This window comes from Sapajus apella, unplaced genomic scaffold, assembly GCF_009761245.1.
Source record: "Sapajus apella isolate SASKATOON/1434 unplaced genomic scaffold, GSC_monkey_1.0 scaffold14, whole genome shotgun sequence".
Classification (NCBI taxonomy): domain Eukaryota; kingdom Metazoa; phylum Chordata; class Mammalia; order Primates; family Cebidae; genus Sapajus; species Sapajus apella.
The window spans coordinates 10,500,584-10,631,298 of NW_022436954.1; the positions used below are offsets into that span (position 1 = coordinate 10,500,584).

The following is a 130,715-nucleotide window of genomic DNA, read 5'->3' on the forward strand; positions in this document are numbered from 1 at the left end:
TCTGTCAACAGGCAGGGTAAGTGAAATCATGAGCATGAAAGTGCCACATAGTTCCTGAGAATGTAAACTCCTCTCTCCTCCCCGCCCTCTGTGGCTGCTACCAGCGCCTCTGCACCCTGGGGCCGGGGACTAACTCATCTGCCACATTCCGGAGGCCATGCCCCAGCTCTGCGCTACCCAGAAGGAGGACTCTCTTTTTCTTACTAACCCATCAGTCAGCATGCCCAAAATACAAATGCGTGTGTCAGGGACAGACAGGTGGAGGAGGGAATGCCACTGCCCCCTGCCTCCAGGAATCTGCAAGGTACCCATTAGAGGAACAGCTGCCTGTAGCAGAGACACAGAAAGTGCCCAGACATCACCAAAATGCATGTCTTCACCCAGTGAATGGGCAGTGGTAGTAACAGCCCTCATAGGCACAGCCCTTTTACAGTTTTTAAAGAGCCGTCACCTGTATGAGACCATAGAACCATCCCATAGCCTGTGAGGTGAGTGTTATTCAGCCCATTTTGCAGACCAGTAAAGCAAGGGCTAGAAATGGCAGTGTGGGAGAATGGGACAGGCTGTGGGCCTTGAAGGCTGACGTATTTGTCAGAGATGTTGAAGGGAGCTTCAGCTGGGACCAGGTACTGAAGTGAGCTGTGACGCAGACGGGTCAGTGGGACAGGTGGAAAGCAGGTGGCTGAGAACTTGCTAGATGCCTTTCCTCCTCTCCCATGGGGTTAGGAGTGGGGGTGAGAGTGGGTTTGGGGAGAGAACTTACAGAATCATGTGAGCACTGTATATGGGGGAGTGGATACGTCCTTCTTCATCTTAAGACAAGATAGAGAGGCTGGCTTTAAGGAGACTGCTGGGAGAGATTTCAATGTACAGCCTGCAGAATGGACCTGCCTGATTCCTGAGTTGAGGGAGGAATTTTGTGGGGGCTACGCAGGAGAGAGACCCCAAGCGTGGGGGGGCATCTCCATAAAGCCCATGAAATATCCTTGCAGAGAAATCAGCTTGACCTCCAGCCTCAGGGAGGTGATGCTAGCTTCTAACAGTATCAGGCAAGTACGCATTCCCATCCCGTTCCCCTCTTTCCCCATTGTTCCTCCTTGCAGAGGGCAGAAGCCACAGTTAGCTGGCTGGCTGGGGAAGAGGAGGGAAATCCAGTGGGAAAAGGGAGGGGAAGCCCACCAGACACCCTTCTCACCTGCCATGTTCCCGGGGCTGAGAACTGAGGGGCCCCAAATCAAGTCATGACATACACAAGACTGAACACTTCACTGACTAGATCACAGCTGCTTGTCTTGTCTGAGCACGGTCAGAAAAGCCACTGGACTGCCCCAGTGTCAGACTTCCGTGGTTGCTGTGAGTTTTAAGGGAGTTAACACCCAACCTGTGCCTAGCACAGTGCCTGGTACACAGGAGGCATGCGATGCCTTTTAGCTTCAATTATTGTTAACAGCCTTATGAGGTCGGTACTATTAGTATTCCCATCTTGCAGATGAGGAAACTGAGCTTAGGACATTCAGTGACAGGCTGCCCCAGAGTCCTAGGCTGAGCCGCCTTGAGCAGCCAGGACTCGTTCTGTGAGCATCTCTGTGAGCGTCTCTGTGCATCACCTTTATTCACGAGGAGCCAGAAGCAGCTTTGTTTGCAAGCTCCCCACTCACCTGTGCAATGGGGCCTATGGGCTCTGGGCTGGTGGTTCCCTGTCTGTGAGAGGCCGGGCGTTCAGAGGGCACCAGGAGCTTTCTAGCCCCTCGTGCCAGGTGGGGGATAAGCTGCATGGGGAGGGCCGCACCCTCCTGTGATGAGCAGCTCTACCTCTTTCCTTTCCCAGGGATCCCAGGTGCCTGTGTGCCAGTTCCCCTGCTATGCCCTGGGGCTGGGCGGCCTGGACTAATGCCCAGCAAGGGCAGAGGGTACTTACCCGGCTGCCACCGCTGCTGTGCCGCTGCCCGCTCTCCGCTGCCTCTGCTCTCCCTCAGCCTACTCTCCTGAGTTCACACATATTCATGTGAAAGCTTTGCTATTCACGTGGGGCTTGGAAATCCACTCTGCTTGTGAGCCGCTGCCTCTGGGAAGCTCTCAGGTCTCTCCTGGCTCTGAGGCCTCTGTCTGTAAGGCCCAACTGAGGGAACCGAGGAGGCCGCTCGTGGAATCATCTGCCATCAGCCCACAAGGGCCCTGGGAGAACATCTGGATCCCTTCCTACAATCTACAGAAGGGGAAACTGAGGGCCAGAGAGGCAAGTGGTCCATGTTAGCATCAGAGCTGGGACGGGGAGCCACACTGGCCTTCATCTTTCTGCCGCTGGGTGGGGGAAACTGAGTAATCAGAGGCCACCTGTCTTTCTTCCATTGGACTTGTCCAATGTTAGATGAGGGGCCAGGGAGCCCACAACTTCCCAATGCAGGGGCAGAGTGTGTGAGCATAGGGGCGAGTGTGTGTGAGAGTATGAGCATGCGCACATGTGAGTGAACGCATCTGAGCATGTGTGTGTGCATGTGAGTGTGGATGTGTGTGAATGTGTGGATGTGTGTGCATGTGTGTGGGTGTGTGAATGTGTGACGGTGGGTGTGAATGTGTGCACACACACGTGTATGTGTGTAAATGTGAATGTATGTGAGGGTGTGAATGTGAATGTGTGGATGTGTAGGTGTGTGTTGGTGTGTGTGCCTGTGTGTGCATGCACATGTGTATGTGGGTGTGTGCGTACACATGTGAGATTGTAAGGTGTGTGCACCCACGTGAGTGTGATTGTGATTGTGTGTGCACACATGTGCCTGTGCACCCATATGCATGAGACAACATATGGGTGAGTGTGCACACACACACTGTACATGTGTGCGTATGTACACGTGTGTACACAAACATGAGTGTGTGAATATGTGTGCATATGTGTATACACATGTGAGTGTGTGCATACATGAGTGTGTGTGAATGTGTGCATATGTGTGCGTGAACACGTTAGTGTGAGTGTGCACATAGTGTGATATTGGAGTGGTACATGCATGTGGAGCAATTTGTTCATCAGTTTCTGGGTTCCACTTCTCACCAAAACAGCCCCTGATGCTTCCGTACAAAGTCAGGGAGATGATACAGGACCTGAGGGCTCATGATGGCCCAGGGAATGGTCTGGATAACCGTGGCTGGGCCAGCTCTCAGCTGAACCAGCACCACACCTCTTGCAGCTAGAGATGGAGTCCCTTTTCCCAAATCCTTGAAACTGAGCTGCCTTGTGGCTTCCTTTGCCAATAGAACACAGCAGAAGTGGCCATGTGTCAGGTCTGAGCTGCTTCCGTTCTCCCTTGGAGCTCTGCAACCCCCTTGGACCACTCCTGGACCAGCCTTCAGGAGGATGAGACACCTGGAGCGCAGCCAAGCTGGCCCAGTGGTCCCTGCTGAGGCCCTACATATGCAGTCAAGGTCAGCAGGGCCACCTAGCTGACCCTCAGTGAACACAAGCATATGGATGAGTCCCGCCAAGCCCAGATCGGATCAGGAAGGCTGCCCAGCCAACAATAGACTCGTCAGCAAAAATAAACGCTTCTTGTGGGTTGCCACTGTGTTTTTACAGAACGTTTATGGCAATAGCTAAGTGTAGCAGTCTGTTTCTTTATGGACATTGCTCACATCAGCAACCCTGTGGGCCCAGACCAAGCAAGGCATGCTGAACTTTACGAACTAGGAACAGCAGGAGAAAATGGAAATATCCAGGCTCTAAGCCCAGCACTAAGCTCTACCCTCTCCTTGCCTGCTGCTGTGCTATCCCAGCTGATGACCTATTTACCTTCCTTGGTATTGGCTGCCCTAGGCTGAATGATTCTTTCCTTGCTTTTCCTTATGAGAATGCTTGATTCCTTCCTGTTATTTCCCAGTTTTTAGAATAATAGGTGTGTTCTAGCAATCTCCAAAGACGATCACAGGTTTTTTTTTTTCGAACATGATGAGCCATGTATTTCAATCCATTGCAGGGGTTGTTGCTATTATAATTATTGAGATTGCTATTATTCTTGGTGTTCTAATTCCTTCCTTTTTGGCTATGATTTTGTCATTATAAGAGTATTATATACGTGGAATCACCAATATGCAACACTTTGAGACTGGCTTTTTCACTCATGTCTTTGAGATCCAAATCGTTGTGTGTATTGAAGGAAACCAGATTACGTCACCCCCAAATATGACTCTTTGACATAAAAAGTATTTCAAGCTGAAAGCAATTAAGAAAAAGCAAATGCAGTAAAAGTTCCCTCCATCCTCTTCCTTTTCTGCCTAAAGGCAGGATATAAATTCTCCTTTACTGGAGAAGACTCTAGACTCTAATTAGCCCAGAGATGGCTCCAGAGGAAACTGCAAACCTTACTCCATTAGTTTCTTTCCGTATATTTAACTTCCCACAGTTTCCTGCCTTTGGAAGCCTAAAACTGCTTTCCTTTGTCCTGTCATTTCTCTACAAATCCATTGTTCTTTGTGGAAGATGCTATGAAAGCAGATTCTAAGCCACTGTTTTGAGTTACTTTTCTTCGAGGTTTTTCCCAGGTGATGTGTGCTGCGTGGGTTAATAAACTGCTTTTCTCTTGTTAACCTGTCTTTTTGTTAAAGAGCCTCAGCTGAAAACCTATTATAGCTTGATTTAGAACTGGATTTTCAACAGTGAGCATACATCAGGAATCATGGAACAAAAATGCACCCTGCACTGTGCCAAGGTTAAAAGATACCGAGAGCCAAAGGAAAATTATTTATGAACGAAGAAAAAAAGACATCAATAACAAACAAGCGAAGATAGGTAGAGGTAAAGTTTTGCCTCCCCCACAGTATCAATAGCTTGTTCCTTTTTACTGCTGAGAAGTATTCTATTGTACGGGTGTAGCACAGTTTGCTTTCCATTACTTATCCACTGAAGGATATTTAGATTGTTTCCAGGTTTTGGTTATTACAAATAAAGCTACTATTCACATTTTGTGTCAAAGTAAGTTTTATTTTCTCTGAGATAAATACCCAGGGGTGAGATTGCTGAGTCATATGGTCAATGTATACTTTGCTTTATAATGATCAGTCAAGTTGTTTTCCAGAGTAGCAGTGCCATTGATATTCTAATAACATCTGAGACCTCCAGTTGCTCTGTGTTTTCACCAGCACTTGGTATTATCAGTATTTTTTATTTCAGCCATTCTAATAGGTGTGTAGTGGTGTTTCACTGCACTGGCTAATGACAATGAACATCTTTTCATATGCTTATTTGCAATCCTATAGTCTCTTTGTCAGAGCTTCTGTTCAAGCCTTTTGTCTAATTTGTAATTAGATTTTTTTCATACTATTGAGTTTAGACAGCTCTTTATATATTGTGGAAATGTGTCCTTTGTCAGATATATGATTTGCAAATATTTTCTCCTAGGCTGTGACTTTTTATCTTAGCAAGATCTTTCACAAAGCAACTGTTTTTTTTTTTTTTCTTTTTTCTTTTTCTTCATAACATTCTTGGAGTAAAAGCAACTGTTTTTAATTCTAAGTTCAACTTACTGATTTTTCTTTCCCTTTGCTAATTGTATTTTTGGTGTCTTATTTAAAAACTCTTTACCTAACTCTAGGTCACAAAGGTTTTCCTCCACTCCCACACCAGGGAATACTGAACACACTCTACATTGCTCCGCCTTTTCTGTGGGGGAGAACTGTGTCACAGTTAGAGCCGGGGACTGGGCAGAAGTTGGACCTACAAGAATTCCATGGCTGAGGCACTGGTTTAGAACTGGTTTTTTAGCGGTGAGCACACATCAGGAACCATGGAACAAAAATGCACCCTGCACTTCGCCAAGGTTAGAAGATACCAAGAACCAAAGGAAAATTATTTATAAATTAAAAAAAAGGCATCAATAACAAAAATGAAGGTTAGGGGTGAAGAGGAGAGGAAATGCTTGTCCATTTCAGTCTGGCAGCAAGGGTAGGGTCATGGGCATGGAAGTTTCAGGGAGGAGGAAAGATACTGCTGCAGTGCATCCTCTTGTCATTAAGACAGGCATCCTATGTCATCTAGCTTTGGGCAAATCAGTTATTTCTTGATATGAGGGTTCAGGGGTACAATGTTGGTGTAGATAGCATTGACAGAATTGGTGGTAGTGTTGGCAGGGCCAGTGGTGGTGTTAACAGGGCCAGTGGTCACATTGACAGGGCTGGTGGTTGCATTGACAGGAACAGTGGTAGCATTGACAGGGCTGGTGGTAGCATTGACAGGAACAGTGGTAGCATTGACAGGGCTGGTGGTAGCATTGACAGGAACAGTGGTAGCATTGACAGGGCTGGTGGTAGCATTGACAGGGCCGGTGGTGGTAGTACTGGATGGGTTGAAACTGAATATGGCTGGAATCCCTGTTGCATTCTGAAAGACAAATGGCATGTGGTCATCATCTTCCTCTGTAGTAAACAGCAAGAAGTGACCAAAAATTCTTCTCCTTCCTGCTTCCACACCCTTAGGTAGACCCTCTCTCCCTGATGCTGGGCTTGGTCATGTGACTTCCTTTGGCCAAGGGGACAACAGTAAATGTGACCGTAAAGTGTTTGCCCATTGGAGATTGCTTTCTCTTGTTGCTCTTTGGAACAGTGAACATAAAGACTGGCCTGACTGCTGGATAATGAAATACAAGTGGCCCAGCTGGCCCTGTTGATTGCCAGCTTGCAAACATCCAGATGCCCATGTGGGACTGCCCAATATCATCCAGCCACTAGGCAACTCACCAACTGACTGCAGACTCATGGCAAGTCCAGTAGGGGTCAGAAGAACTGCCCAGCAGACCCAGGGGATTACGAGCTACATAAGTGGCTGCTGAGTAAGCCATCAAGTTTTAGGGTTGTTTGATACAGGACAAAAGCCAATTGACATGGAAATTGGTAGCTAGAAGTAAGATAACAATCATCCAACACATGCATGCGGTTTGGGACTGGGTGGCAGGTGGGGCTGGAGAAGCTGTGAGTAAGCCTCTAGAAAAGGCTGGAAAAATGGTGATCTCACTGCTGGAGGAGGCTGGAAAAGGGGAGAAGAAACTGCCACAGCAGAGTGGAGAAATGATTTCCCATGTTACACAGTGGTGGAGCACTGTTGTATTTTAGAAGACAAAAATACGCATCTAATAGCATTTGGATTTGGCTAAGGAGATCAGGCAGAGTATTGAAAATGTCACTTGGGTGCTCCTGGCTGCATATGATAAAGTGCTGTAAGAAAGTGAGAGGATAAAGAAGGAATGATTTCGTTTGCAAGTGGTATTTAGAGGCAAAGTAGAGGGCCCAGGACTTGATGAGTTAGAAAACAAGATTGTCTCTAACTTCCAAGGTCCTCAAAGGATAAATAACATTCAAAGTAAAACTAGGGCTAAGAACAAAGATCAAAACAAGGATGTGTCTACACAGCCCTTTGTTAAGACCTTTGAAGGCCTAATCAGTGCTTGTTAGATACTTTCAGATAGACAAAATGCTTCTAAGAACCTTAAAGTATTTGTCTCACAGAAGCCTAATCCCAAAATAGACATTGACAGATTTGGAGAGAAAAGTATGTCTAGAGCAGTCTCATGTGTGGCTCTTATCAGATGGTGAAAGCCATAATCTAATACATAAAACACCCTTGGAGTTTTAAGGGAATTGTATTAGTAACGGGATCACCAACTTGGACCAGATCTGACTGAAATTGCTCAAACTGCAAAAAGACCTTTAGGTCTCACTCTTAATATAGGAATCAGGTTGAAAAAGCAAAATGGAAAATATAGGCCTTTTCTTATGAAAAAAGAAAACATGTTTCTGAGGGTGGAGCCAGGAGTCCAGAGGGTGGGGCCAGGATCCTGGAGAACAATGGATTAGAAAGCTCCTCTCAGGAAGCAGTAGAGAACAGTGGCATGGGCAGAGTCTTCTAGATAGTCAGATTGACTCCTAATCAAGAAACATTCTCTGCCCCCAGGGTAGGACAATACGTGCCCGCATAGGATTTCAGAATTATTATGGAGCAGTGACAATCTTGTGCTTCTGTTCTTTTCCTTAGTGAATGGGGAAAGAACAGAATTCTATTTATCCTATTTTTCTCTCACTAAAGTATGTTGGATATATGGGGGGTGGAACTTGCTTTTAGTTCATAGGTTTCTGAATCAAGAAGAGCAATACCCCCAAATCCTCAGTCACATCTAGATCTGATTTGGATCCTAGTTTTCAAGACTGATGCCATGCCATGATTAGATGGGATGTTTGAGCATCCAAAGTATGGGCTGAGCATGCTTTGCATCCTGAACAACTGTGAGTTAATTGTGGTCAGAGGGAAGCATTGTTGTAGGCTGCAATGCTGGTTACAAATCCTTACATTCATCAGCCTTTGCTGGGTGACCTTGTAGCTCCTCTTATCAAGAGGTAGAGCTGTTGCCCCACTCATGGAATCTGGGTTCAGCGATGTGATTGACTGTGGCCAGTGGGACATTAGCAAATGTGATGCAAGCAGGGACTTAAAGTGGTTGCCTGTGGGGGCTTGCTGTGTCTTGCTACTCTGAGAACCCAGCTCCCCATGAAGAAGCTCATGTGAGCTTACTGGAGGATGAGATAACATGGGGAGCAGAGATGAGCTATTTCACGAAGGACCCTGGAGACCAACGATCCCCAAGCCAAGATTCAAGGGTGAATTCATCTGAGGCCAACAGAAGAGCTACCCACTGATCATAGCTCAAACTGATGATGTGAAGAATGAAGAGCTAAATAACCGGAAGCCACGAAGTTCTGGGGTAGGTTACTATGCAGCAAAACTTAACTGATAGAGCCCCTCTCAGGTCTCATCTCTCCAGATCTCTGGTTACCTCTTGCTACAGCCCACGCCCAATCCCAGAGCATGCTCTGATATTTGGAACAGAGTCCAACACTTACCTCAAATTGTCTGCAGCAGGTGGCCTGGCACCCAAAATATGAGACCACACAAGTGAGGATGAACTCCAGGAGGGCGAAGGGGAGCAGACCACCAAAAATTGTCTTTACATCTACCTAGAGACAGAGAGAAATGGGAGGCTTTTAGTCCTTTGGCTTGACGGTCTAGGTGACAGTCCACATCTGGAGTGCCACACATCTCACCTGGAAGCCCTGAGACCCTCTCTGCACGTGGCTCTTTGGAGCAGATGCTGGGGGCACACATTTTATATGCCCTTGCCTTACCCTTTTAGTCACTGGCCTGACTTCCAACTGCCAGCACCTGTATTCCTTTGCCTCAGGGCTCTCTCTGGCCTCTGGAGCCCATTTTGCTGTTGGCACAGGTTCAAAGTTCCAGGGAATGAGTGCTCCTTGAGAACAGCCCTCTCTCCATGACTGTTAGGGTGTGGTGTATAAATACCCCAGCTCCCTCAGTCCTTAGGTTGGTGTTTGCTTCCTCTCCCAAATAAACTACTTGTCTCAAAGTCTGCTTCTGGGAGGAACCCAAACTGAGACATTTCAACAAGTGCACTGGCTAGGAAACCCTGTGTGAGGTTCCGGGCGCCTCTCCTGGGGCCAGGTGATAGACACCAGCCCGGTCAGGATCATTAGCTCTGCCTGGCTCCTGGGTTTCTCAGCCCTCTTCCAGTATCCCTGCCTCATACTTCCCTTGGCAGGTTGGGATGCGTCCTCGGAGTTTCAAGGGCTTCTGCCAAGACGGAAGTTAAGACAGGATTGAAGGGGCCCCACACAGCTCAGTGTGCTCTGGGCCTGGTCCCTGCCCACAATAAGGTGGGAGAGGTCACTGAGCTCCTCTCATCCCTACACACTCTTTCTCTGCAGCAGCAGGTGGGGAGCCCGGGGCTTGGAATGCCTGTTGGACTCCAGTGCCTTCGTGCTACACTATGCTAGTATGCTCTTTGATGACAGAGGCCCTGATTGCCAAATGGCCACCTTTAGGATTTGTAGCTGTTGTGGTCTTGGTTCCGCGTGACCACAATCCACTCCCTGGACATTGTTGGGACATCCTGTTGCATCGTGTTGGACTTTAGAGGCCAGCACCTTGCTGCCACATCCCCTAGACACCAAGTTACACCCTGTGCATCAGGGTTCTTCCCGGGGTCTGCAGGGAGCTCTCCCCTTAGGGACTGCCTTCACCTCTGTAGACACGTCTAGTTTAAGACCCTGTGTCCTGCCAGCCTTCCCTTGCCCACTTGGTTCGTCCTGAGAGAGGATCAGATTGCAGCCAGCTGTGGAGCTAGCTACTCTTGATCTTGTTCTTCAGGTCTCCTCCAGTACTGTGTCAATGTTACCGACATCCTTCCCACATTTCCATGCCTGCTGCCTGACTTTCATTTGCGTGGCTTTACCTGAGGGCTTCCTTTGACCACAAGAGACTCCTTTGTCCATGATCATGGCAGACTGGAAGCACTAGGGAATTGATGCCCCTCAGGGGTATTTTTTTGTTTTTTCAAGACAGAGTTTCACTTCTGTTGCTCAGGCTGAAGTGTAGTGGTGTGAGCTCAGCTCACTGAAACCACCACTTCTGGGGTTCAAGTGATTCTCCTGCCTCATCCTCCCGAGAAGCTGGGATTGCAGGCCCATGTCACCATGCCCAGCTAATTTTTGTATTTTTAGTAGAGATGGGGTTTCACCATGTTGGCCAGGCTGGTCTTGAACTCCTAACCTCAGGCGATCCACCTGCCTTGGCCTCCCAAAATTCTGGGATTACAGGTGTGAGCCGCCGCACCTGGCCAGGGGCAGTTTTTGATCAATAATTGAGGGAAGCTGGTGGATAAATACCCCAGCTCCCTCACTCTAGGACAGGGTACAGCTAAGATGCATGTCATTCTCTGGCTACCAGGTCCCCAGCGGGTTCATCTCCAAAGGCCTTTGCTGGATAACACTTTTATAGTGAGGCTTCCTCCCCTTGCTTGTCTTATTTCTTCCCTCCTCTAGTGAGGTTTCCTAGAATAACCTCTGAAATACACAACTTGCACCTGAATCCTTGTCTTTGCATCTGCATCTGGAGGTCCCTACCGCCCCCCTTCCCCCTCCCCCTGCACCAAAAGACCAGGACTAGCATCAGCACTTCCTGTTTGTGTGAAAGGCTATCCCATAACAGACTCCTAGGGGCAGGTGATCTTGTGAGTCTGAGTGTGGCAGCCATCCAGGCCGCTTACCTGGCCACCTGCTACCTCCAAGCAGAGAACAGGATGAGGAGGGGTCAGCTGGCTGCATCTCTCTGAGTCTCAGCATCCTCACTGTGAAATGGGGTTTATCATGGCCACCTCAGAGGGCACAGGATTTTGTTGAGGGTTAAATAGCTTACAGCCGTGGTGGTTGTCATACTAGGATGGAATTCTGGGGCAATTCCTTTCTGCTCTGGAATTAACCTCGTAAGCCCTCCTGGCCCTTTGGCAGCATGGGGCCCTGGCAGTCAAAAGCTCACCATCTTATAGTCAGTGCACAGATCCACAATGAGAATGAGGATCCCACCAAGGGACAAGAGTGCGCAGATGACGTTCAGGACGACGCTGGTGCTCACCTGTGGGAGAGGAGGGAGAGGAGAGAGGGAGCCGAGTGCGAAGAGTCTGAAGCCCAGCTTGTGGGGACTCTTGGGAATTCAGAGAAGAGAGAAGGCAGGGCAGAAAAGAGATGGCCAGGAAGGGTGGAGAAGCCAGTTTATTTCAGCGATAGTGAGGTGAGAAATCATTTTAAATTCATGCTTGTTAAAGTCCAGGTTTGTTCATTTAAGTTCAGGTTTGTTACATGGGTAAACTTGCAGCATGGGGGTTTGTTGTAGAGATTATTTCATTACCCAGGTATTAAGCCTAGTACCTGTTATTGTTTTACCTGATCCTCTCCTTCCTCCAAACCTCCACCCAAAATCATTCCTTAATCAATGTGCAGCATCCTTCTATGGCAGAGACTGGATTTGTTTGGGAAGATTTCTTGCTAAGCAGCAGAGGGTAGGAAATGAGATTCGGAAAGAGATAAGGCAAAGATGCAGGACTGCTCTGCAGAGAAAATGAACAGAGATCCCAAGCTTGAATTGAGGGAAGGGAGTCGGGGAGACTTGGTTTCCATGGTGGAAGGCTGGGGCCTGCTGGTAGGATTGGCTGGGGAAGGTTTTCAGAACCTGAAAGTCTCATATTCAATTTTGAGGGATCTGCTGCTCAGTGTTGAGAGGGTGAAATCATCAACTTATTCATTATCCATCCCTCACTCAAGCTGCTTCTCGTTAAGAGGGTTATGGGGATGAAGACAGAGAAAGACAAAACAGAAAGGGACCATGTTCCACATTTGGGCAGGGGCCAGGACAGCTGTAAGATGTACAGAAGTAGAAACGGAAGTTTCTATATTTCAATAGAAAGTCACACGTCAGAGCAAGAGAGGACTAGGAGACCTCCAGGCGTTGGCAGACACCTTGGAGAGGGCAGTGGACTTCCCAGAGGATTTGAAACTTCCTGGTCCTGTTGGGATATGAAGGGGTGGTGTGAGCTTGATTGATGCTGGGGTGTCTGGAGGACTCTGCTCCTCCTAAAAGGGGTGAAGCAAGGCAGACTATGGGGCCACAGGAGTTTGCCTTGTAGACTGGAGACTGGTAATTGGGAAACCCTTTGTTAGACACCCAGCCCCTAGCTGACCTGCTGCTTTCCCATCAAAAGGCAGAAGAAAGATGACAAGCCATGTAGAGAAAGTGGAGGGGGGAAGGAGTACCTGAAAAGGAAGGAGATGAGAGAAGGGCCACTGTGGAGCTCTAAACTTATCCCTAAGCTTCTTAGAGGCCACAGCAAAAATCAAAACATGACCAGATACTTTGCTGGATACTGAGCAGAGAATAATGCCCCAAGGGCGCAAGGGAATTCTGGGCCCTGTGCTCTTGGTTGAGACTTTAAATTGTTCAAGGCAGACATTGCTCTCACTCTTCTAGACCCACACAAAGAGGATGGCGGAAAATATCTTAAAGGGATGGTTGAAATGCACACACATATTCGTTTGGCCCGGACCTGGCTTTCTGTTTTTTTCGGAGCATCCATGAGGCACTGCATGTAAATACTCATGAGTTTTCCAAAGAGGTAAGTTTTTGAATAGTAAATGCCATAGGTAAAAAGGAACAGCTTTGGAATCAGAGAGCTCTGGGGTCAAATCCTGGCTCTGCCATGCACTCACTGTACGATCCTAGGCAAACCACCTGACCTCTCTGTTTCCCAATTTTCTCCTCTGAAAAATGGGGATAATAGGACCTCATAGAGTGGTGGGGATTGACTGGAAGAAGGTATCGACACGCATTGTACCCAGGCCCAGGCCCAGGCCCAGGGCACACCACTACTGTGAGTCCCCTTTCTTCATGTTTGGTAGAGAGTCAAATTCTAACATTCAGGGATCATCAAAGATAGCACTATGACTCACCACACAAGGGCTGGGGTCCTTTGAAGCCCATACTGAGAGGGATCCAGATGTAATGTACTATGACAACAACAACAACAACAACAACAACAAAAAAGAGAAAAAGAATGACCAATTGTGCAACATGTTAAAAAAGACAGCTGTCCATTCAGAGATGCATTTCCCAATCTCAATGTTCTGTTCACCTCGTTTCACAAAATGTGCAAATCTGTTTATTTCCTCTTAACATTTTTACTATTCCAATGGTTAGGCACCAAATATACTAAATACCATAATATTCAAACTCCTGTGGGTCTATAGTAACACTTCCCTTTCTCCTAAAAACCTGAATTTTGTCCCAGGATGCTGTAAATCTCATTATTATTATTTTTTGACTGATTCTTCCTGAGTTCTCTGCCTGGACATATCATCGCCCAAATGCATTTATTGCTTATTTGGCCTCACACTGCCCTATCCTTGACTGTGATCTTGGAAAAGCAGGGGCTGAGTAGTGTGGTGGGTAGAGCCTTGGGGCTGGGAGATAGGAGACCTGGGCTATGGCCTCATCTGCTGTGATCCTGGACCCAGCTGGAGGGTCCTCTTTAGCACTTGATGCTGCCAGGCAGGTGATAGAAACGTGAACGTCAAAAGCAGTAAGAGCTCTGTTCAGTTATGAGAGCCCTGAACTGAGGGGGCCTGAGCTCAGGACCTTCTTCTAGCACTTTCTGGCTATGAGGATGATAAATGCTAGAGGAAGATTTTGAGCTTCAGTCTCCTCATCTGGCAAATGCACATAGATAATGATGCCTGCCCTGTCTATCTACAAGTGGGTCATGCAGTTCAAGTGAGAGAACAAGGGTGGGATTATTGATGGGGAGAGTAGGGGCACTCAGGGGTTTTGCTAGTGTTTTCTGTGCCCATGAAACATTAACTCCCCATTACCCCCTTACCCTGGCCCCTGCCAACCACCATGCTGCTTTCTGTCTTTGTGAATTTCACTACCCTAGAGACCTCATCTAAGTGGAATCATACACGTGAGTGTTCAACTTATTATTATTATTTAAGCTCTGCAAGATGATATACACTTAATGGCATGCTGGTAAATGATTAACATCTGCCTTATGAGGTGGCAGCAGTGCAGGGAAGGGCCCTGATTTGGAGCATGTGTTGATTTCTGTGTCATGTGTATACCCAACATGGGTAACTTCCTGCTACCAAATGGTTTGACAATCATTTTACATAATTCCTGGACATTTTACAATCCACTCTTATGACTGGTGGGTAGGAAGATGCTGTCTATAGCACACAACTTTACATACTCTGAGTTACCTATGAGATATTTCTTTTTATTCTTTGAGACAGGCTCTCACTCTGTCACCCTGGCTGGGGTACAGTGGTGTGATCATGGCTCACTGCAGCCTCCACCTCTTGGGCTCAGGTGGTCCTCCCACCTCAGCATCCCGAAGACCTGGGACTACAGGCGCACGCCACCACACCCAGCTAATTTTTTTGTGTTTTTGTAGCAACAGGGGTCTCACCATGTTGCCCAGGCTGATCTCAAACTCCTGGCCGCAAGTGATTCACCTACCCAGAGGCTGGGTGGGGGGTATGGGAGATGGGGAGGGTGGCAGTGGGAGGGAGTGCTGCTGAGGCAGGGAGATGGAAGGGTAGTTGGATCTTTAACCCTCTGGGGTATCTGCAGGTAGGTGGCTGGCTCTAGCCTATGGGGTCATACTACTGGGAATGGGATTCCATGCTCCTTCTTCCTCCACTCCCTTCTTGTCCCAGTCTAGTGACCCAGGAAGGAGACCATATGGCCTTGTACTCACGAATAGTCCTCCCCAGAGTGGGTACCCTGAAAGCCCAGTTGCAGTATAACATGGCATCACAAAAGTACAGCGATACAGCACAGGGTTAATTGCAAAGAAAATGTGCGTCAGGCCGATGAGGATCTGGATGGCCTGCCAGGGAAAACAAATCAGTATGAGAGAGCGGAACTGGGGGCCTGTGAGCTGTGGAGCTGTGCTTCCCACCCTGGCTGCACCCCAGAATCACCCCAGGCATGACTGGTGTTGGGGCTCATCCCAGACCAACTGGATAAAAATCTCTGAGGGTGGGGTCCATGCCTGGGTGTGTTTTAAAAACTTCACAGGTGATGTGAATGTGCACTCAGGCTGAGAACCACAGGCATAAAGGAAAGGTAAGGCTGCCTATAACAGAGCAAGAAATGCCTTCCCTTCAGACTGAGCCCACAGGTATTGCAGAGACATGGGCTGAGCCCGGGTTCTGGCGGAAAACCACCTGGGCTCTCATCCTGGCTGCAGCACTGGCCGGCTGTGCGGTCTCCAGCAGATATTTTCTCTGCCTCAGAGTTTCCTTATTTGCAGAAAAACTGCAAATGTCAAATCCTCGAGAACGTAACATTCTTGTGTGTGATGCTAACATCGTTTTCAAGTAGTTGTTGGCCAAAATTTACGTGATGAATCTGATTTTTCCAAAATAGATGATTCTGATGATTCAGATGGTTCCGATGTTGGTTCTGTTTAGAAATAACTCAAAGAGCGGTTTTTATATTTTATTTTCACACCGAAAATCAGCCAGATTTGCTTCAGCCTCAAGAACATGTGCATGAGAGGTTATATATTTGCAAGATGGGGATAACAGTATCCAGCCTGCAGGGCTGTGGTAGAGATTAAACGTGTGCCCGTGAAACTCGTAGCTCAGTTCCTAGCACGTGGTAGGTGTTTCAATGCCCTCTGCTGACACCATTCTTCTTCCCGGTACCAATACTCTCTTTGTGGCCTTCTCTATGATGTGCCCATGGTTCCCCTTGGCAATGTACACGCCGGGGACCCTCTGTTCCCTGCAAGTCCTGTGTTTTTCCCCCTTTTTCCTCCCTGATTTTCTTCCCTCCTTTTTCTCCTCTGTTGCCACTGTCTGAAATCTGCTTGCTTTACTCTTGTCCTATTGAAATCCAATCTTTTCCTTAAGGATCAGAGAGATTCTTTTTCTGACCCCACATGTAGCATGAATTCCTTCTCATTTGGGGCTCCTACAGCGTTTACCACTGGCTTCTCTGGGCCTCGGTTTCCTCAGGGGTCAAATGACCACCGTAGGGCAGCCACTTTCTGCCCTCCTGGTCCCTGAGTCTATGAGTTGGTGACAGACCTGGGTTTCATATGAACGTCCCTTCCTAAGATGACATGCTTGATTGTGTCTACAGGCCCACTTTATCAGTATGTTAATTAACCCCTTTGCCATTTAGAAAAAAAAATAGTGCTGCTTACTGCCAGAACTCATTTAATTTTACATAAACACACTCTGGAGGCTAAAGCAAATCTGGCTGATTTTCAGTGTGAAGATAAATTACAAAAACGGCTCTTCGAGTGATTTCTAAACAGAACTAACATCAGAATTGTCTATTTCGGAAAAATTGGATTCACCAATTGAATCTTTGGCCGACAACTGTTTGAGAACGATGTTAACACTATGCGTGGAAATGCTACATTTTTTAGGATTTGACATTTTCAGCAATTAAGAATTACTGTATTTTGTACAGTATGCTATAAATAAACAGAATGCTCTAAATAGAATGATGTCTCTTGTTTCCAAGGTTGATATACTAGAGCAATGCGACAATAGTAATAAAAGTGAGATATTACATGGCAAAATTATCTTGGGGTAAATACTGCAGCTGCCAATGCTGCCGGCGAGTATTCTTGTGGCAAACAGGGAAAGGGTTAAGAGGCAGGCATAGGTAGTTTCCTTCCCAAAACAAAATTGGAATTGGCTAAAGAGAGTCCACATTTTTGGCTTTTTTTCTTTTCATTTTGCTTGACCTGGTTCCCCAGACATTTGCTCTGACTTAATTCTGTTTTGACAAATTTTCAAATCCTTCCGAAATATCTTAGAATAACTGGGAGCCAAAGTTAACAAGCCTTTACCCAGTATTAATTAATAAGAAGGATAGTCATTGTAATACGTGATTATAATTACTATGCAATATCGTAGACCAGCTTTACCTTTTGGAGGATTTCCACACACATTTATAGTCTCACTTGATGCTCATGACCAGGATTTCTATTCCTGACTGCTGTTTTATAGAATTTAGTTCACGATTTGATTTTGATTTGTTTGGGAGGCAAAGAACACCTTGTTTCTGGTACAATCTACTTGTCTACAAGGATCCTGGATTAAATAAGGAGGGATGAGTTGGGATGTTCGTAAGTCTGTCCCCTTTCTGAACCTGTCCTTGTCTTCCTTCCTCCAGGAAGGAGTTTGTAACCTCTCAAAGAAGCCAGACAGTTTGCACCCTGGGCACCCCCAATAACTTGTTCATGTGTCTCACGGCTGTTTCCAGAAGGTATTGTAATTATGACAGCCGCCACGAACAAAGACCCTCCTTGGTCTTCATGGATGGCATCTTGGTTATCTCTGAGTCTCCAGCTCCTTGCAGGGTGCCCGCCGTGGTGAATGGATGCATGCATACCGTATGGGCACCTGTGACATGCCAGTCTCCATGCTAGGAGTTGGCCGAGCATTCAGTGGGATCTGGCTTCTGCCTCAAAAACAGAATCAAATTGAGCTTTGCAAGATGTGAAATAAATCTAGAGGAGTCAGGAAAGAGGCAGGGGCCCCCTTGATTAAAAAGGAAATTACAAACCCTCAGAGCTAGAGGGAATTTAAGAAAGCTAGATCTTCTTATTGTAAAGATGAGGAAATGGAGGCCCAGAGTGGGAAGAGATGTCTGCAAGTCTGCTCAGCAAATCTAGCTGGACTGAGCCCTGCATTGCCTGATTCCTTGGTCAGCGGTCTTTTTAGCAGAACTGTCGCTGACCCATGCCCCTGATAGCTAGCCAGGAACAGCCGGTCATTGATTATTCAGCCTCTTCCAAAGACCATGGGTCTCCTTGAGGAGTGAGAGGAAGACAGGGAAGAGGGGCCGGCATCTGGGGGATTGTGCTGGGTGCAGCCTCCAGAAATCGCCCCCCACACTCACTCCTTCTGCCCTTTGCCCTCTCAACATATTCCCTTCCTCATCCCAGAGCAGTAGACCTGGGCTTACGAAGTGACCCAAATTGGAGAGAACAAGAAATCACACTCACCCCTAATGTTCTGATCTCCTCATTTACGAATTTCTTGGGATCAAATGCAGTAAATGATGAAAACGACACGTTCCATTGGAACGAGTTTGAGGTGGGTGTCAGCCCAGGGTTAGCATTCGGAGGATTCTGAGGGTCTCCAGGCCGTGTCTGGAAATTCGTCATTCCCTGTGCATACTGGATCACCCCAGGTGCAGTCTGCAAACTGGTTGCTCCCACCGGATACTGTTGCTGATACCCAATGGATTGACTCTGTGCACCTGCTACTGGTTTCTGGTCCACCACGAATTGGTTCTGTAAGTTTGCTGTTCCTGTAGCATGCTGGATTGCTTTTGGTAAGATTGGGTAAGTGGTCACCCTTGAAGGCTGCACGTGATTTCCAGAGGCCACAGAGTTGCTGGGCTGGTTGACATGAACATTACCTGAGGCACTAATGGCAGGCACACTGTTGACTACAATCACCTGTTCCATCATGGGGTACAGCTGCTGCAAAACACATAAGAAGGTTCATTCATTTCCCTCTTCTGACAAAATGAATAATGCATCTTATCTCATTCTTACTGTTAGTCTCATTTCACCACAATAAGAATCACCTACCATGGCACAGACAAAATAAACTTCTGGACTTTCCTGTAGTCTGTGTTCTTGGAACATGCTGTTTTCCTTTAATGGGTTTGGATTTGCAAGACTAGGTTTCCTGAGGCTACTTAGCTCCTCGTAGACCCTTTGTTCACAATCTGGGTGGTGGCTTTGCTTAGCCCTCTGCAGTGGGCATTTTATTTTTTATTTTTATTTATTTATTTATTTATTTATTTTAAGAGCACAACACATTTTGGTCACTTTATTAAATGACATTAAATAGCTTAATTTTCAACTACTGAACAGCACTTTGAATGGTGAAAACACAGATAGTATATTGTCATACTTGAATGCTTTTCTTTAAAAACACAATTCCAGTCCTTATGTATATTACAAAACAGCCTTAAAGGAAGAAGCGACATCTTTTCTACAGTACTTAAGATACTCAATAGAACCGAAAAGCAGTCTAACAGGAACAAAGGCAAGTCTTCACAGCTGTATGATTTCAGCAGCCAAAGCTGGATGATGGACTGAAACATTACTATACACCTGGGACAAAACATATACGGTATCACAATACTAAGCAAAAACGCTTTACACCCGAAGAAATAAAACAGGTTACAAAATGTGGAGAATTTAGCAGGCAAAACTGTATTACAAGCAATCTGCCTGCCTCGAGTTTGTTGAGTGGGCACAGGCTACCTCCCCAACTTGCCCCCTGCCCTGGCCACAGCTGATTGATCTGGAGGTGAAAAACTGACCCCAAATGCTCTGGTAACTTCTTCCTCTTGGGTATTTGGAATTGGACCCAAGGACTACTGTGGGATGGGAGGCTCTGCAGAGCTGGAGGGGTCACTCTTATGCTGTATGCAGGGGGAGCAGAGAACACCAGTTGGCAGAGTGAAGAGAATAAAGCTGAGAAGTGTTGGGGGAGGGAGAGATAAAAGAAGAGGAGAGAAGGAGAAAGAGAGGGAAAGGAAGGGGGGAAAGAGAGAAGGAGGGAGGAAGATAGATACAGACACAGACAGGCAGAAAGACACACATACACACACAGAGAGACAGAGAGAGGGAAGCGGGGAGGAAGACAGATACACAGACACAGGCAGACACACACGCGCGCGCGCGCACACACACACACACACACACACACCACCTTGGTCCTTGATGCTCTTTTTTAAAATTTTTTGTTTTATTTTATTTTTATTATACTTTAAGTTCTGGGGTACATGTGCAGATCATGCAGGATTGTTACATAGGTATACACATGCCATGGTGGTTTGCTGCCTCCATCCCCCTGTCACCTACATTAGATATTTCTCCTAATGTTATCCCTCCCCAATACCCCCACCCCCTGCTATCCCTTCCCTAGCCACCCACCCCCGATAGGCCCCAGTGTGTGATGTTCCCCTTCCTGTGTCCATGTGTTCTCGTTGTTCAACACCCACTTATGAGTGAGAACATGCGGGGTTTGCTTTCCTGTTCTTGGGTCAGTTTGCTGAGAATGATGGTTTCCAGCTTCATCCATGTCCCTGCAAAGGACGTGAACGTACCCTTTTTAATGGTTACATAGTGGTTCCAGGTTCTCATTTGCCCCAGCTTTACTTCTGTTTTTGAAGTCTCTAACTACTTAGCTCACTTATGGTTTAATTTAATTAAGGTTTTTTTGTGTGTGTATGATTTTTCAACATTAATTGGTTTCAGAGTGAAAAAACCGACTGTCTTTCCCAGGCTTCCTGGGTGCCCTTGACATCCCAGGAAGGATCATGGACCAAGTGGCCTGGGAATGACCATATTTTTCCATCTCTTCATGGATCTTGTCCATGTTGGTGTTGGGATTAAGACGATGTAGAAATTTTGCTGCATTTTCCTTGTATTTAAACCGTTATCATTAAGGCCCAGGGTACTAGAGAATATGAGAGTGATCAAACCCTTAATAGCCTGCAGTTTCTACTGAATCTTGAGCATTAGAAAAAGTTGAGAAGGGAATGAATCACTTGGTGAGAGACCTGGGATATTGACCTGATTTGATAAGGACTGATAAGCTGGACTTAGAGATTAATTAATTTTTTGATGTTGGTGAGCAAGTGTGCAATGGGAGGAGGTAGGCATGTGGCCCTCAGAACACTGAAGATGTTATTAGATGGAAAGATATCCCATTCAGATGAGAGGTAAGGTTACTTGTGTACTTTACCTGTTAATTGTTGTGGCTGGTGGTCTTATCTCTCTACTGGCAAGACACCAGAACCTATGGTAGAAAATACTGTGTGCAGGAACCCAGAAGTATGTTCTCAGGGGGCTTTCTGTCCTCTCCAAATCACAAGTCTAAATTGACCCCCTGTCCCAACTGCACCCCGAGAGAAACACTACAAATTGTCAACATTCATCTTGAGTCTGGTGCTAGCTGATGGATTGGCACTATTTAATATTAATCATCTAGAAAGTAAACTCAAAGGCAAGACAGTATCAGGGTTAAGATTTCAGACAGCCCTAAGTCCGCTTCTCAGCTCCTTCATTTATTAGTTGTACGACCTTGAGCAAGTTGCATACGCTCTCAGTTTCTTATCTCTAAAAGATGCATAGTAATAGCACATTGTCCAAAGGGTGTTTTGAAGATTAAGTGAGAAAACTGGTAGCATGGAATGTGGCACAGAGGAAGAGGAGACAGTTAATATTTGTTCTTGTTGAAAGGAAAAGACAACCCATAAGAGAAGGGCCATTGTTTAGCAAAGTCTTGGAACCAACCCAAATGCCCATCAACAATAGACTGGATAAAGAAAATGTGGCTATATACACCATGGAATACTATGCAGCCATAAAAAAGAATGAGTTCATGTCCTTTGCAGGGACACAGATGAAACTGGAAACCATCATTCTCAGCAAATTAACACAAGAACAGAAAACCAAACACCTCATGTTCTCATTCATAAGTGGGAGTTGAACAATGAGAACACACGGACACAGGTAGGGGAACATCACACACTGGGGCCTGTCAGGGGGCAGGGGCTAGGGGAGGGAGAGCATTAGGACGAATACCTAAAGCATAGGGGGCTTAAAACCTAGCTGATGGGTTGATAGGTGCAGCAAACCACCACGGCACACGTATACCTATGTAACAAACCTGCACGTTCTGCACATGTATCCCAGAACTTAAAGTAAAAATAAAATAAATAAAATAAAATAAATAAAACAAAATAATAAAATAAAAGTAAAACATGTCACCTCAATCTTAAAAAAAAGAGAAGGACCATTGTTTTGAATATTTTTCCTCATTGACCTCAAGCTATTTTGATTTAGTATTAATATTGGTGGATCTCAAAGTGTGGTCTCTGGATCAGCAGTATCATTATCACTGGGAACTTGTGGCAAAGGCAAATTCTTGGTCCGCTCCCCACAACTACCAGAAAGTCCAGGGGCAGGGATCAGCAATCTGAGTTTCAACGTGCCCTCCAGGTGATCCTCTTGCTGCTGAAGTTTGAGAGCCACTTCCATGCAGACGTGCCCTACACTTCTCCATTGTGGTTTCACTTCTCTTCCCTTGGATCCCAACAGTTAAAAATATTGGTTATACAGAGCTTCAGGAAATTCCTAGCTTTTTCCTTATTTTAAAATCTAGCTAGTCTCTGAGGCCCCTTTCCACGCCACTCATCCACAGGAAAAACAACTGTCACTGGTGGCTAAGGCATTCACCCCCTCTTCTCACTCATTTTGATCCGACTCGCCTCTTTGCAAAGTAGGGAGAACAAGGCTCTGAAAGTGGAATAGCTTGCCTACAATTATGCAACTCACAGGAGTAGATCTGAGACTCAAATTTACTTATTTCTGGCTACTATTTGCATTTCACTATGCTTTTATTTCCCAGAAGAAATGTTCTATCTGCTAGGTGACATATGGATGGTGGAATGTCCAGCTGCATGAACAGAGAATCTGCAGGCAGTGTGAGCCACTTCTGCCTTAGACCTTGACATTCCTTGCTTTCTTGAAGGAATAATAGGTTTCCCAATAGAGTCATTTAAAATAATAACAACAGCATCCTTGGATATTGATGAGTCACAACCCTGTAGCGATGAGGCAGTTCCCCCAGCAATACATTATTGTTACTACCATATTTCAGACAAACTATCTGAGGTGCAGAGAGGTTAAGTACATTGACCATAGTCACACAGCTAGGAAATGCTGAAGTTGATATTTGAATTCTGAGAATTGAAAGTCTGCCTGCCTTCAATTTTCATAAGAATACTGTGCTAAATGTTATACTCTGCTTCATGATATTAAAAAATATATTATTTCTATCTTCCTTTTTTTCAGAGCAGGACTCCTCCTTCAACGTGTGAAAAACACATTGAAAATACAACTGTAGACCCGACACTTGGCACAAACAGCTGGGCCCTGTGAGGGATGCTCCTGGGATCCCTACGGTTCTACCTCCTGTAAGGAAAACGTTGGGACAAAGAAAGTGGTTAAGTGGTTCCGTCAGAAGCCATTCTACCAGTTCTAGACTGAGGTCCTAAGTGTGCCGATCACAATGTGCCTACAGCTGGGCTCAGGGATCAGGGCAGCCAGAGGGTGCCTTGCAGAGTCTCCAGTCTTCTATCTTAAGACTGCTGTGTCTATGGAGGAGCTCAATTTAGGAACCTGTCATGACTCTTCAATTACTTCCCAGCCTCCCAGCGCCTCCAAGGATGGGTTGCTGCATGCCTGTCTTGCTGGAGAGCACTATTCTATGTCTGAACCCCTGATTCCTTGCAGTTACCAAGAGACACTTCCCAGGGACTGCCTAGGTCCACGTCTCTGCTGGCGCTACCCAGGCTCTGTCAGAATCTTGCAAGAGAATTCACAGAAGTCTTACCTTGTGGTCCTGGGAAGTCACTGAATGTTCTTTCTTCAGGCTCTGTGGGTTTCTGCAGCCTGGTCTAGAAATTCTGGTACTAGCTAATGGACTGGCCCTATTGAATACTAATTATCTAGAAAATAAACTCAACTTAGGTTTCTCTTTCAAGTTCCAAAGTCTTCTTTGGAGTTTCGTTTGCAGTCACTACGTCTATTTTCTGGCATCCACGCTGAGTTTATTTGCCCCTCAGAACATTTATGGCCTTGTCTAAAGTAGGATTCCATGGGAATTCCTTCCAAAGTCTTTCTTTGAGAAAGTGAGAAATCCAGAAGTGGGTCATTAAGATTTGGTAAGCCAATAGATTTCCCTTGGAAGCCATTAGTGAGCATTTATGGCGTGTCTGGTGGATGCTGGGTGGTATGCTAGGATACAAGTTGCTCTAGAATTTACAAGGAGTTGACGAGACAGAATATAACCACTGTTGGGTTAATTCTAGTACAAGTATGGATAGGAGCAAACAAATATTCAGACCATCAGTGATGAGGCAGTTGGGAGATGTGTCAGAGGGCTGCAGTGGTCCCGGAGGTTTGTCGAGCGGCTGGACATGGAACTGGACGTCTAACTCAAGTTGGATATTGAAAGAAGGACTGGATCAAAGCTGCACAGGAGGCACAGTGTATTCCAGAAGAGTGAGAACCAGAGGCGTGGGGGCATGTCCAGATCCATCCCACCCTCCAACACTCATCCTGAAGCCTCTTCCTCCACAAAGCCTTCCCTGAGCTTCCCAGTCAAACTAAATCTCTTTGAAACCCAAATGCCCCAAATGTGAGCTGCCTGCTGTGTGTGTGTGTGTGTGTGTGTGTGTGTGTGTGTGTGTGTGTGTATCTCCAGTTTTTCCAGCCTTATAGGACTACCCTTTCTAGTGTCCATGGACTGGCTAAAGACCCCATCACCACCACCATATGCTTTCTTTTTGTCCTGTGACCAGAACTGTGGACATCACAGGATGCGGTGGCAAAAGGGCATGGGATCTGGGGTGAGAAGACACGGATTAAAATTCAGCTCTACCATTTACTGGCAGTGCACGCTTGGGCAAATTACTTAACCTCTCTGAGCCCCATATTTTTCATATTTCTGTTTCCTAAAACATAGATAACGTCACTCTATATTGTTGCAATACAAAATGAGATCATGCAGCTGAAAGGTGTGAAAGCAAACTAAATATGGCCTGAGATGGACTCCCTATTTGTATATTTGAGTCCTTGTGGATGAACAGTAACCTAGCTTAATAGTCAGACAAAACTGAAAACCTAACTTAATAGTATGCACCAGTAACAATAGCTGAGTGTTGGCCAATCCCAGCAGACATACTTCAACCACTCATAGACTGCCGAGTGTTCAAACTGGGTTCAAATAAGGCAAATGAGGAGCTGTAACCAATCTTGCTGTTTCTGTACCTCACTGCGGATGCCTGTACACTGCTTTTCCTTTTTGTCTATAAATTTGTTCTGACCACGAGGCACTCATGAAATCTCCGTGAATCTGCCATGATTCCGGGGGCTGCCTGCTTCGCAAATCGTTCATTGCTCAAATAAACTCCTTTAAATTTAATTTGGCTTAAGTTTTTCTTTTATCAAAGGACATTGAACAGAATAAGTTGGTAGACATTAACGACTCAATAAGTGTTAATTACTTCTTTCTTTTTTTCATAAGATTATGTTCATTTGACAGGCATTTATTAAGCACTACAGCCCTGTGGCCGGCATGCTGGCAGTGTTCAGTAGTGGAGGTGGGGAGTGCTCAATTGCATGATGCCTCTGGCAGTCTGTGGACTTGCCCATTGGGTTGTCCTTCACGGCATTTTATTACCCTCTTACCTGGGTGAAGTTGAATGTTGCTGCTTCTGCCTTTATTGCCCTCTGTATCTCCATAGTTGCTATTGACTCCTGGTTACTGATTTAACTTTATGAGACATAGAAAGTGTAACTGATATGAGCCTTGCTGGAGTGAGAAGGGGGAGAAGTTTGACCAAAGAGAACATGAGAGACGCAGCCTACCAGAGACTGCAGCAAGGGACGGGCTGAGACAGAGTCTTACCTAATAGTCTGATTATTCAAGTCTGAAGGTGAAGGGTCATCTTTTTTTTGGTTTTGTTTTAATCTCCCACATGAAAACTTGTCATAGTTCATTCTTAGGAAGAGCCTCTCAGTACGCTTGTCTATAGATGGCATGGGCCGTCTCTGTAAACACCATCAAAATATACGCCATCATGTTAGGAGGTTCTCGAAATGAGAAAAACAGGCATTTGAGAAGATGCTGTGGAGCAATCGTTCTCAAACTTGAGAGCGCATCAGAATCACCCAGTAGGGGCCGCGCGCAGTGGCTCACACCTGTAATCCCAGCACTTGAGAGGCCGAGGCAGGTGGATCACCAGGTCAAGAGATTGAGATCATCCTGGCCAACATGGTAAAACCCTGTCTCTACTAAAAACATAGAAATTAGCTGGGTGTGGTGGCACGCACTTGTAGTTCCAGCTACTTGAGGGCTGAGGCAGGAGAATGGCTTGAACCCCGGAGGCAGGGGTTGCATGCAGTGAGCCGAGATTGTGCCACTGCACTCTAGCCCGGTGACAGAGCGAGACTCCGTCTCAAAAACAAAAAGCAAATGACAACAACAACAAAACACTCAGCAGGCTTGTACAAAAACAGATTGCTGGATCCTGTCCCCAGAGTTGCTAATTCAGTAAGTCTGGGATGGGGTCAAATAATTTGCAAGTCTAACAGGTTCCCAGGTGATATTAATATTATAAATCCAGGGGAAATTATAGAGGATACTCAAGCATTAATTGGAGGTTACAGTATGTTATCTTTAAGTTCCTGGCTACCTCTGAAATTCTATGTTTCTGTAAGTTGTGAACCCAAAATATCTGAGACAGGCCTCAAGCAATCTAGAAAGTTTATTTTGCCAAGGTTAAGGACGTGCCTGTGACACAGCCTCTGAAGGTCCTGAGGACATGTGCCCAAGGTGGTCGGGACACAGCTTGGTTTTATACATTTTAGGGGTACATGAGACATTAATCAATATGTGTGAGACACATTGGCTTGGTCCTGAAAGGCAGGATAACTCGAGGCGGGGGCTTCCAGGTCACAGGTAGATAAGAAACAAATGGTTACATTCTTTTTTTCCCTCCCAAGATGGTGTCTTGTTCTGTCACCCAGTCTGGAGTGCAGTGGAAGGATCTCAGCTTACTGCAACCTACAGCTCCCGGTTCCAGCGATTCTCCTGCCCCTCAGCCTCTGAAGGAGCTGGGGTTATAGGTGCGCACCACCATGCCCAGCTAATTTTTGTCTTTTTAGTAGGGACAGCGTTTTACCACGTAGGCCAGGCCGGTCTTGAGCTCCTGATCTCATGGTCCGCCTGCCTCGGCTTCCCAAAGTGTTGGAATTACAGGCGTGAGCCACAGCGCCTGGCCAAACGGCTGCATTCTTTTGAGTCTCTGATTAGCCTTTCGCTGAATACACAATTTAGGGTAGAGGAAATAGTCACTTATGCCTTAGTCTGGCTTAGCGAAACAACAGGGTAGAGAAAGCCATCAGATGTGCATTTGTCTCAGGTGAGCAGAGGCATGACTTTGAGTTCTGCTGTCCTTTGTCCAAGAGGAATTTCCTTGTGGGTAAGTTGTGAGGGGGATATGTGGCTTTTTAATCTCTGTAGCTGTCTTCTTTAGGAATAAAATGGGAGGCAGGTTTGCCTGACTCAGTTCCTAGCTTGGCTTTTCCCTTGGCTTAGTGATTTGGGGGCCCCAAGTCTTCCTTTCACAAAGGTCTTGAGGGACATATTACTAAAATCTTGGTTTTTATATTTCAGCCTTCTCCATCTAAGTAAAGGACTGTCAACCAGTTACCTGAACCAGAAACCTTGTCCTCAATTTGCCCCTCTTCCTCAGCTTCCTCTATCCGGTCCAATCCATCCATGAGTCCTAGCATTGCCAGCTCTAAACCATGTCCCACAGCTGCCTCTTGGTGTCCACTGTCACTCCCTGGTCCAGATGTTCAGCGCCTGTGCCCTGAGCATCACCTCCCTGTGCTCTTCCCTGAGCCACGATCATGAGGGCACAGAGTCCATTTTAACTGCTTTCACCAGGGGAGCCGCTGGGTGTCAAGGGCAGGAGGGGATGTGAGTCACAGTATTTCATCCCCACCATGAACAGGTGACATGGGACATCACAATTCTGGTACACCAAGGACAGCGACTTTGTCATTATTGTGATTATCAGTCCCCAGGGTTGGAAAACGTTTTCTGTAAAGGGCCAGATAGAAAATATTTTAGGCTTTGTGAGGTGTATGGTCTCTGTCATGTGATATAGTGCAAGAGCATGAAACAGTTTTCTTTTTTGATTTTATTTTTTTGAGACAGAGTCTCACTCTGTCACCCAGGCTGGAGTGCAATGGTGTGACTTTGGCTCACTGCAACCTCTGCCTCCTGGGTTGGAGCAATTCTCCTGCTTCAGCCTCCCAAGTAGTTGGGATTGCAGGTGTGTGCCACCACGCCAGGCTAATTTTTGTATTTTTAGTAGAGATGGGGTTTCACCATGTTGGCCAGGCTGGTTTTGAACTGACGTCAGGTCATCCACCCACTTTGGCCTCCCAGAGTGCTGGCATTACAGGCGTGAGCCACTGAATCTGGCCTTTAATTTTTTTTTGTTTTTTTGAGACAGGGTCTCACTCTGTCACTCAGAGTACAGTGGCACAATCACAGCTCTCTGCAGCACTGACCTCCCTGGCTCAGGAAAGCCTCCTACCTCAGCCTACTGAGTAGCTAGGACTACATGCACCCACCACCACACCTGGCTAATTTTTGTATTTTTTGTAGAGACAGGGTTTTACCATGTTGCCCAGGCTGGTTTTGAACTCCTGGGCTCAAGCTCTCCACCCTCCTCAGCCTCCCAAAGGGTTAAACTTGGGAGATTGCAGGTGTGAGCCACCGTGCCCAGCCCATGGAATGGTTTTCACCGTACTTCTAGTATGGCTAGCTAGTTCTCATCCTTCAGATCATAATTGAAACGCCTTTGTTTAGAGAGGCTTTCCAGTCTAAAACTCTTTCCCAGTCTTCCCTCCCCAGTGACATCTACATGAGCATCCTGTTCATTTCCCTCATCTCACTCTTCTTCACTTCAGTGACCACGTGCCTGGCCTGTCACACACTGGCATGCAATCTCTAGGAGCGCAGCAACTGCGTCTGTTTTATTCACCACTGTATGCCCCGTACCAGGCACACAGTAGGCACCTCATACTGACAAATGACTCAGGGCATGGATATGTAACGGTTTCTCTTCTGGAATTAAGAGGCTACTTTTTATTTTAGCAAATATTCAGTGACTAGCTGCTATGTACCAAGGCTTGTCCTGGGCCTGGCAGGTGAGCTATGAGCTGTTGAAGACACAGTGTCAACACCTAGGAAGACTGAAGCTACCGTCAGCAGCCAGCACAGCAACACAAATGCTATACACTGTGGTCAGAGTCCTGGGAAGGGAAGTCAGGATTGTGTGGGTCACAACATGGTACTAGGGCTGGGGGCTCTGGGAATCTTGTGTCTTTCTTTGACATGACATACCCATGACACTGAAATGCACCTTTTCAAGACTAAACATACCTTCCCAATGTTCTTCGGGGGAGTTGGAAAGAGCTATAAATCCTGCAAGTGTGAATTAGCTACTGTGAAACATAAAGTCACAGTTCTACTTTTTTTTAGCCATGACACAAAAACCAGATTTTTTTTTCTGTCAAGACCAAAAAAAACCATCGTCCAGGGTGCACTCCCGTCAACACTGCTGGACCACGCTATGCCCTCCACCTCACTCCACCACTGGTATGCTTTACCCTGAACGCTTCTGACTGTGGGAACCTATATTATAATAATAGTATATATGTGTTCTTTGCCCCTGAATCCTGGCACAGAACTCCTAAACCTCTTGCAATTTCCTGAGCAATAGGGGTGCTAGGAAAATCTTTTGTTCTAATATTTGGTCTTCGACTCCGGCTCCTGACACAGAGCTCCTAATCCCTGGGAATTTCCTGGGTGATAAGAGCACCTTTGTTCTTACGGGGTGACTCTTGGTGTGCTCCGAGATGCGGGTTGGTCACCAGAAGAACCAAGCCATGGTTAGAAGCTTGAACATTCAGCCCTACTCCCACTCTCTGGGAGGGGAAGAGGAGCTGGAAATTAAGTTAATAATCCAACCTGTCTATGTGACAAAGTCTCTGTAAAAAACTCTGAACTAAGGAGTTTGGAGAACTCCTGGGTTGCTGAACACACGGAGGTGGTGCGCCTGGAGAGGGCGTGGAAGCTCCACATCCCTTCCCATACGCCTTGCCCTGTGTATGTGTCCATCTGGCTGTTTACCCGTATCCTTTGTAATATCCTTCATAATGAACAAGTACACATAAGTAAAGGCTTTGCTGAGTTCTGTGAGCTGCTCTAGCACAGTCAAACCCAAGGACGGAGTGGTAGGAACCCATAGTTTAGAGACAGTTGGTCAGAAATTCCAGTGATCCAGACTATGATTGGCATTTGAAGTAGGGATAGTTCTGTGGGACTGAGCCCTTGAGCTGCGAGATCTTATGCTAACTCCAGGTAGACAGTGTCAGAATTGAATTGAATTATAGGACAGCCAGTTGATGTCCACCAGAGAAATGGTCAGTGTGGGGAAAATCCCCACACATTTTGGGAAGTGTGAGACACGTTGAATGTGAGATTAGGAAAAACACACATTGAAACTCATGCATGTTGAGTGTAGGAATAGGAAAATAAATTGTTTTTTCCTGTCTTATACAGACTCTTAGATTCCCCATGGAAGTGGCACTTGAACTTGCCAGGGGGCAGGCATATGCACAAGGAAATAGCATGGCTTCCTTCATAAATAATCCAAAATTGGAGGATAGTGAGGCTTAGGCTTGATCTTATAATTACTCTGTAGCACTTCCATGCACTTACTAGCACATATGAGCCTCACGACAGCTCCGAGAGATAGCATTGAGTACACTGGCTCAAAAGCAGGCCAAGGGCAGTGTCATATTGGAGGCACAGAGGCAGAAATAGTTGTTCATGCAGGAGAACAAAGGGGGCACCTATAGAAGCCAGAACAGAACCAGGAAACAGTGTTCCAAGAAGTGGTTTGCTGGGTCAAATGCTGCAGATGTCAAGTAAGGTAGGAAACAGAATTACTGGGCTTGGGAACATGAAGGGCATTGGTGACTTTTGTGAGAATGGTGTCTTCAGTGAATGACAAATTAGGGGAGAAAGCCAGTTGAGAGTGGTGTTGATAGCAGCAGGAGGCAGACAAATTCCCAGGCAGAGAGGGGTGGGTCCTCAGTGAAACCCAACCTTCAAGCCAAAGAGCCTGAAGCCTGAAAACTGGGCTGCCAGTTTCAGGTAGAGTTCACGACCTAGAGTGAGAACTTTCTTGATGCTTTTTAGCCAATCAAGGGATGCTTTTTCCAGGCCTGCCCCAGACCAGTGAGTACACATTCACTCATTCTGAACCCATAAAAACCCTGGACTTAGCCACAAGGGGCTACCCACTTTGGGTCTCCTCTCTGCTGAGAGCTATTCTATTGCTCAGTAAAACTCTTCTCCACCTTACTCATGCTCTGGTTGTCTGCATAACCTCATTTTTCCTGGACACAGGACAAAAGCGCAGGACCCGCTGGAGGGCGGCTGTGAAAGGAGCTGTAACATTGTATCCTTCTTGCCTTCTACTGGTGCTACGTGGCTGTTCCACATGACAGGAAGCAGTGGCTGGGCCAGGCCAGCCCAGGAACTGTGGGCCAGAGCAGGGCAGCAGGACCAAACAAGCTGTAAAGCAATCAAGCTGAAACACGTTCCTGGCCGGCCCACTGAGCATCGGGCCGTGACATGCTCCCGTTTGCTGGACTATGTGAGAAGAGCTGTGACCCTTCGGGAGCCCAGACCTCGGACGCCCTGAGCCAGAGCTGTGACATGCTATAACACCCACTTAGGGCTCCGCAGTTGCTGATGTCTTTAAGCATGTGTTCCCCTTGTCCAGATGCCAGCGCTCAAGGCAGTAGCCACTTAAGGCACGCCTGGTCCAGCCATAGCCTTGCACAGAGCTTGTGCCTGTGCTGGCTCCTAGAGCTGCCTGCCCCATAGCAGCAGCCAGAGCAGGTGCACCATGGCCAGACCCCACGCTTGCCTGCTGGCTCATACACCCCTTGCTGCTCTATGCCTGGCTTGCCCAGGGTGGGTTTGGGATCTGGGCCAGTAGCATGAGCTGAGTGGGAGGCGCCAGCCCAGTAGTCACGAGTGAACCTTGAGCAGAGGCGCTGCTGGCTGTGAAGGTCTCTGGCTGGTGAAGCGGCACCCAAAGGATCCTGTGTCATTTTGAGCTAAGGAAGTGAAGACAGTGTCTTTCAATCTTAATCACCCTGATTTTTTTTTTTTTTTTAACTACATGCTCCTCCTTCTACAAGGAGTCCTGAACCGGCCATCTGAAGTTCTGGTTCTGGACCTGGCTATACTTCTAGCTCAACTGATGACCTTGGGCAAATTTCTGCCTTCTCTGCCTGTCTTAGTCTGTTTTACACTGCTATAACAGAATACCAGAGACTGGGTAATTCATAAAGAAAAGAAATTTATTTCTCACAGGTCTGGAGGCTGGGAAGTCCAAGAGCATGGTGCCAGTATCTGCTGAGGGCCTCGATGCATCATAACATGGCTGACAGGCAAATAAGCACATGAGACAGAGAGAGGATACTGACCAAAATTTATCCTTCTATCAGGAACCCACTCCCGTGATAACTAATCTACTCCCAAAATAATGGCATTACTCCAGTCATGAGGGCAGAGACGTCATGAACTAATCATCCTTAGAAGGCTAAAGGCTCACCTTTAAATACCATTACAATGGCAATTAAATTACAACATGAGTTTTGGAGGGGAGATTTAAACACTTGCATGACTACAGTGCTGTGGTTAAATAGTTGGGTGTGCTACAGATCTCTGAGATGTCTTCTAGGTTTTATGTTCCATTGTTGTGGAGTGGATATGGAGGGGATGGAGCCCTGCGGATGGAGCGCTTGTGGGGTGGTGCAGAGAATGCACAAAATTTTATGCAATGTGCTGTCACTCAAGGTTGGCAAGTGGTCCTCATGGGAACAAGGACCTAGAACACAGGAATAGGTGATAAGATAGGAAAGAATTTGTTCCAACAAGCCCCATGGTGATTTCAGGAGGGCAGGGGTCAGGTGCCTCCATCTGGAGAGGCACTAGATGTATTAGGAAGTGCTTTCTCTGGGATGACCCACACTGCAGGAAGTGAGCTATATTAGCAATATCTGAGTTAACTCACAGGTCGGAAATGTCAGGAAGGAGACTCTGTGGACAGAATGGGTGGTCAGGATTGAGGGGTAGAGTTCTGTAGAATGAAAAGGTGTGGAGTCAGATGGGGCAGCAAGAGGCAGCAATAAGGAAAGAGCTGGTGAGAGGGGCAGGCTTGCTCTGTTTACCCAGCACTCAGAGAATGGTGGAAACAGGTGGGTCCCTTTTAGGGAGCCCAAAGTCCTAACCTCCTAGCTTACAAAACAGATGTGTGAAGAGCTGGTCTAAAATCAGGATACTATATGACTTATTACATGCCTATTATTCCACCTGAATAATCCATTTTTCAGGGGTTCTGTAATTCCTAAGGCCTGTTTAGTTCTAGTAAATGAAAACCCTCCTGTTCCTGGCTCACTGATGGGCATCAGAAGGATCCCTGATCAGAGAAGATGAGAAGATGCAGGTGCACAAGCGACAGACCTCTAACTGCATGCCATTTAGAAGCAACTTCTTAGATAACCCCAAGAACAAAATTATTTACAGGAGCAAAATCACATTTTGTATTTAGTAATCAAAACAAACAAACAAACCTTTGCAGTGCTTCTGTAGCTAAGGAAAGCTTGGCAACACCTGGACTTCAGGGATTATTGATACAACCCATCAGAATGCAAACTTTTCGATGCCTATTGGTCATCATAGGTAACAATATTTAAATTTTGCCTGGCTCAGGAAGCAACACCGAAGTAGGTCATTAAAGGACAATGAGGGATTTTCAGTGTAATGAGGGACCACGCTGTTTGGGAGACCTTTGGAGAGAGTGGGTCATGTGCTGAAAGGATTAGTCCTTTTTGATGCTGTTACCACTGTAAATGCAGATGTGGTAACAGTAATGACACAGCCATTTCTCTTTGGAATTAGTCCTTTTACAGATAATGATGTACTAGCCTTATGTCTCTGGAAGATTCCTTCCGCATTCTTGCACATTCATGAATTTGGTCGCATCATTGGTAACAGAATCTAAAAGGGCTGATCATTCTCTCCGAAGGCTTCCCAAACCATGCAGTCCCTTACTACCCTGAAAATCCTCACTGTCCTTTAGAGCCCCATTCAGATGTTGCTCCCCCAACCAGGCCTGTCCTCTACTCTCCTCATTTCTTTCTTCACCACAGCCAGCTCCTTCTGCCTCTCCCCAATGTTGCCCTGTATAATTGAAAATTCCCCCCATGGTGTCCTTGTGTCCTTTCTCCTGAGGCCAGAAGTTCCTTGAGGTCCAAGACTGTGTCATGTCAATGTCCAGCCCCCTCCTGCCATGAAGAGAGCTTTGAACACATTGAATGCTCAATATCTATTTATTCAATGAATGCACAATTGAAAGAGAAGATTGAATGTCTAGATATGTGTTTCTCTAACCCACGAGCTCACATACAGCAGAGCACATGAATGTGTGTGTGCCAAGGCTGCAGGCTGGATGCCCGTATGCGTGCAGATGTATGTGCCCTAGGGAGGGCCTCCTCGTTAACATCCATTTGAAATCCCTTCTTCTTCATAGAGAAACAACATGATTTTCTAGGCTGAATTGAAGAATAATGTTGAGAGTATAAACAGTCGTGGAGACATTTTCTCAGCTGTCAGAACAGGAGCGACCTGGGTTATGGAAGCCCAGAAAGGGAGAAGGACTTCTTTTGGTCCCAGTGAAAGATGCTTCCAGAATCTGTAGCTTTACTTGTTTGCTTGCAACGCACTGGAATAGCTTGGTGGTGGGGGTGACATCGCTGGTTCTGGGGTGACCACTGGGTTTGCTGCATTGACGTTTGGATAGATGACACTCACCTGTCCCACCTGGAAAACACAGGCACACAGGGGGCACGTTAAGAAGGGTGAAAGAAGGGCAGGCCTTGGACAGTGAGGAGCTACTCCTGCTCTTGAGCAGGGAGTGGAAAGCACAGAGAGCTCCCTTGTCTCCACCTTTATGGGGCCTTGTTCCACCCACTGAGGAACCCTGGGACTCACATTGCTTGGTTGACAGCAGAGCAACTGGCAGCCAAAGTGGGAAGATGTGCATGCAATGGCTAACTCCAGGAAAGAGAAGATCAGGAGCACGCTGGAGATCGCTATTCCAGGGTTCTGGAGGCAGAGCAGACAGGGAGGACAGGAGCACTGGATTGGGAGTCTGAACTGACCTCTCATGGGGCCCTGCCATGGACTCTCTGTGGCTTTGGGGCAGTCCCCTGTCCTCTCTTAGCCTTGTGGGGAAAATTTCCCATGGGGTTTTTGTAAGGGTCAAGTGTGGGGGTAAAAGAATTGTTATTGCAACATTTACTTGGTAGTGTTCCTCTGAGAAAAAAGATGACCATGTTTAGGGAAGCCCCGGAGAGGTTGCTTTGGGTGTGGAGACCTGAGGGTGTGCTCTGGAGTTGGGGAAGCAGTGATACTGCTCTGGAGAGGCTGTGGCTAGGAACTGGAGGGTATGGACAAGCCACGGAGAGAACAGGGAGACAGCTAGAGGAAAAACAAGGAATGGAGCACCCTGGTGGGAACGGGGAGGCCACAGGAAAAGGCCTCCTGTGAAAAATGAAGACTTCTCAAAGCAAGGATGTCTAATCTCAGTAATCAGTGGTTTGCTGGGCTCTGATGTCAACCTCCACCATCCCTCTGAACCTTTGGGAAAAAGCCTCTGAAAAGACTTTCTTTGCTTGTGACAGTGGTGTTTGGTGGAGGGGAGGAATTGGGGCTGCTTCTCTGGCTTGGGAAGAAGAGTCAGTGAAAGAATCCCCAAACTGAAGTAATTTAACAGTAGCAGGAGGTAACCAGGAGAAATAGAAACCCTCCACTTGCTGTTACCCATGAATACCCAGGAGTATGGGGTCTTTCAGAGTATCTGGGAAGAGAGTTTTAATCTAAAACGTGCAGGAATGACTCCCATTACCATTTGGGTTCCAATTATGTGACATGAGAACATTTCTTAGTGAAGATGGATGGCATTTGATAGGCACCAAAGAAATGTCTCTCAATTATGATTTTTTTTTTGAGACAAAGTGTCACTCTGCCACCCAAGTTGGAGTGCAGTGGCATGATCTTGGCACTGTGAGCTCCGCCTCCTGGGTTCAAGGAATTCTCATGCCTCAGCCTCCTGAGTAGCTGGGATTACAGGCACGTGCCACTATGCCTGGCTAATTTTTGCATATTTTTAATAGATGGGGTTTCGCCATGTGGCCCAAGCTGGCCTTGAACTCCTGAGCTCAAGCGATTCACCTGCCTTGGCCTCTCAAAGTGCTGGGATTACAGGTGTGAGCCACCGTGCCCAGCCTCAATTAATCTTTTTAAAAACAGCACTGGTGACAGCCAGCTGCTTGGAGAATTCTCCCTTTTGGAGAGGCCTCTCTTTAGCCTCTTTTCTTCTCCTTCCTCTCCATTTAGCAAGTAGTTATTAAACATCTATTTGGTACAAGCAGCTAAGAAATGCATCCTGAGAGGCAAAATCTGGTAGGAAGACAGATGCAGATGAGAATTCTAATTCACATCAGTTGGGGTAAGAGCTACAGAACAGCAAAAAGGTATCTCAGGGCACTGGGGAGGGAGAGTTTCATTCTCATGAAGGGATTTAGAGAGGGTGAGGGTAGAGGCAGGTGTCTCAGGAAAAGAGGATGGCAGGGTAATAACGTCTAAGCCAATGGATCACAGAGACTTAGAGTAGAAGAGTCTGGGCAAAGTATGCTGGTCCTTTTCAGTTTTTAAAAAGATAAAATCCTTTTACACATAAAACCTTTCATGGAAAAGGGGTTCCTCAAGCAGCTATTTGTTATTTGGCAAAAAATAATTCCTGCTGTCGAAACCCCAGAGCCTCTCCATTCCTTGGGTCAATATTTGCAAAGCTCGGATCAGTCAGACCCTCCACGTTCAGATGGGAGGACTGAGGCTGGGAGGTGGAATGGGTGGTGGGCATGGGGGACATTCTTGTTCCAAGATCGATCACTGGCAGAACGAAGATTGAAAGCCAAGTTGTCTGACTCAAAAATTATTGCTCCCTCTGCTCCACACAGGACGTGGCTGTACTGCTTGGGGTTTAGTCTTTCCTAAACGCTTCTCCCATCTTCCTTTCCCTTAGTTCCTCCACCAGCGTTTGCTGCTTAATTTCTTGTATTAGGCAGTCCACGCCTCCTTGGTTGGTTCTTTCTCAGCAGGAAAATTCCCAAGTACTCTGTTGTGCCTGCCTCTCCCAGCAGACGGGAGTAGCTGGGGTTCAGGGTGAGTGAGAGATTTGAAGGGGGGTGAGCTGCAGGGCACAGTGAGAGAACCAGATCCCCAGGGAGGGTAAATAACCTGGCTGAGGAATTTGGACTTTAATCCTAAAGTATCTGGGCGCCATAAAATATTTCTGGGAGGGGAAAAACTCAAGACAGTTTTGATAAATGACGTGGACTTGGTCCATAGGGCCTCTAGGGAGAGGCTTTGCTTAGGAGTCTTGGAAAGGTAAGTCTTTCAGTATCTTGCAGAGAAAAGGATCTGATGGAATACAAACAACAGTTAATGGCTGTTGACGTTTACTGACCCCGCATCACAGCTCGTACATTCATTTATTCTTTGACAAATGTTTATGGAGTGTCAACCACGTGTCAGGCACAGTTCTAGGTATTTGAGGTACGACAAACATCCCTACCCTTAAGAAGCTCATCCCAGTGGGAGGGGACAGGCAGTGAGCATGAAATGTAACAATTAAGTCAGTTGCAGAGGGTGTTAGATGCAGACTACAGGAAAGATAGATAAGGGGAAGGGAAACGGGTTGCTGGCAGAGTGTGAGTGTTGAGTTGTTCAGGTGGGCCTCATTGGGAAGGGGGTTGCAGAACAGTGATCTGAAGGAGACGAGGAAGGGAGGGAGGAAGCGGCGGGGACATCTGAGGGAAGAGTGCCCACTCAGAGGGGACATTCCAGGCCTGAAGGTGGAAACATGCCTGGAGTGTTGGAGAAATCAAGGAGGCTCCTGTGGTTCAGCAGCAGAGCCGGAGGATGGCAGCAGAGCCCGGGGCCAGGGGCACCTGAGGTCCAGCTTCTTCAGGAGGGATATAGGCTTTTTTTCTGAGTAAGATGCCGGCAGAGAAGTGATGGGATCATACGTTTCCAAAGGCTTCCTCTCGTGGCCACGCTGTCAACAACTGCAGTGAGGCCAGAGTGGGGGAAGGGGAGCACTCAGGAGGCTGTTTCCATGACCAGATGAGCGATGTGGTGGCTCGGCCAGTGTGGGAAGAGAGGGGCTGAGGGATGGTGGGATTCTGAATGCATTTTGAAAGTAGAACCAATAGGATTGCCCAAGGGACTGGCTGTGAGGTGTACGAGAAAGAGAGGGTCAATGATGATTCCAAGGTTTTGTCCCGAACAACTGGAAGGATGAAGTTGCCATCAACTGCAATCAATAAAACTGAGTACGGAAGGCTTGGGAAGTGACATCTGGAGATCGGACGTGGATGTATGAACTCTGAGCTGATGAACTGACTATTGGACGTGTCAGATTGGTGTGTAGGAGAGAAGATTTGGCTGGAGCCGTGGATTCTGGAACAATTGTCATAGAGAACGTGTTTCCAATCGCCAGACTAAATGAGATGGACAAATGAGTAGAGAGAGAAAACTAGAGAACCAGTTATTGAGCCTAAGAGATTGGGAAAAAGAGAACTAGCAGAGGAGGCAGAGAAGAGGACAACCGGTGAGGGTGGAGCCTGCGAGCCAAGCAAAGTCCCTCCCAGAAGAGGCATCCATCACCCCACTGGGGATTTGGAGAAGAGCAGGCAATTGGGGAAGTGGGGCTGCACGTCTAATTGGAGCAGGTTCAGAGAGAATGTGAGAGAAGAGCATTGGAGTCACTGAGCATAGACAATTCTTTTAAGAATTTGTTTGCAAAGAGGGCCCGAGAAATAGGGTGGTAGCTGATAAGGGAAGTAGAACGAAGAGGCGGTTGGTTGGTTTGTTTTTTAAGAAACAAAAAAGAAATGCCAGATATAGGTGAAGGGGAGGAAGGCAGCAAATCACACTGCCATGTGTGTACCTATGCAACAATCTTCCATGTTCTTCACATGTACCCCAAAACCTAAAATGCAATTAAAAAAAAAAGCATGCTTAATGCAGATGCAAAAGCCCCGGTAAAGGGGGAAGGACTGACGATGTAGAGGAGAGACGGGGTGAGGGAGAGGGGAGGAGAACTTGAGCAGGTAGGAGAGGATAGATTCAGTTGTGCAGACGGAGGATTGAATTTACACAGGACACAGGTGGCTCATCTGTAGCTGCCCCGTTCAATTCAGTAGCCACGATTCCCATGTAGCTTTTAAACACTGGAGATGCAGCTGGTCCCAAATCAAGATGTGCCGTTAAGTGCAAAATACACACTGGATTTCAAAGATTTAGTTCCCCAAATGCAAAATAGCAAGCCAAATTTTTATACCCATTACATGTTGAAGTGACAACATTTTGGGTGTACTTGGTTAAATAAAATAGATGATTAAAATTAATTTCACCCATTGCTTTTTCTCTCTCCTAAATGTGGCAACTAGGAAATTTAAAATAACATATGCGGCTTGCATGTTCCCGTTGGACACTGCTGGTGTGTAGTGCAGGTTGCTGAATTATGATCTGTGGGTCAAATCCTGCCTGCTGCCTGCTGCCTGTTTTGTAAATAAAGTTTTATCAGAACACAGCCTTGTTCATTTGTTTAGTGTTTTCTGTGGCTGCTATAAGGCAGCTATAGCTCCACGACAGAGACTGTAGGCCTGCAAAACCTTAAATGCTTACTATAGGCCCCTTAGAGAACAAGTTTGCTAACTCCTTGCCTACAGCAATGGACAAGAAGGCAGGGAATGTGTGGAGAGGTGCTGGTTGGTGGGTACATATGCATTCTTTGTAAAATTGCATTTAATTCTCTCAACACTGCCACAAGGTAGTCATTGTTTTACAAAGGCAGAAACCCAAATTAAGAAAGGTCATGTCCTTAAAGCTATGGGTCAAGGACTTTAAATTTTGTTCCCATTCTGATAGCACCTCCTTTTCCTCCCATGCTTGGCGAGGAAGCTGGGTTGTCAGGCTCTTTCTGAGAGTGTTCTAAATGCAGCTAAGTCAGAACTTAGAGGATCTTTGGTTGAGAGGGATACTCACCACGCCCCAGGCGTAAGGATAATAGTTGGGGTTGTCATCTGGGTGGGGAATGCTTAGATCTGCGATTAAGAGTAAGACTCCAACTGCGGAGGAGATTGCACTGACAATGTTCAAGCCCAAACTGCCAGACAGCTGAAGAAGACACAGAGGGTCAGGATGGGAGAGAAAAACTGTTAGAGCTGAGATGAATGGAAACCCAACAAGTCTTTCTTTTTTCCTCCAATTTGTAAAATTGTGTTAAAGTATACACAACATAAAATGTCACATCTGAATCATTTTCAAGTGCTACAGTTCAAGAGCATTAAACGCATCTGTAATGCTGGGCAACCATCGCCACCGTCCATTTCTATAACTATTTTCATCAACAAGTGTTTCTTAATGTGAATCCCAGGAACCCTATTTCCACCGCCAAGTAAAAAGGCGTTTTGTGCAAGAAACGTTTTGGGGTAAGTTAGCTTTGAAAATAGCTGGGTTGAACAAGCCCAGCTCAAAGCCATAAACAGATCGTGGCTGCAGGACTTCTCAGCACCTTTTAGATTTTTCAGAGAGGGGACAAGAAATAGAGACTTTTCCCAAGTTCATCTAACTATCTTCATTGAACATATCATGGGAGAAATGTACTCAAGAATAATCTTTGGGGCTGGGTGAGGTGGCTCGCACCTGTAATCCCAGCACTTTGGGAGGCTGAGGCAGGCAGATCACCTGAGGTCAGGAATTCAAGAACAGCCTGGCCAACATGGTGAAACACCATCTCTACCAAAAATACAAGAATTAGCTGGGCATAGTGGTGTGTACCTGTAAGCCAGATACTCAGGAGGCTGAGGCAGGAGAATTGCTTGAACTCGAGGTGGAGGCTGCAGTGAGTCGAGATCAAACCATTATGCTCCAGCCTGGGCGACAGAGTGAGACTTTATCTCACAAAAAAGAGGCTGGGGGCTGGGAGCGGTGGCTCATGTCTGTAATCCCAGCACTTTGGGAGGCTGAGGTGGGTGAATCACGAGGTCAGGAGTTTGAGACCAGCCTGGTCAACATGGTGAAACCCCGTCTCTACTAAAAATACAAAAATTAGCTGGGTGTGGTGGCAGCCACCTGTAATCTCAGCTACTCAGGAGCCTGAGGCAGGAGAATCACTTGGACCTGGGAGGCAGAGGCTACAGAGAGCCGAGATTGTGCACTGCACTCCAGCCTGGATGACAAGAGCAAGACTAAAAAAAAAAAAAAAAAAAAAAAAGGATCTTTGAGAAACACTTAACCTATTTGTCCCATAGGATAAATAGAGTCTCAGCCTGAGTGTCTTGGGATGTGATAGGCTCAGATGCTCCATGATTCTGGGCCATGTGCTTTGATATTTTGAGCTTTCTTTTGGAGACTTTCAAATAGATCTCATCTGGTTGTAGGGACCTGGTTACCTTGAGTCCCTTCACCTCGGTAACCTGCTTGTGAGAGGAATGAAGGTACTTTCTTGGTCTGTTGCTAGGGGAGCACAAAGCTTTGTCCATGTTAATTGTCAGAGCTCTGCTGGCCAGAATCCTTCAGCAAGCAAGTGACTGAGCCTGCTTTGGCTTCCCTGGAGGCCTGCTCTGTGCACTGGAGGTATTCTTGGCACCTGGCTCTGCTAGAGGGCAGCCCTGGGTCCCTGGGAGCTCTGTGCCTCTCCATGGCAGGGCTTCTTAGGAAAGCTGTTCTCTGTCTCTCCCACTCTCCGTACTCTGAGGCCTTAACTAAGGTGACTGCATTGCCCCTTCTCACCTCTGCATCCTCTTGGGACTTTTCCACATGTGACTCCAGGGCCAGGCTCCTGTGGCCAGTCTGTATGAGCGGGAATGTGTGTGAGCACCCAAGGTCTGGTTATAGTAGGTGCAAGGCTGGGGCAGGAGTTGTGCGTGACCTTATTTTTCCCCTTGTGACACCATTCTATAGATCTCCAGTTGGAAGAGCTAATCTCAGAGTGTAACTTACCAGGCAGTAAGAAGACGGCTGGTTTTCTGCTGCCACGGAGAGGGATCCTGAAATGATAAACTGGTATAGAACAGAGTGGGTTTAGAAAAGAGGTCAGGGGCTAGGTTGCCCTTCCCCAGGCTTCTGCGATTCTGGTCACACACAGTGGGTTCCTTTGCTGGGACCATCAGCTCAACATGGGGAACAGAAAGAATGAGCTGTTCTATACTGCATGAAAGAGCACTGAGGTGGAATAAACAGATATTCTAGGATCCAGCAAACCTGGTTTAAATTCTGGCTAAAAACTCTTGACCTTGGGTAAGTTATTAACTTCTCTAAATCTTTATTTCCTCATCTAAAAATGGGAAAATTTATAGCTCTCCCCAAGCAACATTGCCATCATTTTTGCCCCACATCTGGCATTTAGGATATTTTTGCACATAGTAGATGCTCAGTAAATGTTAGATTATTTCCTTGTATTTTTTTTTCCCACATGTACACCCTGTTGTTTTCCCATCTTTATATCAAGATTCAGTTAGGTTTGGGGGCTCTGGGGGGAAGAAGGAAGGGGTTACCAGCATCTTCTCTGCTGGTTTTAGATAGACGCCTGACATCAATCCTTGCCTGTCTGCATACCTGGACACATATGCAGTAGTTTTTAGTTACTAAGATAAATGTAGTGTCCCTATGATGCAGAACATCAAATATGAGGATGCTGTCTATTGTGTGCATTTTAATAACACTGGCATTCTGCAGGCACTGTGGCTGATGAGATTACCTGCCATCATTTGCCCAATGGGCTAGCAACCGTGGCATGAGAGGGCATGACCTCTCATTTAATAAGAGCTACCATTTGTGAAGCACTATAGAAAATGCTTTTTAAAAAAGGTTTCATTGACATAATTCATATGTAATTCACCCATTTAAAGTATACAATGCAATTATTTTTTGTATATTTATAGACTTGTGCATTCATTACTACAATCTAAGTTGGAACATTTGAATCACCCCCAAAAGAAGCCCCATCACCCCCAAAAGAAGCCCCCAAAGAAGCAACCCATCACTGCCCTCTTCCCAACACATGCAGTGCTTATTTCACCTCGCCTCATTTAACTGCACACTGGCCTATCAAGCACTATCACTCTTGGCATTTTATCCACGAGACTAAGGCTTGGAGATTTTAAACAACTCACACAACATCATCCAGCAGGTGGCAGAGCTGAGAATCACATCCAGGCAGCTAGATTTCAGACTCCATGTTCCTAACCCTCACCCCATACTCCCTCCCACACAGGGCAGATGATGCACGTGCCATAGAGTGGAAATAGCTGTTCACGATGAAAATTTATTCCAGCTGCTTCTGCCTTCCAAGGCCAATGCCGTAGTTTCCTACAAGTGGAAAAACATATCTCGCTCTCACACCCTCTGTTTACAGATTTTATGGGGAGGAAGGGCTGGACTTTTGAAGTCCCTCTCAGTCCTTCTGAGGTGCCAGAGGAGATGGGCCTTTGTTTCAGAAGAGGGTATTGATGATCTTTGGGAAACAGAAAGACAGTCCTGTGATCAAGACGGCAGCAAAGAACACGACTGCCCTGCAGAACGACAGGAGGAAGGTCATGCAGGCTGAAGGGACTCAGCAGCCTGGCAGGAGGGGGCGTGGTCGGTGAGGCATTTGCGATATCAGGACAGCTGCCTGCTGCTCAGCAGCCCTTGGTGGAATCCAGTACTCAGTGGTAGGTCTGAATGGCCGCGATGCTAGCCCTCTCCATAGCCCCACATTCCACGAAGGTCAGAGACACAGGAATAGGTGTCTTATGAGTGGGTGGGGGAAGGAAGGGGCTGAGTTCTGAGTTTGGGTGTGTGCATGGTACAGGGAAGACCACAGCCTCACTGGAGGAGCCCTTGTTCATTTGCAGACCTTTGTGGTTGTGGGGGATGGAGACAGCTCTAGGCGTTTGATTTAACTCTTATGAGGTAGAGTGACGGGCTGGGACCTAGGTTACTCTGGAGTTGTACCATTTATAAGAAAAGTTGCATTAGTGTCACAGGTAGGTGTGTAAGTCAGGAGAAAGACTGTAACAGATGGGAGAGAAAGGAGAAAGGAAGGTGGAGAGGGGAGGAGAAGGAGTGTTTGTGGGGGGGGCAGGGAGACACTGCAAAGGAACCATTAAAGGCAATACAGTGGCAAGGAAGGACTGTAGTTCTTTGTGTGTGTGTGTGTGTGTGTGTGTGTGTGTGTGTGTATGTGTTCCAGTACAATTTATTTACAGACACTGAAATTAGAATTTCACATACTTTTCATGTGTCACTAAGTAGTAGTAAGATTTTCATTTCCCCCCCAGCCCTTTAAGAGTAAAAACTATTGTTAGCCCACTGGCAGCAGACTGGATATCGCCCATGGGCCTGTAGTTTGCCAAGCCCCAGTCTGGAAGATTGGGAAGCAGTGGCGAGGACCAGCCCTTTGTTCCCGCTGTCTGGTGTTTCTGCTTGCTCACTTGCTCTTTGGTTTCTGATGAAATAATAATGTCATGAGTTTTTATTTAATGCTTATCTTGACACAGGCTGTTCTATATAATTATTTATTGATTTAGAGTGCAATTTAGTGAGGCCCTTCCTTTACTTAATAATAGACAAAAATAGGCCGGGTGTAGTGGCTCACGTCTGTAATCCCAGCACTTTGGGAGGTCAAGGCGGGCCAATCATGAGGCCAGGAGATCAAGACCATCCTGGCCAACACAGTGAAACCCCATCTTTACTAAAAATACAAAAAAATGAAGGACTGGAGTTCTTCATGTTTTATGGAGTCACAGACCACTCTGATCATCTGATGAAAGCTATGGACCCTTCCAGAAAAACAATACCCATCAAACATATTAGGTATTTCGGCAAAATGGAGCCTCCAAAGCCCATCTACAGACTCTGGATCGAGTCCCCACTGCTTAAGCACTCAAACACTTGCTGTTCTGCGGCTGGGAAGCCACTCTTGACCTTTGCGGAATGTTTTTCTCCTGGAGCTCAGGCTTGTGGGCCTGTGTTCAATAATACCAGGGGCTATTCCCAGTGTGTGTTTTACATGTGGGTGTTTTCTTTGTGAATTAAGAAAATACATCCCTTTTGGCTGGGTGCAGTGGCTCTCACCTGTAATGCCAGCACTTTGGGAGGCTGAGGCAGGCAGATTACCTGAGGTCAGGAGTTTGAGACCAACCTGGCTAACATGGTGAAACCCTGTCTATATTAAAAATACAAAAATTAGCTGGCGTGGTGGTGGGTGCCTGTAATCCCAGCTACTAGGTAGGCTGAGGCAGGAGAATCGCTTGAACCTGGGAGACAGAGCTTGTGGTGAGCCAAGATTGAACCACTGCACTCCAGCCTGGGAGACAGAGTAAGACTCCATCACCATCTCAAAAAAAAAAAAAAAAAAAAAGAAAAAGAAAGAAAAGAAATACATTCCTTTTAGGGGGATGTCACCTTGTCACCTTGTGGGGTTGTAGCTTCATACTGATATTATGGGCTGAATTGTGTCCACACCCTCTGCTCTCCACCAAATTTCACAGGTTGAAGCCCTAATCTGTAGTGCTTCAGAATATGGCTGGGTTTGGAGATGATAGGGTTGTTAAAAGGTAATTCAGGTGAAATGAGGTCATTGGGGGGGGGGCCCTCATCCGACGTGACTGGTGTCCTCATAGGAAGAAGAGACTAGGACACAGGCATAGAGGGACGATCACGGAAACGCCCAGGGGGAAGACGACCATCTGCAAGCTGAGGACAGAGACCTCGGGGACACCCTTCTGCCAACATCTCCATCCCAGACTGTCAGCCGCCAGGACTGTGAGATAACAAACTTCTGTTGTTTAAGTCGCCCAACCTGTGGTATTATACTTTGTTAAGGTGGCCCTACCAAACGAATATACTTCTGGAACAAGTCCAGGGCTGGATTCCTACCCCGCACCCTTGGGTGGCTGAGGACATTCTGCAGGGCACAGCTGCACAGCTTGGCAAGGCAGCCTTGAGCACCTTGGCACCTTCTGGGGACTCATCTGCAGGGGGACTTGAGTTACTCACCCATATGCCTCCCCAGAAGGGGTAGCCTCCGTAGAATGAAATAGACACGTACTGCCCTAGGAGCAATGTCGCCAGGGTGGAGCCGAGGCTGATGTGAACCAGGCCAATGATGATCTGGATGGCCTGTTAGGAGAGCCACGAGCTGAGTGAAGCCTTGTTTCTGGGGCTGGGTCCTGCCTCCCCTATGAGACGCCTTTTTATTTTCAAAAATGTTTACTTTCATGGTCTAAAAGCTTATATGGAAAATACAAAAATGAAATAAAAACTACCTAAAACCTCCCCCCAGACTGGAGAAAACAGTTATTTACATTTTGGTGTAGTCTCCCATTATTCTTTTCAAATATACACCTTGATAGCACAACATGGCCCTGAATTCTATTAACTTAATATTTGATCATGAATGTGTCCTCATGGCCTTAAGTATTCTTGGAACATAGATGTTTTCAGAGCTGCTCAGATCCCATTGTGGATGGTCTGTGGAGCAGTTGGGACAGTTATTGGACAGGTAAGATTATTTTTACTTTTTTCTATTATATGTAACACTGTAATAAACATCCTTGTATGTAAATCCTCGCCCTAATCTTTTATTTCTTTAGGATATTGTTATGTGTTGAATTATGCTTCCTTCCCCAAACCCCCTCCCAGTCTATGTGTTGAAGTTCTAATGCCAAGTGCCTCAGAATGTGACCTGATTTGAAAATAGGGTTGTTGCAGTTGTAATTAGCCAGGATGAGGTCACACTGGAGTAGGGCAGGTCTCTAATCCAATATGACTGGTGTCCTTATCAGTAATACCATGTAGGCCGGGCGTAGTGGCCAACGCCTGTAATCCCAGCAGTTTGGGAGGCTGAGGCAGGTGGATCACCTGAGGTCAGGAGTTCAAGACCAGCCTGGCCAACATGGAGAAACCTTGTCTCTACAAAAATACAAAAATTAGCTAGGCATGATGGCAGGTGGCTGTAATCCCAGCTACTTGGGAGGCTGCAGTGAGAGAACTGGTTGAACCTAGGAGGCAGAGGTTGCAGTGAGCCAAGATTGCGCCATTGCACTCCAGCCTGGGTGACAGAATGAGACTGTTTCAAAAAAAAAAACAGTTTTCAACTTTATTATGATGTGAAAGTGACATGAATTTAGTAGAAACCATATTTGGAGTACCCATACAACCATTCTGCTTTTCACTTTCCATCCAGTATCCAGTAAATTACATGAGCTATTCAATATCTTATTATTAAATGGGCTTTGTGTTAGATGGTTTTGCCCAACTGTAGGCTAACGTAAGTGTTCTGGACATGTTTAAGGTAGGTGAGGCTAAGCTATGATGTTTGGCAGGTTAGATGTATTAAATGTATTTTCGATTTATGATATTTTTAATTTATGATGGGTACATTGGGACAATGTAAGTCAAAGAGCATCTGTGTATGTTTGCATATTATACATGTGGTAGCAAATGCAAATATATTGTTTCCTTAAATTCGCATAAATATTAGCAAATTATACACAGTATCTGCCCCTTACTTTCTTCCATTAACACCGTATCTTGGAGTCTGTCCCTATCATTACTTAAAGGGCTTTCTTATTTGTTTTGAGACAGAGTTTCACTCTTCTCGCCCAGGCTGGAGTGCAGCGGCGTGATCTCGTCTCACTGCAACCTCCGCCTCCTGGGGCTTGCTCTTTTTACAGCTCCCCTACGTTTTATTTTTGGATGCACAATATACTGACTTAATTAGTATTATGCTGACAGATATTACAAATCTTTTGTTATCACAAACCACGCTGCAATGAATAAGCTCATACCTATCATGGTTTTTGTGAGCCCAGGCATATCTGGAGGATAAAGTTCCAGCAATGGAATTATTGGATATTTTGTAAATGTGGCAGATAAAAATTTCCCTCCCTCTGGGTTGTATCAATTTACGTTCCCATGAGCACTATTTGAGGGTGAAGCTAGGGTCAGAGCTCCGGCAGTCTGCATCCAAATTCAGCCACACAGTGAAATAGGCTTTTCCTTGTCCTGCGCAGGGCAGCCTTTCCAGAGGTTGCTCTGGGGATTTATGTTGTTGGTTGTCTAAGCTGCTTTGTTTCCTGCTGGGCAAATAATGGATTTGATTTGATTGGCTTTCGGCTCCACCTGGTAGTCTGCTTTGTTCTTGCTGGGACCCCTTTCCTGAGGCCACAGGGCTGGGCGTGGATGCTGGTAACAGGATCCACATTCAAACACACTGCTTTTTTGTTGCTTTTCTTTCTCTTTCCTGAAATGCCCAAATCAGAAAATACAAGGCCTGTGCAGAGGCTCCCCCATGATGTTGTACATCTGAGCTTCCTAATAGACCCATGCTTGGCAAGGCGCAATCAGCTCAGCCCCCCTTGCGGGATGTGGAATTTGCGTATTTCCCAGGCCTTCCCCCTGCCGTCATTCCAGCTGTGCTGCCCATGGCCTGCGAAGGGAAATCTCACTTACCCCCAGGGTTTTGCCTTCTTTCAAAACTTTCTGCACAGGCTGCACATTCACATTCGACACCAAACCAGGGTTCCCAGCAACCAGGCGGAATTGCGGCTGATTGTTTGGATATGAGGGCACCTGAGACACTCCTGGGGCCACAGGATAACCACTGTGGGGTGTTACCACGAACACAGAATTGGCCACTGGAACTGCTGAAGCCATCGAATTCATGCTGCCAAAAAATAAATGCGACAGAGTGGTCCCTCACATATGGACTTGTACTTACATTTAAAAAGGACCTTTGCTTTATCTAGCTCGTTGGAGCATCTTAACCCTCTACAGGTTTATGAATCCCATTTTACAAATAATGTTAGATATCAGTTATAGGACACTTAAGGGATGCTTTACAAATACATTTCCTTTCATCCTCTTACCCGCTCAGTTTTACAGAGGAAAAAACTTAAGATTCAAAGAGGGTAAAGGATACCAGAGGGCAAGGGCTCTGTCTTTTACATTTTTGTGTCTCTCATAGTGTTTATTTTTTAATTAAAAAAAATTTTTTTTTGAGATGCAGTCTCCCTCTGTCACCCAGGCTGGAGTGCAGTGGCACGATCTCAGCTCACTGCAACCTCTGCCTCCCAGGTTCAAGCGCCTCTCCTGCCTCAGCGTCCTCAGCTGGGATTACAGGCACCTGTCACCATGCCTGGCTAATTTTTGTAGTTTTAGTAAAGACAGGGTTTCTCCATGTTGGCCAGGCTGATCTCAAACTCCTAGCCTCAGGTGATCTGCCCGCCTTGGCCTCCCAAAGTGCTGGGATTACAGATGTGACCCACCGTGCCCAGCCTCCTATAGTGTTTAGAGTGATGCTTTGTATATGTTTGTACTGGCTGAAAGCCAAATTTCAGTACTAGAAAATCTCTCCGACAACATTAAGTTTAATTCTCTCATTTTCTGGAAAAGGAAACAGAGTGAGAGATTGGACATGAATCCCCAAGATCCCAGTTGTGTCAATATCAGTTAAATGGAGATTATCCTCCTCAAGGGAAGCCAATGCAGTCTATGTTCATTGGGTAGCTTCTACTGCTCAGTTTTCTAGGCTGCTAATAAATTCTGGTGTGATTTAAAAAATTCTTTTTCTTTTTGTTTCTCCCTTCCCTCTCCATCTCCTGTCTTTCTCTTTCTTTTTCTTGGAGCAGACCCAATAAAGATAATACAATACACTTTGCCATATCCTTCACCCACACTGGTTTGCCATAAGTATCATTGGTAGAAAAACCTTTTCACCAACTCTCAGTTACCCATAGAAACCACTAGATTAAGCAGACTCACCTTCCTCTGCCAGAAACCACGTATCTCTTGTTCCTATTCCCTTTCCTTTGCTGTGGAAAACTTTGTTTTCCGGAGAAAGCAAATGCACTGGGGCCAGTTGGGTGGCAGGGTTAGAAGGATCCAAAGTCCTCTATTTCCTGGATACAGACCAGGTTGCATGCTGCTTAGAGCTCAGCCTCCTCATTCATATTTATTTCCTGTCTGGGCCAATGAGTCAGTGAAATATGGTTTGATTTGACAAGTGTCTAATGGTGTAATCTCCATGGAGAAGAAAGGGTTGTGCTGGGTGCTCTGGGAGACACAGAAATAAACTGGGCACCGAAGCTCCTATCACGTAACATGCCTGCTCCCACTTTGCCTTCCACCATGAGAAAAAGCTCCCAGAGGCCCAGAAGCATATGCTGCCATGCTTCCTGTACAGTCTGTGGAACCATCAGGCAATTAAACCTATTTTCTTTATAAATTACCCAGTCTCAGGCTTTTGTTTCCTTCCTTCCTTCCTTCCTTCCTTCCTTCCTTCCTTCCTTCCTTCCTTCCTTCCCTCCCTCCCTCCCTCCTTCCTTCCTTCCTCTTTCTCCTCTTTCTCTCTCTCTTTCTTTCTTTCTTCTTTCCTTCGACAGGGTCTCACTCTGTTGCCCAGGCTGTAGTGCAGTGGCACGATCTCAACTCACTGTAGCCTCCACCTCCCAGGTTTATGTGATTCTTGTGCCTCAGCCTCCTGAGTAGCTGGAATTACAGGTGTACGCCACCACGCCCATCTAATTGACATGCGGTTTCACTATATTTTCCAGGCTGGTCTTGAAATCCTGGCCTCAAGTGATCCACCCGCCTCAACTTCCCAAAGTGCTGGGATTATAGGCATGAGCCACTGTGCCCGGCCATCAGGTATTTCTCTATAGCAGTGTGAGAACAAACTGATACACCAGCTGAGCCAGTCTTTGGGCCCCAGTAGTGGCAGCAGTGGGGTGAGTGAGCCTGTTTTAAAGCTCCAGAGTGGCTTTTCCTGGCCTTTGTGTTAGTGGTTCTTGAGGGCTCGTTCTTGGGCCTCTAAGATGCTTTCTTAGAAGTGAGCGGTAGGAGCAGTGGGCCTGGTGTGTGGGTAGATTCTCAGGCCCCTGGGAAGCTCGTGTGGTGTGGCTAATGGCAGTAGCAGTGGTGGAGGAAATCACAGGGACCCATGCCATCTTGTTGGTGTTCCTGGAAGCTGCAGTGGATTGGATGGGTTACTTCCTAGTCCCACAGCTGCCCGTAGCAGGGCAGAAGGTATTATCCTCAGTGTGCTTTGGAGACCTTCATCTTCCTTGTCTCTCTTAGTTGGGTGGCAGCTGCAGTGAGTCACTTTGAACTTGGGCCAAGGGTGGGGCACAGCTTAGTGTTAAACTCTCAAATTGGTGCCAGCTGTGGGCTTGTGACCAGAGCGGGTCAGGCCCCTCTCAGGTGCACGGTATGGGGAAGGCTCTGTAGGAAGTGCAGCTCACCTGAGTTTTGGCCTCACAGCAGTCTGTGGCAGAGCACTGAATGTTGTCCTAGGAATTTATAGGAAAGCCTGCCTGCCCTATCCCTCCTTGACTGGGCAGTAGCTGCAGCCATGGCAACTTGAATTTGGCCTGACCGGGGTGAGTGGGGGGCATAGCCCAGCATTAAACTCTCAAAATGGCACCTTGAGCCTGTGGCCAGGGAGGGTGGGATCCCTCCTAGGCAAGAAGCATGTGTAAGACGCTGTGGGGAGTGTAGTCCCCTCACCTTTCAGTCTCATAGCAGCGTGCTGCAGATCTGTGGGTATTGTAGATTTGCATGAGATGGCCTGGTTTTCCTGGCACTTCTTGGGTAGGCAGCAGCTGTAATTGTGTTAGTTTGACCTCGGCCCAAGCGTGGGGCATGGTCCAGCATTCAACTCTTGAGATGGTGCCTTGGGGTTAGGACCAGAAAGGGTGGGGCATCTCCTAGGCAAGCAGTGTGAACAAGAAGGCATGGGGACCGTGGCCCACTTGGGTCTCAGTCTCAACTGCGGCCCATTGCAGGGCGGCCGGTACCCTCCCACGGGCGCATGGGAGCACCTGTTCTTCCCTCGCCCTCCTTGGAGCTGCTCAGTGGCAGCAGCTGTGTCTGTAGATCTCCAATATCTAGGCTCTCAAAAGGGCGCCCAGCTGAGGCTGCTCTAGGTGCCAAAGCGTGTGGGATTCTGTGCGGGCTCACTTTCTGGTGCAACATCTCTGTGCAATCTTTAGGAAGCTCCGTATGCAAGGCCTGATGCTATAGTGCATCTGCTTCAGCGTTTCTCCCACAGCCAAGATCATGAAAGCCCATTTTGGAGTTCTAGGGCTTTCTCTCTTCCCGTTTCCCTAGATCCCACAGCCGCTCTTGGCTCTCAGCCGGTTCCTGGCTGGGCAAGCTGCCTCACACCGTCTCCTTTCTTACTGCTGGTGTTTCTCGTCTCTTCTCTGGCGCATCCAAGTGTTTTTTTCCGAGATGATCTGTTCAAAATGTGAGTATCTAGGTACCATTCTGTTTCCTCTTCTTGGAGGAGGTGCACCAGCAATTAAATTTGGCAGGTCATCCTGCATCCTGATTTTAGGCTTTGTTAGGGTGGGTCTTCTTTCTCCGTTTTTCTTATTCCTAGGTGTAGTCTGTTCTCCTACTTCATTGTTCTTAATTAGAAGCTGTAGCATCTCTGGAGTATCCTTTGAATGTCACGGATGATCAAGAAGGTTTCTGTCTTCTGTCTGCACCTGACTTCACCACTCACCACATTGTGTAGGATCAAGAAGCTATGCTCAGCTCTCAGTCTCCCTGGAATTCACTTCCTTTTTTTTTTTAATAAAAAATTTTTTTTCTTTAGACAAGGTCTCACTCTGTCGCCCAGGCTGGAGTGAAGTGGCAGGATCTCGTCTCACTGCAACCTCCACCTCCTGTTTCAGGTGAGTCTCCTGCCTCAGCCACCCGAGTAGCTGGGATTAAGGCAACCAACAACACACCCGGCTGATTTTTGTATTTTTAACTAGAGATAGGGTTTCACCGCATTGGCCAGGCTGATTTCAAACTCCTAACCTCAAGTGATCTGCCTGCTTTGGCCTCCCGAAGTGCTGTGATTACAGGCTTGAGCCACCGCATCTGGCTAGGAATTTACTTTCTGTTAGGCCTTCTGAAGTTGTATTAAAGGATATGGCTAGAATTCAGCTAAGGACCTAAGGAAAATTGCTTCCTAGACTTCTGAGGTATCTGTTCCATTGTATGCCCATCAAATTCCAGCGACTTTAGCAGTTTCAAACTTAATCTCGGCTTTCGTCCAGCAAGACCACTGTAAGTATTTGGGTTCTACTTTCCTACCACATGATCTGGAAAATGTTTCCAAGGGGAAGTCTGGGTGATTGTGGGGCTCACCTTGTATACTTCCCCATTTCCAAAGAATGGAAACCTGTTGGTTTTTGTACAGTGCCGAAAAATTGATGATTTATGTCTTTTCCCCAGTTTTCATAGCTGGTTTCAGTAAATCTGATATCAGTTATTTCACATTGGATGGAATTAGAAGTCTGTATTAAGACTGTTAGTCAAAGTCTAGCTTAAAAATCTAGTTTAAAATCTGGTTTAAAAATTTTTCAGCAAAATAAATGTAGAGTTAATATTTTTCATATCCTGAGACACAAATCACAAATAATAAGATCTACAGAAATTAAGAGATCGATATAATGCTTAAGTGTAATATAAAGGGCAAATAAATTTATTATAAAATATCCATGTTATTATAGAAAATTTCAGACCTGAGTATCCTGAAATACATCATAATTAGATACCTACACAGTTTTATAATAACTTTGTATGTAAGAGAAAAAGATCAGAAGTCATATGTACAAAAAATATTAAAAAATGAAAGAGCAGAGGTATTAGTGGGAATTAATATTGTAAATAAAGAACAGAATAAGATAATAAAAGAACAGACTTATTCATCTAAGATAGGAGAAAGGAGGATATAATGCTAATCTGTGTAGGCAGAACAGGCTGAGGCCAATTAGAGAGGGCTGAAGTAGAAAAAGTGAGAAATAGTCTCGTAATTAACCGTGCCAAATAGAGCGTTAATTTCTTTGGTTATTTCATGGCATGGGGAAATAGAAAAGTATCCCTTACGAAGTTTGAACTATGAGAGATCCCACTATCTGTTGAGATATATGTTCAGTCTCTAGTACTGGACATGATCTTGGGTGCTGTAATCTTTAAAAATGTATCAAGAAAAATAAAAATAGCTGGGTGTGGTGGCATGTGCCAATAATCCCAGCGACGCAGGAGGCTGAGGCAGGAGAATGGCTTGAACCCAGGAGGCAGAGTTTGCAGTGAGCTGAGATCATGTCATTGCACTCCCCGCGCTCCACCCTGGGCAACAGAGCAAGACTCCATCTCACCAACAAACAAACAAACAAACAAAGTGTATCAAGGATGGATTGGAAGAAGGTAGTTATAACAGAGGCTCTGGAGAAATTATATGGTGGACTCTTGGAGATAAAATCAGAGTAAGACTGAAAAACAGGGAACCCAAACATATACATTCAATATGTAATGTTCACATCAGAGACTTATAAAATTATTGAATTACAAAATATGCATAAACAGTATAAAATTGTGATATAAATTAAAATATGTGCATTTAAAATATGCCTATAAAATGATGAATTTTATACTTACAAAAACAACCTTTTTTAAAATTTATTTTTTAGGTGAAGAGTTTAACACTATTTTATGCTTAAATAATGATGACTGTCTTGTGTACTGGCCATAAGATGTAGACACCCTTCAGTAAGACAGTCATTTGTAACCGTTCTAGCAGTGTCATATCAGGTTAATAAAAACAATCATCTTTATTCTAAAAAATTAAATGAAATTAAACGAGCTCCTATGTCAGAATGTAGTTCTCTTTCTGTAGATTATACTCCTAACCTAGGCGGGTATGTGGAAGCTTCTACTGACCACAGTTAAGAGCCACTCAATTCTGAGAAGCTCTCTCCTAGGCATTAGAAGCTTCTTTGATAATGTGGCTACGCCTTCGCACTGAGCCTCCACCAGCAGCATTTGGCTGAAGTGCTTTCGTGTGCATTGCTCCTCAGGTTACAGCAATTTTCAGGAAACCCGAGGCTTCCGGTCTCATCTCTCCCTAGTGTTCCCGTGTTGGGGCCCGCAGGCAGTGGTGATAGGTATCTTGCTTTTTTACCCCTTGCAAGTTCTGACTTTTAGGAGTGACCCATGGTCCGCCTCTGCAGGCTCCTATAGCCATGTCTTCTTTTAACCTTGCTGGCTTTTGTTCTGGTTGTTCTAGATCAGGTCAGCAAGTCCCACCTGGGTCCCAAAGACTATCAGTAGGGAGTGTGATTTTTCCTGTAGGCAGCCACAAACTTTACAGCTGCTTCGTCTCTTCCCCAGCTTCAGAGAGTAGAACCATTTGAATGCCACACTCCTGCTGTGGAATGCTGAGGTGAGAGGATAACCTCCTTCCATAAACACCTAATGTGTGCCATGGGATGGGGAAATAGAGTGTTCCTTACAGTGAAAAGGCACCTGCATTCGTTTCCCAGAGCGAACGTAACAAGGTGTCACAGATGAGTGGCTTAGAATGACAGAAGTGTATTGTCTCACTGTTCTGGAGGTTAGAACTCCAAAATCGAGGTGCTGGCAGGGTCATGCTCCCTCAGAAACCTGTAGGAGAAGGATCCTTCCTGACCTCTTCCTGGTTTGCTGGAAATCTTTGGCACTTCTCAGCTTCTGGGTGCATTGCTCCAATCCTTCATCTTTACGTGGTTTTCTCCCTGTGCGTCTTCACATTGTTTTCCCTCTGTGCATATCTGTGTCTTTGCCTAATTTTCCCTTCTCTCCTTTTTTTTTTTTTTTGAGGCAGAGTCTCACTCTGTCTCCCAGGCTGGAGTGCAGTGGCATAATCTCAGCTCACCACAACCTCTGCCTTCTGGGTTCAAGCGATTCTCCTGCCTCAGCCTCCTGAGTAGCTGGGGTTACAGGTGCACACCACCATGCCTGGCTAATTTTTGTATTTTTAGTAGAGATAGAGTTTCACTATGTTGTTTAGACTGGTCTTGAACTCCTGACCTGAAGCAATCTAACTGCCTCAGTCTCCCAAAGTGCTGGGATTACAGGTGTGAGCCCCTCTGCCCGGCCCAATTTTCCCTTTTTATAAGGAAACCAGTGATATTGGATTCGGCTCTATCCTAATAACTTCATTTTAATTTGATTGGTTCTGTAAATACTCTACTTCTAAATAAGGTCATATTCTGAGTACTGGGGATTAGGACTTCAATATAATTTTTTGAGGGGGACACAACTCAATACATTACATTTTCATCAAGATTTTAAGTGATTTTCTGGCCTGAAAATATTGAGTACATCTGCTTTCAGAGGGAGGTTCTAGTCACCAATTCTTGGAAAACAGGAAAAATTCAATCTGGCTTCCTATACCATTATGCTACTGATATGATAAAAGCTGATAAATAATAAGTAATAAAAACTTATTGAGGAACTACTATAAGTTAGGAGATGTGGGAAGCTCTTTTAATGATATATTGTCATTTAATTCTTCCATCTACTCTATGGGTTAGACAATTACTTCTGTTTTACGGATGAGAAAACAAAAGTACAGAGAGAGCAAAAGTCTTGACATTACCACATGAACATTTTGCCAACTTCCAAAATCAGAATATTTTCTCCTCTTGGATGAAGGAGTCCCTTAATTTAAGCCAATCTCCTCCAAACTAGATAAAGTAGGCATTTAACACTACTCTGCTACATCCCCTCAACCACAGGGATTGGAGAGGCTATATTTATCCACGTTAACACATATTGGCTTTTAAAAAGGAAAGAGTCAATTTGTGATCAAATCGCATGCTTTATTGAAGAACTAAGAAATAAGAGTAATGGAAAGGACTTAATTAGAATTCATTTTCCATGTGGCCTCTTGAAAAAATTAGAGTTCTTCACAAATTCACAATCTTTTGTTCTTGACTGGAGTCACACGGGTTCCTTGCAAATTATAAAGAAATAGAAGGTATGGATGGTGTGATTTCCAAGGATTCCGACAGTGACATTTCTGAGGGCGAAGTACCTGAGATGAATTGAGTGATAGGAAATTGGTCATTATTATAGTCTAAAATAAGAGGCTTATCCTGAGCCATTGAATACAAATATGCAAACCTGGCATGTGGTTAGTTAAAACTGTACTGGGAAAGACAGTAGCTACTCTGTTCTGGGGGCCTAGCGAAAGGCATATCAGACCTATAACTCAGCAGTTATCAGAAGTCTCAATGAACTGCAACAGCCATATTAAACTAGAATATTCTTCTTCCTAAAATGATTTTAACCTTCAGCTGGACTCTAGTGAGTCCTGATTTCTCTTGGGACTCTACTTCATGTTCCAGATCAGAAGAGAAATACCAGAACAACCAATGGAGCGGAGAGCCAACTGGGTCATACTACAGGATTTTTGGGAGCCACTGCAGAAGGCATTCTAATGGGAACGGTGTCATTCTTTTCTCGAGTAAAACTCTGTTTTTCTATTTTGTTTTTAAGTTCACAGCAGAATATTATATTGTATAAGCACATACACACAAAACTGAAAATACATGAACATTTTAAAAATAGTTTTCTAATCAAGTAACAGGTTAGTATTTAAAGCTATGTTCAATAGTTATTGAGCAGTATGGGAAATAGAAATAAAGGATAAGTAGTTTATTAAACAAATTTTATTTAATCTAAGATCTAGCATTGAGTGTGAAACTAACATACAAAACATTAATAAGCTTCCTAAATATCTTTCAAGTTTATCATATTCTCTTTATTCTTCATTGTTTAAGTTTAGGTACTCATTGTTTGCCTTGCCTGTTAGGGCAACCACTTAATTATATTCATCTATAGCTTTGTTCTTCTTTGATTCTATCTCTATTTTCCTGCCAGAATGATGACATTCTGGTTGACTCCCTCAAAATTAGCCTACTACGTATGATTTGTCTGAACCCGTCATGGTAATCCTATTCCGTTTGCTATTACTTAATTCAGAGATGAGCACACCTGAGGCAATTAAGCCAAGTGAAGTAAAGAGAGGCCTCCTTGTCGCTTCTGAGATAGGCCAATTTCTCCTGCTGGCTGTGAACCAGAAATTATGCTGCCTAAGCCATCTTATGATCATGGGATGATTCCTGATTGATTCAGCAGTTTGAGTTGGGGGCAGGGGGAAGGGCTGTAATTTGCTGCAGAAAATATTGTAATGAGAAGAATTATATAACTGAAAGGGCTGATCAAGAAACACTGTTGTTAAAAACCCTGCGAGAGTACCCTGCTATCTATAGACTAAATTCAAAATACTTTAATAAGGTATAGTTAAGCCACGTTAAGATCTGGTCTCGATTTACTTCTACTGCCTTGTTTTCTGCTATTCTCCTCCACATATTCTACAGGAATTCCCCAAACATGCCATTCCTTTGGCTTCTGGCAGAGTTTTAGCTTGACACCAAATTACAGATTTTGTTTTGAATTAATTATCTATTTTGAAAGGATTTAGGGAAAATAGGTAAGGCGATAAAATCATCAACTATTACAATCTATTTCGTCACCTTGGTTAGTGAGCGTGTTTTTACTCTTTATTATTTTAATGTAATATATTGCATTGATTGATTTTGGTATGTTAAACTAACTTTGAATTTATACAATACCTCTCACTTGGCCGTATAATCATATTTATATGTTGCTAGATTTGATTTGCAAGGTTTTTGTTGAAGAGTTTTGTATCTGTAGTCATCAGACATGTTGGTCTGTATTTTTCTTCCCTTGGCCAATTTATCTATAATTTTTCTTTTATTAAATGTACTTTTGGTGTGATATCTAATATACCATTACCTAATTCAGACCACAAATAATTATGCCTGTATTTTCTTCTAAGAGTTTTATAGTGTTAGCTTTTAAATTGAGGTCTGTACACTTTGAGTTAATTTGTGTATATTCTGTGAGGCAGTGGTCTAACTCCATTCTTTTGCATGCAGATATCCAGTTGTCCTAACACCATTCGTTGAAGAGACTGCTATTTCTTCATTGTATTGTCTTGTCATGCTAGTCAAAACTCAAGTGGCTGTGTAAGAGCTCATTTTTGGGTTTTTTATCCTATTCTACTGACTTTTATGTTTATTATTGTGCCAGTGCCACAATGTCTTGATTACCATAACTTTTTAGTAACTTTTGAAACTAGAAAGTGTGAGCCTTCCTGTTAGCCCAAACTGCACAAGTTTATAAATTCCCTGCTATTTTGCAGACCTTGGTCAAAGTGAAGCATTTCACAGGAGTTTGGGATGTGAGAAACATCCTGCCTAGCCACCTGACCATGAGGCAGACGAAGGCCCAACTAAAGAAATGTCCCTATTACATCTTGCTGGGCAAAGGCCCAGGAAACACCACAATGATATCTCGACAAAACAAGGGTCAAAGATCCTTGTTCTGGGATCTAGCAGTATGGCTTGCTGCCAGGCAGGACATTGATAAGATGTTCCCATGATAAGAACATCTTATCAATGTCCTGCCTGGCAGCAAGCCATACTACTAGACCCCTCCCATCTGGCCTGTAAGCAGTGGGGGACTCTGGCATGATGCTGGTCCCCCACTTCTGTAGGATTTATGCTGGATATATACGCTGCATTGGCTGTTGAGCCGCCCTCTTTATGTGCGTGTTTTTCTTTAACTCTTGCCTTCCCTTGAAAACCTAGCACATCCTAATTTGTTTTTCTTTTTTAATATTGGTTTGACTATTTTGGGTCTTTTCCATGTTCATATGAATGTTAGGATAAGCTTGTCAATTTCTGAAGAAAGTCAGCTGCAATTTAACAGGGGTTGTGTTAAATTGCATACTAATTTGGGGAGTATTACCATCCTAATATTGTCTTTGATCTATGAACATAGGATGTCTTCTCATTTGTTTATATATTCTTAAATTTCAACAATGTTTTGAAGTTTGTAATAGACAAGTATTGTACTTCTTTTAAAAAATTTATTTCTAAATTTATAAAGTGTAAAGTGAAGTATATTTATTCCTTTTCATGTTACTGTAACTGTGTTTTTGTATACAAAAATACAATTGGCTTTTGTATGTTGGTCATGTATTCTGCCATTTTGTTAAACTTATTTGTTAGGTCTAATAGATTTTAATGAATTTTTTTTAGCATTTTATACAAGATCAGATAATGTTATTTGTAAAAAGTGTTAGCTTTACTTTTTCCTCAAACTAAATTCTTTTGTTTATTTTTTGCTGCCTGATTTTCCTGGATAGAACCTTCAATACAATGTTGAATATAAGTGGCAACATATCTCGTTCCTTATCTTAGAGGAAAATGATTCAGTATCTCTTTATCAAGCATTATATTACCTATAAATTTTAAATAAATGGCCATTTTAGGTTGAGAAAATTCCATCCTATATTCCTAGTTTGTCAACTTTTCTAATCATAAAAGTGTGTTCAATTTTGTTAAATTCTTCTTCTATGTCTTTTGAGGTGAACATGTGGTTTCCGGCTTTCATTCTATTAGTAAGGTGTAATACATTGATTAGTTCTCATATGTTGAACCAGCTCTGTACCCTTAGGATAAATCCTAACTAGTCATGATAAATAATACTTTTTTTTTATGTTGCTAGATTCCATTTGCTAATAGTTTTTGAGGATTTACACATCTATATTCATAATGGATATCGGTCTATAGTTTCCTTTTAATCCAATGTCTTTCTTTTATTTTGTTTTATTTTTAATTCCAGCATTCATTGAATCCCTCTGCTTTTAGAGGAATTTTTAATTTTATTTATTTATTTTTATTCTATTTTTTTAAAATTTATTTATTTAACTTCAGGTACATACTATATCTGGCATTTCTCCCCATGTTATCCCTCTCCACCCCCCGCTGCCTCTCCCCTACCCCCCCAACTGCCCCCAGAGTGTGATGCTCCTCTCCCTGAGTCCACCTGCTCTCATTGTTCAACACCCACCTATGAGCGAGAACATGCAGTGTTTGGCTTTCTATTCTTGTGTCAGTTTGCTGAGAATGATAGTTTCCAGATTCATCCTAGTACTAGCCTTATAAAATGAGTTAGGAAGTGTTTATTCCTCCTCTCTTTTTTTTGGAAAAAGTTAGTAAAGGACTACTATTAATGCTTTAAACCTTTGGTAGAGTTCACAATATATATCTGAGTCTGGACTGTTCTGTATGGAAAGGTTTTGATTACTAATGTGATTCTTTAACTTGTGATAGGTGATTTAGGTTTCTATTTCTTCTTGAGTCAGTTTCAGTCATTTGTGTATTTCTAGAAACTTGTCCATTTCATGTAGGTTATCTAATTTGTTGACATATCAATGTTCAATATTTTTACTTCTATAACATTGTCATTAATGTTTTTTCTTATAATTACAGTAAATTAAGTCTTTTTTCTTGGTCAGTGTGGTTAATGGTTTGTTATTTTGGGGTACTTTTTAAAGAATGAGCCTTTGGTTTCATTGTTTTTCTCTACTGTTTTCCTATCTTCTATTTCACTTGTTTCTACTCTAGTCTTTATTATTTTCACTTTAGGTTTAGTTTTCTTTTCTTTTCCTGATTTTTAAGAAGGAAAGTTGGGTTTCTGATTTGAGATACTTATTCCATTCAAAATGCAGTCTTTACAGCTTTACATTTTCCAATATTTCTTCATGAACTCACTGTTCTATTTTTTCTTTCTCTCTTCTTTCCGTATGTGATCACCATTTTTGTTTCAAAGGTGTTTCAAAGGTGTCTGAACCTCTGTTCATGTTTCTTCATTTGTTTTCATTCTGTTTCATAGAATGAGTAATTTCAACTGATCTATTGTCAAGTTTGTGGATTATTTCTTCTGCCAGCTCAAATTTTCTGTTGAGATCCTTGAGTAAAATTTTCATTTTAGTTATTATAATTTTCTGCTCTACAATTTCTATTTGATTCTTTTTGAAAAATAGTTTGTATTTTATGTTATCATTAATATTCTCTTTTTGGTGAGAGATGGCGTACATACTTTTAGTTTTATTAGACATTTTAAAACTTTTTTGTGCTTATTCGTAATTGCTGATTTAAAAGTTACTTTTTTTTCTAGTAACAGACTTTCCCAACAAACTTTTTTTGGGAAAATTTTTATTGACTGTTTTTCCCCTGTATTTAGGCCATACTTTTCTGTTTCTTTGCGTTTTTTATATTTTTACTCATTAAAAATTGAACATTTAAAATAATATAGTGTGGCAACATTGTAGATCAGAGCCCTCTAGGTTTTTTTTTTTTTTTTAAATGGTACTTTAGGTTCTGGGGTACATGTGCAGATCATGCATGATTGTTGCTTAGGTACATATACGGCAAGGTAGTTTGCTGCCTTCATCCCCTCATCACCTATATCTGGTATTTCTCCCCATGTTATCCTTCCCTACTCTCCCCACCCACTGCTGTCCCTCCTCTAGACCTCACAACTGACTGCAGTGTGTGATGCTCCTCTCCCTGTCCATTTGTTCTCATTGTTCAACACCCGTCTATGAGTGAGAACATGCAGTATTTGGTTTTCTGTTCTTGTGTCAGTTTGCTGAGAATGATGGTTTTCAGATTCGTCCATGTCCCTATGAAGGACACAAACTCATCATTTTTATGGCTGCATAGTATTCCATGGTATATATGTGCCACATTTTCTTTATCCAGTCTATCGGTGATGGGTTGGCTCCAAGTCTTTGCTATTGTAAACAGTGCCACAATGAACATACGTGTGCATGTGTCTTTATAATAGAACAATTTATAATCCTTTGGGTATAAACCCAGTAATGGGATTGCTGGGTCAAATGGAATTTCTATTTCTAGGTCATTGAGGAATTGCCATACTGTCTTCCACAATGGTTGCACGAATTTACACTCCCACCAACAGTGTAAAACTGTTCCTATTTCTCCACATCCTCTCAAGCATCTGTTGTCTCCTGATTTTTTAATGATTCCCATTCTAACTGGCATGAGATGGTATCTCAATGTGGTTTTGATTTGCATTTCTCTAATAACCAGTGATGATGAGCTTTTTTTCATATGTTTGTTTGCCTCATATATGTCTTCTTTTGATAAGTGTCTGTTCATATCCTTCTCCCACTTTTGAATGGGTGTGGGTTTTTTTTTTATTGTAAATCTGTTTTAGTTCTTTGTAGATTCTGGATATTAGCCCTTTGTCAGATGGGTAGATTACAAAATTTTTTTTCCATTCTGTTGGTTGCCAGTTCACTCTAATGATTGTTTCTTTTGCTGTACAGAAGCTCTTAAGTTTAATTAGATCCCATTTGTCTATTTTAGCTTTTGTTGCCACTGTTGCAGTGTTCTAGCCATGAAGTCCTTGCCTATGCCTATGTCCTGAATGGTTTTGCCTAGGTTTTCTTCTAGAGTTTTTATGGTGTTAGGTCTTATGTTTAGATCTTTAATCCATCTGGAGTTAATTTTAGTATAAGGTGTCAGGAAGGGGTCCAGTTTCTGCATTCTGCACATTGCTAGCCAGGATTCCCAACATCATTTATTAAACAGGGAATCCTTTCTCTATTGCTCGTTGTCAGGTTTGTCAAAGATCAAATGGTTGTAGATGTGTGGCATTGCCTCCGAGGCCTCTGTTCTGTTCCATTGGTCTATATGTCTGTTATGTACGAGTACCATGCTGTTTTGATGACCGTGGCCTTGTAATATAGTTTGAAGTCAGTCAGCATGATGCCTCCAGCTTTGTTCTTTTTGCTTAGGATTGTTTTGGCTATGCGGGCTCTCTTTTGGTTCCATATGAAGTTTGAAGTGTTTTTTTCCAGTTTTGTGAAGAAGGTCATTGGTAGCTTGATGGGGATAGCATTGAATTTATAAATTACTTTTGGCAGTATGGCCATTTTCATGATATTGATTCTTCACAACCATGAACATACAATGTTTTTCCATCTGTTTGTGTCCTCTCTTATTTCCTTGAGCAGTGGTTTGTAGTTCTCCTTGAAGAAGTCCTTTACATCCTTTGTTAGTTGTATTCCTAGGTATTTTATTCTCTTTGTAGCAATTGTGAATTGCAGTTCGCTTTTGATGTGGCTCTCTGTTAGTCTGTTATTGGTGTATAGGAATGCTTATGATTTTTGCTCATTGATTTTGTATCTGCAGACTTTGCTGAAGTTGCTTATCAGTTTCAGATTTTGGGCTGAGACGATGGGGTCTTCTAAATATACAATTATATCATCAGCAAATAGAGACAATTTGACTTCCTCTTTTCATAACTGAATAACCTTTATTTCTTTTTCTTGCATGATTGCTTTGGCTAGCCCATATTATATTGAATAGAAGTGGTGAGAGAGGGCATCCTTGTCTTGTGTCAGATTTCAAAGGGAATGTTTCTAGTTTTTGCCCATTCAGTATGATATTGGCTGTGGGTTTGTCATACACAGCCTTTATTATTTTGTGATACGTTCCATCAATACCTAGTTTATTGAGGGTTTTTAGCATAAAGGGCTGTTGAATTTTGTCGAAGGACTTCTCTGCGTCTATTTAGATAATCATGTGGTTTTTGTCTTTGGTTCTGTTTATGTGATGGATTACATTTATAGACTTGCATATATTGAACCAGCCTTGCATCCCCGGGATGAAGCTTACTTGATCGTGATGAATCAACTTTTTGATTTGCTGTTGCCTTGGGTTTGCTAGTATTTTATTGAAGATGTTTGCGTCGATGTTAATCATGGATATTGGCCAGAAGTTTTCTTTTTTAGTTGAGTCTCTGCCCGGTTTTGGTACCAGGATGATGTTGGTCTCATAAAAAGACTTAGGGAGGATTCCCTCTTTTTGTATTGTTTGGAATAGTTTCAGAAGGAATGGTACCAACTCCTCTTTGTAAGTCTGGTAGAATTCGGCTGTAAACCCATCTGGACCTGGACTTTTTTTGGTTGGTAGTCTATTAATTGCTGCCTCAACTTCGGCCCTTGTTATTGCTGGTCTACTTAGGATTTCAGCTTCCTGGTTTAGTCTTGAGAGAGTGCAAGTGTCCAGGAATTTATCCATTTCTTCCAGATTAACTGATTTGTGTGCATAGAGTTGTTTGTAGTAACCTCTGATGGTAGTTCATATTTCTGTGGAATTAGCGATGATGTCCCCTTTATCGTTTTTAATTGCATCTATTTGATTCTTCTCTCTTTTTTATTAGTTTGGCTAGTGGTCTATCTATTTTGTTCATCTTTTCAAAAAACCAGCTCCTGGATTTGTTGATATTTTGAAGGGTATTTTGTGTCTCTATTTCCTTCAGTTCTGCTCTGATCTTAGTTATTTCTTGTCTGCTAGCTTTTGAGTTTTTTTGATCTTGCTCCTCTAACTCTTTCAAATTTGATCATAGGGTGTCAATTTTGATCTTTCCTTGCTCCTAATGTGGGCATTTGTTGCTATGAATTACCCTCTAGACACTGCTTTAACTGTGTCCCAGAGATTCTGATATGTTGTGTCTTTGTTCTCACTGGTTTTGAAGAACATCTTTATTTCTGCCTTCATTTCATTGATAATCCAGTTGACATTCAGGAGCCAGTTGTTCAGTTTCCATGAAGTTTTTGAACTTTCCATGAAGTTTTTGTGGGTTTGAGTTAGTTTCTTAATCCTGAGCTCTAATTTGATTGTACTCTGGTCTGATAGACTGTTATGATTTCCGTTCTTTTGCATTTGCTGAGGAGTGATTTACTTCCAATTATGTGGTAGATTTTAGAGTAAGTGTGATGTGGTGCTGAGAGGAATGTATATTCTGTGGATTTAGGGTGGAGAGTTCTGTAGGTTCACTTGGTCCAGATCTGCATTCAAGTCCTGGATTTCCTTGTTCATTTTTTGTCTCTTTGATCTGTCTCATACTGACATTGGAGTGTTAAAGTCTCCCACTATTATTGTGCAGGGGTCTAAGTCTCTTTGTAGGTGGTTAAGAACTTGCTTTATGTATCTGGGTGCTCCTGTATTTGGTGAATATATATTTGGGATAGTTAGCTCTTCTTGTATTGATCCTTTTACCATTATGTAATGCCCTTCTTTGTCTCTTTTGATTTTTGTTGGTAAGACTAGGATTGCCACTCCTGCTTTTTTTTTTTTTTTTTTTTTTTTGCTCTCCATTTGCTTGGTAAATCTTCCATCCCTTTATTTTGAGTCTATGTGTGTCTTTGTATGTGAGATGGGTTTCCTGAATACAGCACACTGATGGGTTCTGACTTTTTATCCAGTTTGCCAGTCTGTGTCTTTGGATTGGGGCATTTAGTCCATTGACATTTAAGGTTAATATTGTTATATGTGAATTTGATCCTGCCATTTTGTTACTGGTTGGTTGTTTTGCCCTTTGGTTGGCATAATTTCTTTATTGCGTCATTGGTCTTTACCATTTGGTTCTTTTTTGCAGTGGTTGGTACTGGTTGTTCCTTTCTGTGTTTAGTGCTTCCTTCAGGAGCTCTTGTAGGGCAGGTCTGGTAATGACAGAATCTCTCAGCAATTGCTTGTCTTTAAAGGATTTTATTTCTCCTTCACTTGTGAAGCTTAGTTTGGCTGGATATAAAATTCTGGGTTGAAAGTTCTTTTCTTTAAGGATGTTGAATATTGGCCCCTACTCTCTTCTAGCATGTAGGGTTTCTGGTGAGAGACCCACTGTGAGTCTGATAGACTTCCCTTAGTGGGTGACGGGACCCTACCCTCTGGCTGCCCTTAGCATTTTTTCCTTCATTTCCACCCTGGTGAATCTGATGATTATGTGCCTTGGGATTGCTCTTCTAGAGGAGTATTGTTGTATTGTTCTCTGTATCTCCTGTATTTGAATGTTGGCCTGCCTTGCTAGGTTGGTGAAGTTCTCCTGGATAATATCCTGAAGAGTGTTTTCCAGCTTGGATTCATTCTCCTTATCACATTCAGGCACATTGATCAAGCGTAGATTAGGTCTTTTCACATATCCCATATTTCTTGGAGGCATTGTTCATTTCTTTTTACTCTTTTTTTCTTGCCTTCTCGTTTTATTTCATTGAGTTCATCTTCAATCTCTGATATCCTTTCTTCTGCTTCATCAATTCAGTTATTGAAACTTGTGTATGCTTCACGAAGTTCTTGTGCTGTGTTTTTCAGCTCCATCAAGTAGTTTATGTTCTCTAAGCTGGTTATTCTAGTTAGCATTTCGTCTAACCTTATTTTCAAGGTTTTAAGTTTCTTTGCATTGGGTTAGAAAATGTTTCTTTGGCTCAGAGAAGTTTGTTATTACCCACCTTCTGAAGCCTGCTTTTGTCAATTTGTGAAATTTGTTCTCCATCCTGCTTTGTTCCCTTGCTGGTGAGGAGTGGTGATCTTGTGGTAGGGGAGAAGCGTTCTGGTTTTGTGTGGGTTCATCCTTTTTGTGCTGGTTTCTTCCCATCTTGCTGGATTTATCTAGTTTTGATCTCACGTAGCTGCTTGGGGAGGTGGCCTTTCCTTTGTCTGCCTGCAGAGGTGCTGCTGGGCTCCCAGGGATTCAGTGGAACTGCTGTGTATTTTCCCTGTGTCTTTTATTTACTCAGGAAAATTAGTCTGCAGTGGAGGTTCCCCTGTCCCCTGCCAAGCTCAGTTGCTCCTGGTCACTCTCTACGTGATGATCTGGCTGTGAAACTCTGAAGGAAGAGTTTTTTAGCCTGCTCGGCTTTGTTGGGGAGAGACCTGTCCTGCTGTATGGACTATTTCCCTGCTTTCAGTTCCCCTTGTTTCTGGGGTTGGGTAGCTCCGTCCCACTGGCTTTCTGGCTTTCTTGTCACCAGCCAGTGCTTATGCCTAGATCTGTGCGGACAGCCCCGGCACCGGCCGAAGTTACTGTTCTGCCCTGTTCAGGCAGCTCACAGAGGCTTTTCAGCCCAGTGAAGATCTCCTGTTCTGTGGGTTGTAGAGGGCTTGGGTGGAGAGCTGTATCCGAACCAAAGTTCCAGAAGGGGAGATCCCCTAGTCCTCCAGTCAGTTCACGCACCACCTGGGTGGGGCAGTGCCCTGCCTTGCCTCAACTTGCCCTATTTGGTTTATACCCACTGTCCAACCAGACCCACAAAATGAACCTGGTACCTTGTTTGGAATTGTGGAGACCACTCGACTTCTGCGTCTCCCTTGCTGGGAGCTGCATTTTGGAGCTGCCACTTATTCGGCCATCTTGGGACACCCCCCCCACCCGTCCAGGGGTTGGTTTTATCATTGTTTTTGTTATTCTGCTTTGTTAACTTAGTGGTCAGCTAGTGATTGGACATAGATTTACTTAATTCTCTTGAACCAGTAAGTTTCCATGACTTTGGTGAAAGGTTGTGTGTGTGTGCATGTTTGTATGTGTTTGTGTTGGGGTAAGGCTTTAAAGCTCTGGGAGAGTTTGGAACTCTGCCTTAGCTATCACTTCTTGCTTTTATCATAAAAGCAGGAGATGGGTTGTGAGGGATTGGACTAGGACAAGTTACAATACCACAAAGCTCACTGTTCTTACCATTATTCAGCCATTTAACTTGAATGGTTAAATTGGATTTCCTTCAGGTCAGCCAGAGGTTGGAGGTTAGGTCATTTTCAGGTCTTTTATTGGCATATACACATCCCTGCATATGCATGTGACCTTTTATGTTTCCAGATATTGTCATAATTTCAAAATATTGTATGGACACCTTACTGCTCAGATTTTTTTTTTTAATGTGACCTTTTGTTTGCCACAACTCTTATCTCTGCCCCAGGCAGCTGTGATGTTAAATGCTTTTGATTGTTCTGACAACCCAGAAAGAAAAGCTGTTTACAGTGACTGTGTTCTGAGTGAAATTAAATTAAAAAGAGTCTTGCCTGTGGGGATTTCTGCGGAGCTGCCAGACAAGTTAACAACAATTCTCTGAGAATGGGGCTTTTTTGGGGCACTTAAATCCCCTTTGGCCCTTTCCTATGGTTGTTAGGCTGTTTTTTTTTCCCACAGGTACTATGGTTGCAAGGTTGTTACTTTTAAAGGCTACTGAGGAGATGGGGTGAGATGGATGGGAATAGGGCAAGCTGCAATACCACAGAGCTTACTGTTCTTACCATGATTCAGCCATTTAACTTGAATAAATGCTTCTTAGAATGTCATAGGTCTTTGACTAATTTCCAAAGTTCTGAGAAAGTTGATTTTGACAACTTTTTCAGTATTCTCTTTGCTTTTATTGAGAAATGAGTTTTTGGAGGTTCTTACTGTTCTATTCTAGAAGTACTCTTTTCAGTGTCCTCTAAAATGTTTATTTTCTGAAGGCATTTGATATTCCAAATGTTGGAAACCAGTATTTAAAAACTAAATTTGAATTTCTGGGTTTATAACAGTCAGTATCCCCATATGACCAGTATGATCTCTGAAACCTTTTTGGTCTGTATATTTCCTTTATTAATCTCCTGGGAAATGCAAGTCTAAAAGAATTCTACATAGTTTTGCATGGCAAGTTGTTTGACTTCAATTCCACACAATATCAGGGAGAAGATATTTCAGAATGTTTCCAAATGCTCTTGACTTAATTTTTGAAGCAACACTCCTGTTTGCCAAGTCTTACTTTGAACTCTCAGAGAGGGCCCTTAATATAAACTGCCTGTATCTTGATTTAACTGCCAGAAACAAAGTTACTCACTTTCTTCAGTGTATTTTTCATGGCCAAATGCTTCTGTAACCCAACAGATGGTTATTATTACAATGGTCAACTCTAAGATGGTGCAGAGTAGTAAATATTGTAAGAGTATCATACCAGCCATCTGAATAAAAAGAAATCTTCATATTAACCACTTAAAATTATACTAGATCAACATTTAGAAAATAGGGAGTAAATATTCATCATAGCAGTCTCACACAATTATGATTATTTTTGGGTATTTTCATAACAACTAAGTATGTTTTAAATTTATGGAGTACTTACATACTGTCCTCCTGTATTAATTTCCTTGGGCAATATAATAGAGTACCACAAACTGGGGGGCTTAACACAACAGAATTTTATTGCCTTATGGGTCTGGATGCCAAAAGTTCAAAATAAATTTATTGGCAGGATCATGCTATTTCTGAGGCTTATAGGAGAGAATCTTCCATTGTCTCTTCAAGGTCCTTGTAGCTCCAGGTGTTCCTTGACTTGTAATAGTATAACTCTTATCTCTGCCTCTGTTCAGATGGTGATATGGTTCATCTCTGTGTCCCCACCCAAATCTCATTTTGAACTGTATTCTCCATGTGCTGAAGGAGGGACCTGATGGGAGGTGACTAGATCATGGGGGTGGTTCCCCCATGCTGTTCTCATAATAGTGAGTGAGTTATGAGATCTGATGGTTGAAAAGTCTGTGGCAATTCTCCCTTTACTCTCTCTCCTGCCTCCTGGAGAAGAAGGTACTTGCTTCTCCTTTGCCTTCCACTATGTTTGTATGTTTCACAAGGCTTACCCAGCCATGTGGAACTGTGAGCCAATTAACTCTGTTAATTTTAAATTACCCAGTCTCAGACAGCTCTTTATAGCAGTGTGAAAATGAACTAATACAGGAAATTGGCACCAGGAGTGGGGTACTGCTATAAAGATAAGCTGAAAATGTGGAAGCAACTTTGGAACTGGGTAATAGGCAGAGGCTGGAACAGTTTTGAGGGCTCGGAAGAAGACAGGAAGACGTGGGAAAGTTTGGAACTTCCTTAGACTTGTTGAATGATTTTGACTGAAATGCTGACAGTAATGTGGACAATGAAGTCCAGGCAGAGGTGGTCCCAGATGGAGATGAGGAACTTATTGGGAACTGGAACAAAGGTCAGTCTTCCTATGCTTTAGCAAAGAGACTGGTGGCATTTTGCTCCTGCCCTAGAGATCTGTGGAATTTTGAGCTTAAAAGAGATGTTTTAGGGTATCTGGTGGAAAAAATTTCTAAGCAGCAAAGAGTTTAAGAGATGGCCTGGTTTTTTTCTAAAAGCATATTCCCATAGGTGTGAAGAAAGATTATCTGAAACTGGAAGTTGTGTTTAAAAGGGGAGCAGAGTATAAAAGTTTGGAAAATTTGCAGCCTGATCATATGGAAGAAAAGAAAAACTCATTTTCTGGAGGGAAATGTAAGCCAGCTGCAGAAATTTGCAAGGAACCAAATATTGATAGCCAAGACAATGGGAAAAATGTCCCCAGGGAATGTCAGACATCTTCACTGCAGGCCTTCCCATCACAGGCCTGGAGGCCTAGGAGGAAAAAATGGTTTTGTGGGCTGGGCCCAGGGCCCCTGCTGCTGCTCTGTGCAGTCTCGGGGCTTGGTGCCTCCCAGCCGTACCAGCTCCAGCTGTGGCTAAAAGGGGCCAATGTATGGCTTGGGCTGTTGCTCCAGAGGAAGCAAGCCCCAAGCCTTGGTGGCTTCCAGGTGGTGTTGCACCTGTGGGTGTGCAGAGTTCAGGAGTTGAGGCTTGCTGGCCTCCACCTAGATTTCAGAGGATGTATGAAAATGCCTGGATGTCCAGGAAGAAGCCTGTGGCAGGAGTGGATCCCTCATTGAGAACCTCTACTAGAGTATTGCAGAGTGGAAATGTGAGGTTGAGGCCTCCACAGAGTCCCCACTGGGGCACTAGACCTGTGAGAAGAGGGCCAACATTTCCAGACCATAGAATGGTAAGTCCACTGACAGCCTGCACAGTGCCCCTGGAAAAGCTGTAGGTATTCAACACCGCCCATGAACGCAGCTGCAGGGGCTTTACCCTGCAGAGTCACAGGAGTGGCGCTACCCAAGGCCTTGGGAGCCCACCTCTTCCATCAGTGTGTCCTGGTTGTGAGACATGGGGAGATCATTTTGAAGCTTTAGGATTTACTAACTGCCCTGCTGGGTTTCAGACTTATATGGGACCTGTGGCCCCTTTGATTTGGCCAGTTTGTCCCATTTGAAATGGGAACATTTACCCAATGCCCATACCCCTCACTGTACCTTGGAAGTAATTAACTTGTTTTTGATTTTACAGGCTCAGTGGAAGGAAACTGCCTTGTCTCAGATGAGACATTGGACTTGAACTTTTGAGTTAATGCTGGAATGAGTTAAGGCTTTGGGGGACTGTTGGAAAGGCATGATTGTGTTTTGAAATGTGAGAAGGAGATGAGATTTGAGAGGGGCCAGGCATGGAATAATATGGTTTGACTCTGTGCCCCCACCCAAATCTCATCTTGAATTATATTCCCACATGTTGAAGGATTGTTCTGGTGGGAGGTGATTGGATCATGGGGGTGGCTCCCCCATGATGTTTCATGATGGTGAGTGAGTTCTTATGAGATATGATGGTTTAAAAGTCTGTAGTTATTCTCTCTTTGCTCTCTCTCTCTCCTGCCTCCTTGTGAAGAAGGTACTTGCATCTCCTTTGCCTCCCGCCATGATTGTAAGTTTTCTGAGGCCTCCCCAGCCATGCAAAACTGTGAGTCAGTTAAAGCTCTTTCCTTTATAAATTACTCAGTCTCAGTCAGTTCTTTATAGCAATGTGAAAATGTGCTAATACATTGTGCCATCTTCCTTATGTACTTTTGTCCAAATTTATTCTTATAAGAATACCAATCATACTGGATTAATGGCCTACCTACTCCTGTATGACCTCATCTTAATTTAGCTGATTATACCTGGAATAATCCCATTCCCCAAAAATGTCACATTCTGAGGTGCCATGGGTTAGGATTTCAACATATATGTTTTGGGGACATAATTCAACCATAACAGCCTGCCTCTAGTTCCTTTCAATTCATGTTCTTCCCATGTGCAAAATATATTCAGCAGATTCCAATATCCCCAAAAGTTTTAACTCACTCTAGAATCAACACTATGTACAGACTTGTCCTAAATATTATAACATCAAAAATCCTCAAATCTCATCATCTAGATCAGTTATAGCATCTAGATTTCATGCTATAAATCATCACTTATAGCATGATTCATCTTGGGGCAAAATTCCTCGCTATCTGTGAACATGTGAAACCAGAAAACAAATAATCTGCCTTTAAAATACTGTGGTGGAACTGGCATAGGATAGACATTTCCATTTCCAAAAGAGAAAATGAGAAAGAAAGAAGTGGACAGCAGACCTAAGCAAGTCCAAAACCCAATAGAGAAAATTTGTTACATTTTAAGGCCTGAGGATAATCCTCTATGGTTCTGTCTCCTGGTTTTGCTGGGGAGACAGCCCTATTCTTTGACACCCTGGGGTGGTGACCCCACTCCCTCGGCCCACTGGGCAGTATTTTAACTCTTTAGGCTATTGTTGTCTTGGCCTGTATTATATAAAAACGCAAATACTTGTGACATAAAATGTGTTTTTAATTTTACCTTCTTCTTGGTTTTCTCTCTTGCTTATGTAACTAATATATTAGTTCTACATTTTATGCTAATTTTAATGGTTTTTATATATACATTCTTAATCTGTGACTTATTTTTATATGTGGTACAAAGTAGGTGTCCGTTATTATTTTCTTGGAAATGGATAGCTTATTGATCTAATACTGTTTTTTTCCCCAATTTCATATTTTCCCTATTGACTGGTAATGTTATCACCCGTAAAATAATATGTGTTCACTTATACTTAGATTTATTTCTCAACTTTCTATTCTATTCTTTGTTAAGTTTTCCTTTTAGTGTGTAAATATTATACCATTTTTATAATAGTCTAATAACAAGTTTTAATATCTAGTGCTGCAGCAAATTCTCTGATCCTCCTCAATCATTATATAACTTGTAGACTTTCTTGGCATTTTAATGCAATTATTCATCCATATGCATCTTAGAGGAATTTTATTGTATTACTTTCAAAATGCTGTTGAGATTCTAAATGGGATTGCATCACAAGTACGTGTTAATTTGCAGAAACTTGCAATTTTATGATTTTGCAAATTCTCATTCAGGAACATAATTTTTCAAAGTGATCAGTCTTTTTAAAATGAGTCTTATTACACTTTTACAGTTTTGCTCTTATTATGATTGGGTTATTTATTTTTTCCATTTCTATATTTAAGTGGTTATTTCTAGCATAACGACAATGTATTAATTTTTGCAGGGTTTTCTTTTATTCAGCTGCCTTTCTAAACTGTTTGACTTCTGCAGTTGTTTTTCAGGTAAGTCTTTGGGGTTTTTAAGTATTCCGTCATTTTATCTTAATGATAATTTTATATCTCTCTTTGAGGTTTATAGTGCATCAAAATTTTTGAGAAAAACTAATTTTTCAATATGTGTATAGCAAGAATTTAGAGAAAATACAGTTTATTTTTACATTTCTATGCCAAAGATAATTGACACATTTGGTGGCCTTTTCTATGCCTTACTCACTTCAATACACATCATTTACCATTACTTTTCATTTACATTAAAATTTTGATCTAATGATTATTAAAATTGGTACTTACATTTGACCAATTGTATGTAGTTGCATTTGATTCAAAAGTTGCAATTTCAATGCTTACTAGAATTATGCCAATGGTAGCTACACAAACAGTTATGCTGTTCATTACAATTGCTACAGTAAGCTGTAATAGACATAAAAAGAAAAATTGGTTATGGACAGCATAAACAGATGTTGATGAAGCAATCAGTCTGTCCTACTGGCTAGAATTTTCAAGTTAAAGTTTTAAAAAATCTGACTTTCTTTGATCTTGACAGAGGTTGATATCAGGACTCTGCCTCAAATTTGTCTAGAGACCAGTAGGACAAAAGCATTTTCAGAGGGAATGTTTATTTATTTATTAATTCATCACACAGTGCCTACAATGTGCTAAACCTCAAGTTTCTACTCAAGAAGCTTATCATCTAATGCAGGAGACATAATTACAAACACAGTTTCATTTAATAAGATTTAACAAATGTCATGCTATGAATAAGCTTCAAGTTTAGGATTTGTCAGTATCATTCCTTTAGCAATGTTACTTTGCTACTGAAAACCTTTCAGTGACTCCCAATTTCCTTCAAGGAAGCATCTACATTCTTTTGAATGGCACTGAGACTCTGGCATGAAATGTAAAGGAAGGCTCTGCCCCTTGGAGTAGGAGCTTCATATATTTTTTATGTATGTGCGTGAGGGGTAGTTATATGTTAAAAAGGAGGGTTTTTTTTTTTTTGGTAATAATGGGAAGAAGGGTGTGATTTGATGCTTGTTAACCAAAGGAAAAGATTTACGTGGATATATAAATTTATGGTTGTCTAGCAGGCAGTCTTCTTCCTATTTTGTGGGTTCTCCTAATTGGTTTAGTCTTTATGAAAGAAGTTTATCAAATGTCTACTGTGAAAACTAGAGGAGGGAGATCCTTTCTCTCTCCAATCTCTTAGTGTTATGTCCAAAGCATGGCCAGCAATATTCTTTTCTTATGGATTGTAATTTTAAGCAAGTGACTTAAAGATGAAAAAAGACTGAAATTCATTCCTAGAAAAGGCACCTGTGATGTTATGCAGTGGGGAAATGGTGATCTTGAGTGTTAGAGGGCAGCTATGATGTCTTCTGGTGATAACACCCTGGTCCTTCACCTCCTGCAAAGGAACTGGTGCTATAAGCCTGGCATCTTCCTAATATATCCTGTCTTTCCTTAATATAGCCATATTCAGTTCACAATAATGGACAAAATTGGGAAAGTATATTATGGAAGAAAGAACAGTATGTACAAAATTTCAGAAGCATGGGAAAGCAGGTCTTCAGGGAAATATCTGGCACTTGGTGTGGCTGGAATGTGGAGTGTTAAAAGGGATTTGGATAACATGTGGGTAGACAGGTGAGCAGGTGCTACGTGATGAATAATCTAGTATGATGTAACAATTTTCAATTTTAGCTTCGTGGATATGTAGATCTATGCTGCTGGAGTTGTCAACTAGAAAGATTTCTTCTTTAGTACAAAGTCAGGTTGTGGAATGCTTATAATGCCCCTGCACACTTACCCTAGGTCCATTAATGAGGAAGAGAAGCTTATGAACCAGGATCACTTATAGGAGATATCTATGTTCCTAAAAATTCTAATAAATTATTTATAGAATTAAGTGTACAACATTATTACTTTTGGAGAGTCCCACTTCCAACATAAGAATGAGAGGAACTCTGAACCAACTACCCAGCCAAATTTGTGAAAATTATTTCAAAAACCTTAGTCATTTAAAACCTCTGTACTCTGCAAACCTTTTTAATGGCATATGGCAAATAAAAGAACATTTATTCAAGAAAATCTACTCAGTAAAAACTGTAAGAGTTTCCAGTATGGCATCTGAGCCAAGATCTGCACCTTCCCTCCCTCCTCTCAGATCAGCAAGACCACTCTAGGTTGGTGTAGCCAAAACCACAGGGCTCCCTTTCTTTCCTGTTCCCAGTCAGAGTGCTGTACTATCTTCTCAGGAAATGTAGGACATCAAATTAGCCTTTCCAATTCTGCCCAAATACTTGTGCTGAGGCTAAGTGCCAGGTGAATGCAGCCAAGAGATGAGTGATCTCTTCTACCCAGTTTTACTGGGTAGGACGTAGGACGTAGACTTTATCTTAGATGTGGCACCGCTGAGAATACTGGGCTCTAATTGCCCTTGTTCTAGCTTTTAGGGTAGGGGTTTCACATCATGAGAGGCAAGTTGAGGGGAACCGGGGCTTCTGTCCCCTCCCCCATTCACCAAACCCTCCACTCTTAAAGAGAAGGACTCCATTGTTCCTGTCCACCTCCTCACCTCGCACCAGATCCTTAGCTCAGAGATTTTGGGAGAGAAACAGGCTATATAATAGAAATTTTCACTCTGTTTCCAAAGGAGATGACTTCATTTACAGCATGTGGAGAAGTTAGGCCTACACGTACTCTCAAAAACAGTGGAAGTTGTGGTAAAAGGCACTTGGCAGGTGTTCACAGATAAATTTGAGATACGGGATAAACTGTAGGGCTACTAGTTTGCCAGAGAGAAATGGGAAAAGGAAAAGCTAGAAAGAGCCCTTTTGGAGTCAGGACAAATCTCAAACACTGATTTTGGGAGCTATCCCCTCAAAGAAGCTCCAATTCATTTGGGTTAGTCTGTGAAGCACTTTTTGCCCCAGAACAACCAGCAAGCAATTAGTAGGGTTAGGGAAAGAGAAAAGGAGAGCCTTTGCAAGATAAATGTCATCCCAGGGTAACTGTGGGCATGCACAAGCCTGCACCCTATAAGGGGCAACATCAAAGCTTAACACTGAGGAGGGAGAAATACACTTTACTGAAACAACCAAGACAGTGTTTTTTTTTTTTAATCCAGCAATTAACAGTAAGTCCTGGTGTGGGGGATGAGTACCCAGAGTTGCTATAATATATTATCTAAAATATCCAGTTTCCAACAAAACAATTATATGGTAGGGAACAAAATGAAACAGGCAAGTTTGACCCACACATGACAGAAACTGTAGGCAACAAAAAGTGTCTGCGAGAGAGACCAGATATAATATTAAATAAGCAAATGTTTCAGAATAGTCATTATAAAGACGTTTGAGTACTTAAGTAAACCACAATTAAGGAAGTAAAGGAAGGTGTGATAATAATATTGCATTGAATAGAGAATATCAATAAAGATATGTAATCATTTTTAAAAACACCAAATGGAAATTCTGGAGTTGAAAATTATAACAGCTAAAATACAAAATTCACTGGAGTGGCACAACAGTAGATTTGAACTGGCAGAAGAAAGAATTAGTGAATTTGAAGATAGATTGATAGAGATTGTACAACCTGAAAGAGAGAAAAATGAATAGAGACTTAGAGAAATCTGAAATATCATTAAGGACAACAACATATACATAATGAAAGTACCAGAAAGAGGGGAGAAAGAGAAAGCAGAAAATATATTCAAAGAAATAATGCCTGAAAACTTCCCATTCTGCAGGTTGTCTGTTTAGTTTGTTAATAGTTTCCTTTGCTGTGCAGAAGCTCTTTTGTTTATTAGGTCCTACTTGTCAATTTTTATTTTTGTTGCAATTGCTTTTGAGGGTCTGGTTTTTTTATTCTGCATATGAATGGCCAGTTATGCCAGCACCATTACTGAATGGGGAATCTTCACCCCATTACTTATTTTTATTGACTTTGTCGAATATAAGTTGGTTGTGCGTATGCAGATGTATCTCTGAATTCTCTGTTTGGTTCCATTGGTCTATGTGCCTGTTTTTGCACACTACCATGCTGCCTCAGTTACTATACCCTTGTGGAATAGTTAGAAGTCATGTAATGTGAATGCTTCTGGCATGATTCGTTTTGCTTAAGATTGCTTTGGCTATCTGGTTTCTTTTTTTGGTTCCATATGAATTTTGGAAATACTTTTCCTAATTCTGCTAAAAATGATGGTTGGTGGTTTCATAGAAATAGCAATGAATCTTTAGATTGCTTTGGGCAGTATGGCCATTTTAATGATTTTGATTCTTCTAATTCATGAGTATAAAATTTTTTCCATTTGTTTGTGTCATATATTATTTCTTTCAGCAATATTTTGGATTAACTAGCTTTCCTTGTAGAGATCTTTCACCTCCTTGGTTAGATGTATTTCTACGTATTTTATTACTTATTTGGCTATTGTAAATGCAATTGCGTGCTTGATTTCACTCTTAGCTCGAATGTTATGGTGTATAGAAATGTTATTGATTTTTATACATTGATTTTACTAAGATAACCTATATGGTCTAAGAGCCTTTTGGCAGAGACTATGATTTTCTAGGTAAGGAATCATATTATCAGTTAAGATAGATAATTTGACTTATTCTTTTTCAATTTGCATGCCTTTTATTTCTTTCTCTTGCCTGAATGCTCTGGCTAGGACTTCCAGTACCATATTGAATAGGAGTGGTAAGAGTGGGCATCCTTCTCCTCTTCCAGTTCTTAAGGGGAATGCTTCCATCTTTCACCCATTCCACATGATGTTGGTTGTGGGTTTGTCACAGATAGCTCTTATTATTTTGAGGTATGCTCCTTTGATGCTTAGTTTGTTGAGAGTTTTTTTTTTTTTTTGGTCATGAAAGGACATTGGATTTTATTAAAAGCTTTCTCTGCGTCTATTGAGATAATCATATAGTTTTTAATTATGTTTATGTGGTGAATCACATTTATTATTTATTTATTTTCAAAATTTGTTTATTTTACTTTAGGTGCATACTAGATCTGGCATTTCTCCCCATGTTATCCCTCCCCACCTTCCCCCCCCCCCCCCCCCCCCCCCGCTTCTCCCCCCCCCCCCCCAACTGCCCCCAGTGTGCGATGTTCCTCTCCCTGAGTCCACGTGTTCTTGTTGTTCAACATTCACCCATGAGTGAGAACATACGGTGTTTGGCTTTCTGTTCTTGTGTCAGTTTGCTGAGAATGCTGGTTTCCAGACTCATCCAAGTCCCTACAAAGGACACAAACTCATCGTTTTTTATAGTATTCCACGGTGTATATGTATCACATTTGCTTTTTCCAGTCTATCATTGATGGGCATTTGGGTTGGTTCCAGGTCTTTGCTATTGTACACAGGGCTGCAATGAACATACGTGTGCATGTGTCTTTATAGTAGAACAATTTATAGTTCTTTGGGTATAAACCCAGTAATGGGATTGCTGGGTCAAATGGAATTTCTATTTCTAGATCCTTGAGAAATCACCACACTATCTTCCACAATGGTTGAACTAATTTACACTCCCACCAACTGTGTAAGAGTGTTCCTATTTCTTCACATCCTCTCCAGCATCTGTTGTCTCCAGATTTTTTAATGATCGCCATTCTAACTGGCATGAGATGATATCTCAGTATGGTTTTGATTTGCATTTCTCTAATGACCAGTGATGATGAGCATTTTTTCATATGTTTGTTGGCCTCATATATGTCTTCTTTTGAAAAGTGTCTGTTCATATCCTTTGCCCACTTTTGAATGGGGTTGTTTGTTTTTTTTCTTATATATCTGTTTTAGTTCCTTGTAGATTCTGGATATTAGCCCTTTGTCAGATGGGTAGATTGCAAAAACTTTTTCCCATTCTGCTGGTTGCAGATTCACTCTAATTATGGTTCCTTTTGCTATCCAGAAGCTCTGGAATTTAATTAGATCCCATTTGTCTACCTTGGCTTTTATTGCCATTGCTTTTGGTGTTTTAGTCATGAAGTCCTTGCCTATGCCTATGTCCTGGATGGTTTTGCCTACATTTCTTCTAGTGTTTTTATGGTGTTCGGTTTTATGTTTAAATCTTTTATCCATCTGGAGTTAATTTTAGTGTAAGGTGACAGGTAGGGGTCCAGTTTCTGCTTTCTGCACATTGCTAGCCAGTTTTCCCAACACCATTTATTAAACATGGAATCCTTTCCCCACTGCTTGTTTTTGCCGGGTTTGTCAAAGATCAGATGGTTGTAGATGTGTGGTGTTTCTTCTGGGGTCTCTGTTCTGTTCCATTGGTCTGTGTCTCTGTTTTGGTACCGGTACCATACTGTTTTGATTACTGTAGCCTTGTAGTATAGTTTGAAGTCTGGCAGTGTGATGCCTCCGGCTTTGTTCTTTTTGCTTAGCATTGTCTTGGCTATGTGGGGCCTTTTGTGATTCCATATGAAGTTTAAAGTGTTTTTTTCCAGTTCTGTGAAGAAGGTCATTGATAGCTTGATGGGGATAGCATTGAATCTATAGATTACTTTGGGCAGTATTGTCATTTTCATGATATTGATTCTTCCTAACCATGAGCATGGAATGTTTTTCCATCTGTTTGTGTCCTCTCTTATTTTGTTGAGCAATGGTTTGTAGTTCTCCTTGAAGAGGTCCTTTACATCCTTTGTTAGTTGTATTCCTGGGTATTTTATTTCTCTTTGTATCAATTGTGAATGGGAGTTCACTCTTGATTTGGCTGTTAGTCTGTTATTGGTATATAGGAATGCTTGTGATTTCTGCACATTGATATTGTATCCTGAGACTTTGCTGAAGTTGCTTAACAGTTTGAGAAGATTTTGGGCTGAGACAATGGGGTCTTCTAGATATACAATTATGTCATCTGCAAATAGAGACAGTTTGACTTCCTCCTTTCTTAATTGAATACACTTTATTTCTTTTTCTTGCCTGATTGCTCTGGCTAGAACTTCCAATACTGTGTTGAATAGGAGTGGTGAGAGAGGGCATCCTTGTCTAGTGCCTGATTTCAAAGGGAATTATTCCAGCTTTTGCCCATTTAGTATGATATTTGCTGTAGGTTTGTGATATACAGCTTTTATAGTTTTATGATATATTCCGTCAGTACCTAGTTTATTGAGAGTTTTTAGCATGAAGGGCTGTTGAATTTTATCGAAGGCCTTCTCTGCATCTATTGAGATAATCATGTGGTTTTTGTCTTTGATTTGATTTATGTGATGGATTACATTTATGGATTTGCATATGTTGAACCAACCTTGCCTCCCCGGGATGAAGCCTACTTGGTCGTGATGGATAAGCTTCTTGATGTGCTGTTGCAATCTGTTTGCCAGTATTTTATTGAAGATTTTTGCATCGATGTTCATCATGGATATTGGTCTGAAGTTTTCTTTTTTAATTGAGTCTCTGCCTGGTTTTGGTATCAGAATGATGTTGGTGATAAAATGAGTTAGGGAGGATTCTCTCCTTTTGTATTGTTTTATACAGTTTTAGAAGGTATGGAACCAGCTCCTCTTTGTATGTTCGGTAGACTTCGGCTGTGAACCCGTCTGGACCTGGACTTTTTTTTGGTTGGTAGGTTATTGATTGTTGCCTCTACTTCAGCCCTTGTTATTGGTCTATTCGGGGTTTCAACTTCCTCCTGGTTTAGTCTTGGAAGAGCACAAGTGTCTAGGAATTTATCCATTTCTTCCTGGTTTACCGGTTTATGTGAGTAGAGCTGTTAGTAGTAATCTCTGACGGTGGTTTGTATTTCTGTGGGATCAGTGGTGATATCCCCTTTATTGTTGTTTATTGCATCTATTTGATTCTTCTCCCTTTGCTTTTTTATTAATCTGGGTAGTGGTCTGTCTATTTTGTTGACCTTTTCAAAAAACCAGCTCCTGGATTTATTGATTTTTTTTGAAGAGTTTTTTTGTGTCTCTATCTCCTTCAGTTTGGCTCTGATCTTAGTTGTGTTTTGTCTTCTGTTAGCTTTTGAGTTTTTTTGATCTTGCTCCTCTAGCTCTTTCAATTTTGATGATAGGGTGTCAATTTTAGATCTTTATTCTCTTCTCTGGTGGGCATTTATTGCTATAAATTTCCCTCTTGACACTGCTTTAAAGGTGTCCCAGAGATTCTGGTAAATTGTGTCTTCATTATGGTTGGTTTCAAAGAACATCTTTATTTCTGTCTTCATTTCATTGTTTATCCAGTCAACACTCAGAAGCAAGTTGTTCAGTTTCCAAGTGGTTGTGCAGGTTTGAGTGTGTTTCTTGATCCTGAGTTCTAGTCTGATTGCCCTGTGGTCTGACAGGCTGTTTGTTATGATTTCTGTTCTTTTGCATTTGCTGAGGAGTGATTTGCTTCCAGTGATGTGGTCAATTTTAGAGTAAGTGCAATGTGGTGCTGAGAAAAATGTATATTCTGTGAATTTGGGGTGGAGTGCTCTGTAAATGTATATTAGGTCCACTTGGTCCAGCTCTGCATTCAAGTCCTGGATATCCTTGTTAAGTTTCTGTCTTGTTGATCTAATATTGACAGTGGAGTGTTGAAGTCTCCCACTATTATTGTGTGGGAGTCTAAATCTTGTTTTAGGTCATTAAGAACTTGCTTTATGTATCTGGGTGCTCCTGAGTTGGGGGCATATATATTTAGGATAGCGCTTCCTATTGGATTGATCCTTTTACCATTATGTAGTATCCTTCTTTGTCTGTTTTGATCTTTGTTGGTTTGAGTCCATTTCATCAGAGACTAGGATTGCAACCCTTGCTTTTTTTTGCTCTCCATTTGCTTGGTAAATCTTCTTCCATCCCTTTATGTTGAGTCTATGTGTGTCTTTGTATGTGAGATGGGTTTCCTGAATATAGCACACCAATGGGCTCTGACTTTTTATCCAGTTTGCCAGTCTGTGTCTTTTGATTGGGGTGTTTAGGCCATTTACATTCAATGTTAATATTGTTATGTGTGAATTTGATCTTGCCATTTTGTTACTGGCTGGTTTTCTTTCCCATTGGTTGACTCATTTTCTTCATTGTATTTTTGGTCTTTGCCAAGTAGTTTGCTTTTGCAGTGTCTGGCACTTGTTCCTTTCTGTGCTTAGTGTTTCTTTCAGGAGCTCTTGTAGGGCAGGTCTGGTGGTGACAAAATCTCTCAATAATTGCTTGTCTGTAAAGGATTTTATTTTTCCTTCACTTATGAAGCTTAGTTTGGCTGGATATGGGACTCTGGGTTGAAAGTTCTTTTCTTTAAGGATGTTGAATATTGGCCCCCACTCTCTTCTAGCTTGTAGGGTTTCTGCCAAGAGAACTGCTGTGAGTCTGATTGGCTTCCCTCTGTGGGTGACCTGACCTTTCTCTCTGGCTTCCCTTAGCATTTTTTTCCTATATTTCAACCCTGGTTAATCTGACGATTATGTGCCTTGGGGTTGCTCTTCTTGAAGAATATCTTTGTGGAGTTCTCTGTATTTCTTGAATTTGAAATTTGGACAGACTTGCTAGACTTGGGAAGTTCTCCTGAATAATGTCCTGGAGCATGTTTTCCAGCTTGGATTCATTCTCCCCATCATCTTCAGGTACACCAATCAAGCATAGATTAGGTCTTTTCACATATCCATATTTCTTGGAGGCTTTGTTCATTTCTTTCCACTCTTTTTTCTCTTGTCTTGGCTTCTCTTTATTTCATTGAGTTGATCTTCAATCTCAGATATCCTTTCTTCTGCTTGATCGATTTGGCTATTAAAACTTGTGTTTGCTTCATGTAGTTCTTGTGCTGTGTTTTTCAACTCCACTAAGTCATTTATGTTCTTCTCTAAGCTGGTTATTCTAGTTAGCATTTTGTCTATCCTTTTTTCAAGGTTTTTGGTTTCTTTGCATTGAGTTAGAACGTGTTCCTTCAGCTCAGAAAAGTTTGTTATTATCCACCTTCTGAAACCTGTTTCTGTCAATTTGTTACACTCCTGTGTGAAGTTGTGATCCCTTGAAGGAGAAGAGGTGTTCTGGTCTTTGATGGTTTCATCTTTTTTGTGCTGTTTTTTTCCCCATCTTTGTGGCTTTACCTGGCTGTGGTGTCAGGGAGCTGCTTGATGAGATTGCGTGTCTGCCTGTGGAGGCGCTACTGGGTTTCTAGGGACTCCTTCAGGTTACTAGGGAAGCTTCCTGCTTCTTTTTTGTTTATACTGGGAGATTAGGCCACCTGTTCCGCTGACCTGTAGGGGCTGCTGGGTTGTTAAGAACGCTATCCTGTTGCTATGTAGGCTTCCTGTGTTTTTGTTAAAACATGTAGCCCAGTCCCACCCCTGTAGTGGTGGGTTGTGCCCTTCCTCCACTGGGCTGGATCATTCAGGGTTCATCTCAGACTGTGGCACTGGCTGTGCAACTCAGAATCAGAGCTTCAGCCTTCTGGTGTTTGTGGGGGAGGGTAGGGACCCACCCAGCCACACCTAGCCATCTCCCCCTTTCAGCTCCCTCTCTCTCTGGTCATGGGGTAGGGGCCTGCCCAGCACACCCGGCCACCTCCCCCTTACAGCTCCCTCTCTCTCCGGGTGGAGGGAGGGGGTAATAGCTCAGTCTGCAGGTTCTTATTCAATTCCATGCTTGCAATTCCTGGTGCTTGACTGGCAAAGATCCCGTGTTCTGTGTACTGATGAGGCATTAGGGGAAGTGCTGTATCTGGACTGGAGTGCCAGAGGGAAGCCTCTGACTCGCCGGTCAGATGCATTTTCTGGGTGAAGCAGCACCCCTCCCCACCTTGGTCTGCCTTGAGTGGGCGTTGCTCACCATCGGACCAGACCCGTTGAAATGCACCTGGTACTTTGGTTGGAGCTAGGAGATCTCTGGATTTCTGCATCTCTCTCGCTGGGTGTTGTGCGCAGGAGTTGTGTCTAATCGGCCATCTTGGATCTCTCAAAAACATATATTCTATATTTATTTTCTGCTTTAACTTGAAAACATACATATGAATAAGATATAATGTCATACTCTTTAGAACACAATTAAACCAAGAGATTTTTCAACTAAAAAAATTATTTTCTCCCCTTTTTTCTATTTTTCATGTTGGAGTGCCCTGCAGCTCAATTCTTCTTTCTGTTTTCATCTTTGCTGTGTTCATTCCATTGGAGATCTCAACAAGTCTCCTGGCTTTAAATCTCTTCCGGTCTAAGATCCCAATTGAATCCATCCAAATGCTCAAGATGAAACTATGGCAGTCCTTATTATATTTTCTTTTTTCTTTTTTTTTTTAATCACACCTATTACCTTCTAACTATATTATATTTCTATAATTCTATATTATGTCCTTGTTTGTCCTCTTGTTTATTGCTTTTATCCTGCTATTAGAATGTAAGCTCCCTAGGGTAATAGATTTTCATCTGTTTGTTCACTGATGCATCCTACATACACAGAATATGACTGACACTCAGCAAATAATATATATACACACACACACACACACACACACACACACATATATGTATATGTATATGTATAGTTAGATTGATTGAGGTGGAGTGGGAAGGTGGAAAAAGAAGGGCAGCAGACAGAGTGATGGGGATTAGGGAGAGAGTTACAAAGAGATCTAGGTCATGACTGGAACTTGGAAATTACAATCATAGTCTCCCCCCATCATCCCTCAAGTAAAAAAAACCCTAAACTTTTTGTGAAAATCAGTCAAGGGGCTGAGTTTATTCACACCTATTTCTTTGGGTGTTGTAGAGCAATTTTGGGACAGTATGCATCAATACAGAAACTAAACTATGACAGTGGCAGTTCTGGGAATTTACAAAACTACATGGGGGCTTTATGGCCTTTGATGCCATCTGTACTTATATCTCTGGGGATGTAAGGTTTTCTGAGGAAAAGCAATACCAGATGACTTCTAAGTCACATGTTCACTGCTTGCAAACAAATGAGAAAAGAAAAGCTTAGAAAAAGGACTAGAATGAAAAGTGATATTAACAGTAGCTACCTTGGGAATAGAAGTTAAGAAAAATGCAATAAGTTAATGCCCCTAATTATAGCTTCCAATCTGGGGCTGAGAAAAATGGCCCCTCATACAACTCTGATCCTATTCTATTGAAAGAAAAAATAGGTGGACCTTTATCTGAAATATGAAAGAAAATTTCATTTTCTTCTCTTACTAATCCCTGAAAGCACCCTGTTTTCCTCAGCAGGTTTTGATAAGCAGGATGCTATCTGTGTGCCAGGTACTGTTATTATTTTTTTCTTTCTCTTTTTTTCTTGAGACAGAGTCTCGCTCTGTCACCCAGTCTGGAGTACAGTGGTGATCTTGGCTCACTGCAACCTTTACCTCCCTAGTTCAAGCAATTCTCCTGCCTCAGCCTCCCAAGTAGCTGGGATTACAGACATGTGCCATCACACCCAGCTAATTTTTGTATTTTTAGTAGAGATGGGGTTTTGCCATGTTGGCCAGGCTGGTCTTGAACTCCCAACCTCAGGTGACCCGCCTGCCTTGGCATCCCAAATTACTGGGATTACAGGTGTGGGCTACTGTGCCCAGCCCCAGGTACTGTTCTTTATGCTTACTTACTAGTTAATCCTCACAGCAACTCTTTGAGGTAGTTACTATTATTATCTACATTTTATTTTTTAGATGAGGAGAGTGAAGCACAGAATAAAGTAATTTGCTCAAGGTTATACAGGCAGTAGTGGGGCAGTGAGAATTGGAAAATTCAGGCAATCTGCCTCCAGAGCCATGATCCTAAACATTAGGGGGCTGTGGGAGGCAGGAGGGAAGTTCTAAAGAAAAAGGAACACATGCACATGTATGTTCATTGGGGCACTGTTTACAATAGCAAAGACCTGGAACCAACCCAAATGCCCATCAATAATAGGCTGGACAAAGAAAATGTGGCACATATACACCATGGAATACTACACATTCATAAAAAGGATGAGTTCATGTCCTTTGCAGGGACATGAATGAATCTGGAAACCATCATTCTCAGCGAACTGACACAAGAACAGAAAACCAAACACCACATGTTCTCACTCATAGGTGGGAGCTGAACAATGAGAACATATGGGCACAGGGAGGGGAACATCATACATTGGGGTCTGTTGGGGGTGGGGAGCTAGGGGAGGGACAGCGGGGGATGTGGAGCTTGGGGAGGGATAACATTGGGAGAAATGCCTGATGTAGTTGATGGGGGATGGAAGCAGCAAACCACTATGGCATGTGTGTACCTATGCAACAGTCCTGCATGATCTGCACATGTACCCCAGAACTTAAAGTACAATTAAAAAAAAAAAAGGAACATCCTTTGTTAGATGTGTTGTCATGATATCTAGTTTGTGTTCTAATTGATATTTCCTAGACCTGGTTTTGCTGAAGGCAATTCTCTTTTCACAGGTTATTTTGTCTTCTCCATTCTCCTTAACTAGACACTAATTTTCTAATCTTATCCTAATTACATTTCTTGCCTTCCCAATGCTTTGACTTTCAGGGTCGAAGTTTTGCTTGTTGGCTAGGTCTAGTGGCTGATGTCTATAATCCCAGCATTTTAGGAGACCAAGGCAGGAGTGTGCCTTAAGGCCAGGAGTTCAAGACCCTGGGAAATATAGCAAGACCCTTATCTCTGCAAAAAATGAAAAAATTAGCCAGGTGTACTGTCAGACACCTGCAGTCCCAGCTCTTTGGGAGGCTGAGGCTGGAGGATCATTTGAGCCCAGGAGTTCCAGGTTGCACTGAGCTATGATCATGCCACTGCACTCCAGCCAAGGTGATAGAGTAAGACCTTGTCTCAAATTTTGTTTGGTTATAACACTCCTTGAGATAGCTCCTTGATTTCTTTCCTGGAAACTCTCATGTCTGTCTCTGTATACAATCTTATTGCTCACACTGTATCCTCCTCCAACACCCATAGAGGATGCACTGGAGCATACCTTTACAAAAAATAAATAATTTTTTAAATTTAAATATTTGGAGAAGTCTTTTTCCCCCCAAAATGTAATTTCTCTTTTGTTTTTGGTTTGCACAAAGTAACATTTTAATCTGCAGAGTTGCTTCAAACATTCTGACATACCTTATATCTTGTAACAGGCTTCTGTATTACGCTGCTGGATCCTGAGTTGATGAACTGGGGATAGCAATAAGCATTTATAAACACACAATGCCTTACGATAATCCCCTCAATAGCTTCTTTCCCTAGAGCCAGTGGCATTCCTGATATCCCAAGCAGCACTGAATTTTCTGAAGAAAGCGATTTTAACATGAAAACCCCATTTGATGTCTGTAGTGACCACTAGTATAATTTCTAAAAGATTCACTTTTTCTCTATTATAGAGATGAAAAATGTTTTAAAGTCTCTGGTCATTAATTGCATAGGTGATGGGACTCACGGATCTCACAATGATTTTATGAGGACTTGTAAGCACTTCACTTTCTTTTTTTTTTTTTGTAGGTAGGGTTTTGCATTGGAAGGAACCTTGGGAATCGGGCCTGCCCTCTTAGTTTTGTTATTTGCAAATCCGCTAAGCCTATCTTCCATGCTGTCAAGAGGTTAAACGTGTTATCGCCATGCAGCCCACCACTAGGGTGCCTCTTCCAGGCTTGACATGCGCTTGTTTTTTTGTTTTTAGTTTTAATTGTCATTTATTGATCCTATGAAGTTAGTTATTAGAAAACAATTCCTAGGGGCTAGTGTGGTGGCTCTCACTTGCAAGAACTATGTTTCCCCCATCATGTTCTAAAAAAATTCATGAATGGAAGACAGTTTCAGAAAGCATTAGATCTGAAGATTTATAGGTTGCCTCCTACAAGCATCCTATCCCAAGTGCGATCATCACTTTCTGGCACTAGTTGAAAGGACTGTTGTTTCTGGTATACCAAGAATTAAATTTTGTCCAGTATCGTATTCCTGCCTTCAATTTGCCTGCAGCAGATGTTATAAAAGATGTTTCAAACATACTAAGAAGGGGATTGGGGACCCTTCAACACAGGTAAATGAAATCCTGTCATGAAAGCAGAAGCATCTTAGCTTGTGTTTATTTGTTTTTACCTCTGATACTTTATTGCTGTGTCACTCTGTGAGAGCCACTTAAGTTCTCTAAGCCTCAGTTTTCCTGTTTGTAAAATGGAGATGAATGATAGCTATCTCATGGGGTTGTTGTGGCAATTAAGGTAAAATAAACTTGAAATGCCTTTAGAAGGTTCCTGATACACAAGACATATAAAATTGAATAGTTATTATCTATGGCTAAATATCTGTCATATGCTCCTCTTCCATATCTTGGGCTGAGGATTCTTTCTAGATGATTTGCAATAGGTGATTGATTGTATTATTTCAGTTTAAATGATTGTTCCTTATTACATACATTCTTTCCAGAAAGTTCTCAGTGTTAATAAATGTCTTCCACTTGAGGACTTCCACTATAGGAAAGCCTTAAAGGAAATAATGTATTTTGACCAGAGCAGAGATCACCAGGCCCTTCTCTGGATGAAATGGCTGTATGTGGATGTCTTAGAGGCCTTTTCACAAAGCAAAAGGGACTGGGTTATACTCAGTCTTTTCTCCCTTGGAGTCTTGTTGAAAAGTACAAAGTTGAGGGTAAGGAAGTAATGAAACTCTCGTCTATGGAGAAATTTAACCTTGGGTAAACTTTCTACTTGTCACTAAGCCCCCTTGGTGGGAATTTTGGCAACTCTTACCATGGAATTATTATAATATCCTTATTCAGAGCATCCATGTTAGAAGTCTCTGTTTAATTTCCCCAAATTCCTCCTGTCCCCGTAGGTCTCCTTTTTTTCTCTTTCTATGTACAGTCTCTCTAAAAAATGCCTCTGTAGCCCCAGACATTACGCTAAGGCCTTTGGATTTTTTGCTCTGCAAAAGATAACCCTTAAAGTTAAATAGCCACTGCCTTTATTATTCTTCAAGTATACTCCTTTAGTATCTTTTCCATATAGGCACCTGACCCTCTCAAGAAAATTATTATAACATGCAACAAACATAAGGCATTTCTAAGTCTGTATTCACTCTAAAATGGGCTCCTTTAAGTCAGAGATTGGGTCTTTAGCCCATTTCTAGATCACTTAAATTCAGCTGAAAAAAAAATAAATGAATCGAAATCAATAATACCATAGCTTACTCACAAAAAATGATGACAAAAATGAGTAAATGACTACGACAATGATAGGGATAAGACCAGGTTGACTTGAATCCTCTCCTATAAAAATCCAGTGAATCCATAGAGTTCCCAGTGCACTGTGAATCAGGCCAATCATGATTTGCACAGCCTGTGAGAAGAGAGAGCCAACGTTATTACTCAAGTCAAGTCTATCACAGGTGATTACAGTCTGGGTGACTGAGAGGTTAGGAGAACGTTTGGTTTACTCCGGTACTTCTGAAGCAACATTGAAAGAATTATGTGTCAGGGAGAAAGCAGGCTGACTAGAGAAATGGCAGCCAGAGTTGGGTGATGGGGTCTCCTCATTTATTTAAAAAGGGAATGTCTGTTTTTGTTTCATAGCAGCCTTTAGAGATAATTAATATTTATTTTTCTTGTTGGCTCTAGTTAAGTAAAAAGCAGAGGCCTATTCGTCTGTTTGGCTCAGGACACTCAACAGAAGGAGAGTTGTTGGCTCTGAGGACCCCTACCGTGTGGCCTTGATATCTGCCTCCCTCCTATAGTTGGTTCTTTGAGGTCAGCTCCAGCCTGTAGATTCAGCTCTTGTTCTCCACCCTGAATTCCAAATAGGAACTTTTGATCTTGCCTACTTCCCTCATCCTCTCTCGTTTGCAACTTGGACTTCAGTTTCTCTCTTCTCTGCCCACCCCCGCACCCAGTGCTGACATTTGTAACCAATCTGGATCACAGCTCTAGACTTTGTTCAGAAAAGCAGGCAAGCAGGCCCTTGAGACGTGGACCACCACCTGTGGAGGTCTGGTGTGCAGACCCTGACTCAGGGATGAATGAATGAATGCACTCTTACACCATTACAGTGATTCAAATGGGCTGGGGATGGTCGTTGGCTGCTTTCAGAGGGCGAACTGCAGCCAATCGACCAAGACTCCCTCTCCATCATTACATTTATTCAGTCAGATTTTACAACAGACGCTCTAAGTTAACACACTTCTGGATAATTAACATGGTTAAAAGAATGGTTTTATGACTGATAAAAGCTTTAGGTTCTGGGCCCAGAGTAGACACTATTACTATCAACTATTAACAGGTAATTCTCTGTTGATCTCCCCCTGAGAGGTCCATTCAGCACAAAATTTTTTTTTAATTTTTTTATTTTTTATTTTTTTTACTTTTTTTTTTTTTCCCATTTATTTATTTTATTGCATTTTAGGTTTGGGGGTACATGTGAAGAACATGCAAAATTGTTGCATAGGAGCACACGTGGCAGTGTGATTTGCTGCCTTCCTCCCCATCACCTACATCTGGCATTTCTCCCCTTGCTATCTCTCCCCAGCTTCCCACCCCCCACCGTCCCTCCCCTATTTCCCCCCAACTGACCCCAGTGTGTAGTGCTCCCCTCCCTGTGTCCATGTGTTCTCATTGTTTAACACCCGCCTATGAGTGAGAACATGCGGTGTTTGATCTTCTGGTCTTCTGTCAGTTTTCAGCACAAAATTTACATGAGTAAACAGAGTAGAGACAAAGGGATTTGGCATAAACAGACTTAAACTGGGAAAGCCTTATCGTCTCTTTTTCCTATGCTAATGTAAATAAGGTGGCTGCCTTCAGCCTGCCCCAAAAAAACCTTTTGGCCTTCCAAAAGGTTTGAGATTACAATCTATAACTTTTGCTAATATTTTGCCAGCAACCCCAAGTGAATATCAACAGGCCCTCTAGTGACTCCTAGTTTTCTGTAACTCTTATGTGAAGTGGTTCTCTGTGGCCTGCTTAGAGCTGGGCTTTATCCTCCAGCTGGAATAGAGCCACCTGCACATACAAGTGACGAGGACGTGTGTAACCACCGAAGGGGCTGTATTGGAGATTAATCAACATCACCTGCCCTGCAATGGCTTTACCCTCTGGTGGCCATTCTTTCTCCTTGATCCATTTAGGTAGTTTTAAGTGAATTAAAGCTACTTTAATCAGATTACCTTAAAATTCATGTTCATAGGGAATTTATAGGTTTATGTTCTGGTATTGAGATTATGTCAAAATATATTATTCAGGGTTCTCTGGAGAAACAGACCTTATATATTTTATATATACATATATGTATGTATAATATATATTATATATAGATATCTTCACAGGTATGGGACAAAGGACAGAACTCAAAGTCATCCCTCTGCTCATCTGAGAGAAATGCATATCTGATTGCTTCCTCTGCCCTATGTTTATTTTATCTTATGTAAAAATGCAGATTTACTGGACTAGACAAACGTATAAGTAATTATTCCTGTACCCTCCTCTCACATGTATTCAGTGAATGGCTGATGAAAGACTCAAAAGGATGCAACTGCTTGCCTCTTATCTATTCATGCCCTTAAAAAATTTCTTCCTTTTTCCTCAATACCTGCGCTTTTGCCTTTGGCTATTGAGGTCCCCAGACCCTCTTCAGAGAAAGCATGGATCACAATTTTCCCCGTGGTTCTGGGTGATTTCTCAAACATCTTAAAATGATTTAGACTTGCCTCAGTCATTTTCTTTGATCTACTCTGTATCTGTGTACATACTCTGTAAATTTTGGCTGACAAGTCCAAAATTTACAATGTGGGTCAGCAGGCTGGAGACACAGAAGAGCTGATGATGCAGATAAAAGCTTCAAGGCAGTCTTCCGGAAAATTCCTCTTGCTCCATGCAAGAGGAGGGATGAGGGAAATGGAGGGGGCAAGGTCAGCCTTTCATTCTACTCAGACCTTCAACTGATTGAATAAGTTCTACTCACATTATGAAGGGCAATCTGCTTTATGCAAAGAGTGATTTAAATGTTAATCTCATCCACAAACACCCTCACAGGAACAGCCATAATAATGTTTGAATAACTAGGCATCTTTTGGCAGAGATAAGTTGATACACAAAATACCCATCATAAGTCAACTTCATCACTTAGCCGTCATATACATCTTGTGAAACCATACTTAATATCGAAAGTAAGACATACTTTGGCCTAACAGCTGTCATGCGTGCAACAAAAAATGCACTAGCACTTTTCCAGAGGAGGGTGCAAAATTCTTGAGTGACGTTTACTCTTTTGCTCGAAATACCACAACTTAAAAACTATAATATAAAGTCAGCACATCTTATGTTACATGATAAGCGGGATAAGAGAGGAGAGAAAACAAAGATACGTAATACAAACATGTTCGTAACAAAATAAGGAAAAATACTCCTGATAATTCCAGTCCTTATTTCTGTAAGTGGCCACATAGTTATAGCTGGTATTTATAAGTATTTTCTCCCACTACCCAGTCCGTATTTCCTTTGTGTTCAGCAAGCACCTCAGCAGGCTGTGATGATTCACTTAGTGGGTTGACCCAAAGCCTCCTTTCTGAAGAGTCTGGGCCATCAGTAGTCCTGTCCCAATTGGGTTGTTGTAGTTTTCCATTGACCTTAATCATAGGACATGGTAATACTGACATGCCCTAAGGGATTTCCTGTATTACTAATATATGCTTCCTTAACTGTGAAGTAATAGGCCAAATTTCCTCATCGTCAGTATCAATAACCCCTTTTGCACAATAGCTCCCTTCTTCACCAACTGATTCAGAGACACAAAAATTCCAAAATGGCTAGTTGGCACTCCTAACTTCCAGTTCAGTGAAATCATTATTATGTCTCCTTGGAGAAACATTTCTTCCTTTGGAATAAAGACATCTGACAGGCAGAATATAAGGTTTCAGGACAGTAAGCAAATTTTTGATAGTAGGTAACTATGAGTACTAGTGAGTGGTATTACCCCCATTTTCACTCCCTGATTTCTAGACCTGTGAATCCTAGCTTTGGGAGAAACACCCTGCTAATGAACCTTGCCCCATTTAAACAGGGCTTTGCCAGCTAGCTGGTGCTGTAATTGTCTTCAAAAGTTCATGCCATCATTCTGTCAAACCAGCTACTTCACAATGGTGGGGAACACGGCAAGGCCAGCAGATTACATGAGCTTGAGGTTATTTTTGCATTTCATTTGCTCTGAAGTGAGTTCGTTGATCAAAAACAATGCTGTGTGGAATTACCATGGCAATAGATATAGCATTCTCTAAGTTCACAGAGGGTAGTTTTTGCAGAGGCATTGAATGCAGGGAATGTAAAACCATATCCAGAATAAGTGTCCATTCCAGTAAGAAGAAAACACTGCCTCCTCCATGATAGAAATGGTCCAGTGTAGCCGTTCTGTCACCAGGCTAATCACTCCAGGGAATAGTGCCATAGCAGGACTCAATGTTCATCTCTGCTGCTGGCGTACTGGGCACTTATCAGTGACTGTAGCCAAGTCAGCCTTGGTGAGTGAAAGTCCATGTTGCTGAGTTCATATATAACCTCCATCCCTGCCACTGCCACTATGGCCACTTGGTTAATGGGCCCATTGGACAATGATGGGGTGGCTGAGGAAAGAGGCTGAGTGGTACCCATAGAACAGGCCATCCTATCCACTTGATTATTAAAGCTTCCTCTGCTGGCCAGGTGTGGTGGCTCACACCTGTTATCCCAGCACTTTGGGAGGCCGAGGTGAGTGGATTACCTGAGGTCAGGAGTTCAAGACCAGCTGGGCCAACATGGTGAAACCCTGTCTCTACTAAAAATACAAAAATTAGCCAGGCGTGGTGGTGCATGCCTGTAATTCCAACTACTGGGGAGGCTGAGGCAGGAGAATCACTTGATTCAACCTCTGGGAGGCAGAGGTTGCAGTGAGCTGAGATGGCACCACTGCCCTCCAGCCTGGGTGACAGAGAGAGACTCTGTCTCAAAAAAAAAAAAAAAAAAAAATTCCTCTGCTGAGGTTGCTCTTTGGAGGACTTTAACGTGGGACACACATATCTTTATGTGTTTTGCGTATTCAGAAGTCTATCTACAAAACTGTTCTCTAGACTCCTGTGTCACCACTTTTCATATTTGTTTCAAGTCCCTGACATTCCAGCCACATAATTGGCCACAGCCCGTGAATTAGTATACAGTCACTCGCCTGGCTATTTCTCCTTCCAAGCAAAATATACAACCAGGTGTACTGCTTGAAATTCTGTCCACTGGGAAGATTTTTCTTTATTATTTTCTTCAGGAATGCCCCAGAAAGGGACTACAGTGCTACAGCTGTCTACTTTTGGGTTGTGCCTGGGAATTATGTAACCTTGGCTGGTCATGGCTCTTTATCTGACAGGGTAACCAAAACTTTAATCCTGAAGAGCCTGGGCCATTCACAGGCTTGCAAGGCCTGGGTTGTTGTAATATCCCGTAGACCTTAATCACAGGGCATGACAGCACTAAGAGACACCGTAAGGGATGTCCTGTATTCCACACATACTCATTTTTACCTCTATTCATTGTGAAGTAGTGGACCAATTTACCCTTGGTGTCCTGGATTGATCACCCTAGCTATTTTTTGAACTCTCTTTTTTGCCTGTTGACTCAGAGGCATGAGGAGCCCAAAGTGGCTGGGTAACAGCTTTCACTTTCAGTTCAATGAATTCATTGTTGTTGCTCCCTGCGGAAGCGCTCTTCTCTCTGAAACTAAGTCTTCTACACAAGACATCTTGTTAGTTTGACAAAAATAGAGCATAAAGTCACAGCGACAGGAAGCAACGATTGTGCTGGTGGGTCACTGGGGCAATGGTGAGTGGTGCCACTCCTATTTTTACCCCTTGATTCCTGGACTTGTGAATCTTGGCTATGAGAGAAAGAGTACTATACATTGGGTGCTGATTTAGAGCATATACAGCCTTCTAGAGAGCCTTGTCCCAGCCCTATAAAGTATTGTCACCAAGCTGGCACTGTAACTGTAATTTCAAAAGGCCGTTCTATTAAGCTGGCTGCTTCAGGATAATGGCAAACATGACAAGACCAGTGAATTCTATAAGCATGAGTCCACTGCTAAACTTCTTTGGCTATAAAGTAAATTCCTTGGTCAGAAGCAATGTTGCATGGAATATCATGATGGTGAATAAGGCATCCTGTAAATCCATGGATGGCAGTTTTGACAGAAGCGTTGCATACAGGAAAGACAAATCTATGTCCAGAATGCGTGTCTACTTCAGTAAGGACAAAATGTTGCCCTTTCCATGATGGATGTGGTCCAATATAATCAACCTGCCTCCAAGTAGCACCTTGGGGAATGGTGCCATAGTGGGGGCTCAGTGTTGGTCTCTGATACTAGCAGATTGGGCACTCAGTGATGGGCAAACCGAGGTCACCCTTGGTGAGTAGAAGTACATGTTGCTGAGCCCATGCATAACCTCCATCCCTGTCACCATGGTAACTTTTTCAATGAGCTCAATGGTCAATAACAATGGTGGCTAGTGGAAAAAGCTAACTAGTATCCACTGAATGGATACTCCTCTGCTTCTCTGCTGAGGTCACCCTTTAGTGAGCATGCACGTGGGACATAAATATCTTCACATTATTTGTCCACTCAGAGGTCTAGCCACATACCTCTTCCATTTTTTTTTTTTTTTTTTTTTTTTTTAACAATTTTCCAATCATCTTCCTTCTCCAGCCCATGAATCAGTATATAATCTCACATCAGGCCATTTCTCCTTCCAAGAAAAGTTCACAACCAGGTGTACAGTGAAAAGGTTTGCCACTATCCTTCAGGAATGTACCAGAAGGGGTCTGTAGTGCTATAGCTGTCTACTTTTGGGTTGTGCCTGGATCATGGGGTACTCCTCATGAGGCCATGAGTGAAAATTGGAAGAGAGGAGGCAACATAGCAGGAGTAGGAACCACAGGTGTTTGGACCAGTTCCTCATCTAACTTACTTGTGCTTTCAGGACCTGCTCAGGCCTGATCACATGTGTACCACTTCCATTTGATGATGGAGTGTTGTTGTGCATGCCCAACCTTACGGCTTAGTGGGTCAGGCAACATCTAGTTTATAATGGGCAGATAAGGTTGTATCGTTACTTGATGGACCCTGGTCAGACATTCAGTGTCTACTAGAGCCTGGTAGCAGGCTAAAAACTGTCTCTCAAAAGGAAAGAAGTTTTCTGTGGAAGATGGCAAGGTCTTGCTCTAAAATCTCAAGGTCATTCACTGTATCTTATCTATAGAGGGCTCCCTCTCTGCCACTGCGACCTCAAGTACCATTGAGTTTGTTGGGTTATAAGGCCTCTCTGGCAGAGCAGGTTTTACAGCAAGCTGGACCGGTTTCAGAACCTCCTGCTATTCTGGGGCCCACTCTAAACTAGCACCTTTTTGTGTCACTTGGTGGATAAGCTAGAGTGGCACACTCAAGTGATGAACGTGCTGCCTCCAAAATCAAAATAGGCCTACTAGGGATGCCCCAGAAAGGGACCACAGTGCTACAGCTGTCTACTTTTGGGTTGTGCCTGGGAATTATGTAACCTTGGCTGGTCATGGTTCTTTATCTGACAGGGTAACCAAAACTTTAATCCTGAAGAGCCTGGGCCATTCACAGGCTTGCAAGGACTGGGTTGTTGTAATATCCTGTAGACCTTGATCACAGGGCATGACAGCACTAAGAGACACCCTAAGGGATCTTTCTTGGTTTTAGGAGGGGCCAGATGAAACAACTTGTTCTTTAGAACAAATATCTTGTCATGACACACACCATGAGAGCCCTGGAAATTTTGTTGAAATACAAGGATTTACCCTGGATTTTAGTCATATTTTCCCCCATTCTCTGACACACAAATGTCTTACCAATAAGTCCAGAGTAGTTACTGCTTCATGTTCATTAGGACCAATTACCATAACGTCATTAGTATAATGGATCAATGTGATATCTTATGGAAGAGAAAGGCAACCAAAATCCCTGCAAGCTGAATTATGACATAAGTTTGGAGAGTTAATATGCTCCCGGGGTAGGTCAGTAAAGGCGTATAACTGGCCTTTCCTGCTGAAGGCAAACTGTGTCTGGTAGGCCTTACAGACAGAGACGGAAAAAAAGGCATTTGCCAGATCGATAGCTGCATACCAGGTATCAGGAGATGTGTTAATTTGCTCAAGCAAGTAAACCATCTGGTACAGCAGCTGTAATTGGAGTCACCACTTAGTTGGGCTTGCAATAATCCACTGTCATTCTCCAGGATTCATCTGCCTTCTGCACAGGTCAAACAGCAGAGTTGAATGCAAATGTGGTGGGCATCACCACCTCTGCATCTTTCAAGTTCTTGAGGGTGGCACTAATCTTTGCAATGTCTCCAGGAATGCAGTATTGGTTTTGAGTTAACTAGTTTCCTAGGTAGAGGCAGCTCTAGAGGCTGCCATTTATCTTTTCTCACCATACTCCACAGGTTAAGAAACCAACGTAGGGAGTCTGCCAGCTTTCTATTCTAATTGTGGATTCTGGAACTGGGGAAATGACCACTGAATGGGTTTGGGGGACCAACTGTACCCACTGTGAGTTGGACTTGAGCTAAAAATCCATTAATAATTTGGCCTTCATCAGCCTCTGCTCTAAATGGAGGGCCACAGTGATGGTTTGCATCTCCTGGAATTAATGTCAGATCAGAGCCAGTAGCCAGTACTCCCTGAAAGTACTACATACTGGATATCAGTACTCCCTGAAAGTACTGCATACTGGATATCAGTACTCCCTGAAAGTACTACATACTGGATATCAGTACTCCCTGAAAGTACTACATACTGGATATCAGTAGTACTACATACTGGATATCAGTACTCCCTGAAAGTACTGATTATTTCCCTTTCCTCAATAAACAGTTATGCTGGTAAAAGGCCATGGGTCCCATTGGGGAAGTAGGGGAGAAAGATTAACAGTATAAATTTTAGGTAGTATACCAGGGTCCTTTCTTGGCGGGGACATGGCTTACCTTTCATTCATATCTAGGAGCACTATGCAGTTGCCATTGTAAGGTACAGCCTCCAGAGAATAACAAACTGCAGCCAGCCCATTGGAAAACTCAAACGTGAGAAGAAGAATTAGATTCTGAGGTAGCAGAGGCCAAACGGCAGCACTCAACCATCAAAGGGAAGGTAGGCGCAGTTACCACAATAGCAAGCAGAGTCAAGACAAGAATCAGAATAGTCTGACTTCTGTAGATCTGTGGTGTTGGCTAGTTAATCACAGTGCTCCTAGATATGAGATAGATAGGAAGCCTACTAAATTCTTACTTGAGCTGTAGAAGCAGAAAACTTTCTGGTCAAGTTAATAAAAATCTACCTCAAAACATGGAAACAGAAAATTATCACCCCTGAATCGATTTCCAGACTTGAGCCAGTTTACAGATCCAAAACCCATTGAATGAATGGCCTCTGCTACCTCAGAATCTAATTATTCTTCTCCCATTTAAGTTTTTCAGTGGGCTGGCTTTTTATTGTGGTAACTGCAGTTACCATGGTAAGGTACAGCCTCCAGAGAAGAACAAACTGCAGCCAGCCCATGGGAAAACTTTTGTCACTTTGTCCAGCAATGACAAGAACAGCTAACTGAGATCATTATATTTCTTAGTTTTCCACAAATTTTCAAAAATATTATGTATAGAGTCACTAAATGTCTTGCCTTTTATAAGAGGTGAATTAGGAGTATCAGATGCATTCATTTTGTGTATATTTGTAAACAGTTCATACCATGGAATATCAGAACTGTCTGTGCTATTAGAAATAAAGCCCTTTGTACTTTCAGGTCTAATCAGATTAGAGAGCTAATTCCAGAAACCCCCAAATCAATTAAAGACACTAATTCTTAAAATTCCGTCCATCTACAACCACTTCTAGCACCAAAATCTGTATTAGTCAGGGTTCTCCAGAGAGACAGAACTCAATAGGTTGTATGCATATATTAGGGAAATTGGTTTATGCAATTATGGAGACTGAGAAGTCCTATGAGAGGCCATCTGCAAGCTGGAGACCCTGGCATGCTTGCAGCATGGCTCAGTCCAAAAGTTAGAAGGCTTTAGAACCAAGGAAGCCAATGGCGTAACTCTCAGTCCAAGGCCAAGGGCCTGAGAACCTGGGGGGCCACTGGTCTAAGTCCTGGAGTTCAAAGGCCACAGAGCCTGAAGCTGTTGTCTAACAACAGAAGAAGAAGAGTATGTCCTAGTTCCAGCAGTAGACTGACATATTTGCCTTTTCTCTGTTATTGCTGTCTTCAGGTTATTAGCAGATTTGATGGTATCTACCCATACTGAGGATGGATTTCCCCACCTGGTCCATTCAGACTCACATGCTAATCTCTCCTGGAAACACTCTTGCAGCAAACACATCCCAAAATAATGCATTACCAGGTTTCTAGATATTCCTTAATCCAGTCAAGTTGATATTTAAAATTAACCATCACAGATCCTAAACACATCATCCTCCCTTAGGTGGTAGATCTCACTGGTAGGTCAATAGGTGGCCAGTAATAGGCCTATACTTTCTCAAACACATTGCCACCACCATCTTCCAGGCCAGATAAGCAGATGTGAAGCAATCAACCTAGACCTAAAACACCACTGTATTGGGGATGGTGCAGAGAAACCACTAGTTCCCTGCCCTTACTATATATATGGGGCTTTACTGCATGTAGGTATGCCCTGCATTCTGATAGTGTACTGGGTAGGTCTCAACCAGTTGGAGATAATCATAGATTTGATATGTTGGGAATTTTCCTAGTGTACGCTTTAATGTTGCTGACTTAAATACAAATGTGATACAAGGCCTCACAGATATTGGTAGATAATACAAAAGGGTGTAGTATTCTAAGATTGAGGAGAGCTGAGCAGGAGAGCATTGAAGCAGAATATGATCCACCTGAGCTAAATGTAAGGAGAACGTGTTGACAGTACCATGCCCCAGGGTCTATAGTCTTTTCTGGTTTTAGGCCCATTACCTGACCACTTTATGATTGATGAGCTTTGATTCAAACTGTTTACAAACGCAGGCAGAAATGGACCTCTCATATATTGGCAAACTCTGAGTGTATTGGTTAGAACCCTGGGTGGGTTGTGATAATGTTGATCTATTCCAGAATGGTTTTTCGGTCCATCATTTGAATCCAATTAGCTTTAGGCTAGTTATCATCACCTTCAGACACTTTTGTCAATTCTCCTTCCTTTGGGGAAGATGTGGTCAATGTCTTTTCCTTTTTATATTAGGAAGAAGCAACGCTAGCCGCTTATTAACCCAAGTAGCCCTTAGTCCTTACCCCCATTGCTTTGGTGCCTTCTTTTAGAATAAATCTTCTTGGCATTTTAACAATGATATATTATAGTGATTAGAGAGGATGAATGGACTCCTTTTCTGTAGAGAAATATAGAGAACAAGTAATACTAATTATTATTTTGAGATAAGATACTTAAAATGGCAGGCTCTGATTTTCCCCACCGCTTTGCAATTATTTGCAAAAAGGTTTTGGCATCAACCCACGGATATTATTCTCTGCTAAACAGCAATAACTTTCAGGCAAAAGCCAAGAGCTACCTCTTAGATTTTATTCCTTCTGTAATGACCTTTAAATGAGACTGAGTAGACACCTTTTGATGTAGTTGACCCACTCCCATTATTTTCATCTTTCTTAGGAATTACCTGCTCACCCAAGTCCATAAAGTCACCCAGGGTTGAACTGCTATGTTTGCTCTCCATGAAATGTCCCCAGCCTAGCCATAGCTGATTAGACAAAGGGTGGGCATCTGACTCTAGTTGAGCCAATAATCATTCCTTTCCCAGAAAACTGCATTGAGCAGGAAAACAATATAGACCCATTCTAAGCTTGCCTCTTGAACAGGAAGTAGTAGCACTTCCGCGTTCCACTATATGGAAAGAAGTATGAAGGGACATCTAGAGTAAAGATATGGAGTGAGGGAAGTCCCTAAAAATTCTAGTGGCTCTTATTTCCCTGATTACAGTTGTTTTTCAGGTCTATGAGAAATACCTGTATCTAAAAAAAAAAAAAAAAAAAAAATCCGGCTGGATATGGTGGCTCATGCCTGTAATCCCAGCACTTTGGGAGGCCGAGGTGGGCAGATCACCTGAGGTTGGGAGTTCGAGACCAGCCTGATCAACATGGAGAAACACTGTCTCTACTAAAAATACAAAAAATGAGCCAGGCATGGTGGCACATGCCTGTAAACCCAGCTACTTAGGAAGCTGAGGCAGGAGAATCGCTTGAACCAGGGAGGCCAAGGTTGCAGTGAGCCGAGATGGTGCCATTGCACTCCAGCCTGGGCAACAAGAGTAAAACTCCATCTCAAAAAAAAAAAAAAAAATCCTTCTTTTGTAAAAAGAGGATATACATTAAGTGAAAATTTTTATAGTGTTCCAGAATAATGGCTGACTGTTAAAGTTGGGATAAAGGTATTATTTTGCATCTTAAACTTGTAAAATTGCCAGAGGCTGCAGAGGCAGGTTGCCAGAGACGGCCTTTTCCGTGTGCTTATTGGTAGGTGACAGTTCAGAGAAATGGCTGTGGTCAACTGAATTATGATTCCTAATTATTCGTTCCTCTTTCCCTGTTAGAAGTTTCTACATCTTCACATATTGCCTTGTGACCTGCACTGTCCCCTTCATTCCATAGGAGTATATCTCTCTACCTCACTGATACTGCATTTGACCCTGTGGCATTGTTTGATGGAATAACACATGGTACATCTGAGCCAAACCCTATGAGACATTGTAAATTTCTATCAATTTTATTGGTAATTTACCTCTGCTGTGAGAATACCACTTCCCAGGATTTTGCTGTTCTTTGGTGTGGATCCCAGAATGAAGAAGTATGAAGCAGGCTCACAGCCTACCCACAACATTGAACAAAACTCCAGTAAGTGAAACGTAAATGTGTTTTCTTATAAGCCTACAATTTTGTGATTGTTACATCAGCAACACTGACTAATACCCCGGCACCAACCAACACCTCTAGGCAAAATAGAAGGAGAAGAGGGAGAAAGAAGATAGAATTTTAGGAAACACAGTGTTGGTGAAGCTATGAGATAATAGAACAATGACACTTAGAGAATAAGGAGGTCCTTCAAGTATGTGTGACTAGCTTCTACTTCTCTACTGGTGTCTTTTTGCCAGGAAACGTGGCCCGCTCTTCTGCTGGTTGAGCAGAGGAAGAGATAATTGGAGATGAATTATAAGGAGGAAATGATCTTCACAACGAGAGAAGGCCAGAACTAAACCAGCTCTCCAAGTTGCAGTTACAGGCAGAAAGTTTTAGGAGAAATATCCCACTGGTAGTTCTGGGATGATACATCTGTGCCAGATTAAAGGCCACAATTTTGCAAAGAATATTGATAGCATCAATGGAGGGTGGCAAAGAGAGAAAAGGAGGGGTTTACTTTTGAGGAATATAGGTGGATTTTACCAATTTGGACGTGGTTAATAAAGTGGAGCGTTTTCATAGTCGATAACATCTCAAACCATAAGAAGCAATATAAATTCAGATTCCTAAAAACAAATATCTTTTCTAGCTCAGTTTCCCAAACTTGCCCATCAGAAGTAGCTCTTTTGCTCACTATTAATCTCTTGCGCAACCCTGGTGCTTCTACTTGGTTCTCTATCTTTTTTTTTCCAAAAGAAATCAAGAGAGTGGCTGATGTAGACAAACAGTACTGTGGATAGAACATTGTCTTCTTAGAAGAAGGCAAGACTGATGTTGAAAATGAAATGTCAGAAGCAGTGCACAAAGGACAAGGACACCAGGTTAACAGGGCTCTCACTGGCCACCTTGGGACAATTTACATAACAAATTATGACAGTTTAAAATGCCTTGTCTATGAAAGCTCATAAATTCATCATGATCCACAAAATAGAAAATTTAGTTTTAACAAAGGTTATGGCAAGAGCTATGAAATGTGAACAGAGGATGCGTTTCATTTTTCATCTTCACCTTTACATCCATATGTACCTGTTGTTTAGCTCCCACTTACAAGTGAGACTTGTGATATTTAATTTTCTGCTTCTATGCTAGTTCACTTAGAATAATGGCCTCCAGTTCCATCTATGTTACTACAAAAAACATGATTTTATTTTTGCAGTGGCATAGTATTCCACGGTGTATATAGACGACGTTTTCTTTATCCAATCAACCATTGATGGACACTTAGGCTAGTTCTAATACTGTGCTAAACATACAAGAGCAGGTGCTTTTTAAATATTTATTTTCCTTTGGGTAGATACGCAGTAGCGGGTTGCTGGGTTGAGTGATAGCTTTGTTTGTAGTCCTTTGAGATATCTCTACATTGTCTTCCATAGAGGTTCAACTAATTTACATTCCCACAAACAATGTATGAGCATTCCCTTTTCTCTGCATCCCTGCTAATATCTGTTGATTTTTGTCTTTTTAGTAATAGCTATTCTGACTAGTGTAAGATAATATTTCAATGTGGTTTTGATTTGCATTTTCCTAAGGATTGGTGATATTGGGCATTCATTTTTTCATCTGTTTGTTGGCTGTCTGTATTTCTTATTTTGAGAAATGGCTGTTCAAGCCTTTATTAGACCATTCTTGTATTGCTACAAAGAAATACCTGAGACTAGGTAATTTACTTAAAAAAAAAAAAGGTTTAATTGGCTCCCAGTTCTGCCATATATACAGGAAGCATGGCAATAGCATCTGCTCAGCTTCTGGTGGGGTGTTCAGGAAGGTTTTATTCATGGCAGAAGGTGAGGTGGGAGCAGCCACATCACATGGCAAGTAAGGCAGCAAGAGAGAGCAGGGGAGGTGCCACAATCTTTTAAACAACCAGATCTCATGTGAACGCTACCATGGGGAGAACACCAGGCCATTCATGAGAAATCTGCCCCTGTGACCCAAATATCTCCTCTCAGGCCTCACCTCCAACATTGGAGGTCAGATTTCAACATGAGATTTGGAGGGGACACACATCCAAATCATATCATCCTTCCCTTGAGCCCCCAAATCTCATGTTCTTCTCACATTGCAGAATACAGTTATCTCTTCCCAATAGCTCCCCCAAAGTCTTGACTCATTCCATCATTAGCTCAAAAGTTCCAAGTATCATCATTAAAGACTCAAGCAAGTTCCTTCCACCTACGAGCCTGTAAAATCAGAAATAAATTATTTATTTCCAAGTTACAATGTTGGGAGTAAGTAATTTACACAAGGCAGTGGGGCCCTAGGGATGGACCCCAAAACTATTCTTTCCTTCTAGGCCTTTGGGCCTGTGATGAGAGGAGCTCTCCGGAAGACTTCTGAAATGAGGACGCTTTTCTCATTGAGGCCCTTTTCTCATTGTCTTAGGTATTAGTGCTTGGATCCCCTTTAGTCATGCTGATCTCTCTAGAAAGCAGTTGCTCTGTGGCCTGTTTGAATTCTTCTTCTGAAAATGGGCTTCAGCCTTGTTACATTTTATTATGTGTAAATTATACCCTAGTAAAGCTGATTTTTTTAAAAGAGATTTCAGAAACACATTAACCAGCTGAAAGATATGGGTCATGTTTGGATCCTAATTCAGTTTAGAGGAAAAAGAGAACTTAAAGGATAAATTGGGAAACATGAACATCATCTGTATATTTTCTGACTTTTGGTATTATTGCCGATTTAGAGGTGGGTATGATGAAGGTGTTGTGGTACATTAAGAGGCATCCTTATCTCTTAAAGATTTATACTAAAATGTTTGCAAATGAAAGTATATAATGTCTGGGGTTTAGTTCAAAATAATTTAGGGGGTGGATATAATGAAAAGAACTACAAAGAATAAAATTGGCCACAAGTTAATTACTGGGTGATGGATACATGAAGCTCATTATACCCTTTCCATTAGTTCTTTGTATGTTTGGAATTTTCCACATTAAAAACTTAAATATATATTAAAAAAAAAAAAGAAAATGCCCTTTTCTACCACACTTTTCCAAAGTTTCATGCTTTGCTTCCCTTTTAAATATAAGCCATTTCTTTGCTCCCGTATCTGATGGCAGGTTGTTAGAAACAGCAAGTCCACTTCTTGAATGCTTTGCTGCTTAGAAATTTCTTCTACCAGATACCCTAAGTCATCCCTCTTAACTTCAAACTTCCACAGGTCCCTAGAACATGAACACAATAGAGCCAAGTTCTTTGCTAGAGGGTAGTACGGGTGATCTTTACTCCATTTCCTAACAGCTTCCTCATTTCCATCTGAGACTTCATCAGCCTGACCTTCATTGTTCATATTTCCATCAGCATTTTGAACACAACCTTGTAACCAGTTTCTAAGAAATCCAAACTTTCCCTCATCTTTCTGTCGTCTTCTGAGACTTTCATCGTCTTTCAACCTCTACCCATTACCCAGTTCCAAGGCTGCTTCAACATTTTCAGGCATAGCAATGCCCCACTCCTTAGTGCCAATTTTCTGTATTAGTCTGTTCTTGTATTTCTAAAAAGGAATACCCAAGACTAGGTAATTTATAAAGAAAAGAGGCTTAATTGGCTTCCAGTTCTGCCGGATAGACGGACGCATGGCACTGGAATCTCCTAGGCTTCTGATGGGGCATCAGGAAGCTACTACTCATAGCAGAACATGAAGTGGGAGCAGGCATATCACATGGCAAGTGAGGGAGCAAGGGCAGGGAGATGCCGCAATCTTTTAAACAATCAGATTTCATGTGAACTCTGTCACAGGGAATGCACCAAGCCATTCATGGAGAATCTGCCCCCATGACCCAAACACCTCCCCCTAGGCCTCACTTCAACATTGGAGGTCAGATTTCAACATGAGATTTTAAGGGGACACACATTCAAACCATACCAATGATCTTTGCCCAGTTTTCAGTGACTTTTTTTTTTTTTTCTTTTTTTTTCCCGGTTGAATTATTTGAATTCCTTGTAGATTCTGGATATTAGTTCTTTGTCAGAGGCACAATTTGCAAATATTTTCTCCCATTTTACACATTGTCTGCTTCTTCTGTTGATTATTGTCTTTGCTGTGCAGAAACCTTTAATTTAAGTCCTATTCGTCTATTTTTGCCTTTATTGCATTTGCTTTTGGGGTTCTTTGCCATAAATTCTCGCCTAGGCTAATGTCCAGAAGACTTTTTCCTAGGTTTTCTTTTAGGATTTTTATAGTTGCAGGTCTTATTGTTAGGTCTTTAATGCAATTGGTTAATTTTTGTAGACGGTGAGAGATAGGGGTCTAGTTTCATTCTTCTGCATATGGCTATCCAATTTTCCCAGCACCATTTATTAAATAGGGAGTCCTTTCCCTATTGCTTATTTTTGTCCACTTTGTCAAGGATCAGTTGATTGTAGGCGTGTGGCTTTATTTCTGGGTTATCTAATCTGTTCCTTGGTCTATGTGTCTATTTTTGTACCAGTACCTTGTGTTTTCGGTTACTGCAGCCTTGTAGTATAGCTTGAAGATGGGTAATGTGATGCCTCCAATGTTGTTCTTTTTCTTAAGATTACTTTGGCGATTCAGGCTATTTTTTGTTTCCATAGGAATTTTAGAATAGTTTTTCTAATTCTTTGAAAAAGGACATTGGTAATTTGATCGGAATAGCATTAAATCTGAATAGAGTGCTTTGGGCAGTATGGCCTTTTAAATAATATTATTGTTCTAATCCATGAGCATAAAATATTTCTCCACTTGTTTGTGTCATTTATAATTTTTTTATCAGTGTTTTGCAGTTTTTCTTGTAAAAATCCTTTACCTCAGTGTTTAAATGTAATCCTAGATAATTTATTATTTTATTTTTTGTGGCTACTGTAAATGGGATTAAGTTCTTAATTTCATTCTCAGCTTGATTATTATTGGTGTATAAAATGTTACTATTTTTTTGTATATTGATTTTGTATCCGGAAACTTTATTGAAGTTACTTATCAAGTCTAGGAGTCTTTTGGAAGAGTCTTTAGATTTTTCTAGGTATATGATCACGTCATTAGTGAAAAGAGATAATTTCAATTCTTCTTTTTCAATTTGGATGCCTTTTATTTCTTTCTCTTTCCTGGTTGCTCTGACTAGGACTTCTAGTACTATGTTGAATAGGAGCGGTAAGAGTTGACATTCTTGTCTTGTTCCAGGTCTTAGGGGAAGTGCTTTCAACTTTTCCCCATTCAGTATATGTTGCCTGTGGGTTTGTTATATATGGCTTTTATTATTTTCAGGTATGTCCCTTTGATGCCTAGTTTGTTGAGGGTTTTTACCATGAAGAGATGTTGGATTTCCCTGTATTATTCCCTAAAAGGTGTTTTTCACATTGCTTACTTTTCCTTCTTCTCTCTCTGGAATGCCAGTAAGTCGTGGGTTCGGTTGCTTTACATAGCCCCATATTTCTGAAAGGCTTTGTTTATTTTTTAAATTCTTTTTAACTTATATATTTTTTCTGACTGGGTTAATTTGAAAGACTGATCTTCAAGCTCTGAAATTCTTTCTTCTGCTTGATCTAATCTATTGCTAAAGCTTTGAAGTGTATTTTGAAATTCCTTAAGTGAAATTTTCATTTCCACAAGTAGTGTTTGATTTTTTAAAAAAGATATTTATCTGTTCCTTCAGTTTCTGGATTGCTCTCATAGTTCGTTGTGTTAGTTTTCGACTTTTCTTTGGATCTCATTGAGCTTCCTTGCAATCCATACTTTGAATTCTTTATCTGCCATGTCTGAGTTTCAATTTTGGTTAGGGTGCATCGCTAGAGAGCTAGTGTGATACTTTGGTGGTATCACAACATTCACATTTTTCATGGTGCCAGAATTCTTACACTGTTTTCTTCTCATCTTGAGAGGCCCCTACCTGTTGTTTCTGAATTTATTTTTGCTTGGATAGGATTTTTTTTTTCATAATTGTTTTCTCTCTTCCAGAAGATGTGACTGTGGAGTATACTGGGTAGCCCTATGTACTCTTGGCTTTGCTTGCTTAGGCCTATGTACTTCAGTTGGCAGGTTTTATATTGGCTGGTGCAGTTTGACCTGCAGAACAGTGGCTGGCACTTATGGGTAAGAGTGGCACTCCCAGGTGGGTATGTACTTGATTTTTCTTTACTGTGAGGTGCTTTCTGTTGTTTCAGTTGGTGGGCTGGACGTGGAGTGCCTGGTGCTCTGAGCTTCCTGTTTAATAAAAAGAAGGGGATACAGGTGGGCTGAGGTGAACTCCCTGGATTGCTCAAGAATATCCCAAAGATGAGTGTAGGCACCAGCCCTGACAGGTGGCTCAGGTGACAGGCATTGAGGTCTCCGTAAGGGATGAAGAGGCTGCATCAGTTCCATGTCATAGATAGTCAGGAAGAACATGGTCTGTTCCCTGTCACAGACCTGTCCCCTGTTTCCCTGTCACAGGCCTGTCTTGAGGCTTTTGATTGTCAGTTAAGACACACACTGTTGTCTCTCTCCAGGCCACAGTATAACAGAGTTGTGGAAAATGTTCATCTTGTGACTCTCTGTGGGAGTGGTTTCAGGGTAGAGCCTCTTCACTTGAGCTTTATGGCTCATTTGTTCCACAATGCGGTCTTAACCATGGTCACTCAGATTCAGGGACTTATCCCAGTGAACACTGTATTCTACAGCTGCCTGAGCCACAATCCTTATTTTCTGGAGCCACTCTAACTGCTGCCTCTGCAGGAGCTCTGGCTCAGGCACCCAAGGCAGCTGCTGTATGTATGCCTGCAAACAGCCTCAGGACCCTTTACTGAAAGATTTAAGTCTACTGCTGTGAGCATATGAGGTTGACCCCTACAACCAGGCTGTTGCAGGCTGTGAGCCTTGGCTCCCACAGCTGGTTTGCCCAAGCAACTGTCTCTGACCCCTGCTCTTGCTCCCAACATCATGCTTACACCCACAGCAGACCCCTGTGCTTGCACATGCAAGTGCACCTCTGGTGTGGTCCTGCAGTTACCTGTGCACATGCGGAACACCTGATGTCTACTGACAGCCCACAGCTGGCCTCCAAAATCGTGTACATGCAAGCTTGTCAGACCTGCTAGATGTATACTCTCAGTTGGTCCCAGTCCCTGACTCTTACCCGAGATCTTGCCCCTTGTGTGGGCCTGCATCTGGCCTCTGCTACCATAGACATGTTTGTTGTGGGTTTCCACAGTACAGTGCATGCACATTGACATTTCTAGCCTCCACTGCTGCTGACCCCAGCCTCTAGCCTCTTAGGCCCAGAGGAACAGCTGAGGTCTCTGTTAGCCTTAACAGCCACTGTGGACCTTCTGCAGCTATTGCCACCAAGGACTACAAAGACACCAATGTCAGGAATACCACCTGCTTTAACCAATGAGACTTAGTGACTTCCCAGACCTAGAGTTACTGCGTGGCCCCACACTTTACACCCAACACAACTAGACCCAATGCCACAGTGCTGCCAGCATGTCTCTTTTCCTGTCAGCTTCCCCACAGGTAAAAGTCTTTCTTTACCAAAGCCAGTACATATACCCTGGAATAGACAATTGCTTCTTCAAATATGCAGACCCCTTTGAAAGACTACAAGGATCGTGAAAAATCAGGGAACATGACACCAAAGGAATACAGTAAACTTCCAGTATCTAAGTCCAAAGAATCAGAGATTCGTGAGCTGCCTGACAAAGAAGTAAAAAATCGTTATTGTAAAAGAGCTCATGAAATTACAAGACAACATATTAGCAAATTAAGGAAATCAGAAAAACAATACAAGAATAAAACGAGAAGATAAAGAGATTAAAAACATAATGAAGAAACAGAAATTTTGGAGTGAAGAATACAATGACAACTAAAAATTCAATAGCGAGCTTCAGTGGAGGACTAGATCAAGCAGAAAAGTGAATAAGCGAACTTGAAAACAGATTATTTAAAATCATTCAGTCAGAGAAATAAAAAGAATGAAAAGAAATGAAGAAAGCCTATGGGATCTATGGAACATCATAGAGAGAGAGAGAGAGAAAGGGACAGAAAGCTTATTTACAGAAATAATGGCAGAAAACATCTCAAATCTGGGCAAGCAAATGAATATCTGAGCACAGGAAGCTTAGAGGTCTCCAAACCAATTCAACCCAAAGTAGAACTCGTTAATACACAGTATAATCAAATATCGAAAAAGAAAGTTTAAAAAATCTGAAATAGTCAAGAGAAAAGAAGTATATCCAAGATATGCTTAACACAGCTAACAGAAACCTTGCAAACCAGTAGAGGGTAGAATAATATATTCAAAGTGCTGAAAGGAAAAAAAAACTTCCAATGAATACATTATCTGTCAAAGGTGTCCTTCATTATCAGGGAGAAATGAAGACTTTCTCAGACAAACAAAAACAGAGGGAGTTCATTTTACTAGACCTGCCTTACAAGAAATTCCAAAGGGAGTTAGTCGAGCTGAAATAAAAAGCTGCTAATTAGTAACATGAAAACATATGAAAGTATAAAGCATACCAGTATGGTAAATATATAGTTGATTTCAGAATAATACCATAAGAGTAGTATATAAATCAGTTTTATCTCTAGTGTAAATGTTAACAGGCAAACTGTTAAAAATAACTATCGCTATAGTAATTCATTAATTGATTCACGATATAAAAAGTGTTAACTCTGACAGAAAAATGTAAAATGTGGTATGGGGTGTAAAAATGTAGAGGTTTGTATGCAAGTGAAGTTGAGTTGTCATGAGGTTAAAATAGGTATGCCTGTAAGGTTTTTTATTTAAACCTAATGGTAACTACAAAAGAAAGCCTATAGCAGATATGAAAAAGATAAAAAAAGAAATCAAAGCATATCACTACAAAAATTCCACAAATCGCAAAGGACGCCAGCAAGATTGGAAGAATAAAGGAACTACAAAATAGTCATAAACAAATACCAAAATGTAAGAAGATTAAATTCTCCAATCAAAAGACAAAGTGGTTGAATGAATAAATAAGACCCACTCTCTGCAACCTGTAAGAAACTCACTTCACCTTTAAAGACACTCTTGGACTAAAAGTGTTGGGATGGAAATAGATATGCCATGCAAAGGGAAACCAGAGCATGGGTAGCTATTATATATATGTCAAAATAGACTTTAAGTAAAAAACTGTAAAAAGAGACAAAGTAATTACATAATGATAAAGGGGTCAATTCATCAAAAGGACACAGCAATTGTAAATATATATGCACCCAACATTGGAGCACCATACTGATGTGTGCATATATACATATATATAATATTAATAGATATGAAGGGAGTAATAAACTGCAATACAATAATGGTAGGCAACCTCAACATTCTACTTTCAGCAATGGACAGATCATCCAGACAGAAAATCATTAAGGAAATCCTGGACTTGACCAAATAGACCTAATATACAAATACAGAAGATTTCATCCAATAGCAGCAGAATATACATTCTTCTCAAGTGCTCATGGAACATTTTCCAGGATACATCATACATTAGGCTCACAAATAAGTTGAATTAGTCGATTTTGTGCTGTAATAGAACACCACAGACTGTTTAATTTATTGGCTCGAAGTTTTGGAAGCTGGGAAGTCTAAGATTGAGGAGCTGGCATCTGGCAAGGGTCTTACTGTTGCATCATCCCATGGTGGAAGGGCAAAGAGGTGATGGTGAGAGACAGAGAGGCAAAAAAGGACCAAACTAGTCCTTTTATAATGAACCGACTCCCTCAATAACAAACTCACTCCAGTGATAAAGGCATTAATCCATTCATGAGAGCAGAGACATCATGGATGAATCACTTTTAAAGGTCTTGCCTCTTAATATTGATACAATGGCAATTAAATTTCAACATGATTTCAGAGCAGACAAACCTTCAAACCACAGCATTTATTCCATAGCCCCCCAAAACATATGTCCTCACATACAAAATACATTCATTCTATCCCCAGAAACCCAGTCTTAACTTATTTCAGCAACAACTCGAAAGTCCTAAGTCCAGAGTATCATCTAAATCAGATAGAGGTGTGAGATTCAAGGCACGATTCCTCCTGAGGCAAGTTTCCCTCCAGCTGTGAGCCTGTGAAATCCAGTAAGTTTTGTGCTTCTCCCATTGTCTTGATGAATAGCACCTGACTTTCTTCTATCTGTACTGACCTTCTTATCAAATGGTCACTTAGCCATACCCTCAGCATTCTCTCTCTTGAACTTCCATTTTTATTCTTTTACATGGCCAGACTGAGGATGGCTACAAACGTTTACATTCTACTTCCCTTTTAATTATAAATTTTGATCTTAAGACATCTTCTCTTGTTTTACTATATTCAGTTAAAAGAAGCCATGCAGCTCTTTCAATATTTTGCTTAGATGTATCTTTAGCAAGGTATTGTAGTTCATTGATCTTAAATTCTGCCTCCCATAAAGCCCTAGCACCAGAAACAATTTGGCGAGGTTCTTTTCCATGTCATAACAAGGATAGCTTTTACTCCGTTTTCCAATAAGATATCCATGTTTTCTGATGAAGGCCTCATCAGAATTGCTTTTATTGTCCTTATTTCTACTAACATTCTAACCACAGCCACTTAAGTAATCGCTAAGAAGTTCCCTACTTTTTCTACAGTTCTTCTCTTCTTCTGAGCCCTCACCAGAATTGCCCTTAATACTTTACTCATGACAGTACAGGCTTTTTTTCTAGCCTGCTCCTTCAAACTTTTCTAGCCTCTGCCCATTATCCAGTTGCAAAGCTGCTTCCACATTTTCAGATATTTGTTATAACAATATCCCACTGCTCTAGTACCAGTTTTCTATCTTAGCTTGTTTTGTGCCACTATAAAAGAATACCACAAACTGGGTAATCTATAATGAGTAGAAATATATTGGCTTATCATTCTGGAGGCTGGGAAGTCCAAGGTCAAGAGATTGGCATCTGTCAACAACCTTCTTGCTGTGTCATCCCATAGGGGAAGGGCAAAAGAATTTAAGAGAAAGTGGGAAGCAAAATGGGGCTGAACTCATTCTTTTATAAAGCACCCACTCCCTTGATAATGAACCCACTCTTATGACAAGGGCATTAATCAATTCATTAGGGCAGAGACCTCATATCCTCATCGCTTCTTAAAGGTCCCACTTAATACAATAGCAATCAAATTTCAACATGAGTTTGGGAGGGAGCAACCATTTAAACCATAACACAAGTATTAAGAAATTTTTAAAAATTGAAATTATACCAAGCATATTTTCTAATACCTATGGTATGAAAACTACAAATCAACTAATGCAGGAACAGAAAACTAAATACTGCATGCTGTCACTTATAAGTGGTGGCTAAATGATGAGAACACATGAACACATAGAGAAGAATGAAGACGTCTGCTTGAGAGTGTAGGGTGGGGGGAGGGACAGGATCAGGAAAAACAACTGATGGATACTAGTTTCAATACTTGGGCAATGAAATAATTTGTACAACAGACCTCCATGTCATAGTTTACCTATGTCACAAACCTGCACATGTATCCCTGAACTTAAAAGTTAAAAAAAATCTATTTAATTAGGAGAAAACTACAAAAAAAAAAAAAAAAAGAAAAAACCAAAAACCAAGATGACTACTGTTCCATGGTACATACACATGTTAAATGACCCAAACAGGCTGCAATGTGTTTATTAAATCTACGTTAGGAGTTAAAAAACTATAAATCAGTATAATAAGGAAAACTGGAAAATCCACAAATATGTGAAATTTAAACAAGGTGCTTTAGAACAATTAGCCTTTCAAAAAAGAAATCAGAAGGGAAATTTAAAAATGTCAGGAAAAACAAGAATGGAAATACAACATATCAAACCTTACAGGATGCAGGAAAAGTACTTTTAAGAGGGAGGCTAATAGAAATAGATGCCTATATGAAGAAAAATAAATATCTCAAAGAAACAATCTGACTTTACACCTCAGGGAACTAGAAAAAATCAAACTAAGTTCAAAGTTAGCACAAGGAGAGAAATAATAAATATTAGAGCAGAAACAGAGACTAGTAAAGCAGTACAAAAGATGAAGGAAACTAAAACCATTTTTTCTTAAAAAATAAAGTTGGCAACTTTTAGCTAAACTAAGAAAAAAAAAGAGTGAATACTCAAATAAATCAGAAATGTGAGAGGAGACATTATAACTGATACTACAGAAATATAAAGGATCATAAGAGACTACTGTGAACAACAATATACCAACAAATTAAATAACCTAGAAGAAATGAATAAATTCCTAGAAATGAAAAACAATCAAGACTGAATCATGAGAAAATAGAAAATCTGAACAGGCAATAATGAGTAAGGAGTTTGAATCAGTAATAAAAAGTCTCCTATTAAAGAAAAGCTCAGGAATTGATAACTTCATGATGAATTCTACCAGGCATTTAAGAAACTAATATCAGTCATTCTCAAGTCTTTCCAAAGAACTGAAGAAAAGAAATACTTCCAGACTAATTTTAGGAGACAAGAATTACTCTGATATCAAAGTTGGACACAACTCTATGAGAAAAGAAAATTACTGGTCAATATCCATGATGAATATAAATGCAAAAAGTCCTCAACACAATAATGGCAAACCAAATTCAACAGCACATTAAAAGAATCATTCACCATGATCAAGCTGGATTTATCCCTGGGATTTGGGAGTGCTTCACTATATTTAAATGTGATATACCACATTTATATGAATAAATGTGATATACCACATTGACACAATCCAGCATAAAAATAGTATGAGCATCTCAACTGATGCAGATAAAGCATCTGGCAAAATTCAACAGCTTTTCATGATAAAAACTCTCAACAAATTAGGCACAGAAGAAAAGTATATTAACACAATAAAGGCTGCATATGACAAGTCCACAGCTAACATACTTAATGGTGAAAATCTGAAAACTTTTCCTCTCAGATCAGGAAGATGACATTCTTGCCACTTTTATTTAACATAGTACTGGAAGTCTTAGCCAGAGTAATTAGGTAAGAAAAAGAAATAAATGGCATCCAGATAGGAAATGAGTCCTATATATAGAAAACCCCATAGACATGATGACATGATCCTATATATAGAAAATCCTACAGATTCCACCAAAAATCTATTAAAATTAATAAGCAAATTCAGTAATGTTTCAAGGTTAAAAACCAGCATGTGGTTGGGTGTAGTGGCTCATGCCTATAATCCCAGCAATTTGGGAGGCCAAGGCAGGTGGATCACTTGAGATCAGGAGTTTGAGACCAGCCTGGCCATCATGATGAAACCTCATCTCTACTAAAAATACAAAAATTAGCTGGGCAGGTGGCACACAACTGTAATCCCAGTTATTCAGGAGACTGAGACATGAGAATCACTTGAGCCTAGCAGGTTGCAGTGAGCCAAGATGGTGCCACTGCATTCCAGCCTGGGTTAAAAAAAAAAAAAAGAAAAAATCAACATGCAAGAATCAGAATCAGAAAGTTTTCTTTATATTGACAATGAACTCTCCAAAAAATAAATTAAGGAAACAAACCCAGTTATAGTCTAAAAAATTTGTATGAAAAAATTTAACCAAGGGGTCAAAAGATTTGTGTACTAAAAACTACAAACTATTGATAAAAGGAATTGAAAACATAAATAAATGGAAAGCTATTTCATGTTCATGGATTGGATTAGTTAGTATTGTTGAAATATCCATAGTACCCAAATCAATCTATGGATTCAATGAAAGCTCTACCAAAATTCAATCTATTTCTCACAGAAATAGAGAAAAAATCTGAAATTTGTATGGAATCACAAAAGACCCCAAATAGCCAAAGCAATCTTGAGAAAAATGAACAAAGCTGGAGTCATCACCCTACTTGATCTTGAAATATATTACAAAGCTATAATAATCAAAACAATATGGTATTGCCATAAAACAGACACAGTGATCAATGGAACAGACTAAAGAACTCAGAAATAAACCAGTACATTTAGGGTCAATTGATTTTTGACAAAGATGCCAAAAGCACACAATGGAGAAAGGACAGCCTCTTCAATAAATGATGTTGAGACAACTGGGTATCCACATGCAGAGTAATGAAATTGGACCCTTTTCTCACACCGTGTACAAAAATCAATTCAAAATGCATTAAAGACCACTCCACTTATCCTTTACTTCCTACTTGTACACAGTCTAAACATTATCTGAAGGTGAGAGCTTAGGGTCTTTTCAGGTCTTTTCTGAGCCTATGTCCAGCCCAGGTCATGCATGTGGCCTTCAACATGTTTATCAGAAATATGTGGAAGTTTGTTTCACAAAGCGTCTCATTCCCTGGCCTTTTCTCCCAAACTTTTCCGTTAGTGTATTATTTGCCCCAATCATCGTTTCTTGCCTCAGAAATCAAAGACTATTATGTTTTTACCTTTATATATTTTTGACAAATGCACCTGGAGTAGCTTACCTGAGCTCTGGGATAGTTCTACGTTAGGTGAGATAAAGGCAGTTTCTTTGAGCAGTTTCCCTACCACCAGACAGATCTAACAAGCATCCACAGTTCTTTGAGGATAAGATTTGCTTTGCTCCCTCTGTTACCAGGTACCTGTACAGAGAATGAAGGCTGTTTTATTCAAGGGGACAGATGAGCTGGGAGTGGGAAATGAGACTAGAATAAACTAAAATGTCACAAAAATCTGTTTCCAAGATTTACTTGTGTTTTCTTGATCAAGCATTCCTTGGTTGCTGCAAGTTTTGGTTAATTTTTAGAGTTGTGAGAATGTTGTTTCTGATAGTTTTTGCCAGTTTATTCATTGCTTGGTGTTCCCCACTGTGCTGTATTCACTGATGTCACCTCTAACCATGTTGTTTCAGGTTACTCTCACTGACGTAAGTCTTATATCTTAGAAATGAGTCTGTTGGGTTCCCACAGGCTCACTGCATTGCAGCTCTTCTCTAACCTTCTCCATAAGCTTTCCATCTTCTGGACTTGGCTTTTGTTCCATTCCTAATTGAAACTTCTATTTCTCAGTGAAATGAAAATGGTGCCCAGAAATCCAACTGAAATATCGTCAAACTTGGAAACCTCACTGCTCCCTTCCAACCTCTTCCCGTTTAGTCTTCCCTCAAAGCCAGTTCAACCCAGCTGAACCAAACCAACCAACCCATTAAAACAGGGAAAACCCCAAATCCAAATCTATTACTTTATTGAGGGGTGGGCATAGAGATAGAAATGGTAGACAAAGATCACTGGCTGCGTTCTCAAGGGCCTCATTTTTTACCTGGATTATTATGAAGACTTCTTATTTGGTTTTCTTTCCTCTAATATTCATTATTCTTTACCTTGCCCCTTCAGCCTAGTCCCCACATCTCAGTCACAGCAATTCTTCTAATCTCATCATATCACTTAAGAGGCTCCCTACTGACTTTAGAATAGTCTGCAAACACACGAGAGCCTTTCATGATGTGCCCTCTGGCTTCCTTTTCGGTCTAATTTCTCAAACCACACCCCAGCCATTTCTGATCAGTTTCAGTTCCACCAATAAGTTATCTTTTTTTCTATGTTTTGTGATATTCATCTTTGTAACTGTAGATTCTAAGCACTGTGTATGGTACATTTTTTTGGAGCTCAGCGACTGGCAAATGAAAGTATTAGTACAATGAAGTTTCTCTGTGTTCCTGCAGTCTGCAAACAACTAAACTGGCTGGATTTCATTTCATGCTATTTGAGATCTTAGTATATGCGCTCATGGCATTCACGAAATTAGTATTAATACATAAATTAGAAAAGTGTCTAGTATGTAGCAAGCGTGCAATAAATGCAGCCATGTTTGTAGTTTTATTACTGCTGTCCTAAAGAGCAAGCTGAAGCTCCAGATGTGAACGGTAAGTCTGGAATGGAACGACTTAAAATCTAGGCTATGTGAATACACAAAATTCACTTTAAGGACCCTGCAGAACATCTCAAGGTGATAAACGGAGGTCTTACAAAATAACTGACACTCAGGCTAAACAGGATATCTCATGGTCGCCTGAAGCAGTAGGAAGAGACGGGGAAACCAGCAGTGGTTTCAAACGGGAGCTCAAACTGGGCAGATGCCGGGAACTGCAGGCCCTGGCTTTTCATGGTGCTGCAACTCACAAGGCCAGCCCCCCACTGGGGTTTACTCACGTAAACGGATGGAAGCTTCTCTCAGGCTATGCCTGGTAAGCCTCCCAGAGGCCTGTATCGTGCCGAAATGCGCAGGACAAGAATGGATCGTCTCAACTCTACGATGGTTACCATAAAACATTCCTGGCGATGGGAGAACCCGGGACGAGGGAGTCGCGAGTGGTAACCAGGCCCTGGCTCCGGACACTCGCATCACGCTCTTGGCACAGGGCCAGGGGGTCGTGGTTCCGCAGGCAGCGCCCTCAGCTGGGGGCCTGGCAGCCCCGGGAGCCCGGCGAGGGCTGCGTCCTCGGTGGCGCCCCTCATCCCCCCTCGCGGGGTTCTAACGCCCAAGAGCTCGGCTGTGCGAGAGACCCGCGCGGACACCAGAGGCGCGGTGGGGCCCCCGCGGCTCCGCGGAGCCTGCAGGCTCCCAAGTCGAGGATGGGGTAGGGGATGACAACGACGCCGCCCTCTCCTGGCTGTGTGGGCATCATCCTCTGTCCTTGGGAAGAGGATGAGATCTTACAAAATAACTGATGAGTGTTAGTATATGGGCTCACGGCATTCATGAAATTGGTGTCAATAAATAAATTAGAAAAGTGTCTAGTAGGTAACAAGCATGCAATAAATGTAGCCATGATTGTAGTTTTATTACTGCTGTCCTAAAGAGCAAGCTGAAACTACAAATGTGAATGGTAAGTCTGGAATGGAACGACTTAAAATCCAGGCTATGTGAACTAATGGGGCTTCCCACACCCAGGGGGAAGAGGCTGCGCTTGATCCGCCACGGACTGAACACGTGGCGGCCCCACTGCTAACCCCAGACACACCCCTTTTAGAAGCAGCAACATTGTCAGAAGCTCCTTGCCACTAAGAATCCTCTGCAGGATGTGGTGGGTACAGCTCTGCACTCAAGTGCTTTGATCCTGAGTGTATCCTGTAGAGTGGAGATGATACCTGCTCAGGTACCTGACAAGCTCTAGTTCATGCTATGGAATTTTGAAGACCAAAGCTGCTATACAAATAGAGTCTATTACCATTATTAGGTATTTTCGTTTCACTTTATTCTATTTTATTTTAAGTTAAAAAAAAAAAAAAAGGGTCAACTTTAGACCTCGCATGTTCTTAGATACCCTAGGGTTGATGCAGGGGAGAGAGAATTGACTAAATATGGATTCTTTTGGGGTGGGATAGTATTCCTAATGTATAATGTTCCAAAAAAAAAAAAAAAAGGGAGAAAAGAAAAAAAAGACATATAAGTAAAAAAGTTATCTCCTACATCATAAATGCCTAACCAATTATGTGTATGCGTATTTTTATTATTATATTGAAGAAATTGTGAAATTTGCAAGTCTAGATTCTGAGAAAATCACAGCAGCATGGTATCCTAAACAACATAAACAATCTCCTACTTGTTGTTCTCGTCTCCATGATATTAGTCCGTTTGCTAAAAAATTATAAGCCTGTACCAATCCGTATTGGCAGAAGTCTGGGGATAATGTGTTGGAGGGGATTCTAATTTCACCCCCACTGTCACTGATAGTTAAATGCTGTCACTAGCCTTCTGCCACTTTGGTATCCCATAATTCCCACTGATATCAAGATACTTGGTTCCATTGCCGCATCACCCACCGTCATCTCTGGCTTACAAAATAGTCACCACAAAGCTCTTCAGTATGCCACTAAACTGTCACCAGTATATGTCTTAATGCTTAGTGAAGATGGTACCCTCTGGAGCTTCTTAGAGAATATCATTAGGGTATGTTGCATATAATAGATTCGTTCTAAGATCCCCATTTCTTGGAATCTTTAAATTCCTTCTAAAATACACAAGGGAAGTTCAAATGTCATGTTAGATGACATTCACTGTAAGCCTGGCTCTAGTTAGTAACCAACAGGTAAGTTGTTTCTAAGGGCTTGAGCTAACACGTTAAATTTTAAACACTGGATAATTATACCCTTGCCAATGAGTTTTGATGTAATGTTTCTAGAAACTTTCCCAGACTCTTGCCAAAACTTATTTATGCAGTCTATAGAAAACTTTCGGTAAAAACGATAGATGAAACCTACACTAAATCTTATACAATATAGGTGTTTCAGTTAGTTTTGGCTGGTATAACAACTTTGTTATATTGGATTGGATGGTTATAAACAACATAAACTTATTTCTCACAGTTCTGGATGGTGTCAGCATGGGTGAATTCTGGTGAGAGCCTTCTTTCAGGTTGGTGATTGCCAATTTCTTGTTGAATTTTCACATAGCGAAGTGAGAGCCGGTTCTTTTTGGCCTTTTTTTAATAGGGTCACTAATCCTATCCCATGAGGGCTCTATCCTCATGACCTAATCATTTCCCAAAGCCCTCTCTTCCAAATACCATCACATTAGGAGTTAGATTTCAACATGTGAATTTTGGGTAAACACATTTGGTCCATCACATGCAATTCATTCTCTTTAAGACAGAGAGAAGCCTAAGATGCCTTCTATTACTGTTATTATTTATCATTAAACTGGCCAATGCTGAAAGAAAGCAGTAATAAATAGTGAAAGGTTTGGAAATTAGGTGGTAAAATGATATGAACAATATAACCACTTATTTTGAAAATTCAATGGTATCTTCCAAAAAACTACTAAAACTAAGAAGATAGTTTATGTAGGTTTTTATATCCAAAATCAATCTATAAAAACCAATATCGTTTTTTCTACACCAGCCAGTGGTAACCAACTACAAAATGTAATAAGAGTAAGATAACATCCATTATAGCAAAAACTATAAATTATCCCTGGATTAACTTAACCAAGTATATATAAAACTTTTATGAAGGAAGCTTTAAAAGTCTAATAGAGGGAGATGATCAAGGTGATCTGAGGGAATGGAGAGACAGTCCATGCGCTTGGGTGGACATCAATGTAATATGGTATCAATTCTCCCCAAATTAATATATTAATTCTGTGAAAAATTTAAGTTGAATTTTTTGAGAAACTTGATAAACTCTAAAATTTTAAGGAATAAATGTTTGTGAATCCTAAGTTAGCCTTAAAAAGAAGGCTGTAGAAGGGTCAGATTGTTTTAAAAGTTATTAAGATACATATGTGGGAACTTAATATGTGATAAAGATAACAAAAATTAATGGCAAGAGATGAATTGTTTAGCATATAATACTGGGAAAATCATTTTGCTAAGTAGAGATAAATAAACCTAGATTACTACCTATCACCACATATAAACTGGATTCTAGATGGATGGGAGCTCTAAATGTAGAAGGTAAAACTAAAGCTAATAGAAATGTAGGAGAATACCAAGAATACCTTACTTACGCAAGGATTCTGAAAAACTTTAAAATTATTAGCCAACTGACAAAGAGTTAATTTGATTTCATTAAAAAAAGAAAAACTAAAATTTTAACAATCACATAAAAATATCATAATTATTGGTAATCACAGAGATTCAGATGGAAAAGTGATGAGATACTACTGTATACTTATTAGACTGTCAAAAGCTGGAGAGTTCTGTTGAAAGATGTGGGTTTTGGAATTGCTCATTCTTTGCTTGGTGGGAATACATACTCTAGTAGCCTTTCTGGAATATCCATTTATTCAATATTTAAGTAAATGAAATACTTGTAAACTATTTAATCCACGATTTCACTCATAGAGAATTTTCCGTATGAGATGCATGTATTCATTCCAGGTTTGTTCAGGGGGCAGGGAATTGGAGCTGTCTAGGTGTTTACCATTCAGAAGGCAGATAGGTAAAGCTGTTTTTTATGAAGTGTTACGTGACATTTAGCATTAATGGGTTTGATACACTATTGGCAAACTGGATGAATTTTAACAGTATGGTGCTGAGTAAGAGAAATACATGTGTTTATGCACTGACACACGTGCATAGACACTATACTATCCACACGATTTAAATATATGTACACTAAAGAACACTATTAAAAATACAGAAACCCGTGCATATACATTAGACGAAAATGTTAGAAAGATGGCAGAATAGGACACTAATATGGGTAGATTGCAAATTTTTTTTCCCATTCTGTTGGTTGCCAGTTCACTCTAATGATTGTTTCTTTTGCTGTACAGAAGCTCTGGAGTTTAATTAGATCCCATTTGTCTATTTTGGCTTTTGTTGCCATTGCTTTTGGTGTTTTAGCCATGAAGTCCTTGCCTATGCCTATGTCCTGAATGGCTTTGCCTAGGTTTTCTTCTAGGGCTTTTATGGTGTTTGGTCTTATGTTTAAATCTTTAATCCATCTGGAGTTAATTTTAGTGTAAGGTGTCAGGAAGGGGTCCAGTTTCTGCTTTCTGCACATGGCTAGCCAGTTTTCCCAACACCATTTATTAAACAGGGTATCCTTTCCCCATTGCTTGTTTTCATCAGGTTTGTCAAAGATCAGATGATTGTAGACGTGTGGTGGTGTTTCTGGGGCCTCTGTTCTGTTTCATTGGTCTGTGTCTCTGTTTTGGTACCAGTAACATGCTGTTTTGATTACTGTGGCCTTGTATATAGTTTGCAGTCAGGCAGCGTGATGCCTCCAGATTTGTTCTTTTTGCTTATGATTGTCTTGGCCATGTGGGCTCTTTTTTGGTTCCATATGAAGTTTAAGGTGGTTTTTTCCAGTTCTGTGAGGAAGGTCGTTGGTAGCTTGATGGGGATAGTGTTGAATTTATAAATTACTTTGGGCAGTATGGCCATTTTCACGATATTGATTCTTCCTAATCATGAGCATGGAATGTTTTTCCATCTGTTTGTGTCCTCTCTTATTTCCCTGAGCGGTGGTTTGTAGTTCTCCTTGAAGAGGTCCTTTACATCCTTTGTTAGTTATATTCCTAGGTATTTTATTCTCTTTGTAGCAATTGTGAATGGGAGTTTGCTCTTGATTTGGCTCTCTGTTTGTCTGTTATTGGCATATAGGAATGCTTGTGATTTCTGCACATTGATTTTGTATCCTGATTCTTTGCTGAATTTGCTTATCAGCATAAGGAGATTTTGGGCTGGATAATAGGGTCTTCTAAATATACAATTATGTCATCTGCAAATAGAGAAAATTTGGCTTCCTCCTTTCCTAATTGAATACACTTTCTAATAATATATTGAATGGGAGTGGTGATAGAGGGCATCCTTGTCTAGTGCCAGCTTTCAGAGGGAATGCTTCCAGTTTTTGCCCATTCAGTATGGTATTGGCTCTAGGTTTGTCGTAAATAGCTTTTATTATTTTGAGATACGTTCCTTCAATACCTAGTTTATTGAGAGTTTTTTATAAAGGGCTGTTGAATTTTGTCAAAGGCTTTCTCTGCATCTATTGAGATTATCATGTGGTTTTTGTCTTTGATTCTGTTTATGTGGTGGATTACATTTATAGACTTGCATATGTTGAACCAGGCTTGCATCCCCGGGATGAAGCCTACTTGATCGTGATGGATAAGCTTTTTGATGTGCTGTTGCAGTCGGTTTGCTAGTATTTTATTGAAGATTTCTGCATCTGTGTTCATCCTGAATATTGGCGTGAAGTTTTTTTGTTGTTGTTCTTTAGTCTCTGCCGTGTTTTGGTATAAGGATGATGTTGGTCTCATAAAATGATTTGGGAAGGATTTCCTCTTTCTGTATTGTTTGGAATAGTTTCAGAAGGAAAGGCACCAGCTCCTCTTTGTATGTCTGGTAGAATTCGGCTGTGAACCTGTCTATGACTTTGTTAATAGGCATTTCTCAAAAGAGGTCACAGAAATGGCCAAGAAGTTTATGAAAATGTGGTCAATATCACTAATAATCAGGGAAATGTAAATCAAAACCATAATGAGATAGTATCTTACATTTGTTAGGATGGCTATTATTAAAAAACAAAGGATAAGTGTTGGTGAGGATGTGGTGAATACAAAACACTTACACACTGTTGGTGAGAATGTAAGTTAGTATGGCTGTTACTGAAAACAGTATGGAGGTTCCTGGAAAAGTTAAAAATAGAACTGACATGTGATCCAACAATCTCACTTCTGGATATATAGTCAAAGGATTTGACTATATGAAATTTGGCACTTTCATTTTCATTGCAGCATTATTTGTAATAGTTAGATATGGAAACAAGCTAAATGTTACCAGTGGATGAATGAATAGAGAAATTGTGGGGTGTGTGTGTGTGTGTGTGTGTGTGTGTGAGAGAGAGAGAGAGAGAGAGAGAGAGAGATTTGGGCCTTAGAAAAGAAAGAAATGCTTCAATTTGTGGCAACATGAATTGATATTCAGGATATTATGTTAAGTGAAATAAGCCAGACATAGAAAGACAGATACCTGTATGTGTGATCTCACTATGTGGAATCTAAAATTGCCAAACTCTTAAAAAATTTATTTATTTATTTATTCATCTCAGCAATATTCTATAAGTTATATGATTTTATTTTTTATGATTTTAAATTTTACTTTAGATTTCAGGGTACACATGCAGGCTTGAAACATGGGTACATTGTGTGATGCTGAGGTTTGGGGTATGATTGATTCCATCACCCAGGTAGTGAGCATTGTACCCAACAGTTAGTTTTTCAACCCTTGCCCCCTTTCTTCCTCCACTTTTGATAGTCTTAGTGGGAAACTTAATGTCTATTGTTACAATCTTTATGTCCATGTGTGCACAATGTTTAACTCCCACTTACAAGTGAGAATATGTGGCATTTGGTTTTCTGTTTCTGTGCTAATTTGCCTGGGATAATGGCCTCTAGCTGCATCCATGTTGCTGCAAAGGACATGAATAATTTCCCTATTTTTTATATTCCTGTGTAGCATTTCATGGTGTGTGTACCATTTTCTTTATGCAATTCACCATTAATGGGCACCTGGGTTGATTTCATGTCTTTGCTGTTGTGAATAGTGCTGCAATGAAACATATTAATACATACATTTTTTGGTAGAAATATTTGTTTCTTCTGGATATATACTCAGTAATGGGATTGCTGAGTCAAATGGTAGTTCTGTTTTAAGTGCTTTGAGAAATCTTCAAACAACTTCACACTGTGGCTGAGCTAATTCACATTCCCTCCAACAGTGCGGAAGTGTTCCCTTTTCTCAACCTCACCAGCTTCTGCTGCTTTTTTCTTTTAAATAATAGCCGAAAATGGCTAAACTCTTAAAAGCAGAGAGTAAATAGCGTCAGTAGCTTGTGGGAGGGAGGAATGGGAAGGTGATGGTTAAAAGTCACAACGTTTAAGTTAATGCAAAATAAATAAGCTCTGGAGAACTACTCTATGCCATAGCGCCTATGGTGAATAAAACTGTATTGTACGCTTAAAATTGCCAAGAGGGTAGCTGTATATTAAATGTTAACATCCAAATAAAAAGGAAAAAGCATTAACAACAAAAGGTATGGGAAGAAACTTTGGGAGGTGATGAACATGTTTATAGCCTTGATGGTGGTGATAGTTTCATGGTGTAAACTTATTGCCAAACTCACTGAGATCTATGCATTACATATGTATAAATTTTTATATATCGTCATATAAAGTAGCTTAAAATTAAAAAGTGGTTTTAAAAAACCACTTACATTAAATGCAAGGAAATGGTTCCTCAAGAGGGGAGATATTTGAGAGTAGGGTGTAGAGATAAAAGAAATAATAAAAATAGGGTAGAAATTTAACAGATCTAGTGAGATAATCTCAGTAAAATGTTTCATAAAATTCATATTGACAGAAAACCATACCATATCATTATAATGCTAGGGCATCAGGCATAAAGAATGCTATAATTCTTTGGAAACTGGACCTTCTGGAAAAGTGAAGGCTGTACTGTTGTGAAAACATTTCATGTTAACCTAGTGGGCATTAGCTTATGCAGTCTCAACTTAATAAGAATATGGATAATTGAAGTATGCCTTCTCTCTAATGGCAGGTTATGCAAATTTCAAGTGTTCATTGAGGAGAAATTACTCAGAAATAATGTATTTAGAATGCAGTATGTTTAGAGCTATTATTGACCCAGAGAAGACTATCTAGGCTATGGGGATGCTTATATGTCATGCTGATTTTACTCTTAGTAATGAAATGATGATTTCCTTGAGTCAGCATTTAAAATATTACCCTATCAACATTATGCTTCCTCCTTGCCACCATCTTGCTTACTATTATGCCTACTTTGGAGAATCTGTTGCCACTCCTAGAAGATTTCTTGGGTGAAATAATTCCTCAACTCAAGACAACCAGATCCAAACTGAGAAAACTTTATACTCAGTATCCCCATGTAGAAAATATAACCAGAGTTATGTCTCTAATTTTTAATTATACAATGGGGGAAGGAAACTTTGGGACAAACTTCACGATGTGTTTTTTAGAAAGCCACCTGAACAAAATGATGATTCATTCACTGTTAAACCTTTTCATTCTGGACTGAGGTCATGAACAAAATGATGATTCATTCACCATTAAACTTTTTCATCCTGGACTGAGGTAATAATGATTCTGTTTCTTAACATGTAAGAAAGAATCCCCTGTGCCAAGGAACCTGAAAGAAGCTAAGTGTTAGAAATTGATCGTTAATATATACTGAGTGCTCTTATTCTAAATCATTGAAGTACCCTAATAAATGACTTTCCAAATTCTTCCCAGTTAAATTCCTTTTCTGAATTAGACCTGATAGGTGATCCAGAGATACAACATACAGGGATTCAGAGGAAGGATGCAATCGTATGAAGATAAACATGACTCTTCTCCACATATTCTGTGCCCTACTTTTTCAGCTTATTCTTTAATAAGAATATTAATTCCTACTTGGACTCTGACAGACCCTAAGCCTCTTCTTGAGTCATCTATTTTATGTTTATCTGGGCAGATGAATCCAATCTGAAAAGCTGATGAGAGAGGGCTGTCTATGTCAGACCATGACATATTTGGTGGTCATTTTGGAAGGGATGTTAATGGGACCATTCTCGCAATTCACAATTTATTTTTATCCCCAGGAAAGAGCACATATGCTTTTGATGTTTTTCTTTTAGATTAGAAATGAATGGCCATGCACTAAAGATCTAAAGTGAACAATATGAGTATTTAGTTTCAAGTCAAAGTAATAAAATTAAACTGTTAAGAATGTAGTGCTATGCTTGATATTTACTGTGTGATAAAAGAATTTGGAATAAATGGAAGATCATTTATTAATGTCATTACAGTTAAGATAAGGTTGTATTTTAGACAGCGTCATTTGTATGGTGTAACTGTAAACAATATACAAAACATGATTTAACATTAAAAATTTTTCGATAACTCTCTTCTCTTGTTTCCCAATATTCTATTTTCTGTGGGTTTCCCTTTCCACAAGGCCAGCTCTCTTCAGGTACTACAGAAGAGGGTCACGACTTAGGAACCCAGGGATCGAAATTTGCTTGCAGACTTCAATAGTTTTTTGTTTATATGGATGTTTGTTTTGCTTTTGGCTACAACCATGATTTCAGTTTTTGATTATTTGAGTGCCTTTACTTATGACTTGGGCTACTTAACTACTTGGCTGCTACTTCCTATAATATCACAAACCTGACCCTTTATCCAAGTCTTAATCTCATATTCTTGTACCATTTAGGTCATTATATCACTGTGTCCCTTGAATTTTTCAGCTGCGATTCTTTAGTCACTCGTCTTCTCCAATTCTGTGTTTCAGCCTTGTCAAGCTCCTCACACTTACACTTTCATTATGAGGATTTCTAAGTTAAAATTATTTCCATGTTCTTGGGCTGGAACTCAGCTATTTCTCCTTTTCCTTGGTGTTCTGAGGCGTCATCATTATTTGCATATCCAGAATATTTTCTTTTCTTAAAACATGTGGCTTGCATTTTATTCCAGAGAATATGAAGCTTTGAGAACCAGATCTCTTGGTCACGGGTGGCTTTTAAATTAAGTTACCTAAATTTTTCTTTTCAAACCTGAAACGTTTTTCCAATCATATGGTAGATGTCTGTTTGAGAAGTTTTCCCTTATTTCAGGTCACTTTAATACTTAATCCAACACTTATATGTTGATGGTCCAGGGTAGGGTTTGGTAAATGCAGAGTAACTGGGGGTTTACTCCTTTTACTCCAACCTAGCCTAACAGCTATGACCTGATGTTCTTTTATATTTCCCTCGCTTCCTGATACTATTTGGATTCTTTATTTTCATTCCTTCTCTCCTATCAGATCTAAGGTTGACTGACTTTCAGGCAGTTATGGATGAATTTGAATGTCAAGGCTGCTGTTTGCCTATTCCCAGGAGATACTTGGAGAAGAGAAAAACATTATTTGTGTATCGCTGGTGTCATCTAAGACCAGCAGTGTCTGATAGGACATGTTCTCTTTCTTCTCCCAAAATGTTGTATCTTTCTTCTGCTCTAAGGCTCCCAGTGCCAAGGATCCAAACTTTACTTATTAATTATAGACCACAGACCTAGTGGACTGATCTCCATGCAATTATCCTTCAAATGAAATAGATCTGAGCCAGAAAATCATACATCCCCTGCTACATTTTCCCGTGGGGATATGAACACACACCCCTTTAATCCTGAAAATTTATCTAGGAGAATTGTTTATCTTCATTTGTACACAGCTCGATTTAGTCCACACTGCTTCAGCTCATATTCAGTGTTTGGTCGAAACACTAAGAAGAAAAAGCTTCTACTGAAATCTTCATCCTCAGCATGGGTTCATAACAGACCACTACTTCCTAATTAGTCAGAGAAATGAAATACTCACATTATATGGTAATGTTGCCACGAGGATATGCTTTGTTCACCCATCTGGTCACTGTAATTGCGGAGATCAACTCCAAGGTGGAGAATACCCACAAATATATTGAAAGCATGATTCCACTTTTCTAAATAGAAAAGAAGAAAATCCGTATTCCTCAGAGAGCTTCACATTTCTATAATTTCTAGCAACATAAAGGTAACACAAAATTGCTTTTCCTTCTTCCTCATTCTCTCTTGGTACTGCTATGTAAAAAGTGCCTTTTGCCCTCTGCCATGATTGTGAGATTTTCCCCAAGCATGTGTAACTGTAAGTCCAATTAAACCTATTTTCTTCCCAGTCTCGGGTATGTCTTTAACAGCAGTGTGAAAACGGACTAATACATATGTTATAGTCATAGCATATGTATATTACATTCATAGTATAGAATATATGTATGAAGTTCTAATAACTTCTAACAAAATCATAGCCTTCAAGGAGTTTATTTTCACTAGTCAACCTGACACAATGTCTACTATACTGAATTCTACATGAGTAAATGGTTTTAGAGTAAAGTACTGTTACAGGAATCTTTTTATTCATGATGGACTGAAACATTTCTGCCTGGTAGATAATTTAATCACGTTACATATTCTATACTATGAATATAGTATACTATATATATATATATAGTATACTATACTATATAGTATACTATATATATATATAATTTAACCACCTTATATATTACATTCTATACTGTGAATATAGGATAATAGATACGTAGTATACTATATATATATTATACTATATATCCTATATGGATATATAGTATATAACTATACATATAGCATATAATTATATATATACATATTATATATATACATATATATTATATATATACATATATAATTATATACTATATATACTATATATGAATATGTAGTATATATAATATATATAATATATAAAAATA

The 130,715-nt window shown here is 41.9% G+C and overlaps 3 protein-coding genes across 4 annotated transcripts; all 3 read right to left on the bottom strand.

Moving 5' to 3' along the window:
* Positions 1–4,952: 4,952 nt before the first annotated feature.
* On the bottom strand, positions 4,953–23,961 carry MS4A18 (membrane spanning 4-domains A18). The gene is made up of 7 exons (XM_032283276.1): positions 23,830–23,961; positions 18,408–18,890; positions 15,132–15,263; positions 13,327–13,383; positions 11,363–11,458; positions 8,875–8,988; positions 4,953–6,364 (listed from the first exon to the last, which is right to left on the bottom strand). The coding sequence occupies exons 2-7, from the start codon at positions 18,876–18,878 to the stop codon at positions 6,038–6,040; spliced, it is 1,197 nt and encodes a 398-aa protein (XP_032139167.1). The 5' UTR covers positions 18,879–18,890; positions 23,830–23,961; the 3' UTR covers positions 4,953–6,037.
* A 10,516-nt stretch (positions 23,962–34,477) lies between these two features.
* LOC116554961 (membrane-spanning 4-domains subfamily A member 8-like) lies at positions 34,478–50,263 on the bottom strand. 2 transcript variants are annotated; one of them, XM_032283277.1, is made up of 7 exons: positions 50,050–50,245; positions 48,739–48,952; positions 46,282–46,404; positions 42,241–42,300; positions 40,282–40,413; positions 35,158–35,271; positions 34,478–34,986 (listed from the first exon to the last, which is right to left on the bottom strand). In XM_032283277.1, the coding sequence occupies exons 2-7, from the start codon at positions 48,949–48,951 to the stop codon at positions 34,867–34,869; spliced, it is 762 nt and encodes a 253-aa protein (XP_032139168.1). In that variant the 5' UTR covers position 48,952; positions 50,050–50,245; the 3' UTR covers positions 34,478–34,866. The 2 variants fall into 2 exon arrangements, with proteins under 2 accessions (XP_032139168.1, XP_032139169.1); XM_032283278.1 differs by lacking the exon at positions 46,282–46,404 and having other exon boundaries at positions 50,050–50,263.
* Positions 50,264–56,906: 6,643 nt separating this feature from the next.
* Positions 56,907–119,511, bottom strand: LOC116554962 (membrane-spanning 4-domains subfamily A member 8-like). Its single transcript, XM_032283279.1, has 8 exons — positions 119,088–119,511; positions 117,384–117,521; positions 101,328–101,422; positions 90,201–90,344; positions 88,132–88,185; positions 74,417–74,536; positions 69,674–69,794; positions 56,907–57,142 (listed from the first exon to the last, which is right to left on the bottom strand). The coding sequence occupies exons 3-8, from the start codon at positions 101,370–101,372 to the stop codon at positions 57,069–57,071; spliced, it is 558 nt and encodes a 185-aa protein (XP_032139170.1). The 5' UTR covers positions 101,373–101,422; positions 117,384–117,521; positions 119,088–119,511; the 3' UTR covers positions 56,907–57,068.
* Between the last annotated feature and the right edge of the window lie 11,204 nt (positions 119,512–130,715).

What these genes read in the sequence shown, in the direction of transcription:
- LOC116554961 (XM_032283277.1), bottom strand. Translation starts at nt 48,951, where the DNA reads ATGAATTCGATGGCTTCAGCAGTTCCAGTGGCCAATTCTGTGTTCGTG. An exon ending in ATCCTTACGCCTGGGGCGTG is followed by an intron (nt 35,272 to 40,281) that starts GTGAGTATCCCT and finishes CTCTGCCTCCAG; the next exon opens with AACCCTGGAATAGCGATCTC. An exon ending in TCTGCTGTCAACCAAGCAAT is followed by an intron (nt 34,987 to 35,157) that starts GTGAGTCCCAGG and finishes TGTGTTTTCCAG; the next exon opens with GTGGGACAGGTGAGTGTCAT.
- LOC116554962 (XM_032283279.1), bottom strand. Translation starts at nt 101,372, where the DNA reads ATGCCAAGAAGATTTATTCTAAAAGAAGGCACCAAAGCAATGGGG. An exon ending in AGCCTGTTACAAGATATAAG is followed by an intron (nt 74,537 to 88,131) that starts GTATGTCAGAAT and finishes TGTCTATTACAG; the next exon opens with CTTACTGTAGCAATTGTAAT. An exon ending in TGAAAAATACACTGAAGAAA is followed by an intron (nt 57,143 to 69,673) that starts GTGAGTAACTTT and finishes AATTCATCTCAG; the next exon opens with GTACTTCGCCCTCAGAAATG.
- MS4A18 (XM_032283276.1), bottom strand. Translation starts at nt 18,878, where the DNA reads ATGATGGAACAGGTGATTGTAGTCAACAGTGTGCCTGCCATTAGTGCC. An exon ending in AGGAGATCAGAACATTAGGG is followed by an intron (nt 15,264 to 18,407) that starts GTGAGTGTGATT and finishes TTTCCCTGGCAG; the next exon opens with GCCATCCAGATCCTCATCGG. An exon ending in TGTGCACTGACTATAAGATG is followed by an intron (nt 8,989 to 11,362) that starts GTGAGCTTTTGA and finishes CTCTGTCTCTAG; the next exon opens with GTAGATGTAAAGACAATTTT.